Consider the following 121896-nt stretch of genomic DNA (forward strand, 5'->3'; position numbering starts at 1 on the left):
CAGGGAGATAAGCTGCATTTCCATCTAAATAGTTTGTGAAGCTCTGCACACATTCCTATTTTATTACTGACAGCATTTTATAGGTGGGGGGGCATTGGTTATAAACAATAAAATAATACCAAACAGAATGACATTTGTGCTTACTTTTTTGACCCCTAGAAGTTCTCAGTTTCTATATAATTGTTTATAATACTTTAGTTTTAAAAGGTTCCACAGTTTTGATGCAGTTCCTCGTCATCCCTTGGTAATGCACTTGGGGATGAAAAATGAGCCCCACCTCTCTGACAGTGCCCTGTAAGGAAGCCTGGAAAAATACTTAAAATTCCTAGAAGCCAGCCTGGGCATTTTTGTAGGTGCCAAATACACAGAGGAACAATTATTAAAATAAAATAAAGTTGGAGTGTCAGCATCAGAGACTTAAGTCAGTTGGTTCCTGCATGATGGTGATGACTATTTTAATAAAAGTCTCTGCTTGTACAGAGATCTCACTTACTCTTGCTAGGCTCGACAGCAAAATAATTTCAATAGCTTTTCCTGATTTCAGCTCTCAATAAATAGCAAAGTACTTCATGCTTTAGAAGATTGTTTGCTCTAACCCTCCATACCAGGAAAGGCAGTGCTGAAATCTGCTTCCTTAAGTTTGCTTTGGGGGTATTAACAACATTTGTGAAGAAGATGTGGCTGTGTGTTTTATTGGAATTTTAATGGGGTTTATTAGAGACTTGGAATGCATTGTTTGTTGCCCTGGGCTCCCACTGAGAGGGAGGGATATAAGCATATGTAAATAAACATCAGAAGAGCCCTGCTGGATCATACCAAAGGCCCAGAATGGAGAACCAGAAGCCTCTAGGAAACCCACAAGCAGGAGACGAGCACAACAGCCCTCGTATCCTGCCTCTGATCACCAGCACCTGGTACTCAGAGGCAAACTGCCCCTGATCCTGGAGACAGTGGACTGCATCTAATGTTAGTTCAACACAGAGCAGACCCATTGAAATTAATAGATCAAAGTTAGCCATGTGCATCATTCAATGTGTCTACCTCGTGTAGAACTAACATGGATACATACAAGCCATATACATTTATCATGACTAGTAGCCATAGGCAGCCATATCCTCAAAGAGTTGATCTAAACCCTTTCTAAAGCTGTCTGAATTGGGACCCATCACCCCACCCTGTGGAAGTGAGTTCCACAGTTTAACTGCACACCGTGTGAAGTACTTCCCTTCTGTCTGCCCTGAATCTTCCTGAATTCAGCTTCACTGGGCAACTCCATTCTAGCTTTACAGGATTCTAGTTGCATAAAAGAGAGGGATAAAAGAGTTTCCTCTATCTGCCTTTCCCACAACATGCAGAACTTTCCCCAGTTCTGCAATATCCCTTTTCAAGCTGAAGCTACCAATACTGAACATAGTATTCCCACTGCTTTCACACTGTAGATTTGTATAACAGTGCAATGATATTGGCAGTTTTTATTCTCAATTCCCCGCAAAGAGGATTTGCCTTTCTTCACACAGCTGCCACACACCAAGTTAATGTTTTTATCACACTATCCATCGTGAATCCACCATCACTTTTTCTGGTCAGTCACCCCCAGCTCAGACCCCACATCATGATGCCATGATTGCATGCCTCAATGTGCAAAACACAATGCTCACTGATGTTCCCATCCATGTGCTTGCTACCTAGAGTCTGTTAGCACCACAATATTAATTCCCACCAGGAGGTCTGATATCAACTTCCTACTTTCCTTCATGTCCAAAAGGAAGAGGGACTCTAGGATACTGGAAAAGCAGGAAGTGCAAAAAAAGGAAACACAGTCCAAACCTTCAATTTATACCTCTCTCTGCACTCTCAGCCTATACTTGTCGGTACAAAATAACCCTTGTTGGCAGGACAAATTATGCACGTGCTGTCAGCACCAGAGAGCAGCTTGTGGGGGTGGGAAGAGACTTCTAGGGAAACTCTAGACCAGCACCCTGTTCTCTTAGTGGCTACCCAGATGCCCCAATGGGAAGCCTGCAAGCAGGGCAGGAGTTCAACAGCACTCTGCCTTCCAGCAGTTCCCAGCAGAAGCATTCGCTGCCTGCGACAGTGGAGGCAGAACAAGCAAAAGAGACGCTCCTTCTGTGCCTTGCGAGAACCAAGGTGGGGCTGCCGCCAGTGCCTTCCGCAAGGCTCACCAGTAGCAGCCACCTTCTCCGCAACCCACCCAAGTGACTCACAGCCAGATCCACACAGGATGGGCTATTCAGTCATGAGCGAGGAATTTTGCAACTCTACCAAGAAGTTCTCCCTCGCCTCTTTCATTCAGAATCTCAGATCCTCAGACAGCAAGGAGGGCAGGGAGAAAGGAACAGAATCCATATGCCAGCCGGTATCCACCACATGCAAAAACCGTGCGCCATAGCGAGGGTCCCCTAAAGGTCATTGACTCCAACCCTCTGCCTTGTGCACCATGCACCAGCTCACGCTGAGGTCTAGTAGACAAAACCCGGGGCTTTATTCATTCTTCACTTCAGCCACTGACCCCACTCGTGGACATGGGCAGGTCCTCCCAACCAAGAATTCCCCGATTCGTAAAAAAGGTAATGAAGGCAGCCAGCGGGCGCGACTTCCGCGGAAGCACAGCGTGGTGGGAGCGGATGAGCAAAAGCGCAAGGTGACCGCGACGGAGACACGGAGCCCCAAGGTTGAGTCAGCGAAGAGAAAGCGAGAGAGGTCCCCCCCCCTCGTGCGTAACCCTAACACTCTACCACCCCAGCTGTGCCGCTGGAAGAAGCACTTCTCTGAACATCTGGAACGGGGGGAATCCCTGGAAAACGCGCGGGCGAGAAATAGGAAGGCAGTGCTGGAGAAATGGGGGGGCGGCGGGTGTGCCTCCCACCCCAGGTCCACTACTTACCCGCCAAGAGGGAGAGCGGCAACAGCAGCCAGTAGAGGACCCCGCAGCAGACCCGCAACTCCATCTTCTTCGCCCACTGGGGCAGCAGCGCGCCCTTTGCGCGCTCAAGCGCAAGTTCCGCAGCCAGCAGGCAAGGCGCGCGTTGCCGGCGCCAGCATCGCCGCCCGCCTGCTCCTCCGGCGTGGACGGGGGAAGGGAGGAGCCTCTAAGCCCCCCGCCCCCAAGTCAGTCGCCGCGCCAGCCCCGCGGTCAGCGGGGTCCTCCCTCGCTGGGGGCCCCGCCGTGCTCCGGCATGGAAGGACCACTCCCAAGACGCCGAAGAGGCGGCAAGGCGCGCTTCCCGGGCGCTCCGGCCAAAAACGCGCAGAGGCTCCCTCAGGCGAAACTTGCTGACTCCCTCGGGGGCCGCCCTCTGGGCTCTACTAGGCGGCGGTGTCTCCTCCCTCCCGGCCCTCGGGGATCTCCAGCGCAGCTCTCCGGGGAAGAGGAGGGCCGAGAGGTGGGGAGTCTACCCTGGCTTTATTCCGGAGTACGCGCGGGGTACCCTGGCGGAGCAAGGTGTTCCAGGGCAGCCTGCTCCAGCCCGCGCCAAACTCCGGTAGCAGCTGCTCCTGCCGCGGCGGCTCCTCGCCTCCCTCGGCCCGCAGCACGTGTCTGGCTCTGGCCGGGGCGGCGCTGCTTTGCGTCAAACTTGCACTTTGCTGGAAGGAGCCTCCGCCTCCGCCTCCTTCTCCTCCTTGGCGCGGCCTCCCCTGGCCTTGGCTCGTGGGGCTCTGCAGTCCCGTTCCGTCCGGCCCTTTTTCCGGGACGCAGCACCATCTAGCGCCAGCTCAGCCCCATCGCAGCAACAGGCCACCAGGGCAGCCCGTTTCCAGATGCCACATCACGCTCAGAAAAATAATAACAATAATTTTGCTAGAAGAAAGCGCCTCTGGGCACGTGGATAGTGTGATTTCGGAACCACCCCGAGGAAGCAGAGCCCTCGCTACATGCAAAGGTTTGACTGAGACTAGAATGGACAAATTCATGAATGAGAAGCTGCCATGTCAGGGTGGATCAGGACAGCGGCTCATCTAGTCCTGTATCCTGTTCTCACAGTGGCCAAGGAGATGCCTGTGGGAAGCCTGTATGCAGGACCTGAGCACAACAGCCCTCTCCCCTTCTGGAGTTTCCCGCAACTGGTTTGCAGAAGCACGGTTGCCTCTGCCGTGGAGGCAGAGCATAGCCATCATGGCTAGTAGCCAGTGGTAGCCTTTGCCTGCATGAGTTTGTCTAATCCAGGGGTCAGCAAACTTTTTCAGCAGGGGGCCGGTCCACTGTCCCTCAGACCTTATGGGGGGTGGACTTTATTTTTTGGGGGAAATGAACGAATTCCTATGCCCCACATATAACCCCGAGATGCATTTTAAATAAAAGCATACATTCTACTCAGCTAATAACACCAGGCAGGCCCCACAAAGAACCCAGAGATGCATTTAAAATAAAAGGGCACATTCTACTCATGTAAAAACACGCTGATTCCCAGACCATCCGTGAGCCAGATTTAGAAGGCGATTGGGTCAGATCCGGCCCCTGGGCCTTGGTTTGCCTACCCATGGTCTAATCCTCTCTGAAAGCTGTCCAAGTTGGTAGCCATCACTGCCCTGCACATGAGCAATGTGAGTGCGGCTTTCTCCCAACTGAAGTGCAGAGTGTTTGAGGACTGGGACATTTGCAGGGAAACAAAAATGCTTGTTTACAAAGCTATTGTACTACCAACCTTACTGTATGCTTGTGAAACATGGACATATAAACACCATCTCCAACTCCTCAAAAGATTCCATCAATGGGGTCTCCGAAAAATTTTGCACATCACTTGGGAAGACAGGCGAACTAATGCCAGTGTACTGGAAGAAGCAAAGATCACCAGTGTCGAAGCAATGATTCTTCAACATCAACTTCGTTGGACTGGTCATGTTGTGCGGATGCCTGATGATCGTCTTCCAAAGTAACTACTCTATTCCAAACTTAAAAATGGAAAGTGTAATGCTGGTGGTCAACAAAAGAGGTTTAAAGACTGTCTCAAGGCAAATCTAAAAAAATGTAGTATAAACACTGACAACTGGGAAACACTGGCCTGCGAGCGCTCCAGTTGGCACCAAAGGTGTCATGGACTTTGAAGACACTCAAACGCAGAACGCAAGGGAGAAATGTGCTAAGAGGAAGGCACGCTTGGCAAATCCACACCATGATCAACTCCCGCCCGGAAACCAATGTCCCCACTGTGGAAGGACATTTGGATCCAGAATTGGCCTCCTCAGTCACTTACGGACTCTTTGTTAAAACCGTGTTTATGGAAGACAATCTGACCTGGCTACGAGTGATCGCCAAAGAAGAAGTAGTATATGAGCATCTCTCATAGCTTAACTATGGGCTGTGTGAAGAACTATTTTATTTTGTCTGTCTGGAATCCTACAGTATTCAAGCTTGATTGGATGTCCATGAATTCTAATGTTACAAGAGAGGGAGAAAAACTTTCCTCTGTCCACTTCCTCCACTTAACCTCTATCATTGGGCTTAAGGTTGCTACTATAAAGCCATTGATATGTCTCTCTTCCTCCTCTTTGTATGTTGGCTACATGAGCTTCCGTACTTTTCCATTTTCTCAGTTGTGGATATTCATTACTATTCCACCACTTACCATCCATATCAGTGAGAGGAGCTTAGTGCAGTGTATCCACAGGGTTTTAAAAATTGTGCCCACAATCATTCCTCCCCTGTCCTCCACTGCCTTTTTTTTGTTCTGGGCAACACAAGAATTCCCATGCACATGTAGTATTCCTATACAGTGGCACCTTGGTTCTCAAACCTAATCCGTTACGAAAGTCCATTCCAAAACCAAAGCATTCCAAAACCAAGGGGTGCTTTCCCACAGAAAGTAATTCAAAATGGATTGATCCATTCCAAATTTTTAAAAACAAAACAACCCCTAAAACAGCAATTTAACATTAATTTTACTATCTAACGAGACCATTGATCCACAAAATGAAAGCAATAAACAATGTACTGCAGTCACACAATCAATCAATCAATCAATCAATCAGTAGCTGAACTGGGTTCCACACAGTCACAAAAACAAAAAAGCCACAAAAACACAAATAGCAAAAACAGACACTCCTCAGCAAAACACTCAAAACGGAAGTGTAGTGCTCAAATCGGAAGCGTAACACTCAAAACGGAGCACATTTGGCTTCCAAAAAAAAGTTTGCAAACCGGAACACTTACTTCTGGGTTTGCAGTGTGTTGGGTTCCAAGTTGTTTGAGTACCAAGGTATTTGAGAACCAAGGTACCACTGGACAAGTATTCCTATACCCATGTGGGCACAGAAAATACGGTACGTGAGGAAGGGAGCCATAGCTCAGTGGCAGAGCAAAAAGTCCCAGGTTCAATCCCTAGCAACTCCAAGTAGGGCTGAGAGCATCCCCTGCCTGGAGGGCCGCTGCCAGTCAGTGTATTGTGTATTGTATTGTGAGCTAGATGGACCTATGGTCTGACTTGGTATAAGGCAGCTTGCTAAATCTTCCTGTATTTCTACACTTTAAAAAAATCCAGGAAGTACACAAGAGCAAATGTTACCAGCCTTGGTTATAATGTTTCACAATGGGCAAAATGGAGGCTTGAGCTTCTCTTTTTTGGGGTGGGGAAAATATCCATTTGTTTTTGTTGTTCTAATACTTTGGCCTTGTGCAAGAGTAATGTTTGCCTGATTAAGACTTGCACAACAAATATGTCTTGCACAAGACCGCTGCATAATTCTTTTTGGTTAAAAAAAAAGTTGCTCCGCCCACTTGTGCCTCTGCCCATGATTGGCAGGTGGCCCCCAGAAGGTTGCCCAGAAAGGTATATAGCCCTTGACCTGAAATAGGCCCACCACCCTCATGTGTTAGTGGAGCATACCTTCTTAAGGGGTGGTGGACTCTATTTCACGAAAGGCTTTTAATCAGAGGCTTGGTGGCCACTATCAAGGATGTTGCAGCAGCAGATCCAGGGGGCTGTGCTAGATGACCTTTGATATGCCTTCCTATTCTCTGATTCTATGCATTTGCTGATTAAAGGAGGAAGAAGGAGCCACCAATTTCAGGATCCCACTTTTTGTTCCCCTTTCGTTTGTTCCACCCAGATAGGCCCACCCCCAGTGTGAAAGCCGCAGCTGTAACAGGAAATAACAAGCTTTTGACATTCCTCAGATTCCCTGGCACAGCAACTGGGTCTTGCATCCTAAACATGACTAATAAAAACATTGCTCAGCTGTCTGCCTTGATGGCTTATTTCCCATTGTTTCATCTGAATCAACTCGGCTTCCCTCGCTTTGTTGTGATTCCTCTGTTGTTTCCTGTATGGCCTGCAGGTTCAAAACATCCCTTACAGTGGTGCCTTGCAAGACGAATGCCTCGCAAGATGAAAAACTCGCAAGACGAAAGAGTTTTTCGTTTTTTGAGTTGCTTCGCAAGACGAATTTCCCTATGGGCTTCCTTCGCAAGACGAAAACGTCATGCAAGTTTGTTTCCTTTTTCTTTCCTTTTTCTTAAAACCTATGGGAAACCGTTCCTATGGGAAACCGTGCTTCGCAAGACAAAAAATTCGCAAGACGAAAAAACTCGCAGAACGAATTAATTTCGTCTTCGGAGGCACCACTGTATTTCAGTTTACTGCTAAACCCATATTAAGGCAAGGCCTTTCACTGTGTAAGTACCGATTCTGCAGACACTTAAATATTTACACTGAGGAGAGTTGTTTGCACGCCACCTATCCCTAGCTAGCTGCCACCTACATTATGTAGCAACCATGTAATCATTATGTCTCTAATATATTGTACTGCTTACCTTGAATGGGCCTTATGTTTCCTTTCTTCATTTTTTTTAATAAAATATTTATTAGAAGTTTTAAACAATATAACACCATACACATACACAACCCAAAAACAATAAAAGACACCATCACCAAAATGAAAAAAATACATACAAAACAAATAAATCATATAAAAGACATACAACATAGTAAGTTTCCATTGTAGCAGGAACCCCCCCACCCCAATCAAAATTTCAAAAGTTTTTATAAGGTCTTGCAGGCCATTGTTCTGGGTCTTTCCTCTCTCCTGCAAGTGAGGGGAACACCCTGATGCATCAGTTCAATAAAGGCCAAGCCTACAGGCTGCTGTTTTGCTCCAAGTTATCCTGGTTGGTGTCTTTGTTTTTGTCCAAGAGAGCCCTCAGATTTTTTCCGTTAACAGTTGGCACCCCAGATGGGACCCTTGGTTCTCCTGTAAAGGTGAGAGGGGAGATAGAAGGGATCAGGCGCCACTGGGCAACCTTAGCCCAGAGATCCTTCTTCCTCTCCCTGCCTCCTCTTTGCGGGCGGTAATCAATCGTCACCAAAAGCTCAACCAGGGGAGCAAAGGCGAGGTCAAAGCCGGCTAAGGGAAAAGGATCTCGGGATCTGCGGGGGGACATCTTCGAACGTGAGTATGGTTTGAAGTAAATACATTGGGAGGGGGGTGGAAAAGTAACGTCCCCACGACAGCCAGACTTTCCTTCTTTCATTTCTGACGTTACCCTTCGGAGTCGGCCGGGTACGTTCTCTCTCTCTCCTTTTCTCCCCCGATTCTCCCCCTCGGAGGGTGGCCAGGGAAATCGCGGAACTTTTCTGTCTGACGTTATCTCTCGGGGTCGTCTAGGAACGTCAAAACCTTTCCCTTTCTCTCCCCACAAATTCTTATGCGGTGCTTGGCCGGGGAAATTGTGGTACCTTTTGCTGTTTTCCGGCGTTCCCCCCGGGGTCGTCCAGGAACGTCTTAATCTCTCTATCTCTTTTCTCCCCCGTTTTCCGTCTTGGAATTGAGTCTGGGAAAGCGTGGCTTTTACTGTTTCTCTGACGTCTTCCCTCGGAGGCGTCCCTACAATTTGTTTTCTCGGACCCTGATCTGGCACTGCACTGCACAGGCGTCCAGTAGGGAGCCCGAACTTAGTCCAAAAGGCTAGGCAGGAGGCTGTTGTGGAGGGTAGAAGGGGAGGTAGAAGTTTTCGGGCCAGGTGTCCCGAGGTAGAAGTTTTCGGGCCAGGTGTCCCGAGGTAGAAGTTTTCGGGCCAGGTGTCCCGAGGTAGAAGTTTTCGGGCCAGGTGTCCCGAGGTAGAAGTTTTCGGGCCAGGTGTCCCGAGGTAGAAGTTTTCGGGCCAGGTGTCCCGAGGTAGAAGTTTTCGGGCCAGGTGTCCCGTGGATGAAGTTTGAGTTCATGTATAAGATTTCTTGAAATGAGTTTGTAGCTTGAAGATAAGTAGGAATTGTGTTAGTCAATGGTACTTTGAGTACTGAAAGGATCTTCTATCTGTCCCCCCTTTTCCTTCCCATTGCCCTCCTCCCTTGTGAGTGTGTTTCCACTCTTTCTGTCTTTAGCGTACTTTGTTAACGAAAAAAAAATATATATAAAATAAAGCCCAATAATAACATATGAGAGAATGGGAGCTCACTAAACACCCTAGCTGGACCCCTCCTGGCAACAAAGCTTCCATGAAGCCTTTTGCCCCAGAGAGGATTCTAAGATGCCCCCCAGCTTGTCATCTCCAATTAGAGAAAAATAGAAATAAAATAAAGGGGCAAAAAAAATGGTCAAGTTTGTGTTGTTAAACTCTAGCCTAGAGCTGGAACATGAAACTGTAAACTTAATGGTGCTCAGAAGGCAGTAGATATAATAACAGCCCAGCCTGAGAGCCCACGCATTAGAGATTTTAGTTTCTCTTAAATAAATAAATAAATAAATAAATAAATAAATGTATGAATAAGAGATGCACTCAAAGATTTAGAAATATTTCAAGGGTTTGTATTTACGTTGGCCTTGGCATCCACAGACTGTTCTTAAATGCACATAGTTTTAAATTGCAAGCTTGCTTCAAAAAATCTTAAATCTAAGGAAGCCATGTTGCGCCTTATCAATCATAAAACAAAACAAAATGGAGAATGGAGTGTGCAAATGTTTGTTATTTGAGAGAGGCTCTAAAAGAGAGTTTCCCTCCCAAGTGGTGAAATCCTGTATACGTGCTACTTGTGTTCTGAAAGGGGGATTACCCCACCTCTTCTAGTTTTAAGTGAGGAGGGTGATTTTAAGTCTAATGGTAAATGATGTTTTGTTTTAACTTTTGAGTTTGCTCCAGTCTATTTTGGAAGGAGAAGTTAACCTAATGTTTCTGCTGCAAAAGCCTAGTTGAGCACAACTGCTCTCTCAAGCTAAAATGCAGTGTATGTATTTCATTAAGCGTATGCCTATAAAAGTATGGTGTTCATTCTAAAGAAAAAATATTTGAGTCCAGTTTTAACTTTGATTTGGTTGGACAGAAGAGTTATTGTAAGGCTCCTGATATCAGTCTATATAAAACTTCATGGCCTCTTTTGTTAGAAAATGCCCCCCCTCCCCCTTGTTTCACTCTGCCTCTTTCAGTTGTTTTCTCCCTTCTTACTTCTATGCCAGGTAAATTTACTCCCGAGTAAGCTTCCTTTAAAGGAAACTGCAAAGAGGGGAGGGGGCAACACTTGTGTATTCCCTTTAAAAAAAAAAAAATCAAATCTAGGGCTGCTTTAACTGTGCTTTATAAGAGATCCTCTCCCTATCTTACGAAAACTGTTCACTTCTTCCTTAAATATCATTTCAAACTCACTCAAACTATCTCAAGATCTGCAAAAAGGGTTCTGTGTAAAGTTATGTACTTTTATTTTCCTCTTCCTTAGTACATGATAGGCGCATGGCTTGTGGTCTCTTCCCCAGTTGTGTCTGTGTACATAAGTATGTGTGTCTCTCTCTGGTAATACAAATCTTGCTGCGAAATCTTGCTGTGAACCCTATATTTTGGAGGGTTGGACTAGATGACCCCAGGGTCCCTTTCAACTCTCCCAATTTGTGGCTGTGTGGAAGACCATGTGTCTGCAAGCATTGGAGGGTAATTCTTAAATTCTGATGTAGTAATGGAGTTGAAATTCAGCCTAGCTTTGCTCTTTAGTTTTAAAAGGTGAGAGGTGAAGCCCAACTGGTAATATCAAGCATTTGAGTGATTACAGTGTTTATCATTTTTTTAAAAAAATCAGACTTAAAAGTCTACTCAAAGTTTAAGCACATACAAATGAATAATCAAGTAGAATTAGCCTTGACCATTCCTGTAAATAAAGGGCAGGAAATAATAATATTAATAATAATAGTAATATTTTTTTGTCTGCAAATGGTAAGGCTGAAATGGCTGAGAATGTTAAAAAAAATCCTATGAATTCTGACCCTCTGGCCATTTCCCCCATATATAAGGGCGTGGCATTGTTCCGCGAATGGCCAGAGGGATATTAGCCCTTTCCTGTACATAAAGGAAGCAGTCTCAGTTTGCTTGGGCTGAAATTGCTAGCTTTGGAGAATACTTAAATTGCTGAGTTTCTCTTTTTGGTTTAAAATCAAACCCTGTTTTCAAAATCTACTCCTTACCCTTCCCTTCCCTTATTCAAATGGTAATTTAGCCAAAGGATGCAACATTTTCAATAGTATAAAAGGTTTGCTGAGACATGAACTCTGCACATGCACAGAGGCTAGATCAGCTAAAGAAGAGAGAGAGAGGAAGGGGGGAACTGTAAGGGGGGAGAGGAGGTTTCTTCCAAATGTAAAAGAAAACTTGGAACCATTGAGGAACCATTGAGGGAAATCACCCTTAATCTGTCTTTGCTCCAGGGGCTACTTAAGACAAAAGGCTAAAAAAAAACAAAACAAAACAAAGCAACAACTAGCCCATCAAAAGTCAAGAGCTTTCCAAGTTCCAAATCTTAACATGCCAAATTCTTTTCACAGGTAAATATCAAAGCATTCCCCCCTCAATGGGAATTTTAGGAACAGCATTTCCTGACAGGCTTCTCACATGAAATAATTTTCCCTTTTAACAGGATATGTGAACCCCAATAACAAAGTGTTTGTCCCTTTTTCCTCCCACAGCAACTTTCTTTCTGTTCTGTGAAACAAGTCTGAATCCCTGCTATATTAGTGACTTCCATCTCTTTATGGCTTTGACACTTTTTTAAAAGTTACAAATAATCTGTTTTCATTTATTTAATCTGTTTCTCCATGATGTCTATGAAGTTAATCGATAATATATATAATAATAATTCTTTTCTAAATCTGATGTCTTTGTGTCAAGTTTGTTTTCATCTGACTGGTAATCTAATTTTTTGCTTTCTTTTGCATTTCTTAACCTTTGTATTTTTTACAGTTCTCTTTCTCTCCAAAGTGAAGGAAAGCAAACGAACTTGGCAGATAATAACAGTAGTTATAGGAAAATGTGATAATAATATTGGAATGAATGAAACGCTTAATTCGCTAAGATTTTTATTATTTGCAGCTTCCAACAGAAACCGAAGGACATCCTTTTTGCCTTTTGCCCCCTCCCTTTTTCTAACTGTCTTTAAGCCCCAAAACCCTGCCCCTTACAGGATATCACCTATACCAGTGTTTCCCAACCGGTGTTCCGCGGCACACTAGTGTGCCGTGGAACTTTGCCTTGTGTTCCGTGGAGGCGGGCGAGTCGGGCGGTGAGAGGCGGGGCGGCGGCGGCGAGGAGAGGCCGCCCAGCGCGGGGCTCTTGCCGTCTGCCTGCCTGGCTGCCTGCGAGCTCGGCGGGCAGCGCTTCCGTCCACAGCGCCCGCCTCGCGGCTCTCCCTCGTCGCGCGCCTTGGCTCCCGCGGCCGGCGAGGGGAGCCCGGGCCACGCGCGGCTGCTGCTGCCGCCGCCGCCTCTCCGGGCGGGAACGCTGCGGGTGCGCGAGGGAGGAGGGCGGCCCCCGGGGGCTGGGAGAGCCGGGCTGCCGTGGCCGAGAGGGCTGCTCTGCCGGGCGCCGCTGACAATTTAAGAAAATTATCGCGCGCCTTGGCTCCCTCGTCGCGCGCCTTGGCTCCCGCGGCCGGCGAGGGGAGCCCGGGCCGCGCGCGGCTGCTGCTGCCGCCGCCGCCTCTCCGGGCGGGAACGCTGCGGGTGCGCGAGGGAGGAGGGCGGCCCCCGGGGGCTGGGAGAGCCGGGCTGCCGTGGCCGAGAGGGCTGCTCTGCCGGGCGCCACTGACAATTTAAGAAAATTATCGCGCGCCTTGGCTCCCTCGCCGCGCGCCTTGGCTCCCGCGGCCGGCGAGGGGAGCCCGGGCCGCGCGCGGCTGCTGCTGCCGCCGCCGTTTGTGGTCATGGCGGAGCTGCTGCCTAGGGAGGAGGGGAGAGGGGGCTGGCGGGGGGGGCAGGCGGTGAAGGGGGCTTGGCTGCCCCTTGCAGGCTCAGGTGTGCACAGGTGGGTCCCTGGCCACCTGCATCTCTGTGTGTTGATCTATTGGAGGGGGGAAGGCAGGTAGAATTTGCAGCCTCTCAGGCCAGGAAGGGGGAAAGATTTGGGGTCTGGTGAATGTCTGGTGCGGTTCTTGTGACGCTCTGGCCATCCTGGGGTGTCCCCGGAGAAGAACTCAGAAAGGCCTGTGGGAAAGATCTGAGCCCTAAACTGGCTTTTCTGGTTCCTGGAGGGAGGCGAGAGCTGAGCTGCCTGTTCTTAGGAATGTCCTCCTCTCTCTCTCTCTCTCTCTCTCTCTCTCTCTCTCTCTCTCTCTCTCTCTCTCTCTGGCTCTTCCCGCCCAGGGCTTGTGGGCATCTGCTCTGAGAGGAAGATGGAGGTGACTTCCCTTAAAGGTCATGGAATGATAGAGGTGGAAGGAACCCAAAGGTCATCCAGTCCAACCCCCAGCAATTCAGGACTCACAGCTAAAGCATCCCTGGCAGATGCCCCCCCCCGACCTCTCCCTAAAAGCCCCTTCCCCTGTCTGACTGCTCTCACCACCAGAAAGGCCTTCCTAATGTTTTGTGGGAATCTCCTTTCTTGTTTCTTTATATTTTATTGAGAGTATTACAAGGAGTTAAATTGGCGGGGGGGGGGGGGGACAAAAAGGTTACATGCATTAAAAATAAATAGAAGCAGAGGAAAAGAGCAATAACAAAATAGCAATGGAATATAATTAAGCCTACAGAGCTATATATGCAAATGGATCTACTTATTCTTTCCCTTGAAGATACATTGATTCGTTTGTTACTGTGGTTTCGATCAATACTTTCCAAAGATCTTTACATTTGTCCATGCATGATCTTTGTCTGAAAGCTCATGGGTTGCAGGAGTTGTCATAGGAGGTTATATTTTTGACCTTCCAACTGTTATGGAAATTACAGGGGGGGGGGGCACATCTTTAAAGTTGTTAAATGCTGCCGGTGTCGACGGGGAGGACACCGGCAGCAGCGCCCCCCCCCCCGAAACCCGCTCCGGGCAGGTAATTCACAGAGAGTGGACAGAAGGAAGCCTTAAAGGGCTTCAGCCTCCCAGAGTGGCGGGGAATAATAATAATAATAATAATAATAGTAAGAATAATAATAATAATAATAATAATAATAATAATAATAATAATAATAATAATAATAAATTGACAGGTGGTGTTTTTCTAGGTGAGGGGGTGGGGACTGTAATAACAAAAAAATCAGCTGTTTATCAACCGCTGTTTTGCAATGAGGAATTGCAAATAAGGAAGATCAAAAGGAGAATGTTTTTTTGGGGGGGGACTCTCTTCCTCTTCCTCTTCCTCCTCCTCCTCTCGTTCTTGCTCCTCTTCCTGGCAAAAGGGCTGCTGAGACCCCTTCTCTCTTGGGTGCCGGTGGGTGCTGTGACGTTGACGCTGCTGTGGCAAGTGCCTTTACTTAGCAGAGTGCATTCCCCTTTACACAGGAGGGGAGGGAAAATAATTGAAACTTACACTTTCGTGCGTCCCTCCCGGCGCGACACTGCGCGCTGACGTCACGGGGCTGTAATGGTGGTGTGCCTTGAGATTTTTTTCATCAAACAAGTGTGCCTTTGCCCAAAAAAGGTTGGGAAACACTGACCTATACAGATGTGCAATGATGAAAAGCAGCAACAACCCCTCAACTCAGTTCTTCCGTCATCACAAGACACCAGAGTTTTCAAGTGCCCACAGCTATCTCTTTCAAAGGATATAGACTGCCAGGGGAGTGGGCCTGACAAAGGGGGGTGGAGTTGACTTGCAAGGACATCTTTTCACTTGAACCTCAAGCCTCTGTGCTTCAGGATTCAAAAGATACATGCGTAAAAGATCACAATTGTGTCAAGATATGCAACTGATATTTAATTAGTTTGTTTTGTATTAAGTGTTATTATGTAGGAATGTTGAAATGTGTCTGACAGTGTGTTATTTCCACAAGGGGGGGTATTTTTGTGTGAAATTTTTATGTTTAATGTCTTATTGCTTGCACACCAATTCTCATGCATTTTATACTTTCTGATAGCTCACACTATTGTGTAGTCCAATGTTTAGATAACCATATTTCATTGTCCCACCTGGCACTCTGCCAACTTTCCCTATCCATTTTAAAATGTGCAAAAACTTGCTTTACCAAGGAGAAGCTTATAAGATACATGAAGGTGCACACGCTTTGGTTTAGCAGGAATGATCCCTTCTGGAGTTAAATTGACTTATTTGGACAAAGTGCCCTTTTAAGAACGGTTTTCCTTTGCAGACTGGTTTGAAAGGTTGAGAACCATGGGCACATAAATTCAAATTGGACTCAGTTTGAATTGGGCAAGTGTATCCAGGCTGCAATTAGCTCTTTGATCCTTAAAGTGCAAGTGAGCAACTCCCATGACTGCAAGACCAGAGCCTGTAATAATAATAAGAAATCCCATGGATTTTGGCCAAGGCAAAGGCATTTCTCTCAGGACGTGTCCGAAACCTGTGCCAGCTGTGGTGGGTGCCAGGCTACATGATAAATATGAAAGCCCTAAGTGGATTCACCAGGGATTGCCACTACTGCGACACCATGCCGATGTGAGACCACAGAAGAGCTACCTTGACACCTGAGAACACACAAATGGCGGGGGGGAAGCAAACTGCACTTTTCAGTCATTAGTGGACCTTCCTGCCTAAATGTAAAGCATAGATCACTATTGAGAAAATATTTCTTCCAAGGTGCTAGAATACCACAAGTAACTGAGCAACAAAATATTAATTTACGTGATATCCTATGTCTAACTATGTGCACTGTTACACCATTATATTTCTATGCAAATATCCTTAAAGTAGCATGATATCCAAGTCCCTTTCAGGTTCACATGGACACACACATCTGGGACGGAGAATACCAGGTTATTATTTACCACCTTAAATTGTGCGGAGAAAAGGATTGCAAAGTAGCCACCTTTGCAATCTTATCTCCGAAGGGGGGAACTGTAGCAGGAACCCCCCCACCCCAATCATTCTGTTTGCACAAACTTCACACACACTCACACTCACACACTACATATGCCACATTTCTGTTATAAATTCATAGAAAATCAACCATACATCGGATTTGCACTGTTCCATTTTTTACTCCATGTGACAAAGACTATCAAAGGATCAAAGGGGGGTGCTTGGTTTCTGGTCAGCCATAATCTCTTCAGCATACCAGCACATCCACAGGAGCCCTGCCCAGTTGCTATGTCAACCCTGATAATCCCAGACAGAAGACAATCAAAATCACAAAGAACAGTGGATTCACCATAGGCTGAAACAAAGGACAATAATCAGATTTTCCCTCTGGGGGCAGGAAACTGCAAACTCCCCTTTGTCACCTGGAAAGTACTCATGGGGAGGGGGAAAGGAGGAAAGCCAGGTGACTGGACACTCAGGTTACCACCACAACTCCTCCCTCAACCCCTCCTTTCTGTAATGTATGCATGATGTTTCTGGGGGTGGGCTTGACCTGGAGGAGGGGAATTTCAAAAGTTTTTATAAGGTCTTGCAGGCCATTGTTCTGGGTCTTTCCTCTCTCCTGCAAGTGAGGGGAACACCCTGATGCATCAGTTCAATAAAGGCCAAGCCTACAGGCTGCTGTTTTGCTCCAAGTTATCCTGGTTGGTGTCTTTGTTTTTGTCCAAGAGAGCCCTCAGATTTTTTCCGTTAACACCATAGACCAAGTTTCATAACCCTCTTTTCTGACTCCCTCACATCTCCCTTTCCTATGTTCCCGTTTGCAAAATCATGTTCAGCAATACATCACCTTCTCTCAAAACTTGTTTTAAATTGTACATTTCAACTATTATGTCTTCAATTTTACCCTTTGTTATCAAGTGTTTAAATATTTAAGCTTTATTCAAATTTCACCTTTGTTCTTATAATTCAGTTATTGTCATACTCCTTTCCGCTAAGTTACTAATGCCATGTTGTCTTTATATCCTGCATCATTCTAACATTCATACAATTTACAATACTTTTGCAAATAGTCCTTAAATTTCTTCCAGTCCTCTTCCACTGTCTCTTCTCCCAGGTCTTGGACTCTGCCAGTCATTTCTGCCAGCCTTATGTTTCCTTTCTTGAGGGTACAGGAGAGTTCCTGTGCAGAAAGAAACACACCTTTCAAAACCTGTACAGTGGTACCTCGGGTTAAGTACTTAATTCGTTCCGGAGGTCTGTACTTAACCTGAAACTGTTCTTAACCTGAAGCACCACTTTAGCTAATGGGGCCTCCTGCTGCCGCCGCACCGCCAAAGCACGATTTCTGTTCTCATCCTGAAGCAAAGTTCTTAACCTGAAGCACTATTTCTGGGTTAGCGGAGTCTGTAACCTGAAGCGTATGTAACCTGAAGCATATGTAACCCGAGGTACCACTGTATTTCATAAAACACAGACAATACGTTTTCCCTTGGCTCCTAAGAAGGGAGTTCCCGTGGAGTTGCCTTACTTCAAGTCTCAGAATATTTTGTCCATCTGTTCTAAATCTAAATCCAGCATTTCTCCAGGGGACTCTCATGAGATAGAGCAATTTGTTTGTACTAGATCCGGCCCAAGATCCGGCCACTGACAGAGCATGGTACAAAAGGTATGCACTTAGAATGAAAGAGTTCTGCACTCAGGAGTTTGACTGGCAGAAATCAAACGAGTTCCAACTCAAATGAGTTCCGCACAAAAAATCACCTAGTTGCTTACTTCATTTCAACCGTATCATTATTTGGGGAGAGTGTGTCAATTTGTTATTAAAACTGGACAGAATTCCTTGCCAACGGTTCTTCAAACCATTCTCTCTTCTGCCCATTCCTGGTCTACTTTGACTGGAAAGTTCTCTGGTAGAGTCCTTTCCCATCAATAGTTATCCAACCCTACAGATGCCAGAAATGGAACTCGAGACTTATTGCACACAAAGACAAAATAGGGAAAGGCCTTCTTTATCACTGAGCTATGACCCCTCCAGAATGCAGACACAATCCCTGCACATAGAAAATTAGCATGCCAAGGGGAAGCCTGAGATGCTAGCTTCTTATGTGGAGAGATGAGTTGTTGCTTTGACATAAAGTATTTGAGCACCTGAACCTCCATATACAGTCTGAAGTTGTACATTCATCAGCCCCAGTCAGCATTGTCAATGGGAAGCGATTATAAATTTATTGCAGTTGAGCAAAATCTGGAGGGCTGCAGGTTCCCCGTCCCTGGATAGACACAGGTTTACCACCTGAGAGAGAACAAGGTCTTAAGTAATGCCTGCTTCACCTTGTATTTTGTGAAGTGTTACTGTAGCCTTTCCCAGCCTGGTGCCCTTCAGATGTTTTGGCCCACAGTTCCCATCAATCCTGCAGATCTGAGAAATATTTTTGCAGTTTGTAATCAATTATGATGAAAGATGTTGTGTTTTGTACTGGGAAGGTATACAGTGGTACCTCAGGTTACATATGCTTCAGGTTACAGACTCCGCTAACCCAGAAATAGTACCTCGGGTGAAGAACTTTGCTTCAGGATGAGAACAGAAATCGGGCTCCAGCGGCACGGCAGCAGCAGGAGGCCCCATTAGCTAAAGTGGTGCTTCAGGTTAAGAACAGTTTCAGGTTAAGAACGGACCTCCGGAACGAATTAAGTTCTTAACCCGACGTACCACTGTATTCGGAAAACACAAGCAGCTGTGCTCCAGATGTGGCCTGGGAGCAGATCCCATTTGTTGGGATGTGGAACAGCTGTAATCCAAATGTGTATCTCTGATGGCTAGAATGGGATCACATGGGTCTTGTGCCTTCCTCCAGGTTGCTCTTTTCAAGGAGTCCCTCAAGCAGCCTTGAAAATAATTTCAATCACTCCCTGTTTTAAGGCTGCCTCTCAGCTCTCTTTCAGATGCAACAAGAGTGAATTGAAATTCTGTCAGCAGGAAAACTTGCCTTTGTTGACATTGTTACTTCATGGCTTCTGGCCAAGAGTCACGTTCAATAAAGCATCTTCCGAGGCTTGGGCAGGGATTGATCTATGAAATAAATCCCAATGGATTAATTAATGCAAGAAGGCTTCCTTGATCTTTCCCCAGACAATTATGCCAGACTTCGTCAAAGGACCCGACACAGATTGACCACTGGCAAGGCGCCAGCTTTGCAGTTGTCATTGCATTCCCATACGTTACTTAAAAAGGTAAAGGGACCCCTGACCGTTAGGTCCAGTTGTGGACGACTCTGGGGTTGCGGCACTCATCTCGCTTTATTGGCTGAGGGAGTCAGCGTACAACTTCCAGGTCATGTGGCCAGCGTGACTAAGCCGCTTCTGGCAAAACCAGAGCAGTGCACGGAAACGCCATTTATCTTCCCACCAGAGGGGTAACTATTTATCTACTTGCACTTTGACGTGCTTTCGAACTGCTAGGTTGGCAGGAGCAGGGACTGAGCAACGGGAGCTCACCCCATCGCGGATTTCAAACCACCAACCTTCTGATCGGCAAGTCCTAGGCTCTGTGGTTTAACCCACAGCGCCACCCGCGTCCCTTCATACGTTACTTACAAAGCAGTAAAAAGTAGATTAACTGTACTCTATGGGATTACTGTCTCTGAACATGGAGGTTCAATCTACCCATGATCCACCATGACTAACTGGCATTGGTGTGCCTCTCTTCCTCAGTGAGTTGGTCTTAGTTCCCTTCTAAGAACTGAAGCATAGTGACAGGGCATAGGCTTTTTATGCAGAAGGTCAGAAGTTCAATTTCTGGCACCTCCAGGTGGGGCTGACAATATCCCACTTGAAGTTCTCTGGAGAGCTGCTGCTGGTTAGTATAGATCAGTGTTTCCCAACCACTGTTCCGCGGCACACTAGTGTGCCGCGAGATGTTGCCTGGTGTGCCGCGAGATGTTGCCTGGAGGGAGGCGGGCGAGTCGGGCGGCGAGAGGCGGGGCGGCGGCGGCGAGGAAAGGCCGCCCAGCGCGGGGCTCTCGCCGTCTGCCTGCCTGGCTGCCTGCGAGCTCGGTGGGCAGCGCCTCCGTCCGCAGCGCCCGCCTCGCGGCTCTCATTCCCTGCCCCTGCCAAAGCTCACCCAGCCAAGCCGCGCTCTCCTTCCTGCCTCGCTTTGCTGCCTCCTCCCCCCCCCACCCCCAAAGCTTGGAGGTTCCCCGGCAAGGGGGAGGGAAAAAATTTGAAACTTACACTTTCGTGCGTCCCTCCCGGCGTGACGCTGCGCGCTGACGTCACGGGGCTGTAATGGTGGTGTGCCTCGAGATTTTTTTCATCAAACAAGTGTGCCTTTGCCGAAAAAAGGTTGGGAAACACTGGTATAGATCAGTGTTTCCCAACCTTGGGCCTCCAGCTGTTTTTGAACTATAATTCCCATCATCCCTGACCACTGGTCTTGCTAGCTAGGGATGATGGGAGTTGTAGTCCAAAAACAGCTGGAGGCCCAAGGTTGGGAAACACTGGTATAGATAATAGTGAGTTGGATGGACCGGTGGTCAGACTCTGTGGAAGGCTGCTTCCTATGTTTCTGGAAGCCATCTAAGGTTGTAGTCCTCAACATACCAGAAAGTTAAGTTCCATTGAACACAGTGGGAGTAAGCATTCTAGACAGGTTTACTCAGAAGTAAGCCCCAATAAGGAGGCTTACTCCCAGCTAAGGGTGTACAAGATTACTCTCGGTTTACAGCTGGTTTTACTTTATTGAAATGTTGTTACTTCTGGACAGGGATATAAGCCTGGATCTCTCCTGTGTCCTCACCCAAACAAACCTCAAAGCAAGTCCTCCTCTCTCACTGCAGAAAAACAGAGAAATACAGAAGTACTTAAATTAGCTTCCCTGTGGGACATCTGCGGCCCTCCAGATGTTTGGCGGACTCCAACTCCTATGGGCCCCAACCAGCATGGCCAATGATGAAGGATCATGGGAGTTGTAGTCCAAGAGGATATGGCGGGCTGCGGCTTGTTCACCCCACCTCCCTGCTAACTGCCAGAGTTTTGGACTACCATTCCCATCAGCCCCAGCCAGCATAGCCAATGGCCGAAGATGGTGGGAGTTGTAGTTCAACAGCATTCTGAGGACTACAGGTTCCCCCGCTCCTGCAGAAAAAAGAAGCAGCGCCACCTTTCTAGTTCTGCTTCGCCGGGCTCAGGTCCGACCCCACAGGTCTCTGCAAGCAATGGAGGCAGGAAAAGCTACGCGGCGCCTTTAAGAGCTCGTCCGCGCCAGCGCGGGAAAGGAAGCAAGCTAAGGGGCGGGACTTAGGCCAAGCCCGCGAAAGTCGGATACTTTGTTGCCGCCGGATGGAACGCTGAGTAGCAAGCCGGGCTCGGAACGTTCCATCGGGAGAAGAAGCGGCCACGTGGACGCCATGGCGCAGCTCCGGGTCACCGATTTCTTCGCGCAGAACAAGAAGGGCCCCGCGGCGGGCAGCTTGAGCGCCAAACGCCGGAAGGTACAAGCTGATGGAGCCCCCGAGCCCCTGGAGGCCGGCAGGCCCGAGAAGAAGGAGCAGCAGCAGGAGGAAGAGACGGGGCTGGGCCTCTTGGAGCCTCCTAGCACCCCGCTCGGCTCCAGCTGCCCGCAGCCCTCGCAGCCCAGCAGCAGCAGGAAAAGGCGCAGGCCGGAGCCCGAGGCGGAGCTCACGCCGGTCTCTGCCCAAGGCCGCCGCCGCCTCGGTGCGAAGGGCACCGCCCGGAAGACGCTGGTGATGCCCGCGGAGGAAAAAGGGGAGGCGGTGAGTGATCCGAAAGGAGGGGAAACAGGACCGCGCGCTCTGACTTCGAGCGTCTTTAATACGGATTAGTTGCCCGGAGCCTTGTTGTGTAGTGGGAAAGGGTGGAAGTCGGGGTTGTGTGAATGGGCCCGCCCCTTCGTATTTTCTTGATCCTTCCCGGGTGTGAGCTCTGAGGCGACATAGCAGCAGGCACCTTTCTAGGGAAGAGACCTGTGGGGTCAGACCTGAGCCCGGCAGATGGCCAAGCCATTCCCACGTTGGTTTGTCTGCAGTGTCTTGGATGGTTGAGGTAGACTGTTCCTGTATATGGCGGTGCTATTAAGTTGTCGTAGTGTAGAGGCCTTGTTATTCACTGTGCCCAAAAATGGGAAAAAGAATACTTTTGAAATGGGCATTAAAATGGTTAATGGGGCTCAGAGCAAAATATGTATAATCCCCCTGACTTTGCAGCACATGCATTTGTGCTGCAATTGGTTTGAATTGGTGGGAACTGACCAAGGAGGGAATATGGGTTTGTAGTGAGAACCCAATGCGGTTAGAAAACTTGGAATACTGTGTTCAGTTGTAATTTGAATCCATTGGTTTGGTTCCCACACTCTGGAGCAGCAGAAAACAAGCCAGCCCTTCAGATATTTGAAGCTGGCCATCATGTCAACTCTTAGCCTTCTCTTCTCCAGGCTACATACTCAACTCCCTTAAGCAACTGGTATTCTGAAGGGAGATGTGTTGCCAATTCTGACTGGAGTGCTTCTGTTTCAGGTCCCAGGCTTTGCTTCCCCCACAGCCCTTGGGCTACCCAGCCCCTCCAGTCTGGATAAAAAGGCAAAGGATTTGGCCAATGGAACTCTTTCACCAGGTCTGCAGCTGGAGACCACAGTGCAGCCTGGCATAGTGTCAGTAGAGAAGGTGAGCCTTGGAGAAGAAGGGGGGTGGGGTGGCCTTTGGATTGTATAGGCCACCATCTCTAAACATCTGACATAGCATTCTGCTGCCTCTTGAAGCTTGTACAGCTCAGTAAACCTGATAGCCTCTGAGCTGCCACAGCACCCTTTGTCATTAGCTTACACATTGACTGGGTTCAGTGGCTCCAGATTCTAATGGCCCAGCACTCTTTCCTGTGTTCAAAACTCTCATTGTTCTAGGCGCATTTTGCAACAGGGAATTTCATTAGTGCAAGCAGTTTCTGAGTTCTGGGTGCAGTACTGTGCCTAAGATTTCAAATTAAAACTGCGGAGTGGAAGGAAAGGAGCTTTTTCTGCCTCCCCACTTCCAGCTACTCTCTGAAGACTGGAGAAGAGACCCTCTTAAGAATATTAGAGGGGTGGGCAGGGGAAGGACTAGACCCTGTGAAAAATGAACATAATATTTTAGCTGCACTTCATTCATTTTCAGCTTCGTATCCTTGTTTTAAAAAATGGGTGGCTAGACATTCTGTTGTAGCACATGTAACCTCGGTTTAAGGTGCTATTTAGCTTCTAGCTTTCATATCTCAGTTTCTAACACTGACTACTTCAGAGCTGCGAGATTAAGGAAAGATGAAGCACTGCTGCTAAATTTGCTTAAGAATTGCAACCGTAGTGATTGAGGGCTGGCAGTCTGATGGAGTCTGTGATGCTCACAGGCCATTCAGTTGCTTACCTCGCCACTGTTTGCCGCTTGCCACTGGCAAGTACCAAACTGTAGAGATTACTTAAAAGGACTGTCTGCTGGATAGTTAGATTTCAAAAGGGAGAGTCGCCTGTACAAATGAACATAAGAAGCTGCCTTATAGCAGCTCAGACTATTAGCCTATTCAGGCCACTGCTGTCTACTCTCAATGGCAGTCCCTCTCCAGGGTCTCTGGCAGAGAGAGGTCGTTCTTGCCCTTTCCTTCCCTATGTGAATAAGGCAGGAATCTCCCTAGCTGAGATTTCTCTCCTTCCAAACAGGAGGTGGTGTCTAAGGAGAAGTTGGCGGAGCTGAGCGGTCGTCTGGCGAAGATCCGTGCCCTGGCACAGAAAGTCACTTTGCCAGCCAGCTCCTCAGAGGCTGACGGTGACATAAAGAGCAGATTAAAACGGGCTCGGCTGCTGGAATCCAAAATCAGCAAGAGGAAAGAGGCTGAGAAGGAGAAAGTGAGGAACCTCTCTCAACTCCAGCTGGGCAAAAGCAATCCTGAGCCAACAGCAGAGACCAGGTAGGGGAAGAGCTTTCTGAGGGATTGGCCTTGGTGATGAAATCAGGTGTCTGGTGAGAGGGGACATGGCGATTTTCTAGATTAGGGGTCTTAGGGTATTGAACCCTTTTTTTTGGAAATTCCCAGGGCGACAGTTTGCATTTGATGCCTTTTTACTTTTAGCATATCAGTACTCATCCATCTTCCTTCTTTGTGTGTAATATTGTGCTGCTGCATGTAAAATTCTGCAGGGATTAATTTTAACAAATTTATAAATTTGTTTTCTGTGCCTGGTGTTCTGTAGTACAACAGTTATACTAATAGTTTGATTGCTGTCGTTTTCTGTTTTGTTTTGTATGTTGTATATTTGTACAAAATTCCTTTCTGGTTACTGGCTATTGGCCATAATAGAGTAATTGATTGTTTGATTGAGTTTAGGGGTGGTTAGCTTGTGCCCACCCCAATTGTTATGTGACTGCCATTTCCCCTAGAGATTATTGGCCTCGCTGGCTGGGATTGGTGGGAGTCTAGCAACATCTGGACAGCGACAAGTGAGCCATCCCTGTTCTAGGCCATCAAACAGCCCAATCCTAAGCAGAGCTGGGCGTCTCCTACCATTTGAGTCTGCAGGATGGTTGGATGTCCCAGTCAATAATTAGGACTGCAACGCCCAGCCAATAAATTGATTTAAAAATATTTTTGATCCGCTAGAAAGGTGCCCCTCAGTAACTTGTACAGCAGATCTGAAAATGGCTTTGCTGCTCTTAAATGCTTGCGACTATCATCCAAAACCTCCACCAACAACTACCTGTGTGAGAGCTAAGGTGACATCGTGCTGCCGTGTGACGGAAACACCCGATTATTTTATTCTCCCCATCTTCCCAGTGCGAAGGCACCAGCCTTCCAGCGCTTCCACAACCTCGCCCAGGACGTCCCCCCGGGACTCACGCTGCCTTACAAGTACAAGGTGCTGGCCGAGATGTTCCGCAGCATGGACACCATCGTGGGGATGCTTTTCAACCGCTCAGAGACGGTGACCTTTGCCAAGGTCAAGCAAGGCATCCAGGACATGATGCGCAGGTGAGAGCTCACCCTTTCTCCTGGGGGTGGGCAGGGAGCGCAGGGGGCAGTCGCCTGTGAGCAGTCGCCTGTGAGCAGTCCGGAGAGGCAGAGAGAGTGACTATCTCTCCACCTGGCAAGCTCATAATTCTGCCCAGGATGCCAATTGGGAATAACAGAGTGAAGATGAGAGCAGCCTTTGTAACACAGCGGTAGACCAGAATTCCCTTCTGGGCTGGTGGTTTTTCCCCCTGATGTTAATTACTTGGCATGTAAAAAAATGGATGGCCTTCCCTGAGCAGAAAGCAATAGTACTTTGTGCAATGAGTGGTGAACCAAAGAAGTTCAGCACACAGGGTGTTGTCATCAGCTCCAGACACCTCTGGTTGGCCCCCAGTGCTCTTCCAATGCCACACACCCTCGCCAAACCTGCTCTGTGCCCAGAGTGCTTTGAGGACCCATTAAACCAGGGGTCAGCAACCTTTTTCAGCCGTGGGCCAGTCCACTGTCCCGAATTCCTATGCCCCACAAATAACCCAGAGATGCATTTTAAATAAAAGCACACATTCTACTCATGTAAAAACACGCTGATTCCCGGACCATCCTCGGGTCGGATTTAGAAGGCAATTGGGCCGCATCCGGCCCATGGGCCTTAGGTTGCCTACCCCTGCATTAAACTGTGGTCATGCTGCTCGGTTGCTTGAATGGATGCGAGGGGCTGTAGAAGCCTAACTTTTGGTGAGGAGGTTGGACTGCCCCCTACTGCTCAAAGTTAAGAGTTGCAGCTCTTGCCCTGCTCACTTTTGCCCCGACCCTTGTCTACCACTCCCACATGCACGGCCCCCCCTGCAAAGGTTTCCCATTCCCTTGCCTAGATAAAATCATGGAAGCTGGGTAACTGGTCTTGGGATCTCTTGGCAGTGATAAATGGTGTTGGAACCTCCACAGCTAGAGTCAGAATACCTCTTTCTTCTGCTTGAAGACTTCTGGCCGGAGAGACAAAAGTGCTGGGCTAGGTGGATACTCTTGACCACTTTTCCTTCAAGCTTTTAGTCCTCATGGTGTTGGTACTAACATACAAGACCCTATACAGCTCCGGGTCAGGTTACTTGAGAGTGAGACTGCCTTCTCTCTTATACACCCAGCAGATTGCTTGGTTTGCGGGTAAGTTTCTTGGGCAAGTCCCAAAAATCTCAGAGGTTTGTCCCATAGCAGCTTGGAGCGGGGCTTTTAGTGTGGCTGCCCCTGTTCCGTGGAATAGCATTCCTGTTGAGATTCAGCAGGCGCCCTCTGTCTGCACTTTCTGAGAACAACTGAAGACATGTTAGTTGTGATTCCTGCATTGCAGGGGGTTGGACTAGATGACCCTTGGGCTCTCTTCCAGCTCTTATCGTTATTTGTTCCATCAGCCTTTCCCAGCTGGACCAATGGGTATTTGCCATCACTGTCTATTTTGGATGGTTTTCATCTTGTTTTAAATTTATCTGCTTTTTTTGTGTCTCTAAATGTTTTTTGTTTGCTTGCTGGTTTTAACAGTATGTCACCTTGAGATGATTGCATAGAAGGTGGTTAATAACTTAACAACAATATCACGGGTGCAAACCTACTTTGCGTGCCTTGTATCTGTCTGCCAGACCCAAGAACCTCAAGACTCGCCTGGTCCTCATTTTGAGGGTGCCACCATATTAATGGGATGTTCACTCCCAAAGGGGTTGATTACATTCTATTTATCTGATCATTTATAAACTTCTGATTGCGTGCAAGATCTTGGGCGCTGATATTCTCCCTGCCTGTCTGCAGGCAATTTGAAGAACGGAACCTGGGTCAGATCAAAGCTGTGTATCCGGCTTCGTACATCATGCGCCAGGAGAAGAACATTCCCACCTTTGGCACCCCTGGTCAGAAGAGAGGTGACTACCAGCTGACGATTGAACCCGTGCTGGAGGCAGGTGGGTCCCGTGCGGCATTCGCAAAAGAAGCTCCTATGAGCTCGGGAGGAAAGTGGGAAGGTAGACTTCATTGTACGTTTCCTGCCACACCCTTTGAAATGTACTAAGGACCAAACTTGAAGACGTTTGTGCTGGGTTGCCAAAGAACCACCCCAGTGTGTGTCATTGTAGGACCATTGTAGCATTGTAGCAACCTTGGTCCCGGGGACCCGGTGTGGCTCTCCAGGCCCCTGTTTCTGGCCCTTGGGAGTCTTTTTGGGCTGCACCCTGTTTGTTCCTGACAGTGGCGCCTCTTGCTTGCCTTGGGAGGAGGATGGGGAGAGGAGCGTGTAAACAGCAGCCTATGCCACATTAGTTGCTCCGCCCACTTTTGCCTCTGGCCCCGCCCACCACTGGCATGTGCCCGCCTCCAGCCCAACTCAAAGGTTTCCCATCCCTGAACTGGCGGGTAGAAGGGAACAGCAGTTTCAGAGGGAGATGTGGCCCATCACCCTTCAATTTTTTGTTTCAGGAGAGAAGCTGTCGGCATCACACCTGATGCAGCGTCGGAAAATATTTGGCAGGAACTTGGTTAACATCGTGAAAGGGCACCACAAGGTGAGTCTCTTCTCCTCCCCACCCCCCAAAAAAGTGCTGGATTTACCCAGTAAGCAGACTAAGCACATACACCAGCAACGTATGAGAAGCTCTGGGAAGAATTTGACAGTTCAAAAAAAAAAGGACCAAAGAATTGGAACTTTCAGGCATCTTACACTCCACAGTCTTCCCCTGTTTTCCTGTTCTCTTCTTATTACTTATCCCCACCTAAACTGGGGGGAATGACAACTAATGTCTGCTAACGTAGACCAAAAGAATGTGAAGAAAGCAGATCCTGCCATGGGTTGCACATGACATAATATGCACACACATTTCTGCAAACGTGCAAGCTCTTGAAAAATACAATTTTATTTTACGGTTTAGTATCATCCCTGTTTTGAATTGCATATGGGGGCACCATCATCTTGTCAGTGCCCAGGACCTCTGAAGGTCTTCTTCAACTGGCCCTTCCCCCTCCCAGCTGTCGTCTCCTCCCTCCACTCCTTCCTGCGTTTGTCACGTAAATGAGAAAATACCTCCTATGGAGGGTTGCTTCACATCAGGGTTTCCCAAACTTGGGTCTCCAGATGCTTCTGGGCTACAGTTCCCCTCATCCCTGACCACTAGTCCTGATGGGAGTTATAGTCCAAGAGCAGCTGGAGACTCAAGTTTGGGACAACCTTGCTATACCTTATCAGGTGCTGGTCCGGGTGCTATATCAGGCATAGTCAGTCATCACCTCCCCTGTGCTAACTCCCTGCAGGCTTTCTTGGCATCTCTCAACCCTCCAATGGTGGTGCCGGAAGACAAACTGACAAGGTGGCATCCCCGGTTCAATGTTGATGACGTGCCCGACATCGTCCCTGCGGAGGTGCCTCAGCCCCCGCAGGTGGACAAAATCACGACTGCTCAAGAGGTTCTGGCCAAGGCTCGCAGCCTGATGACGCCCAAGGTAAAGCTGGCCAAAGGAGAAGGCCCTCTGAGTGTGGGTGGAACTCTTTGACTTAGCTATTATTTCCATTTTATATCCTGTTCTCCCTTGCAAAGGAGCCCCCGGGGCAGCAAACCTGTCAATAACATTAAATTTTTTATAAAGCCTTATTGCAAACAGTTATCCACTCATCTCTCAAGGTTGCCAGGAGCAGCTTCTTTCAGCCGTCAGATGGAATTCCTTGTGGAAGGAATTCCACAAATGGGGAGCCACCACCGAAAAGCCCCTGTCGTAGGTTGCTGCCAACTGGGTATGCCCCAGTGATGGCACAACTGAAGCCTCACCTGCCAATCTTGGGATAGGAGATATTGAGGAAGGCGCCATATAGGGATTTCTATGCTAGTACTTTGAATTTCTGTGTACTAAATTTGTAAGGAATATTTTATATAAATTTGTACTGATACCTTGAATTTATTATGAGTGGATCTTGACCATCGAAGTATGAACAGTTGTTATGGGTCTGCCTCCTTGTGTGACTATTGACTCTTTCCCTGCAGTCAGAAGTTGGCCAATTTTTTCTTTGGACTTGCTTTTATTTTGGCCTTCATGCCAGCCCATGGCAGCTCCCCCCCTAAAAAAGGGAGGGGTCCAAAATTTGGTACTAGAGAGGGAAAGCCTGTGGCTAGATAAAGTTGGTTGTTGATTACTGTGATGGAGAAGAGGGAGCAACAGGTCCTCTCTGCTGCCTCAACCACCTGCATCTCAGTTGAATGGGCTGTTTGTGCATGGTGGGGGCGAGAAATTGTTCAGGAGCATATCAGTTTACTGTTACGCATGGCATCGCAATTGCTTTTCAGCTACGCAAGACTCCTTTGCTTGCCAGGTGAGAAAAACTGCTACTGATGGCTGACCCACCTGCTCTCTCTTTCTTTCTGCCACACCCAACAACAGATGGAGAAGGCGCTGGCCAATCTGGCTCTGAGGACCGCCGAAACCAGCCCCTCTGTGCCGGAGTCCCCTCGGCCACCCCCGCCAGCTCCGGCTGGCACCCCCAGCAGCCTGAAAGGGGTGTCGCAGTCCTTGTTGGAGAGGGTGAGTGCCTTGCCGTCTCCTCCACCAGGCAGGCTTCAGGCTTGTGCGATGTGGGTAACCTTTGTTCTTGGTTTGTAAAGTAGGGAAGTCCAGGTCCCAACATCCAAAGTCATAAAGGGGTTTTGCAGATGGGGCAGGACCACTGACCTGCTCCATGTCATGCATCATTACTCTTACTCTTACTTTTATTTTATTTTAATTTTTATTTAGTTTAGTAAGTAGTATTAGGGTGGCGGGGGACGCGGGTGGCGCTGTGGGTTAAACCACATAGCCCAGGGATTGCCGATCAGAAGGTTGGTGGTTCAAATCCCCGCAATGGGGTGAGCTCCCGTTGCTCGGTCCCTGCTCTTGCCAACCTAGCAGTTCGAAAGCACGTCAAAGTGCAAGTAGATAAATAGGTACCACTCCGGCGGGAAGGTAAACGGCGTTTCTGTGCACAGCTCTGGTTCACCAGAAGCGGCTTAGTCATGCTGGCCACATGACCCGGAAGCTATACACCAGCTCCCTCAGCCAATAAAGCGAGATGAGCGCCACAACCCCAGAGTCGACCACGACTGGACCTGATGGTCAGGGGTCCCTTTGCCTTAATAGGGTGGCACCTTTGAGTGCAAATTGCTGGAAACTGCAAGATGGGAGACTGCCTTTGTGCTTGGGCCCTGCTTGTGGGATTCCCATTGGGGGCATCTGGTTGGCCACTCAGAACAGGCTGCTGGGCTAGATGGCCTGATCCTGCGGGCTCTTCTTATATTCTTCCCCTTCCCACACAGACTCACTCCTTGCTCTTCTTGCAACGCTCTTTGCCCTGCCTGACCCCCACCCCCTTTCCTTGCCGCAGACAAGATGCACACTTAGAATTCTAAAGGATGCATAGCTCAGTTCCAGCAGAGCATCTGCTTTGCATGTAGAAGCTATCAGTTTTGATCCCTTCTGATGCTGCCACCACCACCACCACCACCTCTCCCCCTTTCTCTCTCTCAGGTCAGAGCCAAGGAAGTTCAAAAGCTGCAGGCGCTGATGGTGCGGAACCCGCAGCAGGAGCGGCGCCTGGACATGCTGTCGCGTCTGCCGGAGATGGCGCGGGTCCTGCGCAACGTCTTTGTGGCGGAGAAGAAGCAGGCGCTGCCCATGGAGGTGGCGTGCCAGCGGATGATGGCCAGCTACCGGTCCCTCATGACATTTGGTAAGGGGAGGAAGTGGGCACACCTGGCGAGCTTTGAGAGGGAGAGAAGGGGGGTGATGCGTTGTCTCCAGGCAGAGATGGGGAAGCTGTGCCCCTCGGATGTTGCAGAACTATAGTTCCCATCATGCCTCATTTTAGGCGGCTCCCAACACCTGAATCTGCTCTATTCTTCCACCCCATCGGGGTTTGCTCCTTCCTGTTTATTTTCTAATTTCCCCCAGCCATTTTTAAAAGTGTGTCCCCTCTATGAAGTTCCAGAACAACTGTATTTTAGGAGCATAGGAACTGGCCTGCTGGGTCAGGCAAGTGGCCCATCTAACCGAGCATCCTATTCCCCCAGATACCTGTTGGAAGCCTGCAAGCTGGACAGGAGTGGAACAGTGCTCTGCCCACCTGCGATTCCCAGCAGCTTGGTATTCAGAGACCTAATGTCTCTTAACATTGGAGGCAGGGTGTAGCCTTGTCCTCCATGAGTTAGTCTAATCCTCTTTTAAAGCCATCCCAGTTGCTGGCCATCACTGCCTCCTGTGGAAGGCAAGTTCGAGATCAAAGTTTCAGCTTAATTGGTCTTTAAATACTTGACTTACAAAGCAATGCTTTGCTCCTGACATGGCTTGGGGTGAAGTTGTTTACCTCCCAGCTGTGTAAGAACAAACACCTTATAGGTGTTTGTAGCACACAATCGGAAAAGATCAACTTCCACTGCAACAGTTACAGGTAGGTAGCCGTGTTGGTCTGCCATAGTCAAAATAAAAAAATTCCTTCCAGTAGCACCTTAAAGACCAACTAAGTTAGTTCTTGGTATGAGCTTTCGTGTGCATGCACACGAAAGCTCATACCAAGAACTAACTTAGTTGGTCTTTAAGGTGCTACTGGAAGGAATTTTTTTATTTCCACTGCAACAGTGGCTGAATTGGTCTGTTGTGTTTACCCAAAAAATAATCTTCTGTATACTTGAGGGTAACCCAATCAAACCCAGTTGGGCTAGGTATTCTAATCTGAAGCAGGGTGATCGCTAGTCTAGAAAACTTTCCCTTTTTTGCCCCTGGCACCACCCTCTGCCAGTGTGTGACTCCCGACTTACTATACATGGAGCCCTGGGAATGTGCCCTCTAACAAAAAAAAGCTGCATATCTTTTTAAGAGGATTAATCGTGAAACCGTCTGCATGCAAAGAGTCCTTTCCCTGCCATGTTTTCAGTGGTGATTTAACCACCATGGAGTCATTTATAGTGGGTATTCCTATGATAGACAGGGGCTTTCTGTTCTCACTTAACAAAAGCTGTTAAGTGAGAAAACAATCAGATGGCCCAGCGCTCTGTCTGAAACTCTTCCTCTGTCCCTGCAGGAGAGACAGAAAAGCACCTTCGTCTCCTCTCAGAGCTGCTGCCCGGCTGGGTGAGCGTTGTCCCCATTCGGCAAGAAACGTACATCAAGCTGGACAAAAGTGTGGACCTCAACGTTGTCACGGAGAGACTGGCCGCAAGGGCAAAGGAAGAGGAAAGGCTCTAATCTATGCTGCAGGATGGGGGGAAGATCATGACTTAGGCTCAACAGCATCATTGTGTCCCAATCTCTCTTGGGAAAGGACCCCAATGGCCAGAGACGTGTGTGTCGTTTTCTCTCCTTGCATGAATGTGAGCAAAATGTGAATATTGTGGCTTTTTCAGAATTAAGCGGATATGGCAGCTCTCCTTCCTTCCTTCCCTCCTAGTTTTCTAAGTGCCATCCTGGTGCCTGTGTAGCTGTTACGCTTCTGTAAGGCCACAAGAGGGCAGCACATACAAACCAGGAAATTCAGTTTGATTGGCGCATCACAACAAAGTACCAAACTGTTCACCTTCGTGCATTAAAAAAGTTCTTTGTCAGCACCGCTTCCCCACTTGCCAGATTAGCTGAACAGGCATAGAGAATGACGCTGCAGGACCACAAAGCCATTACTCCTTTCATGACTAGCATTTCCATTTCCTGATCTGGCAGGAACGGGTGGGAGCTGCCTTTTCCACAAAGGGAGTTTCAGTTCCTCCAAGACTTGGTAGACAGAGGACATTAAAAGTACTTTTAAAAAAATTGGTTGTAAAACATAACTTGTATATGAACCTTAGCAATAACTATTTATTGATCAGGAGGACCTTAAAATGAGTGATTTTTAACTGGCCAAGCCATTTAGTTGACATTTTTGTCCCTTAGCTTCAGTAAAGGGGATTGAGCCAAGAGCAGCGGTGGTGGATTTCTGCAATTTCGCTTGAGCCTGAGGTCACAGGTCCACCATACATTTAACGTACTACACTTGCCCCAAAGAATGCTAGGAACTGTAGTTTGTTAAGGGTGCAGAGGTTCTAACTCTGAGTGGTAAACTACAGTTCCCAGGATCTTTGGGGGGAATTAACTTTGCATGCCTTAGAGCACCCTGTCTCAACCTTCCCCCAGATGTTGGACTTACAGCTCCCATCTTCCCTGACCACAGGTCCCGGCTGGTTAAGGATTATGGGATTTGTAGCCCAACCACCTGGGACCCTGAGGTTGGGAAAGGCTGGCTCAACCCATTGTACGGCTCTACAATCTCACACATGGAACCAGGGAATCTATCTGCCAGTAAAGGGACTTCCTTGTGACTGCATGTGACCTCATCTCATCCCCTTCTTTTATTTTTTTGGCTCTTTCCTTTAGCAGATGCTGAGACAGCTGCTGTGCAAACTGCTGTTGTGACTTATTTGCCTTAAACGTATGAAATTAATTATAGTTCACTCTGTTAGGCAATCCATGTGTTTGGGAGCTAAATGGGGCCCTTGAATTGAGGTCCCTGGCCTGCACCTGCCTCTTAGCATTGCAGCACTAGAGCTATTCTGTATTGACTCCAAAACCATCAGTGGGAGCACTGGATTATCTGTTCTGTGGCCACAGGAAGCTGAATAAAACCCCTATTCACAAATACCTTAACTGACTCTGTGGACCTTTCATCACTTGCAAACTTAAGGGGTGGCTAATCTGAGGCCCTCAAGCTGTCGCTGGACTACCAATTCCTATCATCCCTGAACACCAGCCGTGCTAACTGAGGCTGATGGTAGTAGTAACAGCTGAGGACCCCCAGTAGCTACTACTGCCTTTTACTGAAATGATCTTGATGCCATTTTTAGTAGTTAGGGCAACCTTGCAATAACATTTTAGAAATCAGCATGAAAATAAAGAGAAAGCGGAATGCAACAAAACCAAACAACCCCAAACCCACAGCAAACAGAAGAATCCACACTAGAAAAGTGGCGCAGGTGAGTCTGCATAATGTATTTTGATGGCAAAACTGAAGATCTAGCTAGAAAAAATGGTGTCATTGTTAATTATGCAAATAAAACTTCTCATTCTTTTTGGAGTTGGTGTTTTTTTTTAAGGTGCTGGCATGAGAGAAGTTCTATGGTGATTAGAGTATAATTTTTAGCTTTAAAGTAAACATAAGCAGAGACATTTTGTATGCCTCTATTAATGCTGATAGCATAAATGATTTTAGCCAGGAGAGTTATTTTGAGGAGTGTCAAGGAGGCGGGGGAAGGAAAGGGGTAAGAGTGGGCTGTGTCCACTATGTTTTACTTAGAGCAGACCCACTGAAATTAATAGACCTAAGTCATGTCCATTAATTTAAATGTTTCTACTCTTACACTGGATGGTTTTAAGTCACTGGTGCTTTTACTACCTGGTTCTCTTCCTCAACTGTACATTATGTGAAAGGGACACTTTTTTACAAGCAGTTTCGAATCTGGGACAGCACAGAAGTATCTGAAGAAGAGTGCATGCACACGAAAGCTCATACCAATAACAAACTTAGTTGGCCTCTTAAGGTGCTACTGGAAGGATATTTTTTTTATTTTGTTTCGAGCACAGAAGTACTTTTCCATTCCAGTGCCAAAAGAAAGACCTGTGCAGAACCGCAAGCCATAGCTATTGGGGGAAATGCTCAGGGTGCAGTTCATCCAAAGTGTTCTAAGAGGATGGCCATAATATGCTAGTGTGGTTTAGGTGGAATTTAGCAACTAAGACCGATGCCAACCCTAGGCATCCCTGCCCTGGGGGTGCATTCCAGCTTTTGCAAGGACTACAACTTCCATCATGTCTTCTTACTGAGGCTGATGGGAACTGTAGTCCAAAATGTTTCAAGGACACCAGGCTGGCTCTCCCTGCCCCCCCCCCCAATAAGCATAGAGGAATAACAATCTCTTGCTTTCTAAAAGGTGCAAGTGACTTCTGTTTTGAAAAGGCTGACTCTGGGAAGCCTCTGGGCCTGGGTTCTGGTGAGCGAGTCATCCCCAAGACTGCCTACAAGGAGATAGCCTTAAAGAAAAATCCGAGCTTCACTTGGTGCTTTTAATAATAATAAAAGCCTCTCCCATGGCACTTAATTAGCCCTTCAATTACAAAGTCCAAGGTGAGAACAAAGTCCAAGGTGAGAACGGCAACTTGATGGGAGCAAGGGTCACTTTAAGAAAAAAAAAGGAAAGAAAGCTTGCAGGCAACAATGCAAAGCCGGGAATTGTTTGGCAGAGGAAGGCAGCAAGGCCCTCTCAACTGAAACAAGGCTTGAGGCAGGCGGTCACTCCTGGGTATCAGTCATACTGCAGCAGCGAGTAGAGGGGGTTTGGCTTGATGGCTTCTTGCCCTTTAAGGGACTTTAACTCTATAAGCACCACACACTCCAGGATATTAGCCCCCAGCTTCTTCATCAGCTCACAGGCAGCTTGCATGGTCCCTAGATGAGAGACGGGAAAAGAAGAAAAAACTGCACTGTTCAGCTACCCTTGATTGTAACATGAGAAGAACCCACAGCTGGAGCCCACATCCTGTTCCCTCCATGGCCAACCAGACAGCTATGGGAATATCTCTCCCCCAACTTATGATTCCCAACAACTGGCACTCAGAGTATGCTGCTTTTAACAGTGTGGGGCAGGGCACAACCTTATCCTCCACCAATATGTTAAATCCCATTTTAAACCCAAGTGGGCCAACATTACGCCATGTGTTTGCAATTGGGTAATTAGGACCAAGTAAAAAAATGGAAGCAAGCTTCCGAGTTCTCCAGAATTCCTCATCAGGAAAAATGTGACACAAGTTGAGAGGTGGTGGACAGGCAACTTTTGAGGAGGAAACTAAAATAAAAGGGCAGAAAAATGAGCCTGGATAATGTTTTAGCCTTGAGATCTGCTTACATGTCGAGTCTAGCATGGAGATTGCAGACTTGTTCCACTCTCGGGTGCAGAACTATCATGTTGCACACTTGAGATTAAGGAGGAAAAACATGGCTTGAGCAAGCAAAGCCTGGCATGTCACCCAGTGCTGACCAGCACCCACAATGAATCCACAAGGTCCTGGGCAGGCAAGAGAGCAGGAATAAGGAGGGACATGGCAAGTCTGTCTTTGGGCTAAGCCAGCGGGGGCGTCATCTTCCATTCGGGTGTCTGCAGAACTGGAGAGGACCCCGACTGCCAATCCTCTCTACCCAACAGCCTCAGTATCTGCCCTGTTCTCACCTCCTGTGGCAAGCAGGTCGTCGATCAAGAGCACATTCTGACCGGGGTTCACTGCGTCGTTTTGAACTTCGAGCTCTGCCTGTGGGGTGCAAAAGAAGGGTGGATTTTAAGCTTGCTGAATGGGCAATGTAGTGGCCAGAATCCTGGGGTGGGGGGCTCATCACCCCAAAATGTGGGACAGAACTGCCTGGCATTGGTGAGGGAGCAGGGAGGACTCAACCGCCAGCAAGTCAGCTGTCTGTGGGAAGAACAGTGGCATGGATGTTAATAAGTGATTTGATGGGGATTGGGGTGGAAAGAGGACTTCAGGGGGTGGGGCTACTCTTTATCAAGCAAACGGCAGCCAGAAACACCACTTGCCTCAGTTGTAACTTCCAAGAACCGTAAGAACTTGTGTTTGGCAAGATGTGGGTCACAATATTGATTATGAATTATGCAAAAAGCTGTGGAAAGTGAATATGAATTTCATGGCATGCTATGCGATAAAATATGAAAATGACCCACAGATAGTGTTCAACACACACCAGATTGGCGAAAATGTCTAAAAAAAGAAAAATGTAGATGTTGGAAGTGTAATAAAATTGAGCGATCCTTTTTCCACATGTGGCAGTCCTGTAAAGTAATTAAGGAATATTGGGCAACTATATATAAAGAATTAAAAAAATATATATTAAAAAGAAAACTTTTCCCAAAACACCTGAGATTTTCCTCTTGGGAATGGTAACAACGGAGGTAAGAAAACAACCAAGAGTTTATTACTATATGCCACCGCCACAGCTAGAACCTTATTGGCACAAAGGTGGAGAACAACTATAGTACCCACTAAGGAAGAATGGCAGTGTAAAATGTTCAAATATGCTGGACTGGATGGTCTGACAAACAGGATAAGAGAAAACGAAGAGAAGGAATACAAGGAGGAATGGATAAGAACCAGTATAAACAAATACATAGCTTAGCAGGCCTCAAGTAAATCCAGCAGCGTTGAAATACTTTTTTAATAGATAACAAACTGGATGATTAAAAAGATGTGATTACATGGAGTAGAAAAACAAAGGAACCAGGAAAAGGGTAGAAGGGAAGTTATATGGTATATGTATACATGCTGTATTTGGTACAAAGTCGTAAGTGGGGCAGGCGGAGGGGGTAAAGTGTGCTCTGTTCCTGTTTTTGAAAATGCAAATAAAGGGAAAAAAGAATTTGTGTTTCAGCTTTTCCCTCCTCCTTTTTCCTCATGTGTCACGTATTTTTAGATTGTGAGCGTGAGGGAAGAGACTGTCTTAGAGCTGACTTTGCTAAGCTGCTCTAAGATTTTTTGGTGTACAAATGTGGTAAATTAAAAATTATAATACACTTTTTAAAAAAAATGGCTTTGCATTCTCCTGCTGAGCCAGCATAAATCAACACTGGGCGATCTTTAGAAGCCCCTCCACCAGAGCTGCATTTGAAATCCTTTGATTAGCCCCCACCTCCACCCCCTAGAACCCCCCCCCCCACCAATACCTGGCCATATTCCAGAGAGTAGACAACAGACACTGTGGGACCTGGTAGCTTCCCCTTCTTCCGTATTAGCACAAATCCAACTCCCAATCTCTGTGCCAAAGCTGGTCCAAAAAGGAATCCTCGGGAATCAAGACCTGTCAGAAGCAGAGAAGCAGCAGCTTACTTTCTCAGTCCTCAAAGTTAAAAGCGGTACTCCCATCGTTGTGGCACAGTGAGTGTGGTATCTGAGGCGTTCTACCTGCTGACAGGAAGATGAGATTGTAAACCTGTCTCTGGACTTCACATTGCAGGGGGCCTGCACGCGTTCACATGACAGAATGCTTCTCTATGCAGTGCAATCCCCCGCAAGTAGAAAGTTAGCAGACCAGGGAGAAACCAGGCACAGGTTTAGAAACTTCTGCTGCTGTTTGCAAGGCCATTCAGTGGAGGCTTAAGTGGAGCAAATGCCAAGCTCTTTGTGATTTAAAGGGAGTACTGTCTGGTTTCAGTGGCTCAGCCTTGGCATATACATTTGACCAAGAGTGCATCTGAGCATGCACAGAGAACTCAGAGGAGTCAAGGGAGGAAGATTTGTTGTCAGGATGTAGCATGTTTGTAGACGGGGCATTCATGGCCTCAAGATCCACTGACTTTCTCTCAAGGACAGCCTCCCCCAACCTGGTGCCCTCCAGAGCTTTAAAGACAAACTGGTCCCTGACTCACCTGCAATGTACTCAACCTGGGGATGTGAGGCCTTGACGTGAGCTTCCAGGAGGTCAATTGCAGCTGCAAAGGCAACCGGGTCCTTTAAGAGGGGGGTGATATCTCTATGGAGAGAAAGAAGCACTTGTCAAAAGAAATTATTTGTGAGTGGGAATTATCCTTCAGAAGAAAAATATTTGGGATCCAGCATTGGAGCTGCTTTATAAATGAAGTTAAAGCAACAGGTATCCAACCTCTTGTGTATTTTCCTTATTCTCCCACTTCCTCTAGGCTTAATCAAACCTGAAAGCTAGGTATCACTTCAGTCACGTCCCCTGGCCCACAGGTGGCATATTGCGCTTGCTATGGCGCTCTTTGGGGCATGGGCCTCAGCAGGAACTTTTCGCTGGGGCAAAGTAAAACACTGAAAGGGGGAAACAGGGCAGAAAACGAGAAGAATCATGGCTACACATTTTGTCTCATATCTCAGGTTCCACGCATGCTAGAAACAGACTGTGGAGTCAGGGAGTTTTGGGTCATGTCCCACCCACCCCTGTGGATGCCCATACTTGCTGAGAGGGCAGAAGCACTGGGTCCTGGTTCTACTTTGTCCCCTGATCGCCTGGTTCTACTTTGTCCCCAGAAACCAGCCTGGGCCTCCTTTCATCTCTGCAGTGCTGGGGCAAATCATGTAGCAACTGCGCACATAACTGATTATGCTTCTGGACTGCAAACTCTGCTCCAGAGACCTGCCCTGCTGCTACTTTGGAGAGCACCAGGCGCATGGAGGGCGTAATAATAAATAAAGGGATGTTTTTAGAAGACGACCACCCCCACCCCTACTTCGAGCACCGGCTTAATCTGAGCCCTGGAGCCTCTTAAATGAGGGGCATTCGACAACCAGAGGGAAGAAGTTTACGGTCAGAAAAAAGTGTGCTTCGGAGCATGGGCAGAGTGCATTTTCCTTTCCCCAGTCGCCGGGACCTTGTAGTGGCTCACTGGCAACAGGAGCGCTTCCCCAAGGGAGGGGGAAGGACTGCCCTCTGCACATGCTCAGGGGAACAAGACCTCGGCATCACATATAGCCCCAAGTGGCCGCTACCCGTCCCGCTTACCGGAAAAGCACCCCCGGCGTGGGAAAATCGGGGAACTCCCGGATCCGCTCCTGGACCAACCGCCGCTTCTGTTGCAGCCGCAGCTGCCGCAACTCAGCGCCCATAGCTAGAGCAACCAATCTGCCCGGTACGAAGCAACGCGCATGCGTGGCAGAGTCGTCCTCCTGGGAGAAACCATTCGGCGGGGGGGGGGACGACGCTAGTTATAAGGAACCACCACTCTTGCGCGGTTGGCGGGGGTGGAGTGAGCAAAGAAAGTTAGAACCTCCAGGTCCCTTTCTATGTGGGGTTATATTAACCACAAATAATTAGTGGCTCCTTACTTACCATGAGTTTTAAGGTCCAGCTTTGTGCACAGAAACAAGGCCGTTAAATATGTTTGGTTTTAAAAACGGAGAGTTCTTTTTCTCCACTTTGCCAGCGGGTACTCAAGGGCGAGGCAGGACTCTTGCATATTTAGCCGGTGAATCAGCAGAGACTGGTGGTTTTGCAGCCCTGGCCTTCCGCTCTCTGGCTTGCAGCCGTCATCAACGCGAACTATACTTTGCAAAGGTCAGGTCCCTGCCCCATCTCCCTTACAATCGAGAATCTTGACACAAGGCACACGCAGAGGAGGAAAGTTGGGGTCAGAAAATATGGGGTTATTGCAGCTACGAGGACTTGGAGTGGGTTTGTGCGCTATTTTCCAGAGGAAAAGTCCTCTCTTTATTTTCTGTGTTATTTAATTTTCCTCCAAGGAACTCAAAGTGGCATACATCGTTTTCTCCTCCTCCTCCTCCATTTTTATAATTCACAATCCTGTGAGGTAGGTTAGACTGAGAGTGATTGGCCCAAAGTCACCCAGTGTGCTTCCTGGCTGAGTGGGGATTCAGACCTGTGTCTCCCATGTCCAGCATTCTGACCACTACACCACACTGGCTATCCAGTCCAAGTCTGGTTTAAAGATAAGCCAGCCTACCAGTAATTAGCAGATCAAGCAAGCACACAACTCCTCCCCCCTCTGATATTTAAATCATTGTGATTTCCCCCTTAAAATATGCAAATATAATTGGTTTATGCAAATACAGTGGTACCTTGGGTTAAGAACTCAATTTGTTCTGGAGGTCCGTTCTTAACCTGAAACTGTTCTTAACCTGAGGTACCACTTTAGCTAATGGGGCCTCCCACTGCCGCTGCATGATTTCTGTTCTCATTCTGAAGCAAAGTTCTTAACCCGAGGTACTATTTCTGGGTTAGTGGAGTCTGTAACCTGAAGCGTCTGTAATAATGCAAAGGTGTCCTCATTTTGTGTCATGCATTTCCTGTCCTTTGGCAATCTGTAGGTGGCCATCCTCTGTGTACTTTTTGCTTTTTAAGTAACTTTATCGGGTTTTATAAACAAGGATCATAGGAATTATAAGTGATACAAATAAATAGACCAAGTCTTCTCATGTCATTTGTACATCACAAAAATAGCATAAAAAATTTGCAATAACAGCTACAACATATCTTCAACCTTTTCCAACCAAAGACCCAGTTCTAATCCAAACATGCATATGGGAACATGTTTCTCATTTATTTAACCATATATCTGTATGTTGGCCATGCTGCTGCTGTGACCCACTTTAGATCATGCCGTGATCCAAACTGTTGGCCCCAACCCACTAGCTGAAGTCCCAGTATGTAGTTTAGGGCTTTAAACGGCAACAACAAAACCTTGAACTTGGCTTGGTAAGCAATAGGCAGTCAGTGCAGATTGTTTAACCCTAGTGGATGTGTTCAAAGCCGGATGTCCCATGAAGCCCCCTTGTGGAGCAGAAGGGACAGTTTCTAGAACTCACCTTGACAATGCTGGATTTCCAGTTGTAAAGGTTTGCTTCTGTTCCTGTAAGAATGTGGCTGAAACCCTGAACATACTTCTCAATTAATATGATTTGTGCAAGGCATTTTTAATCATCTTGCAGACACGGTTTGGTCCATTAGAATAGAATCCACAGATCAGCTAAATAGCCAACATTCATGGTACAGTCTGCAAGCTTTCAAGTTACGCAGAACTCTTTGCCAGGCTAGATAAGACGGAAAAGAATGCATCTTGGGTGAAGGAACACCAAACAAGGTGCTTGTGGGGCACTGCCATTTCCCTGTTTCCAGTCTCCATTGCTGAGAATATTTATTTTTTCTTTAAAGGGATATAGTTGAGCTGAAAGCCTATACAAAGGTCACATCCATCCAGAAGGATTTGCATTTCTCAGAAAGGCCTTTGTTGGGCAAGACAGAGAACGGGGTGGGTGGGTGATGAAGCAGAAGGTCACTGTGTAGGCTATTTTCACAGCTGTCCCTGCTAATACTAGGATTTTCTCAAAGACAAATTATCTCCTCCACCACCAGAAAAAATCCTTTCCCCCAACAGCTGGCCCAAGCTGGCCAGTCCTTAGCAACAGAAGAAACAAACACTGACCCAAGCATGCAACTTTCCATCGGAACACAGAGCTTTTTTAACAGCTATATCCCCAAAGACAGGAAGTGATTGGAATTGTAGGGGGTTCTGCTTTGCAGTTGAGTTTGTTCTGCAATTTCGCCACCAATTCGGCTTTTCTGTGACAACCCTAACACCTTCCTTTTCACAGGAGAAGGCTATAGATAGCATCTTTATTACAACTTTGCCATCTTTATTGGATCCGTCTTCACAACAACCCTGTGAGATAGGCTACTGTCATAAAGTGTGACAGAGAAGGTGACTTACTCAAGGCTACTTAATGAATCCATGGCAGAGGCCAGTCTTTCAATGTCTCCCCTGGGATCCACTTAGTGAAGTGGAACATGACTTTGCTGGTGTAGGCATGTGAAGAAATCCATCACAGCTTAAACCAAAAGGCTTGGCTTATCAGACAGAATTCTAGCATGACAGGCCCCCAAGGCACTTCTTCTCCTTTCCTTCCCCAACTTCTCACATTTTAAAATACTGCGCTCCGGGATTTGCATTTCAAATGTTATTATCTTCCACAATCTCATTCAACAAGGAGCTCAGGGAAGAGACACACAGCACTTGTAGATCACATATAATATTGGTCTTAATTTCTTACAATCACACAATAAGAAAGTTATAAAGCTGACAAAAGTATTTCTTGAAAGTTAACAACAAACATACAGAACTCTTCTAATCATACTAAAAACAACATCACAGCAGCAGACATTTATTCATATTAACCTTTGGCACTTCTTGAAAATGTATATTTTGGCACCATTTGAGACCAAGTCTTAAAAGAAATGTTGGCAATGGAGAACACTTCTTTGCACAGCAAAATAACCAAAGAAAGGTTTACCTTGCCAGCCATCTGTTTCCAGCAGTGGCTGACCAGGTGCCTCCAAGGAGCCCACAAGCTGGGCGTGATGACAACTACCCTGTTGTTCTTCCATCCCACAGCAACTGGCATGTAGAGGTAGACTGCCTCTAAACATGGAAGTTCCACTTAGCTATCAGAGGCATTAACTACTGATAATATAGCTCAGGTGTGGGGAGCCTCTGGCCAGACCATTTTGGCTGAGCCACACTCACCTGCCCTACAACTGCTAACATATATTGCATCAGATGTGAGATGCAGGTAAAGTAATAGCTGGGCCCAAAAGGGCACCTGCGGAGCCCTTTTTGAAGTGCAATGCAGGACTCTCTGCAAACACCACTGATCAGCTGACTGTTAGTGCTCGAAGAGAGCCCTGCACTGCCAAAGCCCCAACAATCAGCTGGGATTGGCTGCACTAGGAAGTTACCTAGTGCAGCCAAGGGGGCTACAGGAAGCAACTTGGATTTAAAGCACTTCCTCCTGTGTTTTGAATCCAAAAAGCTTAAAAAGAAAAAGAAAGAAAGAAAGAAAGAAAGAAAGAAAGAAAGAAAGAAAGAGAGAAAGAAAGAAAGCAGTTTGTATTGAAAAAGCTGGAGAAAGCACTTTGAGTAGAGACCATTTTCTTTGCAAAGGGAAAAAGACTTCAATTTTAGGTGCATTGTCCTCTCTGCAAAGACTTCAAAGGGGCTTCCTGTAACTAATGATCAGCTGAATGGTGGATATGGCTAGTTCATTGCAGTTCCAGTGCCAATCAGCTGATTGGTGCTGGAATAACATCCTCAAAGGAGGATGCAACAACCTCCTTTAAACTTTGACACCATTATGATGTCTGGTGATTGACAGGTGGGTAGTCTTGCCCACCTGCCAAAGCTGGCCTGCAGAGGGTATGGGAGACATTATAGCCAATAGACTGTAATGTTGCTGGCACTGCATGCAGTGAGCAGCAGTCTTTGCTCCAAGCACATTTAAGCAACACTGTACATTCGCTGGAGCCACTGAATACTGGCATCGACGCTTAACAATTTTTAGATGGCACAAAGATGCTCTGCCTCATCAGGTCCAGAAGGGTTCCTGAGCTCCAGGACAAACTTCCAATTCAAGGCAGTGGGAGGGGAGCAGAATGCTGTGAGAGATGATCACATCTGATAACTGAGGGCACAGTCTCAAAGGAACTTATGAGTAGCAAAGGACTAAGGCAGGCTCTCCAGCCCTAATATCTGAAATAGTCTTAAGCTCACAGTACCTTGGCCCTGTCTGTACTGAGAGGCTGAATTCATATAGATTTACTGCTGTAACCCTGAGAAAGAGAGGGAAACACTCTGGGCTTCTTCCCACAATGCCCCTTTTCTGAAGAAATGATCCGCAGCAGCCCTGTCTCCAGCAGGTCAGGCATGAGATGCTCAGTGGGGCCAAAAGCACTTTTGAGGGTTGGGGCTGGGAGGCTTCAAACACTTCCCTATCTTCTCACAGCCTGGAGGAGCCCAATTCTGTTGCAAGACAGGAAGAGAAACTGGGTCAGCCACAAATCACTAGGAAAAATTAGTATCTGAATTTGCTTGCTTTCCTGTTATATAGAATCATAGAATCATAGAGTTGGAAGAGACCACAAGGGCCATCGAGTCCAACCCCCTGCCAAGCAGGAAACACCATCAGAGCACTCCTGACATATGGTTGTCAAGCCTCTGCTTAAAGACCTCCAGAGAAGGAGACTCCACCACACTCCTTGGCAGCAAATTCCACTGTCGAACAGCTCTTACTGTCAGGAAGTTCTTCCTAATGTTTAGGTGGAATCTTCTTTCTTGTAGTTTGGATCCATTGCCCCGTGTCCGCTTCTCTGGAGCAGCAGAAAACAACCTTTCTCCCTCCTCTATGTGACATCCTTTTATATATTTGAACATGGCTATCATATCACCCCTTAACCTCCTCTTCTCCAGGCTAAACATGCCCAGCTCCCTTAGCCGTTCCTCATAAGGCATCGTTTCCAGGCCTTTGACCATTTTGGTTGCCCTCCTCTGGACACGTTCCAGTTTGTCAGTGTCCTTCTTGAATTGTGGTGCCCAGAACTGGACACAGTACTCCAGGTGAGGTCTGACCAGAGCAGAATACAGTGGCACTATTACTTCCCTTGATCTAGATGCTATACTCCTATTGATGCAGCCCAGAATTGCATTGGCTTTTTTAGCTGCCGCGTCACACTGTTGGCTCATGTCAAGTTTGTGGTCAACCAAGACTCCTAGATCCTTTTCACATGTACTGCTCTCAAGCCAGGTGTCCCCCATCTTGTATTTGTGCCTCTCATTTTTTTTGCCCAAGTGCAATACTTTACATTTCTCCCTGTTAAAATTCATCTTGTTTGTTTTTGCCCAGTTCTCTAATCTGTCAAGGTCAAGGTCGTTTTGAAGTGTGATCCTGTCCTCTGGGGTGTTAGCCACCCCTCCCAGTTTGGTGTCATCTGCAAATTTGATTAGGATATCCCAACCCACCCCCATTTTCAGATGATGTCTCTCATCTTGGTAGCCTGGAGGCAGGGGCTGTTGGTTTGTTTGTTTTGTTTTTAAAAACCAAACACTTTGTGCATTACTTAGGATACCTTTGGCCAGAAGTAGCTAACCTGAAAGCCTCTGATGCTCTGCTTCCACCCCCATCCCCCCTGAACACTGGCCTTCCTGGCTGGGGCTGATGGGAGGTGGAATCCAGGAAGGTCTGGAGGGATGCAGGTTCCTCACCCCAGGCTCAGGCACTTTATTAACAACAACAACAACAACTTATTTCTGTTAGAAAAGTGACATTCAAGAATCACTACACCCTGTGCACAGGATGGTAAAACTAGTGCAAAGACCCACATGCTAAAACCCCATTCCACCAGACTGGGCTGCCTTGTCCTCTTCACAACAGGGCCATGTATTAGCTCCCCCCCCCCCCGCCACCGCACTATCCCTGCATTATTCTGGGGCTGTCTCAAATCCCTCTTCTGGCATCGTGATAAGTGAGCAAACCTTTGTATTGCTGACAGGAAGAGAGAAACAGCCCTAGACTTTGAAAGGCTCTATAATTATTTTGCACAGACATATTTGCGGAGATTACCCAAAGCGCTCAGGAGAAGACAGCAGTCTCGGAAGGCCAAGGGTGAGACAGATAAGAACATTTGTGTTTTAATGAGCAGTTTGATGGATTAGCCCGCCAACTGATGGATTAGAAGGCATTTACATGGCGACACTGAAACAGGAGAGCTCAGCCTCGACACCTCTGTGGTTCACCGGAATTATCATGCCCTTGCTTGAGTTTTGTAGAAGACAGCCAATGTCAGGAAGGAGGAAGAGGACACCCTCCACTAAGAGAAATCCCTCCTAGAGCCCAGAAGCGATTGGTTACAACCAGGCAATGAGTGCAACCTACCCACCTGAGAAGTCTCAAGGGGGCCTTTAGTCACCAAACAGCCTGTCTTTAGATGCCATGCAGGATGAGCAGCACAGAATTCTCCAAGGGTGTTCCTGATGGCAGTGGGTCACACACCTGGGGCACCAGGGGAGAAAGTGCCAAAGTGCCTTCCCTCAAATTCTTCACCTCAGCCCTTAATCCAGTGAGCTTCCTCGCTCCCACCTTTATCTCTGGGTCCCTCTGGCTCTGTCATCTTCGCCCTTGTGCTGGAAAAGCCTCTTATCCCTCAAAGGCATGTTTATGCCTAGCCTTTACTCTGGCCTCTGACACTTGAGATAGATAATATTTTGGGCCCCACCCAATTCCTGTGGCTGTCATTTGTTTTAAAACGTTATTAATACTGTATTTTCAGATCACTGTAACTTGCCCTGGGACCTTATGGTGAAGGGCAGGTAATAAATAAGGAAATCAACTCTATTTGGAACAGAGCTGAAAGCAGCTCTGGAGAAGGCAAGTGAAAACCAGCAATACAGAGTCAAGCCCTCACTCCTCATCAGCTAGTGTGGACAAGTCAAGAGGGCCTAGACTTCTGCATGAGCCACTCTCAGTCCCCATAAAATGCTCTCTGCTGCACATCCCTCATAAGCCACCCTACCTTCTTCCAATTTGTCCCTTCCCTCATTTGAACCTTTGCTGCTCATTAGTCAATCTATGACCCTCCGTTTTGGTCTTTTTCATCCAGCAAAGGCTGCAAGGCCTCTGAGGTGGAGAATGCCTCACATCCATATTCTGTACTGCACCTAGCACACGCTTGGCCCAACATCAATCACCTTCAAAGGGCAGCCAAGCGCATCACCATCTCCCTCCTTCGGCGTCTCTCTGCAAAGCCCACCCATCCATGGGAGAATCCAGCTGTCAGTTTATTAAAGGTCATTCCTGCCCGCTCTGTGCTGTTTGCGTTATTTTTATCTGCTTTGTTTCATGTGAGAGCCCTACAGGGGGAAATAGTTTTCGAGAGGCTGCTGGTGAGTGAGGCTTTGCATTCTGCACTGCTAACACCAGGTGGCAATGATGGCCTGGCAATCACAGCAAAGGGCATTCAGCTCTTGGAAGGAGGGCTCCAGCCAACTTAAAGAACAATTAACAGGGTTTTCATAATCTGTCTATCACTTCCAAAATGTAAAGGGAAGTAGAGTGGAAGCGGTGCAAGGCAAACAGATGGAAGCCTCAGTTGGCAGAGAAGCTGAAGTTTCTCACAGAGAGTTGGACTCTCCTAGATTTTATGACTGCAAGGGTCAAATTTCTACCTCTTTCAAGGTGCTGTGGTCCCTTGTACACTAACTGGCAACAGATCTCCGGAGTTTCAGACAGTGCTATTTCCCAGCCATACCTGGAGATACCAGGAGTCGAACCTAAGACCTACTGCATCCAAAGCACATACTAGGCACTGCAAAAGCTGAGAAGAGGAAAGATGCCTCAGTGATGATGGACAGAGACTTTTCAGGCTCATTTCCATATGTATGGAACTGGTCTTTCAGTGCTGCTGCCTCTTTGAATTCACAAAGGAAGATATAGTGACAACAGAAATGCATGGACTTTTTTTTTTACATAAACTCCTAGTGAATTGAAGCACTTCCTGCAAAAAGGGGAAGATGATGTTCTGAGTTGCCCAACCTAAGGGGAGATAAGCTCCACAGACTACATGAAGGACCAAGGGGTTTTATGCTTATTTACATTTTAATCCCTTACCATGACCGCCTTGTCACAGACGTTCAGCTGAGGCTGCCCTGGTAGCAATGTCTCCTTGTGCTGCTCGACGATGGGGGAGATTCTTTCTATAACACTTTGGTATTCAGCACTTGAAAAACTGGAAAGGCAGAAAAAGGAGATCAGGCACGACAGAGATGTAAACACAATGAATGCTGGCATACCTGGTGTGGTGGATGGGAGATTGCTGTGATATACCACATTAGACTTCTTTGACTATTTAGCCCAGCATCGTCAACTCTGACTGGCAGCAACTATTCACCACCTGCTACCAGATCTACCAGGGACTTCTGCAGGCAAAGCAGGTGCTCTATCACGGAGCTGTGGCTTGTGCTGAGTTACTCAACCCATATGTGGAGTGGCAGATGCGGAGAGCCATGAATGACAACTTCTGCTCACTCTGGAGATGGTGCAGCACAGTCTAGATTAAAATTTCACTTGCTGCACGGCTGTGGATGCATGGAGTTCGCACATTAGGGCAGGAGTGGGCAGATGGTAGACAGACAGCTTGTACACAGAGATCATCCCAGCAAGCGGCTAATGGGGTGTGCAGCAGAAAACTGGCTCTGCTCCTTGAACTACCTTTCTGAGCCTGGTTCTGGTTGGTGGATCCTGGGATTCTAATTTACAAACAACAACATAGTTCTCCCAAGCCTGACATTTGTTCATGGTTGAATTAGGGATTAGCAGACCTAGACAGCTTAAAAAACAGTCCTTCGGCTTCAACCCTAAGGGCCCACCACACTTGCTACCATGCCTTCAGATGGTTCCTGGACCTGGATGCTTAAAACACTGTTAGGAATAGCATAGAATACGAAGATTGGCCTTCAGCAGGCCCAAGATGCCGTGGATACACAGGGAGCATCACAGCATCTGCCTCACCCTCTGCCTGCTCCCAAGGTAATAGACATAGACTCCATGCCACAGGAACACAAAAGTGGACTGACTCAAGTTATGCTTCACAGAATGGTACCCATTTAAATAGATGTGAATTCCTCCACTGCCACCCTACTGCCACAGAGTGAGCAAAGCACTGACATGTTCAAGGGAATATATTATCTCGAGAGTATATTTTACTTACTTACTTGTTAGAGTCTTTAATCTCATTTTGTTCCCAAATTCTGAATAGGAAGTTAAGTAGTAACACAGAAAACACCTTCAACAACTCAACACCAAGTGATCCAAATCTTTATTTCTGTTTTGGACACTGCAATCATCCAAAGCTGATGTAGTTTAAATGTTCAAAGCTATGACCAATCCAGATCCAGCCTGGATCTCGGTTGCAAGATGTCTTATTGTGGCTTCAGCAGCTTTGAGAGGTGGAGAGAGCAATTCTGAGCATGTGGCAATGTGTGTGCCCCACACGGGAACACACACTGAAGACCTTTACCTTGGTTGACTTTGGTCTGTACAAAAAGTCACTTGAATTAGAACTTCCTAAGATCGTGGAACGTGCAATGTTAGAAATATCGAAAAAAGTTGGAAAAACTAATAATTGGATACGGCAAAGATTAAAAGTAACGGATGCAGTGGAAAAGGTTGTGAAGGATATATGCAGGACATGTGGCAAGAGGCAATTTGGGCTGATGAAGGTTAATTAATGCTACAATTTCAAAAGGCCAAGGGCATGACCACCTATGTAATGGGTAGACAATCTAAAATTAATAGCAGGGCTTATGTGGATGCAAGAAGCAAGCAACAGAAGATGATGGAGGGAACTTGAAGAGGCATATATCCAAAGATGACTATTTTGACTATGGCAGACCAACACGGCTACCTATCTGTAACTGGATCCAAAGATGAGTGAGAGATGATGGAGAAGACGAAGACAAGGTTGGACACCTTGCATTGTTTTCACACAAGAGGGCTTTCACTGACTCTCCTGTGAATGTTAAGGAGGAGCAGGAAACCAGGCCCCTTCCCACTCTCCCCCACCCCAACAACCCACCCCTTACTCTTATCAGGATTATAAACTTCAGCAGGTATTTGTTTAAGTGGCTTAACGTTCCCTTTCACTGTGGTATTACTTCAAGTACTTCTTAAATGGAGGATTAATACCCAGTGATCTCATTTTGTCCATCATATTAAGAGTCACTTAGGAAACAAAGAACTGCAAATTGCTTTTGGAGATAAAATGGAAACAATGCCACTCAGGCCTGACCCTGGACCCCCTTTACTTCTGGTCCGAGCTGCCCACTGGCCCCGGGGGCTCCAGAGCATTTCCTTCTCCAAAATCAATCACATTCGAAACCGAGGAACACACCAACGGTTTCCAGTAAGTGCTATAAATACCATATCTTCTTGGCAGCCTTCCAGACACACACACACACACACACACACACACACACACACACAGTAAGTCCAATGGACTTCATCTCAGCGAAGAGAGAATTTGTGACCTCTTCTGCCACAGAACGTAAGAACCAACTGCTGGAGGAGACCCAATGGCAGTCTCTCTAGCCCAGGATCTTGCTTCCCAGTAGCCAACCAGATACAGATAAGCTTTTAAGGCAACGGCTATCAGTGGCTACTAGCCATTTTCTTGATCACTATACATCTGTTGATGCACCCTAGAATAGCATTCGCTTCTTTTGCTGCTACATCACACTGTTGGCTCAAGTTTGACTTCTGGTCTACTAAGACCCTAGATCCTTTTCACATGTACCACTGGCAATCCAGGTGTTCCCCATTTTATATTTGTGGAGCTGGTTCTTTTTGCCTAAGTGCAGAACCTTGCAATTGTCCCCACTGAAATTCATTCTGTTAGTTTTGGCCCAGTTCTCCAATCTGTTAAGGTCATCTGTTGTGCTCAGGTCCCTGCCTGTAGGCTTCCTGTAGGAATCTGCTTAGCCACTGCGAGAACAGGTTGCTGAAGTCTCTGGAAAATAGGGGCCTGCTTTGATCTGAACCCACTATCCCACTTTTTAAGAGGGGTAGCCCTGTTGATCTGTTGCATCAAACAGACTGTTGTGGCACTGAAAACAAATGCAAAGGCATTTCAAGAAATTAGTAATGTGAGCATAAAATTTATATGCACACAAAGAAAGTACAGTGCAAGTCATTCCCAACAACTGACAATGGGGAGAAATAAATAGAGCAAGAACTGTAGTATTGTATTGTTATCATATAGTATTAACACACAGAGAAAGAGGCAACACCTGGTTCGTGCGCCAAACTATGGCATCCTGGAACTGTGCAAATTTACAGGCTCCTGGAGAACAGCTCACAGCTGCTTTGCTCTTCCCCAATTTTTCACTCCCGTGCAGTGCTATGCAAGGCCAAGTCGAGCCACAATGGAGCAAGGCAATGGCGCACTAACCTCACCTGTCTGTCTTCTTGCAGCTGCCCACCAGACATTGCTGTCAAGTTTAATAAAAGCAGGGAACATGGGCATCAGCCAGCACTGGGTGATGGAGGCTGTTTATTTCACTGGGGTGCACACAGGAAATCTTCCCACACAAAAGCAGAGAGCCAGCAGTACAGATTGTAGAGATATTGTCTTCTCCTGCGCTTATCCTCATCAGCTATTTGAACTGGTTAACAGGCTGGTGCACATATAGATTGCATATGGGATGTACAATACCCCCTGCTCTGCAAAGAAAAGCTGCTTGGTCATGCCCACCTCTGCATTATCCAAGGGAGGAAAAAGAATCATGAGGGAATGAATGACCAGAATCCACAGCAATTTTCATGCTGCTGCTGGTGCTATGCCTGTACAGGTGTTTGGAACGCCTATTGTCTAAGCAAACTGACAGGCTGCTTTGCCCCTGGGCCGCCCTAAATTTGTATTCCGTCTCTTCAAGCCTGCCAAGGGGAGGATGGGAATTGCAGTGGAAGAATGAGAGGGAAGAGCGCGCCAGGGTGAGCAGGTGGTGTTGTGAGGAGTTTGCTCGGAGAGATTCCCCCTGTGTACGCAGAATTATTCCACGCTCAGGATGAAGGAGCAGAGTGGACAGAGTCCAGGGTCATTACACTAATTGACACTTTACCTCCAGGAAGTCCCCAGAGAGCCAATCAGGGATGGATTGGAGGCGCAAGGTCCCAGGCACAGGTGTGGCGTGTGTTTAGTTCATTTAGCGTAATTGTGCTTCTGCAATCTGTTCTCATTGCCCTCCCACTCCAAGCAAAATCTGTACACAACTCACTCCATTGTTAACCCCGCCGTGGCCTGCCGTGAAAACTCAGTTTGGGGCTGGAAGGAAGGAGCTGGTGTTAATATATTGCCTCCCTCCCTGGGCTATGATGATCTTAATCTTTGAGCCTTTACACTCCCCTTTCCAGCTTCACAGAACTGTCTGAGGTTACTGAATCTGAATGATGAGAAGCCAAGCTGTAAATATATATATATATATATATATATAGCTTTTTTGTATTTCTCTCTTCCTTTGTTTAAGTATCTGTGTACATACACACACACTCTCTCTCTCTCTTTCTGCATCCAAATGCCTGCAAAGCCAGGTGGTGCAGCTCTTTCCATCTGCAATGAGTTGTGTGCCTCACCCCCTGACTCAAGACAAAACAAAGAAGGATCTGGTAATATAGGACTCTTTGCTGGAGAAAGCATTTCCCACCCCTAAAAACTTAAGATGCATAACAATGCACGTTGGCATAATATAGACATCACCTCACCTATTTTCTCCCCATTTTATATTTTATTCCAAGACAGGCTGTCATTTAAAAAACAACACCACTCTTCCACAGACCTAGACACTGGGAGAACAGCTTAGAACCCTGAGACTACAAAGAGAGAGAGCATGAACTATGCTGGACTATGAGGGACCTATGGCCTGATCCAGCTTTGGGGATCTTCTTATGTTCAGTGGTATGTGCAATACAGTGAGCTCAGGTTTACAGCATCCCCACAGACAGGCAGGTCCTCCCCATATTCTGTGGACAGAATCACCGACAAGCCCATTTTTGTTCCTCTGCTTGCAAGGCCCTTGCTGGTACCCATCTTCAGAGTGAAATTATGCCTGGGCAAGAAAACACTTGCTCTCCCTCTGAGAAGCACTAATACAGGGACTCCCAACAGGCAGGCTGCCAAGGGGGATAATTAAGGCAAATCAAAAATACGCACCCGCCACACTAGTAACATCTCTGCAAATGAGGATAATTTAATTACCCACAAAGAAGGGGAGACCTCCTTTCCACAAGGCTTCCAATGTGACCGGAGATATGAGAGGATATAAACATTAGAGAGCTTCCCAAATGAACTTTCATTTGGTTTATTATTATATTTATTTAAAGAGAGAGAGAGAATGTGCGCCTTTCTATTATGCCCTGCATATTAAAACATCATTTCGCCATAATCGTGTCATAATCTCCCCATAAAATTCAATCAAGACAATAGCTTGCCGGGTGTTTGGAAAGCAAGGGAGCCAGATGAGAAATGGCTGCAGATGAAAACAATGGAATGCAGCTCAACTCAGAAAGGGCGGTTTTCCAATTAGATGACAAGGCAGGGGATGCCCTGCAGAGAGAGAGCTCCCAAATCTGGATCCAAGTAGCTTGGATTTTGAAAGGAAAACCTCTCAGCCCAAAGCACAAAAGTAAACTGGAGCTCTATGTGTTACACTTGCAGGAGTGGGACGCCTGGGATTTGCTGCTGGGTGCAGAATTCAGCATACCGACAGCCATAGCTTTTTCTTTTTGAAAGGAAGCTTCCAGCTCTTGTGGTTGGTAAGATAAACTTGACAACACTGGGGCCATGCCTGGGGGCCCAACAGGACATAAAAGAGTGGGTACGATGGGGCTTCTGCACCAAGCATGGCAGGTTGTTCCTTTTGTAGGGGGAGGGGAATTGCAGAAATAATTCTATATATGCAGACTGTTGGACTGGCATGATGTATTCAGAAAACCAATGTGTGGTGTGGTGAGCAGCATGTTGTGCAAGGACCTGCAAAGACCCTATAGTGTTCAGGCAGGCCTTTAAAAACTGAACTTCTTTACAAGGCAGTTCTTCTTGAGATGTTACTGATGTTATGATAATATGATGCCACTATGCTATTTCTATTTTCTGGCCAGCCCTGAGGCTCACTGCGTGCAGTTGGCCTGGCCATAATTTCACTGCCAAATCTGTAAGAAAGATGGGAATCTGAATGTAATAAATAATAAATAAAATATTCAGCTCTAAGATTCAAGGTGTTGCTCAATGTAGCATTCAAAGTTGTTGCTCAGTGCAGCCCTACTAGACAGCACTGGGCGGTGGTGGGATAGATGAAGGCAGGAACTTGTATATGAAAAGATGCAACAAGACATTTTAGAGTATTGGTCATAGCAGAGGTCGCACTTCAGGCAGCAAAACATTATGAGTTGGCTTTGGATTTGGGCTCGCTTGGCAGACAATTTCTGCTTCTAGTGTGGACCATGCATGGTCTTGACAAAAAAAGAAATAGTACTGCATAAACGATTATCAATATAAATTAATACATAGCTGCCTACTGAAATGTTAAGTTTCTCTTCACTTAAATCACACCTATGAATATAACTATAGCCTTTAAGTCAAGAGGAATCTGCAGATCCAAATTAGGTTAAGAACTTAAGAATGGCCCTGCTGGATCAGACCAAAGCCCCATCTGGCCCAGTACCCTGCTCTCACAGTGCCCCTCTGGGAAGCTCACAAGCAACACCCAACTCTCTGGGAAAGGGGAACAGCATTCTTTCTGACTAGTGCAACCAAAACGCTTCAGAGAATGAGAGAAGGAAAGGAGAGAAACAAAATCACCCTCAAGGTGAGCGAGAGAAAGTCATATTGTCAGGCTACCCTGTTTCCTTCCCAGTGGGTCATTACAAGTACTGAAACTTGAAAAACTGGTGCCTGGCCTTCCTTTTTTCCTCCTCCCTCCTCATCAGTTTTTCCTTGCAAGTAATGCATTTCAGATTGGTTGTCTTACTACTAATCTTTGTAAACAGCTCTGGGAGCCTTTTTGGCTAATAAGTTGGGTCAAAAGAGGTTATGAATAATTTTGAGTTTGTGCCAGAATTGGTGATTCCAATAAGAACCACAGCGAGATCAAAGATGGAATTATTTCACCCCCCACTCCCAATGACAGCATCTCTATATGCAGAGTTTACGCAAATTATGTGCACATTAAAACCTATAAGTCAGCTATACTTCTCCAGCTCATGATTCACTCCCACACTGCCTGCCCCTGCAGTTAGTGCAATGTGAACCAGCAACACTCAAGCCACAAAAATCAACTGCAAAAAGAATTCATTAGGGCTGAAAAGTAGGAAGATCTTATTCACTCCAAGGATAGGACCAGCATCTCTTTTTCCTTTCCTCCCCAGCAGAGAACACTTAGTGGGCAGCACAATCACGTGGTTCTGCCAGGACAGTAATGGAATGAGCGCAAGTGCTCCGCTATTTAGAAGGATGGGTAATTGCAGCCCTGTCAGTTGTAAGAGCACCTTGCTGTAAAAGCCACTTTGGTGCAGGTGGAGCCAACAACACCCGTTTCCTCTCTCCTTAACGCTCCATTATGTAAACAGGATTTGTTTCAGGGAAAGCAGATGGTACACTCCGGCACCTCGTGAGAAAACCCGCCCAACCTTTCCAAGTGATCAGCCAAGGCTCTTTTGCTCCATTGCCAATGCAACCTCATGTGCCTCTCTGCAGCTACTCCTGGTGGCTGCTAGAATCCCAGGCTCACCTGCCATTTCATAGGGAGGAGGCAGGCATGAAAATATGCTTACCACACAGCTGCCACAGACTCTCAGTTCACACCCTGCCTTTCAGTGGCCTCCGGTGAGGGCAAAAGGCAGGCAGAAGGATGTCTTAAACCCTTTAATGGAGCATGGATTTAATCTTAGGGATAAGTGAAACCTATCTTGAATAGCTTCTGGCTACACAAACATGCCAAGTTCCTTAGGAACATGGAAAGCTGCCTTTTCCCAGCCCAGAATATTTCTCCACCTAGTCCACATATCATCTGCTCTGACTGCCAGTGACTCTCCAGGGTGTCAGGCAGAGTCTTTCCCATCACCTATGGTCTGATCCTGGAGATGCAAGGACTGAACTGGGGACCTGGCGCTTGCATACTGCATCATCTGCTGCTGAGCTACAACCCTTCCCCTTCGCCACCAAGAGGGCTCCCAGCTCTGACATTAAGATGATTGCTACCAAGGAGACAGTCTTCGTGATTATACTCTTCATCAAAAACACCCTCGGGGCTGAAAGCGGGAGGGTGGGGGGAGCATTCAGAGCACCATTATAACTCCAAGCATGTTGCTTTCAGGGGCCTTCTCTGCAAAGAGCCTTCCGCCCGCATCCCCTAAAACTGCAGATCCCCTCCCTGTCTCCTCAGGGTTTTGAAACCAGCTTGCAGCATGGAAGTCTGGGGCCACTTGGCTGGAAGGAGGTCAAGACCTCTTGCACGGCTCTAATTAAGGTTGAGGGGGCTTGCAAAGAAGAACCAACTGGAGGGGAGGCGTTGTTCCACAGGTCAGATATGCCCTTGCTTTCTACTTAATGGCATTCAGAATCTACCACCTGAGACAGCTCCCTCACATTTCACCCCACAGGAGAGCTGTCTTTGTCTGCAGCCATTAAAAATCCAGTTCTGTTGGTTTTAGTTCATTTTACCTGCTTGTCAGAGAGCTGTACAACTGCAGTGCTGTCAGGATAATGCATTTTGATCCAACTTGCTTCTTTCACACTTTCATTCTGAGCTTCCCAGAAGCCTTGTTATTAAAAGCATAGATGCTGTCTGTCAACTTCAGGACCAGCCCAAGACATTTTGCTGCCTGAGGCAAAAGATAAGATGCCACCCTCATCCCCCGCTTTCCAAGTCCAGAAGCAGACCCGGCTGGCAGCCGAATTTTAGTTCAGCACTGGCAGTGGGACACCATGGTCTACCACAGAGCAGGGTGTGCATTGTACACAAAGCCCCAGCCCCTTGCTGCGGCTCCCTGCATCCCAGCACCAGCTGCCTGAGATGCCCGCCTTCCTCTGCCTCATGGTATGGCAGGCCCTGGTCAGCCTGGCTTTGTATGCTGCTGCTGAACAATTCTGTGATGCTCAAAAGCTTTCATTCTTTCCCACAGAGAAAGGACAAGCCAGTTAAAAGGGATGCTGTGCTTGACTAGTTTACCTTGCTCTCTTGTGAGGCTGGTGTTCACCTCAAGAACACCACTTGTGTTTCCGATCACATGCCTGCCTTACCTTATTGGATACTTTTCCCCAGGGTCCTTTCCCAAGTGAAACAGAAGTGGAAGCTTGGAGTGCTCCTCTTGGTCATGGGTCGTTACTCCAGAAACACTTTGGCCGGGGCAGAAATCAATGCCCTGCAAGAGAAAGAGGAACGCCATTCACTAAAAATCAACAACAAAAGCACATGAGCTATAGGTGGCCAGGGATCTTGAATTCTCATCAGTTTACATTAAGAAAGAAACTTTCAAGTCCTAGTGATTTAACAGAAAAACATGGAAACAAATGTATACAGGGCCCCAGATTCATAGGGTTGTCAAATGTTGCCATGTTAATTCCAATGGATTTCAAAGTGGCTCAGTGAAATCATGTTTCCCCAGTGCTGATTCATTACCAGAATCTCCTCTCCACACCCACACCCGTTCTCAGGCTGGCTGCCAGGCTGTACTGAGGACAGGAGAAGCTTCCTAATTGTCATTACATTTGTATCACCCCTTTCCTTTACCTGGAAAATCTTGAGAATAGCATACATAGGCATCCCAGGTGGTCTTCCATCCAGGCAAGGACCAGACCTTTTGCAGGGTTGCTGCCTCACAAGCCTTTGGACCAAAAGGCCAGTAAATTGGTTTCCTAGGAGTTCAGTGTCACGCAAGAAAAATGGACCCAAAGAAGCTTGCAAAATGGAATTTGTTTTTCATGCTCAACTGACTGGCACATGTGTGGTTAGGAAGGACCTGCTCACCACCATCCCCAGTCAGTAACACACAACCCTCAAGACATGCTTTCCCCACAACCATGTGCCTTGATCCACTTATTAAAGGCATTCAATAATATCTACCCCCAGGACAGCTTGCTTGCTCCTGCTTCCCAAACTCTATGGCTTCCAGGTACACCATCTCCTTACTTTAATTAGTGTACACGTGGCAAACTTCTCCACCATGCAAAGGGTGAACCCATCCCTCACTCTCTCAGTGTAAAGTGCAGAATCATAATCAAAAGATAGACAACACATATTGCTGGCCCCACTCCAGATTCCACAATAGTCAGGTCAGGTTGAAATAGTCAAAACTGCTGCACTCCAGCAGCTGATGACCGTTCTAGAGCAAATCCTATACTAATGCACTGTCCCAAACTATCATCCAGGGCATATCATACTGCCAACCACAGCATACCCTTTCTTTGCATTAATGCTATAATGTCTCTGGTCTATTCCATAAGGCAAACTTTTATTTGCAACACACATACCCACACCCCGCATCACTATCAGGGCACTTGCTGGAATCAAGAGCATGAAGCAATGAGCTCTCTTTCTGCACCACACCCCCATGCATCACATCCTTCTAAAACATTAATCATGAAGAGAGGAGTTCATTACAGCTGTGTCTGCTGGATGCTCTGATGGCAACCTGGATGTTGCTCAGAAAGCTGCATCCTCGGGTTCCAGATGGCTGGCAACTTCCATGTAAAGATGGAAACAAATCCATCTTGGTTGTGTGCAAATGTGGATTTGTAGACTGCTTACACCAATCTGAATCTCAAAGTGATCTATCATAGAGGGGCATGATCCTGTGCAGCAGGAAGTATCCGCCCATCACCCAACATCTCTGGAGGAAGAGTTAACTGCTAGAAATCCCCCTGGACTAGTGTGTGTGTCTTTTAAACCACCCACAGAATGGCTTCATTCACCTTGCCCAACTTCTAACCCAGCACTACAATGGCAGCATTTCCAATTACCAGCATTCTCACACTGAGTTGAACTACCCAGTCTGCAACATCTGTTTTCAGCCTGAGTGCATCTTCCTACTAAAGGAGCTGTCAATGGGTCAGTAGGATACTTTTAAATAAATATGGCACAAGATCAGCAAGTGAGATGCCAGCTCAATACACATGGGCCCTAGAAGTGTCTCTTTGAATACCAGTCACCAAGTATGTTCTTACTTCTCCTCTTGTAGGTAACAGAACACATTTCTGCCTAGAGGGGGGGGGGGTGGAGCTGCAGATGCAAAACCTCCCCTCATTCTGGAGAGCCTAGAAGCAGGAAGAGAGAACACATGGTCACCTAGAAACAGCCTCTCATACCGCTACACCGCCCCACCACTAGTTGCCTGAAACCAATGTTTTAGGTAACCGGGGAAGGAAGGAGAATCAGAAGGAGAAGCTTGGGGTGGGGAGGAGAAAAGATGAAGAAGCTGCCCTGGAACTGCCTTGCTTTTCCACCAACCATGTGGCAAAAGCGAAAAAAAGATCATAGGTGGGCAACTTGCAGGCCAAGAAACCAAGAATGGGTCTGCATGCAGCAAGAGGAGAAATTGGGACCAAGGTGGCAGAATGGACTGGACCCATTTAGAGGGCAGGCAGAGAATTGCATTTTTGAATGCACAAGACAAAATAAACCCCAGACACTAAGCAAATAGAATACTAGTGCAGCAGGAAGAGAAAAGAGGCAAAAGCCTTTTCCCAACGCTCTCTTATTTTCCAGGACTTTCTGCATGCAGAGCAGGTGCTCTGCCGCTGAGCTGTGACCCTGCCCATTTGCAGACAGGAGCTTCCACCCACAGCCTGATATGGCGCTCTCTGCGCTCAGTCTCCTGCATGTGTGGACCAGGCCCTGGTCTTCTTGGCTGGGGACTGCAAGATGACAGCATCCCCTTGAAGAACACTCCTCTATTCTATGCCTCCTATAAGGTCGCCAATGGTCACAGCATCTCAGTTGCATCTGGTCAATCTAGGGCTTTCCTCTGTCCCCTTCCATGAGGCTTCTAGCCTGTCCAGGTTCCTTGAAGTCACCCTCCTTGTGAAAAGGACTTACATAATACAGAGGCCAGCATGGCAAAACCCATTTAAAGGGGGGATGGGAGGGGCAGCGGCACAGCTGTACTGTTTGCACATAGAACGAACACTAAGCTGAAAGGCTCTCCACAGACGTTGGAGGGGATTTGATTGGCAAACAATTTTCTAAAAATATCCTGTGTGTCTTTAATGGACAGGCTGGTCAGTGGAGCAGTTAATATTCTGCTTTTCAATAAAGTAAGAAAGGTTAGAAGCCCATGAAATCCCATTTACCTGCACAGAGCTATAGATTCCTGAATCAGTGGCTAGAAAAATAAAGAGAGAGAGAGTTGCTTGATAAGCTGCAGCAGGCAGGCCATAATGGATTTTAAATGGATACAGAGGTGATTGACCTTTTCACCTCCTGGTGCTGGAGACCTCCGAGACCAAGCGGGGTTTGCATTTGCGCAAAGTGGAGCATTTCAATACTATTTTAAGAAGAAGAAGACGGTGACAACAGCTAATCAAAGCCAAGACGTAACATACAAGTTGTAATTTGGATGCAAATCAAAAAGGCTATTTAATTAAGAGCCTGCTAATTAGTACTGCGCTCCTCTAGTGCAAATGTTTTCGTTTGAGGTAAGAATTTATTCTCTGGGTATTTGCTTCCACGCTGCTCTGTTTACAGAGCACCCTTGGCTTCTCATGTTAAGACAGCCTTAGCATTAACGCACTCAGCTGATTGGGGGCTGAAATATATTTCCACGCAACCACGTGCAGGCCCACTGCCTCCAGATGTGAGCTGTGAGTGCAGCCACCCAAGGAACAGAATGGTGGTTGGCAACAGCTGCACCAGCACTCAGCTTGTGTTTGGCTTTCATTCCCAATATTAGGACACACCCCCATCTTGGACCAGCAGGCAGTTCTCTTGTGCCAGCTGTGTCCCCTGTGACTGCTGCCACTTCCTTTCCATAGAATCATAGAGTTGGAAGGGACCCCAAGAATCATCTAGTCCAACCGCCTCCATTGCAGGAATCAAAAGGAACAAGCACAGAGGGAGCAGGGGCTCCCACAGTGTGCTTCCTCTGCAGTCTGCTCCAACCCTTCTGGCCACCCAGTGGCTTCTGAAGCTTGTGTGGCCCAAGGGTTGCTGTTCCCCACATTTTCCATGGCATGTTCTGCATTGGTGGCAGCCATGGGGAATCTAACTTGCTTTAGTCACTGTAAAAACAAAAGAAGGTGGAAGCAGATGTTACTCCAGATTAAGAAGGATACTCAGTTTCTTGTGTATACACACACTAAAGCACAAAAGCCATCTTGTTTTGAAAACTAAAGCCAGATGAAACAGTGAGGATTGGGCCAACCAGTATTCTCTGAGAAGGATCTGAAGTGGCTTCTGGGAGGGATCCAGAAAGGGAACTTGCCTTCAAAAACATGGGCAGAAGTCCCCATTCTGATTTCCCTCCCTACAGTAAGGCCAAAAAAAAACCACAGCTGATTTTTCCTTCCAGAGATTGTTAAAAACCTACTACATTTTTGATTTTTGATTACCTATTGCTTTTTCTACGCAGACTTTGCCATAGCACACATCCCCAGAACAGTTTGAATCTCTTAAGTATTTAAAGAAGCACCGAGTCGTCTCTGTTGCCCTCCCATCTCCACCCTAGCTTTTGTGGAAGATCAGATGTGTGTCCTTTCTACCACCTGCCCTATTTCCCAAAATTTTTCTTCCTTCCTCCTCCCCCTCCTCTTTCTTCTTCTTCTTCTTCTTCTTCTTCTTCTTCTTCTTCTTCTTCTTCTTCTTCTTCTCTCTCTCTCTCTCTCTCTCTCTCTCACACACACACACACACACACAGAGAGAGAGAGAGAGAGAGAGACGACCTTGGTCACAGTGCTCTATGGCTGCCCTGCCAGTGCATCAATTTCCCAAGCAAATGGGCCACAGATGCTCAGTCGATATAAACATGAGGCAAAACAGCAGGCGGTTGCCAGTTGGCTCCCAGCCAAGCAGTGGAACCACCAACGTGTGTGTACGTGTGTTAACAAACGGCCTTTGGCAATCCATCACCTGGGCACGATCCCAGATCATTCTGGCCTGATGAGCAACTGCGATATCCGCCTGGCTGACACAAGGAGCGTCTCTGTCCTCTTGCCGAGGCTTCCTCATTCCAATGGACACGGCACAGGAGGAACGGGGGAAAGAGCGACGTACTAGGAAATGAAGTAATGAATGAGGAAGCTGATTTGAGCCAGGAATCCTCAGCACAGCCACACTCTTGGCCCTTCAAGCTCCAGCCATCCTGTGGGAAGACAGGCTATTTCCACCGACCCGGAGGATTCCAGGCAAAAGTCTCTAGAATTAGGATGCAGAGTGAATCACCACCTAGACCCCTCCTTTGAAAATGCTATTACTATGACTTCTTCTCAGCAGCTGTTGCTTCAGCCCTGCTGAACAAAAATCGCTTTTCACATGTTAACTGTCTGGAAGGGACCGGGGGCGGGGGGGTGCAAATCAGAAAGTCTCCATCGGCTCTCAAGCAGAAGCGATCGATGGCTAACCCACATGCTCAGAGGACCACAATCAAATGTCATTATTTGTGAGGTTCTACTTGACTTCACACCACACACCCTTCCCCCCCCCTCGCAGAAAAGGTGCTATCGATTGCTTCACGTCAGATGAGAAGGGCAATCAGAGAAGATTGCAGCATGAAAAAAACCCTTTGGCATTTTATATTAAAACAATAGGGGTCTTCGTATAAACATGGACACAAAACCTTTTAAAAATACACAGTGGCCTTTATGATAAAAAAATCATTGAAAGCTAACAAGATACGAAGCTGACAGCACCAGGAAGAAGCTGAAGCTATCGGCTAATATGCAATCCAGCCAGGGGCTATGAAAAATACATCTTCTTTCAGGGACTGCAACCAGGGCTGTAGCAGGGACAGAAAAAAATGCTTTGTGGAAGGCAAGCAGAGAGGAGACTTCTGCCTTCATGTCTTGCTACGAGGAAAGCACAAGGGGCAAAAGAATGAGAGTGGAGAACCAGTATGTGAGATGAGGACCAGGGAGATCTGGATTTACTCCTCATTCAGCTATTAAGCTCACTTGGTGACCAGAGACTAGTCACTCACTCTCAGCCTAACCTACCTCCCAGGGCTGTTGGGAAAGTAAGATGGGAGACAGCCAAGTACACCACCTTGAGCTGCTTGAAGGAAATGTGGGATAAAAATGGAACCAACAAGCCTTGAGATCCCAATTTAACAGACAGCAATTTAATAGTCCAAGGTGGTGGTGGTGTGGAGACCCTGCCCTCCTCTTCTTCAGAACGAGACAAGACTATAGAGAAGGTGGAGAAGAAGGTAGGACCTCTTCCACCCAATACTGCTGCATCCTAAGGATGTAGGACCTCCTCTCTGGCCCACAGAATCTGTGCAAGTCTGCTTCAGACTCAACCAATTCCTGCACAGAGTGCTTGTCTGTGCATAACAGTGATGCATGTCTCCATGTGGCCAAATGTATTTGTCACAGGGAAGTGCTGCCAACAAATCAGCTGAGCCTCTTTCCAAGAGGAACAGGTGAGCTCAGGGGCGGGGTCCTGACACTTCTAGAGCAAAAGGGTAAGCGAAGTCACAGGCCTTTCATCCTTCCAAACACTTGTCAAGAGCTTGCCGTTCCTGTGGTATCTCAAATGGATTTGCCAGTGCAGCCCAAGGTTCTTTGGCATAGGCTTAAAAGAGTTATCTACTGTCCTGGCCCAGAAAATAAATGTGTCTCCAAAAATACCACAATTTTTTTTGTTATTTACTAGCATCTCCCTCCCTACACTAAACTTTCCTTTTACTCAGCACAAACCCATTTATCAGCTTCTGAGTGTTATGACAATTTGAAACTACATAGACAAGAACTACTTGTAAATCACAAACGGCTCTTTTACAGCCTCTGGCTGGCAGCTAAGTAAATATTCCTAATGCAACCCTCCCGCACAACTTACAGCTGCAAAGCGACACAGCCAGGTTTTCTTTAGTCATGCGGATTTCTTGTGGAGTGGGTTTATATTTCTTCTTTTGGCACTTTAAGGAAAACAGGTGCTCACTAAATAACATTTATATTCATAATTAAGTCAGAGAAAAATGCCAAGGTGTTCTAGCTAGAAAACAGATCATGACAAGGAAGGGGAAAACTCAAATTGGAGAACACCAGCCTAGGGCAAGACTAGGAAGTGTATGTGAGAGAGACAAGTGATATTTTCCCCTCCTCTATTATATACCCAGTAATATAGTCTTCATTTGGTGTGATGATGCAGGTGAGGGTGACCAGCTAGGATGGACTAAGCACCATCAAAGTTTAAGGAGCAAATGTTGTCTGTGTTTGGGACACTGAGGTTATTGGATCTTAAAACTGCAAACACCAGAAGTTAAGGAATTCAAACAAGACTTGATCTCCAGAGCAAATAAGATTAGCCAGCATGTTTTGCAAGAATGGAGCACCTTAGCTGATGAGCAAAGAGCCATGGACCAGGATCCCCATCCAGAATGAAAGCTCATATTGAATGGAGCACTTATGAATCTGTAATATGTAGAGGGAAATGCTCACAGACATGGAAAGGAACCTGGGTTTTGTGAACTTTGTCCACCATTGCTATTACCACAGAATGTGGAACCTTCTTGAAACTTACTTCATTCATCACGGGCTGGAGGAAAGAGAGCCAAGAACAGACAGCCACTGTCCCTGCCTTAAAAGACCTAAAAATAAACAAACTGGCTTGTGACGACTGTTTGGATACACCTGATCAAGTGCAGTCCCGTTTAGATAGGTTGAACTCCACTACAATCCCAAGAGGTGCACTCTTTTTGTCGTCACAGCTTTGAATTCACAGCTTTGGGGATGCAGTTCTGGCTCTAAGGAAGCTAATGACAATACTGCATTCCCTTGGGCCAAGCACAGCCAGGCATCTGAATCAAACGGCTGATTATGAGTCACTGAGGAGACCCAACAATTGCCCATGACAAGCTCCAGTGGATCCAATGCAATGTGGGATCAGCTCATGGCTGGAATTCCGGCGCCACTTACAATTTATGCATTAGGACTCACATTTTTGCAATGAAACCAACATCTGTAATTCCTAACACACAATTTTGCAAAGAAATCAGCTTTTGTAACTCCTAACACCCAATATCAACAATACTGAGATGGAAACTGAAGGCAGTGAAACAGAGATTGTACAACAATTTCACCTTGGGAGCATTTCAAGTATCTGCAAATCGAAAGCATAACATTATTATTATTATTATTATTATTATATTATTATTATTATTATTATTAAGCTGGCTTGGGGTTGTAATTAATGTCTGAGCATGAGAAGAATTTGAACAAATTTCAACCCCAGCTCTCTCTCTGAGCGTTGTTAATGGCTGTTCTGTCCACTAATTCTGTGCTCCAATTTTGCCCACATCAACCACAGACGACATGAGCGGCAGGAAGGCAAATGAATTTTTAATCATCTCTCTGATGTACAGTATAATTGCTGACTTTTATCAACTAGCAGTTAAACAAAGACTTAGAAAGGAATAAACATTCCTTAATTGCACGTCTGCCACTGCTCACAGGAGGATAACCTTGGGAATGAGTAACTGGTCCCCATTATCTCAGCTAAGCACACACAGAAAGGCAGACATGTAGCAAGAGGCTCAGGTCAAAAATAAATGCTTCTCAACATCAGTTTGTGTGCTAGATACTTAAAACACAGCATAAAAACAATTAAATTTATCCGAGTTCTCATCTTTGTATAAACTATGGCGGCGGGGTGGGTTCTACCCTCTCCTGCTTCCAAATGCAACGGTCCTCCCACCATCACAAAAGGCCTATTCTCTCAAGAAAGCTAGGTAAGAAGATCCTGAGAGGACATGAAGGAGAGAAACAGAAATCTAAGAATTAAAAATACTAACAGGATTGGCACCAATGCTAAGCTTCACCAATGCAGCATCTCCATTGCCAGAGCAGCTTGGCAAGTGCAGCTGGAGGAAGGCTGTGACCAGATGGAAACTGGATGAGAGAGTGGATATGGGAACCTTTCCTGCAGCTACCCCCACTCTCTCTCCTTTGTCCCCCCTTCTAGCAGGTGAAAACAATTTGGTTCAGGTGGGCTTTCCATTCATTTTGGTATTTGAAGCTGATTAACTATTATGCTGCTTCTGTTTTTTTGCATTTAATTTTATTTACATGTTTACTTTTTGATTCTTTTATTGTAATTTTAATGCTGCCAGCCACCTTGAACACTGCTTTGGTAAATGTAGACGGGATGGAGGATGGAGGAAAGGAAAGACGCAGCTAAAAAGAGGAGAGCAGCCAATGGAGAGAAAGAGAGAGTGGAGAACAAAGCCACTTTGTGAGAAGCAGCAGAGATCAGATTGCCCTAGAGTTTGATGCATTTTTGAAGGGCGTTCTGTAATTTATGGTGTGTATTTGTGGCCCATCAGAGCAAGACAGGGCTTGGTCCTTGGCCTCATCCCACTTCTTTTGGTGCGCTGGATACTAGGACCCCTGGAATCGGGTGCTGGGTGAGGCGTAAGCAGGTTTCAAAAGAACTTATTTCTGTAGTGGTTGAATGACAATGTGCTGGGAAGCCTGGCAACATCTAACAGTGGAGGCAGGAGGGGAGGGTCTCCTTATGCCAGCACAAGAAGCTCAGCACCCTGACCAGCTGCCTCTGTGCAGCAGAGCACAGAATTGGAAGCAAGCTACATTTTATTCATCCGTAGAAAGATGATCCACTCCTCCGCACTGCACGATCAAAGCTGCTGCCTGCAATATTTCTTCTGCTCAAAATTATTCTCTCTCGCTCTTAACTAAAGTCTAAACTCTGGGGCATTTGACAACTGGCAATGCCAAAAGTCTGGCAGGCTGATTATACCCTTCAAAGTGAGGCAGATTTATGCTGCTGTGGCTATTGGTGGTTCTGACAAGAGTGGCGGCGGCAATTTCTGAGATTATGGTTATTATCATTTTACATAGTTACACTTTACATACTGTTTCTTAACAGGGCAGACCAAGCCTCTCCAAACCACCCTCCAAGCCCCTGGTTCTTTCTTTACCCTCTCCTTGATGCTGCCTAGCACTTTCCTCTGATGCTCCCAGAGGCTGCGGGTGCCCAGCTCCACCTGCTGTGCTTCCGGGGGATGCTGTGCAGGCATATGCTCCACCAGAAGGAACATGACAGCAGCCAGGACTAGACAGAGACAGTCACAAAGAGCAGCAGGCACATGCACAGGCAATGGCCTCCTGAGCACCACTCTGGAAGGTGGGCTAGCTTGATCTGTACCCCCTTAACATATCCCCAAAACCATGGCTTGCATTAAACAAAAATGAAGATGGAGCAAAAGTCGACATTTTGATGATCTGAGTTTCTCTTCTGGGAGTGATGGGTGTATTTCCATGGGAGGAGGAAGACAAACATGCAGGAGAGAAGGAAGGAGGGAGGGAGGATTTTCAATTACCTGGCTGAATTGCTCCCAGGAATTGCTCCAGGTCCAGTAATGGGCCTTATAAGGCCCAACCCGTATTGCCATCATCTCGTTGCCACGGTAATAAAATATTGGCCTGATGGAAAGAGGGAAGGACAACAAGAGAGATGTACAGCCGCATGAGAAATGTAACGTGTCCAAACAAGCGGCTTCCCTCGCTTTTGGCAGCCACACAGATAAGGGAGACAAACACTTTAATGGAGCCTGGCTGGCAACTCAGCTATCACTCAGGAGCAGGTTGCCTTCTAATAGCCTCCACCGCAAGGTTTTCAATTAGCATTTTTTAAAGCGTCCATCAAGGCGAGAGTCTGAGTTTGCGTAAGCAAGAATGAAATGTTATGCAAGTCATCTTGCTGGCAATTGTTAATCCTTGAACTACCAGACTATGTAATTTCACACAGAGCCTGATGGCTTAAAATACTCCAAAAGAGGGGGCACCTGTGTGATGGGAGCTGCAAAGGGTACAGGAAGCCGAAGTCTTCAGCTAACGGCCCTGGAAAGCCAGACTGTACAAGTGTGCTGCGAACACTGGCAAACCAATCACAGAAAGGGGAATTTTGAGCAGAACGGACAAATAATTATCTTGATATCTGCCATGTGAGGGACATCCTGTGCCCTACACCACCTTGAAACTACATTAGGGCGGGTGACAAAAATGTAGAGGAAAGGGATGCAAAAGATGTAAGGGAAAATTTCCCCACCCAGATATTTTCAGCGCACACAATGTGCACCAGCTGTTATTTTAAAGGAGGTTCATACTGGACCAGTACGAAGTCTATTAGCAATGAAGAAAATTCAGTGGGGAGGTCTGCATTAATTCACATTTTCAGGATGGTTTCCAGAAAATAGCAGAAGGGTCTGGTATAGTTTTTGCCCTTCACCTCATGTCCTGCCACTGACTCTCCCTATCCAGTACTTCTTATTACTTGCATATGAACATTTGTTCCTAATTAGAGAGGACAAATATAATTGACATTGTATTATGGGTGTATATGTGAAGCTGCCTTATATCAGTCAAAATCACTGTAAATTGCCCTGTGATCTTCGGATGAAGGGCGGTATAGAAAATTTAATTAATTAATTGTAATAAATCAGAGCACTAGTCCATCAAACCCAGTACTGTATACTACGCTGACCGGCAGTGGCTCTCCAGGGTTTTAGACAGTTCTCTCAGTCCTACTTGGAGATGCTGAAGATTAAAGCTAGGACTTTCTGCATGCAATATGTGCTCTGCCAGGGAGCTAGAGTCAGTACAATAGCATTACTTTAAAACACCCAACCCAGCAGCCAAAAAACCTGACCCATTCTTAAAATAAGAGGCTCTAAAAATATCCAACTTTTTCTGCTCCACACCAGTAATTGGAGGAGTCAAGGGATGGAAAGCCGCGAGTGTGATGTTCATAACTCACCTGTCAATTAACTTGCCTTGCAGGATGACAGGCGAAAGGTCGATTCCGTCGATCTGTCTGTCACTGGGAGGCTGCAGTCCTGCCAATGCGAGGCTGGTGGTGAAGAGATCCATCACGCTTGCCAGCTGATGACTCACCTGTCATTGACAAGACAAGAGCATTTGCAAAACAATCAAAGCTAGCAGACCCAGAGTTGAGGAAGCTTCTGCTTCCAATGATGAGGTCTTAAGAATAGTCTCATCACCTTCCAAGATATGCAGTTCAGGGTTTGATTCTGGATTCTACTCCAGGCAGTTGGGTAAAAAGCTTGTGTTTAGGAAGCTTTTTCTCAGTTATCACCTATACTGGAAGCTGCTTACCAGGGTTTCAAACCAGGTCTTTCCAGCCCCTACCTAGAAGTACTGAGGAAAAGCAGCCTGGAATCTTTTGCATGCAAAGTATGTGCTCTAAAACTCAGCAATGGCCCTTCCCTGGAGGGAAACTAAGAATCCTCATGATTCTGAAGGAAGGAATTATTAAAATAGGATCACCGGAAGCTGCCTTTTATCAGATTCAACAGTGACTGACAACGGCTTTCTGGGATTTCAGACGGGTCTGTTTCCCCATCCTACATGGAGATTCCAGGAATTGAACCCAGAGCCTTCTGCATGCAATACATGCTTTCTAACCTACAGCCATGTACCAGCATTATTTCATTTTTACAACTAAAATTTTGTTTTACAGCTAAAATTTTATTCTGTGAACCACCCTGAGACCTCTAGGTATAGGGCACTATATAAATAATAATAATAATAATAATAATAATAATAAGCCAAGTACCAAACTACGTGGCCCAAGTGTCTTTGGGGGAGGGAGTGTAATCATCCCACCTCTTGTCCTCTGTACAGTGGTGCCTCGCAAGACGAAAAGAATTCGTTCTGCGAGTCTTTTTGTCTTGCGATGTTTTTTGTCTTGCGAAGCACAGTCCGTCGCAACTGCGCTTCTTCAAGCGGTTTTTTTAAAAAAGCGCAAGACGTTTTCGTCTTGCGAAGCAAGCCCATAGGGAAATTCGTCTAGCGAAGCAACGCAAGAACGGAAAACCCTTTCGTCTAGCGAGTTTTTCGTCTTGCGAGGCATTCGTCTTGCGGGGCACCACTGTACTTGTTCTTTGAACTCTTAGACCCAGAGAAGCCGGGTGCTGGGCCTACCAGCAGAGGTTTGCTAAGATACCTAAAGGAAGCTGCAGAAGAAGTAAAGTTGCACACTCACCAGTTTCAGAGCAGCATGTGATTTAGAATTTTTGGACACATTCTCATGATTGAGATGATATATAAGTTTAAAATAATACAGGTAAGTGATGAAGTGTAGTATGGTGGTGGAGCTTTTCAGGGCGATGAGAAAAGGATACTTCTATACAATATGGTAGTAGTTGGAACCTGCATATTGTTTTTATGGGTTCATGTTTACAGTTATATATTTCAAAAAATAAATTTAAAAAGACCCTTGCAGAGCAGCAATCAAGGTCGAAGGCTTTTGGAAGCAGCTGCTGAGCCCAACAGGAGCAGCATTTCTCCAAGCTGGGCTCCTGTGGACCATGTGATGCTGTAAATTCTCCAAGCTGCATTTGGGCTGGAAGGGTAGCGGCAGGGGGAAGAGGTGAATGGTTTAAGGTCACTTTTTTAACACAACATTGTGGGTAAACTCAAAGAGCCTTTGATTTCTGTCCTGAATCAATAGACTGGCCAGTAGGGAGCTGCCAGTGACTTCCTTGTACCTGCCCCTCGCTATTAAACAGAGCCCGGAGTGCAGGCAGCTCACTTTAAATGGCCAATTACATCCGTGGTCTTGCACGCTGTTCTCTCTGCGTAAAGGGGGAGAAAACTTCTTAAAAGAAATTAAACGTCAGTGTTACAGCCACTTGGTTTTATCTGTAGCACCACATTAAAGAGAAGAACCGGAGGGGGGGAAGTGGGGCAGGGAGGAGGTTACGATTTTTATATAAACTTTGAAGTATTTTCAGAGGAGAAATAAGGTTGGGGGGGATTTAGTATTTTCTTGCGTTGACAGCACGCTTTCATTTTGCTTGCAATTCCTGTAACAAATGGGGGGGGGGAGGAAGGATATTCTAGAGAGTAACAGCCCAGTGAAAAATAAATAATGAAAAACAGAGGAGCAAGATCAGATATTTCCAGTATCAGCAAGGAACAGCCGGTATTCCGCAAGTAAAGAAGAGGTTGTGTGTTTTTTTTTAAAAAAATGATATATATATATATATATATACTCTCGGCATACACAGAATGTCTTTAAGAAAATGAAATCCTTTTTGCTCTGGGCCACATTGCGAGAAGAAATAGCCAGCGCCAGCGTTATCAGTGCTTTCAAGCTCTAACTCTGAATCAAAGGCGACAATTAATAAAGTTGCCCCCGCCAGGAATGGAAAGGGGGAAAGCTAAATATTTGAAACTGGGTGAACAAATGTCAGGGTGTTTTTAAATAAAATCCTTTTACATTTATCACAGCAAGCAGACCTGATATCCCTGTCTAATTCAATTTCAATTTGTGCCCTGTGGGAGATAGTGAAGAAAAGGTTGCACTGCTGTCTTTGGGTTGATATGTTCTTTTCTCCTTCAGGGAGCAGAACCAGGGAGGTGGGAAGAGGGGAGTGCGCGGAGGGGGGGGGGGAGAGCTGTGGCGGTGGTGGGAGGGGAAGAGAAAGGAAAGGAAAGGAGGGGGCACAGAGCAAACAGAGGATTCAAAGAACAGCAGAATACAGATTCCTGCCAGCAGGATGCTTCTAGAAGGCAGAGGCAGCATGGCAAAATGTTTAAAGTTTGTTTTCGCTGGTTATGAATCCACCTGGAAAATTCAGCCAAGACTTTTGGGTAGTGGGGAGAGCAAGAAATCCAGAAAGAGTGCTTGTTTATGTTCCACAACCTAAAACAGTATGGGCAAAAAACCCTATGAAAACTGACACTATGAAAACTAAGTAAGGAGGAAGCTTCTGGTTCAGAAAACTCTCCTCCAGAACTAACCCAAAAAAACAAAATCACCCACTATTCTCTCATTCCAATTCTGCTGTACCATGTTCCTTTATTCTTATATTTAACACACTTTCTTCAGTTTGACTAATGTATGTATACTTAGTACATTCCCCATGTCCACTCTGTTTGCACACTTCAGAATCTTGACATGCATATTGACCTTCTGAGAACTTCTGCTTTCATTTGAAGCAGTTTCTAGCCCTCATGTTTGAGAGTATAATGAGGAATGTCTGTAGAAAGCTTTAAAATGCCATCTTAAGACAAGATTACGAAAGTTCTCACATGGCAGGGCAGCTAATGCCTTCTCATACCCAAGCTATTTATCCCCTCTTCTATTGTTTTGCAATGTGCTAGTAGTTGCCAGAATATTCCAAATACTGCAAATATAAATATATCCAGATTTGCAGTCTGCATCACACAGTACATCATTTAAAAGGCATATATCAATTGAGTTTCCTTTGGTACAATGAACACACAGCTCCATCTTTAACAGACACATGTGCTGCTGCTTCTGCTGCTGTTATTGTTTAAAAATGGTTTATAAAGCTCCACAGCTGGAGAGGAGGCAGGCTTGTTTGTCTGTCTGTGAATATCAGAGTTTGTCATGTAACAAAAAATATCAGCTCACAAACCATTCATTTGGGCAAAAAAGAGTTCATGTCAAAGGCTGCAATCCAAGACAGAGACAGGAGTACTTAAACCCACTGGTCTCTGGGGACTAAGTGTACCCAAAATGATGTTGGAATGTAGCATTTCCTATGAAGCCTTTGACACAGCCCCCTTCCCTTCTTCTATTGCCGTCTTTGTGTCAATTTCAATACTGTATGTCACGCTTTGCCAGCGTGGTTCCCTCCAGTTATTTTGGATTACAACTCCCATCAGCTCCATCCAACATGGCAAGGGCTGATGGAAGCCATGGTCCAAATCATATGGAGGGCACAAGGTTGGCAAAGGCTGTTGACAGTCCTTAGGAACAGGTGCCTGTTCTCTCCTCATTCTTTGTAAACTGCCATGTAGGTGGGTAGCTCAGTATCAAATTAAAGACAGCCAAAAGAAACAAAAACAGATCAGCTTCTGTAATACAACAATGGCGGAATACAGGGTTAACTGAGGATTTTTTCTGTTGCAATACATTCCTCTGGGAAGGAGCTTTTGCCCTCTCTTCAAAAAGAGGAAACTCCAGCCACGTAAACAACTTCCACTCATGCCTGTATTGATTCCTAGATTTCCAGAGGAGTAGCTGCCTTAGTCTCCTGCAGCAAAAACAACAAAGGGTCTTGTAACACCTGAAACATCTAACAATTCTCTTCTGGCATTAAGCTTTCATGGGCTGCAGTCCACTTCATGATGCATGAGGTGTTATCTACGGATGTCCTAGAGATATTTCTGGCATTGATTATGAAGATAGGCTGTGAGCTACTTCAGCTTCAATTAGGCAACACAGTAAAGTAAGGAGTGAATTAAGCAATGCAGAATGCAATGAAAATCTGCAAATATGTCCCACTGAAATCCTTCTTTTGGAGGGGGAGCAGATAGAAGAAGTCAGGCAACAAACCTTGAAAAGAGAAAGAATGAAGAAAGAACTAGAAAAGCAGGAAAAGCACCATGCAGATCAGCAGAACATGATGCCAGAGCAGATAGGTAGAAACAAAAAGCAGCTCTTTACTTCTCACCTGCAGCAGGGGGACTATGGGGCTTCAGAGTTTAAGAAGTCTTGAAAGTAAGGAGGAAACTGCCATTAACATCTATTGTGCTGTATTTCTCTATAAAATAACAGCTGCCACCACATTCTCATGCAGGCACATGGAACAGAGGCTTTATCTCTAAAGGTGTGCAATCCCAACAAAGGAAGCCAACTGCCCAGGAGAGCCCTTCTAGGATGGTGAGCAGGAGGCACCAAGGGACGGTAGAGGGGCTCAGATGGGGCCTGCTGGCTGAGGATCAGAAGTATGCTGTGTGCAACATTCAGAGACCACTGACCTTTGCTTGCAAAGAGTTCACCTACACAAGCACCTCTGAATAGAGATCAAAAGTGCTATGTTCAACATTTTAAAGAGGACGACATATGATTGTGTGCAATACACATTAACAGTGACAAACCTGAAATCATCTCTCCACTTCATTCACTGGGTTTAAGATATCTGGAAGCATCCTTCCCAGTAAGTCAATGACATGGTGCACAAGTCAACATTGAGCCAAACCATGACTTAATGCAAACAAGCAAACATGATGATCACAGGGAAGAGCATGTTATGGTCGAACCTGGGCTCATCGTTTGTCTCACTCCGAACCACAAGGTGTGGCCAATGTTTGCTATTGGTTTACCACTTGTGGTTTGTCAGGGGGACAAGCCAGGATCAGACTTAACACTAAACTCAACCATAATGTAGTCCCAGGCAGCACAGCAGCAACAGGACCAAGGGAGGAATGCAGCAGCCGAGATCTTCACTCTGGGAACATGCACAATTGCTCATACCCACTAAGCCATGGTGTGTGGTTTAGCGTTTTGTGCAAGCTGGGCCAATGTGTCATTCATACAGTGCCTTCTTCTCAATTTAATTAAAAAGCCTTGAAAGGAGATGTAGATTAGAAACTAAAAGTTTTCTTCGTCCAAGAGCACAAAGGATTCATAAAAGTCCAGTTTCTGAATAGCTCTCTTTCTCTCTCTTTGGAATGAAGATATCCACAAAAGAAAGAAAACACCCATTATTTACTTAGAAACCTGTTTCCTGCAGGCTTTGATTATTTGATCATTAATGAGTACCAAGATGGTTTCTTGCACACACCACTGTAGCCACCTGATGAGAGCTACCTGCTGGTTATTGTAGAGCTCAGAATCACTTCACATTTAAGCAGAGAAACAGCCACATCCTAGTACACAGACCTCCCTCAGTGCAACAGTCACCTAAAAATCCTAACCCACTTTTGTCTAGTTCCAGGGTCTTGGATGCTTTAGGACAACATGCGAGGGCCTCTTCCCTAACATGAGATCTGCTAATTTAGTATATCAGTTATAAACTCATCATTGTGCAGATACAGAAGGATTCTGTTCCAAAGGGCTCACAATTAAAGCTAAGTCAAGCTAGGGAGGAGGAGTGAGCACACATACTCCATTTTAAACATGTGTCCTGAATATTGTGCATGCACTTGTTACAGGTAACAGTGTTGGCCCTATGGAAGCAAGCCAGCAATCTGGAAGACAATTAGGGATGCTTAGGTGCATAGCTCTTATGGCAATGGCCTGGGTGGCTGAACTGCCACTAAAAATGTCTAGGCAGGATTGGAGAAAGGTCTCTCTAACTATAAGGGTGGTGGAAGATCAACTGAGTTACCCTGATGAACATACAAAATTGCCTTGTATTGACTCAAACCATTGGTTAATCTGGCTCAGTGTTGTCTGCAGTGGCTGGCAGTGACCCTCCATGGATTCAAAAGGGTGCAAGAAGCACACCATGCAGGAGGCCAGACAGTGCAGGAGAATGCCCATCTACAGGCCAGAGGATTGCAGTTCTCACAAAGAGGATGCAACCTGGGAGAGCCAGACTGGAAGCAAGGGCTCAAAAGGCCTCCGTCTACCTCTAGCCTTGTGGGAGCAAATTGCTCACTCCATAGTGCTGCAACACCAGATCTTACTGCCGTGTCTGGAAGGCTCTTCTGCAAGATGAGAACAGGGCTCTCTGACTAAAAGCCCACTAGAATTCATTAAAAAGAAAGATACACCTTCAGAACAGACTGTAACAAAGTCATTAAATAACTCCAGACTCTCACCTGCCCAGCAGGTACATGTCCTGGCCACCAGGCAATTGCTGGCTCTCTCATGCCACCTTCAAAGGTAGTTTGCTTGCCACAAAGGAAAGGGCCATTGCTACCAGCTAGAGAAAGAGAAAACAGTAATTCTAAAAGAGTTCTAGAGAGGTATGACTCAAAGGTGAAATAAGCAAAACTAAAGGGTAAAACAAACCTATTCCCCAAGGACACCACCAACGAATTTTGTTCAAGTCCTTTGAACAATGTCAATCAACATCATAGTCTACATAGCATATTAACCCTTCCATCCTGGACATTTGCAGTAGCATACTGACCTGTGACACTGGTGTGACATCACTGAAATATCATAATGACAACATATACTTGATGTTCATTTATTTCTTGACATTGCATTTGTGTAGCTTTTAGAAAACAAGCTTTAAGTCTCAGTTGAAGATGGTTTTTTAGCCTACAAACTACCATACAAACCTTAACGCATTCATCCTCTTAAGTGTTCCAGAAGATTAGGCTCTTAATTATTATTGTTATTATTATTATTAACATTTTTATGAAGGAGGGAAGGAGGCTGAGAAACAGTGATTTGCTGAAGGCTACAAAGAGACAGAATGAGACCCCAGTTTCCATACAGTGGGTTGGTTAACCTATGTCAAGAGTAATTTCCAAAGTATCTATTGTTTACTTCAGTCTCTTTGCATCACCATTAATTGTAATTTGAATAAATGAGAAACAAGGTGATTAGTAGCAGAGAAATTTTCCTGTCTCTCTATACTAAAGATCACAACTGCAAACAGACATAATGTTCTAAATCAGCAGCCAGTTAGCAGAGGCCATTGCTGCTTAGCTGAAAGTCAGGAGTTGCAGGAGGTCATAAAAAGAGCCAATAGCTTGACTGGGATTAGAACTCGTGGCAATTCCTTCTGATCTGTATGCTCCTGAAATCAACCTCAGAGTTGCCTCTGAGACTGCAGGGATGGGATGTGTGAACAAATTACAGGGGGCAAGTGATTAATTCACAGTGACTGTGCCCAAGGGAACTAAAAACCAAAAAGTTGTGAAATGGAGCAAACCTGTAAATGCAAGAGAATTGTCATCTTAACAGCTTTTCAGAGTTCAGTAGACATGCTTGTAAGATCCTCTGCATTTATTGAGACATGCTAAGGAGAATTTACAGATCTGGGGCTCAATAATTTGGTTCAGATGTCAGCAGGCCACATTTTACCTGTTAGATCTTAGGAATGGACCAGTTAGATCTTAGGAACGAACTAGGTGAAATGCGGAAGTCTCAAATTCTCTATTCCTAACTTGACAAGCTCTGTACCAGGAAGACCAACCTTGATCAGGACCGGAAACAAGGGCAGCACCGTTGTCAGATGTGAAAAATACGAAGGTGTTGTTGCTTATGCCCAGCTTTTGAAGGCGACTCAGTATTTTCCCAATGCTGTCGTCAATTTCTCGCACGGCATCACCATACCTGAGAGGCAGGGAGAGCAAATGGCAAGCCTGTCAAGTGGGGGTGGGGGGTGTTTTGTCTTTAGGACTTGTAGATTCTGTAATATGCAGCGGTAATATTTATTTATCTGTAAATAGTTTCCAACACACTGCTCTTAAAGCTGCTTACAACAAAATAATACATTATAAAACAACCCCCCTTTTTAAATCAACCAGTTCCAAAAATAGCAAGGGTTCAGAAAAAGTGTTTCATTTACAAAATAAATTTTATAACAGACTACTAAGGGCTGAGGATACTGGTACTGATAAGGAAGATGTCACTCTTTATTGGTTTTAGGCAGCTATTGCTCATCTATTTGCTAATTGTTTACAACAGCTTATGAGATCCCTGCTTATAGGATTCCCATTTGGGCACCTGGCTGGACACTGTGAGAACAAGATGCTGGACTAGATGGGCTTTTGGTCTATTCCAGCGGGGCCCTTCTTCTTAAAGGTCTTAATACCAAGCTTTTAGTATTTCTTTTAGGTACTGTAGATATTAAGTATTCAGTGGTTTTAATGTGTTGACTTTATGTAGTCAGTATAAAAGTTAGCACATTATATTGAATTATATTGTTTGTAAGCCACCCTGGAACGTTTCTTAATGAAGGGCAGTATAAAAATGTCTTAAATAATTGGAAAAGGAATGAGTTATTCTGCATATTTGTTTGGGCAAAAAATGTTTCTTTCCAGTTCTTCAAATATGGAGTCTTTTTGGGAACTTAAATGTGTAAAAGCACATGCATGTTTACTCAGAAGTGAGTCTTACTGTGTTCAAGGGGGCTTACTCTCAGGATTGGGTTTTTTTTCACCCTGACCTTGGAGTAAGCTCTGTTGAATGAAGTGGGATTGAATTCCGGTTAATATGCACTATTATTCTAGCAAAAGCTTGAATAGGTCAGAGTCCATGCTGTCAAGATGCATGAGACATTCAGGTCAATTTTAAGATATCATAAACCTCTTTGTTTTTGCTTTAACAAGACGGCTACCCACCTGGAATTTACAAATCTTAGTTATGTTTGGGGAGGGGTATGTTGGTTGTTAGAGCAAAGCTCTTAACTGTTTTTAAAAGTTTTATTTGTTCATAATTAACACATTAATTATTAGGTATTGTTTTTATATATAGCTCTTAGTTATATTCAAGTGGTCACTCGGTATCACCAAGAGAACTTTCAGATGTGCTCCCAGAGAAGCTAAAAATCCAACAGCAAGACCCACCCACTCTCACAAGGGAAGCTGCTGATCACCACAAAGCTGGCTCCCTTCTTTCTGATTTGGGGGCCTTTTGAAAGCCCCACTCCATTTCAGCTGGTCATCTTCACTCAGCACAGAATGTCCTCAAAGCAAAACTGGCATGGATGGTGAGGAGAAGAGGAACCACAGAGGAAGCGTGTGTGTGGACAGGCACACACACAGATTACTTGAAAGTTGCAAAGGAAATCTTAGTGCAAAGGATGGGGGGGGGGGGGGAGTCTACCAAATTTCTTAATCTCTGATGCTGGACACATGTTCCTGGTCTAAGCCCTGGTGATTCCTGGCTCAAATTAACCTCTATAAACAAAATTGGAGAGGGGAGGGAAGACACCATCCACTAAAAACACCGTATTTACTTGAGTCTAATGAACCATCAAATCTAACATGCACCTCAATTTTCAGAACCTTGAAACAAAACAAAAAAACCCTATTTGGTGGCAAATGTAAATGTGCCATAGAATCTAATGCGCAGCTTAATTTTCGTAATGTAATTTGGCCAAAAAAGGTGAGCATTAGATTTGAATAAATACGGTATGCAGAAAGTTACCAATCTACTGTTTAAATAAATAAATAAATAAAATGTGGCCATTTTAAACGTTTATTTTTGGTTTTGCTTCGGGGTCAGTTGTCAGAAAATGAGAGTCTAACTCTTCCCTCCAGGTTTTTTTGGGCTGTACACCTTTGATATGACAGCTTTTATGCTTGGCTCCCTGGCTAGATAACCCTCAGATCAGCTTTGGTCTTGCCTCCAGACTGTACCCAGGTACCAGAATCTTTGATCTCAATCAATAGTTGTCAACCCTATTTGCTTTGGATGCAAGACTTTTATTTCAGATTGCAAGAGAGTCTTCAACCGAGGATAAACACTCTCAAAGCACCTGCTGCTCTTTAATGCTCATAACACATGTACTTTTAAATTTGTAAGTTGTGATCTCTATTGTCAACCGCCACTGTTCTTGGTTTTCTTCTAGTGCTTTTCTTCTAGTGCCAGAAAAAGGAGAGGAGGAGGAAATGATACTTCAGCTCAAAAAGCGACTTACAGCCCTCGTTGGCTAGTGCCCAAGAACTCCCTGGAGGCATACACAGGCGCGTGAGTAGCATCGATTGCCCAATACAGAAAGAACGGCTGTTGGCTGGCATGCTGTGTGCTAATGAAATCAAGGGCTTCCTGGAAATGACAAGAGAATCAACCTTAAATATGGCCACCCATGCTACATATGTATAAGCAAGCAAGCAGAAAGTGCCTGTGGGTTTTAAAGAACGTTTTATCAGAATACAGAGTACCTGTAAGTACATTTGAGTTAGGTTGGCTTCCCCCGTCTTATGGTCAATTTTTACATCTTCGTAATACCTAGAAAGTTTTAAACAAAAAACAGAAAACATGTTCCAGATGTTTTACAGGATATGGCAGTGGCGGAATAAGTGCTTTGCTCACCATCAGTCCCCTGGGAAGTTGGCAGCGAGTCACTATGTATTAGGAAACGTTACTCCATGTACGCAAACCATGAATACAATCTCAAATAGCTCTGCTCTGTTTTGCTGAGGATTGCTTTTTCGGCTATTTATCTTATCTAGTTTAATCCAGCTTTCCCCAACACTGGGCCCTCCAGATATATAGGAGTACAGCTCCCATCATAGCCAGCACAGCCAATGGTCAGGGGTGGTAGGAGTTTGGAACCCAACAACATGCGGAAGCTGTTCAAAGTATCTGGAGGGTACAAGGTTGGGGAAAACTGCATTAATGGCAGAGTAGTAGATAATGCATAGAAGGGACGCGGGTGGCGCTGTGGGTTAAACCACAGAGCATAGGACTTGCCAATCAGAAGGTTGGCGGTTCGAATCCCCACAACGGGGTGAACTCCCGTTGTTCGGTCCCTGCTCCTGCCAACCTAGCAGTTCAAAAGCACATCAAAGTGCAAGTAGATAAATAGGTACCGCTCCGGCATGAAGGTAAACGGCGTTTCCGTGTGCTGCTCTGGTTCGCCAGAAGCGGCTTAGTCATGCTGGCCACATGACCCGGAAGCTGTCTGCGGACAAACACCAGCTCCCTCGGCCTATAGAGCGAGATGAGCGCGCAACCCCAGAGTCGGTCACAACTGGACCTAATGGTCAGGGGTCCCTTTACCTTTACCTAGATAATGCATAAACAGGACCTTTTCCACCACTCATAAGCACACTAGACTGGGCAGCACCACAGACAAAAACACATTTAATGCCACACAGAAAGCAATCAGAGGCACTTCTTAATATCTCTTACCTTTAAATGGAGACATACGATATTTCTGTAGAGGAAAGCATAACTTAGGAGGGGCCTTCAGAGTGATTTTCTCAGGAGTAACATTGGCTGGTGGATTTCAGCCAAAGCTACAGCAGAAAAGTAAGCCAGTTTGGGGGGGGGGCTGGTGTTTCCTAACTTCCGAGTGATTAACTCTGCAACCTTGTCATTGTTAATGGAGTTCTCATACATAATTCACTGCATATGGCAGCTCCTCAGGGGGTACTGCAAGCCCGCTCTGTGTGCGTATCAGGTGGTGTTTCCATCACTTCACCTCGGGTGCCTGGTGTGTCTCAGTGTGGTGGAATTTCTGGAAAATGCAGCCCTGCAGAGGTCCTTGATCCAGAAGCCTAGAGCCCCCTGGCCTCTTACAGGGGGGAAAAAGGCAAACGCCAGCATGTTATGCTCTGCTGGAAGGAAGGAAGGAAGGGCAGCAGAATGGAGCCCTAGGCCCTCTTCTGTAGCAGAGCTTAAAAGGAGCCAGAAAAAGCAGAAGAAAAGCAAAAGGCAACAAGGTACAGGTGACACAGAAAAGCGGCTACCTGCCAATCATTTCCCAGTCCCTGTAAAAAGGGATGTTAGGTGCTGCCTTGTTATCGTAAGGTCCAAAATGGCAATTAGGGGATCCAAACCACTCATCAAATCCATGCCTCAAGGGATGGAACTCAGGTCTGTGGCCAAGGTGCCTAGAAAAGATTAAGAAAAAGAAAAAACCAGTCAGAGATGCATAAGAGAAGATCAATCACCCTATCAGCACTGCACAAAAAATGCACTGTAACGAAGAAGCTGACAGATGTAATAACCCATGGTTAAGAAATAGACAATGAAAGGCCCACAGCTAACTAATTCAGATAATTTGCCTTTGGGGGCTTCCTGGTCCATCACCTGTAACCTCCCAAAGTCCCTTGCTGGACCATTTCCTCTGCTGAACCCTGAATAGCACTTATCAATAGTAGTTTCCATGGCTCAAAAATATGTGGAAAATGTAATATACCCTTCACCTGATACCCTTCAGATTTTCTTGGCTACAAGTACCATCAGTCCAAGCCAGCTTTGCTGTGCTAGCTGCAGCTTATGGCGGCTGTTGTCCAGAACATCTGAAGGGTTCCAGGTTGGCAAAGACTGATGGAACCTTGTGCCATTTCCAGAGCCAGAGCAGGCATTGAAGCTAGCCCACATAGTTCCTTATCCTGCTCCATAAAGAAAAGAGGAATGATGATGGCAAATGAGAAAATCGAAGCCAACATGCTTAATTTGTATAATTAAAGCTTAAGGCGGGTGCTGGCTTTTCAGTTTTGGGTGCTCTTAGAGAAAAATGATTATCTGGATCCAATCCAGTCTGAGTTCAGGCTTAGCCTGAGGATGCACAATTAACTAGTGGCTAGGAGCACCTTTTACCAGCTTTGGCTGGTGTACAAGCGATGATCATTCCTTGCCATTCCTGGACAAAGACAGCCTGGTTACAGCAACCCATAACACTGGTAACCTCAAGACTGGGTTACTGTACTGTAATCTGTTCTACATGGGGCTGCCCTTAAAGCTGGTTCAGAAGCTGCAGGTACTGCAGAATTTGGCAGCTAGACTGCTGAGCAGAGCTGCCTGCTGTGACCATGGGATGCCATTGTTGAAAGAATTGAACTGGCTGTCAATTTACCACCAAGCAATATTAAAGGGTTTTTATTGACATAGGCCTGGACACTTGAAGTATGTTTTTTTCCCATGCTGAGATTCTCAGATGAGGAAGTCTTAGTTGTGCCTCATCTTGCCTAGGGCCATGGTGTGACAAGCCTTCTCTGTTGGGTAACAGATCTCATGGAATCATTTCCTCCCTGAAATAAGCTGCAGACTCTGGTGCACTTTTGACGCCTGCTAACGACTTGCTTTTTCACTCAGGCATCTGCCGGTTTTTAAGACCAGGTATGTGGCAATATGCTTCATTGTTTTACTGTGGTTGGTCATATCGCATTGTTTACTGAGTTACTGTATTTTAACATGTTGATTTTATTTTTGGAATCACGTTGAAGGAAAGTATACCTATTTAAATGATTAAGTCACAGAATTCAGATTCTTTTGGGGGCAGAGTTTTGACCAGCTGGCTAAGCATGGAAGATTGCACCAAACCATGTGACAAGTGGGGTGGGGGTGGGGGTGGGGGTGGGGCAGGCACTGGTCCTCTACTTGCCCAGCACGGCCCACATTGCGCTGTTTTTTTTTTGTGGGGGGAAGCACCACAAAAAGACAGCCTGCAGAGTGAAGAATGCACTGCATTCCCTCTTCTGCGCTGCACCCCTTTACCGACTGGCAATGACATTCAGCCCTAGAAACAGGCTGACACAACAGGCGCCAGGTCTAACCAATCCGGTGCTTCCTACCCTCACAAGAGGAACTATGCTGCAAGCTCAGACTTAATTAGCTTTCTGCTATGGCTCTGAGGTTGTTTGAGACTTGCTGCTTTCCAGATAACTCCCTGGAACCAATCTGTATCTGTGCTGTTTATTTCCTTTCCCCAGGTGTATGAATTTACATTTATTAGCACTCAGCTGCATCCCATTGCCTGCAGCCCACTGAGCTGTATTTTTCTTCTTCGGCAGTCTGCTGTTTGGATTTGCAGCAATAAATAATTCACGGGTGTGGGTTCATTTGCTTTCTTTCCTAGGATGGTGCTTCTAGTGGCAAACAGCTTGATCATCAGTGAATGTTCGCTAGCTTGTTGGCAAATCCCCTGAAATATATGCATCCTTTCTTGGCCTGTGTTATTTTGCCCCTGTTTTTAATCTGCCCTTCCTCCAAGGAACAATGTCACCCCGCTGCCCTTTTATCATCAATGAGGTGCAACGTAAGTTGAGCTGCCAACCAGGAGTCACATATACTGTACTGCCAAGCAAGGTGTTTGAACCCAGGTCCCCCTAGACTCTCTATTAACAATGACCCTTGAATCTGCTCCCCAAACTAATGGGAAGAAAATGCTCGTGTAGGTGCTGCATTTATTAGCTGTATTATCCTGGCCTGACATTTTTTGCATGACACACTTTATCTCCAGAAAGATTTGTCTATTAATTCTGTTGCAGAATGTGCTACTTGAAATTGGGGGAATCCAATGTGGTGCCCTCTAGATATTGGTAGACCACAACTACTATTGTCTATGACCACTGGGCCCTGCTGGCCGGGACTGGCGATCCTTGCTTTAAATTTGTTACAGCGGCAACCAAGGCCAACACACTTCAAAGTCAGAACCTTTGGGTCTGTGTATGGTTGCCTCATATGGTGAGCCACTCAATTACACACTGACTTTATCTGCCCAGGCTGGTATTTTGAATCCTTCAGGGCAGAAAACCACACAACAGGGTTGCCTGTTCCAGTTAAGGTCTTCCTGAACTGCAGTGTAATTTTGCATCCTTTTGACCATTCTTCAGTCCCGATTTCTGGCTTGTTTCTCAATTCTGCCTCCTGGTTTCTCCTTTAGTCCTGGGCTTACTCTTTGGTCCTGACTACTGGCTTCAACCCGCAGCTCCCGGTTCCTGGCTCACTGCCGAGCCCCAGCAGTGGCATCCTTTGCCACAAAGACTTGCACATGCGATTTTACAATGCACTTTGATCTAAGAACTCCCCAATCCTGAGTCGCCCCATTAATAGATCAGGGAGGTGGCAGTGTAGCAGCAGGTGCTAAAGCCACAGAGTAGAAAGGAGGAGGTGTGTCTTTTAGGTTAGAAGGTAAGACCAAACTATGGTCCTTAAACACACAAACATTTCAAACAGAAGAATCCCCTTAAGGAAAAAGTCACAAAACCCTGCCTGATCCACGAATCTCTTCATCAGCAGTAAATTCATACACCAATCTGGGAAGTCAATCGTCAGGGGAGCAATAGGAAGAGAACAGTCATCTCTGTCTCTCTCCTTTTTTCTTCCAAAGTGGCTCAGAAATCACACTTTCCTCCTCAGCTGCTGTGAGGCTTTTCTTAACAACCATGATTTATATAAAAGAACCATTTTCAGTGGCCTTGCCGTTACCTTTGTTAACACCTGCGCCAGCACCACAGAGGTTTGTCATCAATTTCAATGATCCAACTCTTAGCTCTTTTAAAAGAGCTCCTGGGATACAGCACAAGCAGATTGTGGGTCAATATTTGTTCAGTAGTTCCCGGTTTACCCTCTGCCCGCCTAGATTATGCTATGACTCCTTGGAAGAGTGCTAGCATCAGTCCTTCTCTCCTTAGGGAAGGGAATGCATCTCTGAAGCCACTCAATAACTCTGCTATTCAAGCAGGATCAAAAAGGAACAGCTTACAATTTAGGCAGAAAGTGCCATACCTCAGAGATTAACATTTTGCAAGGGCCAAAGATAAACGATTTGATGACTGCTTATGGCATGCTCTGGCAATGCAAGTTTGTAATTTCTTATGAAAATAAGTGCAGCATGTTGCCTCTATTATACGATAGTCCTTGGGTCTAAAATTAGTCACAGCAGGTGGTGGGGGGACGATTCCCTGCCAAGATTTCTGAAGACAGAAATCACAAATTAAACCAACTTATTTGAACTCTGATTCTCTCACATATAAAGTAAGCCATACAAAAAAAGGGACATATTCAAAAAGAAGCTTTACCATTTGCCAACGATCTTATTGACATAGCCGGTTTTCTTCAGCAATTCTGGAAGGAGGAGCTCAGAATCTGGGATGCCCCCTGTTATGACCTGGGGGGTGTAGGCTGCATTAAGACAAAAACACTTCAGCCAAATGAGAAGGTTTGCAGGTGGTAACATGATTTATTAACTGTACAGTGGTACCTCGGTTTAAGAACAGCCCTGTTTACGAACTATTCGGTTTAAGAACGCCGCAAAACTGGAAGTTGTTGTCGCAGTTTGCGAACTTTACCTCGGTCTAAGAATGGAAGCCTAACGGTGGAAGGGCACCGGTGGCGGGAGGCCTCATTAGGGAAAGCATGCCTCGGTTTAAGAATGGTTTCGGTTTAAGAACGGACTTCTGGAACGGATCAAGTTCGTAAACTGAGGTACCACTGTACTCAGTAAGAGGCCTCTTCAAAATCCAAGTGGGATTGGGGGATAGGGCAAGACAGGCCAGAAAGACAGGTAGATTAGGGATTAGCAGGATTTAAGTGAGGTGTATCTGATACGGTAACCTCCAGATGTAGTGGACTACAACTTCCATCTGCCTCTGCCAGCATGGCCAATAGATGAGGATGATGGGAATTGTGGTCTAAAACTGCAAGTAAGGCACCAGGTTGGGGAAGACTGATCTATAATTTATTTATTTCATAAAATTTATACGCCACTTGATTGTAAAAAAACAACCTCAAAGCCATTTACAAAAAAGATAATGCAATAAGATTAGCAATAAAAACAATTAACAATGATTTAGAACATTCAAAAAATTAAATCAACAATAAACTAAAAATAGATTAAAACATGTGCCATCTTCATTCTAAATATCTGGCCCAAATTGCACCAAACATTTGAGGACATTTCAAGTAACTGTCTCTGTGTCCATTCAGTCTCATGTCTAAAACTTTATTCTCTCAACATCAGGTTCCATTGCAGTGGTGTAGCTAGCCATTCAGGTGCCCGGGGCAGGGTGAGTGGCCCATGGGGGCAGGGCAAGCTGCGCACCGTAGGGCAGCTGACAGGGAGGCAAAAGACAGAAGCAAGTCCCACACTGCTGTTTTGGGCAGTGCAAAGCCTGCAAGCACCTGAGCCACCGTGTCACTCCCAGAAGAGACGTGTGGCTTAGGCGCGCTGCAGGCCCCATGGTAAGTGCCACCCCCCGCAGTGTGACACCCAGTGCCCCCCCCCAGCTATGCCTCTGTTCCATTGATTCCCAAGGTATTTCTTAAAGCAGAGAGCCAGTCAATTGTTTTTAGAAACATGAAGAATGCAGAGGGGCAGGGAACAAGCCAATATGGCAAACCTGCTTGCACCATGCACTGAGATGCAAATTTGCCCTCTGGCTCCCTCACAAGTAAGTGGAGGAGAGCTGCTTCCTTTTTTTAAAAAAATAAATAATATTTATTAAGTTTCCAACAAATTAAACACAACACTACAAAAAAGCCAAAAAAGAAAACATACAATACAATACAATACATAATAAAAAAGAGAAAAACAAACAAACATAATAAAAGAAACAAACAAGACAAAACAGAACAAAACAAAAACCATTTAAAATTTCAATTTCAACATCTTATCTTTCTTTCCCTTATTTCCTCAACCTCCTCACACCTCCCTTTTTGTATTCCACTTCTGTTAATTGTTTCAGCAATTCCTTTCCATCTTCCTCTGTTTTCTATCCTATAATTATCTTAACGCATTCTAACCATATTTTTCCCTTTAAAGCTCAATTAATCTATTTATACTTAATTCCAATACCTATCCATCTTCCCCTGTTTTCTATCCTATAATTATCTTAACACATTTTAACCTTATTTTCCTTTAATACTCTATTAATCTATTTATACTTAATTCCTTATAACATTTCTACTGAAGCCATATAACTTCATTCCAACGTTCTTCTAACATTCATTAATTTTACAATATTTCTATAAATAATCTTTAAACTCTCCCCAGTCTTCTTCCACCGACTCTTCTCCCTGGTCTCGGATCTTGCCAGTCTTTTCCGCCAATTCCATCTAGTCCATCAACTTCATCTGCCATTATCCAACACTTCAGTGCTTCCAAGAGACAACCATTCCCTCAGCCAGCAAAAAGCAGATGGTTCACAACAAAGTTTAGGGGTCTGGCAGGGCAGGTCCACCTCCTTCTTTAGCATCCGTCAATATCTTAAGTTTTACTCGAGGCTTCCTGCCCTGCCAAACAACTCCAAAAACATCCCTCTGCCACCTCCTGATACAATCCATCCCATCCATCCATCCATTTGCCCTCTGGTTCCCTCACAAGTAAGTGGAGGAGAGCTGCTTCCTTTGCTAAATGGCTTCTGTGTTCAATGAGAGGCAAAGCACTCTGCTTACAAAGCACTTTAGATAATGTGAATGTGGTCTGTTTGTGCACATATCACCTGAGCAGGAGAGTCCACTTGTGGTTCTCTAGATAGCAGCTCCCAGAATTGTACCCTGGGCACTGAACTGAAAGAATGGGCAACTAACAGGCCAACCCCCCACAGGAGCTGAAGGATACAGACTTAATAAACTTGGTCCCACTGACACTGGCAGAGCATTGGACAGAACACTTTTGCCAGAAGTCTAAACTGATCACTTGCAGACAGATTTTCCTCTCCTCCTCCCATTTTGGGTCTCCCCCTCCCTCTCTCTCTCTCTCTCTCTCTCTCTCTCTCTCTCTCTCTCTCTCGGTTCCCCCCAGCTGAATGAAATTAGGCTAGGAGCTCACAGGTGCCCCCCTGCTTTAAAGCATATCTCAGTTTTCTGTTCATTCTATTGTTCCCAAATGAGAAAAACTGCAGCCTGCAGATCAGGGAGGTATCACAGCTGAATGGCTAACAGGGTCAGCCACCAACATTGCTGGTAGTTAGGAGGACTAAAATAAATTCTTTCTAAAGACCCTGGGGATTCCCTGCCTCAGTACATCAGTGGCAGAACACATGCTCTAAAGACTCAACCTTTGATGTTGCTCTTTAAAAATAAGAAAAGGGAAAAGTAGGCCTGCAGTAAACTTCTCCCGAAGCCCTGAATAGCCACCAGTCATCAATGCAGACAGTAACAAGCTACATGGTGGATTGCTCAGAATTAGGTGACAAGCCCCCTTTCATGCCTCAAACAAACAAAGGACATGCAGATCAGGCCTCAGACCCTTAGCTAATTTTAAATGCATGCATTCTTCCATACTTCTTATGGACTTCTAATATACAAGCATCCCTCCACTGTCAGCTAAGAGATGAACACCCACACTTGCCAATATGCAGCACCAATCCGGAGCTGTAAATGTAAGCTCTAAAACATATGGTCTCCTACAGCATCTGCCATTTTGGAACAAACAACCCTAACACCAACTAGATCGGCCGCAAATCAGCTCAAGCTGGCACCTCCCAACAGGAGCGCTAGAGCAAAGCACTCATTGTGGACAGCTTGGTAGTGCCCTCCAGACGCCCTTGCCTGGCTTAGTAGGAAGAACATATTTCTATAAGAGTGTATTTCAAACATATTGCTAACCTTCCATAATAACATGCAACTCTTCTCTTCACTCCACCCGCCTTTTGCTGAATCTTAATTAACCTATCCAATAAAACAACTTCTTTAGCAGCAAAAGCAAAAACAGATTTAACAACCTGAGCACTAGAATTTGTACTGTAGCAGGAACATTTGGAGACATTCTCTTTATGCAGGAAGTCTTAGGTCTGCTTCAGGCTACTATCTGTATCATAGTTAAGATGATCGCAAGCAAGCTTTCATAAGCCTCAGGCTTTCACACTTGCCCTCTTTGCATGCGAGCAGAGAAGAGAGAATGCTTCTGCTTTCCCTTTAAAACAAATTGCACTTCTCTGTTGTGTACAAATTCAGGGAACTATGGTTTATTCTGACCCTGGTTAGTTAACAAAGCCGACTATTAAACCATGATTGATTGATTTGTTTTAACTAGTTAGAATGAACCACAGTTCCTGTAGTTTGTCTATAACAGGAAACTGCAGTTTGTCCTCAAGTGAAGAGTGGAACCTTTTTCTCTCCTCAGTTTGCATGCAGAGAAGAGGCAGTCATGACAGTCAGTAACACGTGCAGGTTCATTCAAGATCCTATAAACCCTGTTAGCTGGACTAGCAACACCAGGCCTATTTGTTTGCAATACAACCCTGATTCTAAGCCTGGCAATTACTTCCATGATCTCAAAAAAGATTAATTTCTGAGTAAATGTGCTTAGGATTGCAGCCTATTGTAAACTGCCTGGAGGTATATATACATTTTGTTAAGGAAGGAAGGAAGGAAGGAAGGAAGGAAGGAAGGAATAAATGTGTCTTTAGTGGGGGAACTTGAAGCAAGACCCCAACATTTGGGTTGCAAAAGTAAAGGCTCATTTGCTGGAAAAGAAGGACATACCATTTCTGGCATGGGCATTTGTGGTGTAGAAGCCATTCCTGATGGGGAGACGACCAGTTAAGAGTGCTGCTCTTGCTGAGGAGAGAAAAGCAAGGGGTGGGGGCACACAGAAGTAACTGTATATATGAGTTGGGCGACTTTCTTTTCTTAGACAACATCCTTCCTGCTTCAATTTTACTATTTCATCACATCCAGTTACCACAATCTCAGTCCGTGTGGCTGGGGGATAGCTTGGAGGCATTTCGAGGAAACAGTTACCAGTATTATAAGGTCCTCCAACATAACAATTACTGCTATTATTTTTCTTTAAGAAAATGTGTTCCTAGGGTATTAGGTTCTAGTACTGCTACTATTATTTATCAAAGCACATTTGATTTGCAATCTTAATCTTTAGAAGTTGAAGACAGCAATTTGCCTAATGTGATTTCAAGACAGAGGTACGATTTGTACCAAGCCCAACTCTCCACCCCCTAGACAGCACTGCTTCTCTAGAGCTTTGGAGTTTACTCACATGGAGAACAAAGGGGGTTGGCAGTGTAGAAGCTTGGGAAAAGCATTCCTTCTGCAGCCATCTGGTCTATATTTGGGGTTTCTTTGGAAGGATGCCCAAAAACACCTAGGTCACCCCAGCCCATCTGAAGAAATACCAGGACACAAGACAAATAAACGACAATTAGTTGAAAGGACTAGGGTACATTTTTATCATTCAGCTATTTAAAAACTTTACTGTAGCATCCACCACTGTAATACCCAAGCACATTGTACAATGATTTCCACTGCTCAGCAGCCTGTTTAACGCGAGCAGCCTTTTCAGCTTCATGGAAGCAACATGGATTATTGCAGGGCAGCGAAGGGGAGAGAACAGTGTCAAGTGACCTTCAGAAACACAAGGAACAGGTTAGTCACCATTTCCAGTTTTGTACAATAGGAGGTGTGCTGGCAGCATCCAGCTGACAAAACACACTATGGGTGAAGCCAAGAAGCAGATCACGCCATCCCTGGCAACACCTCTGTGGGAAGAACTGCATCACATTTTCAGAAACCCTTCTGTATGAAATGTCAGGCTGGGTCAGATCAAAGGTTCACAGAGTCCAGTATTCTGTCTCTATCAATGGTCAGTCTGATGCCCCAGAGAAGCTCAAAAGTTGAGCAAGATGCAAATAAGCCATTCACTGCTGTATGCTTTCAGTGACAAGCAATCACAAATATGCTGCTTCTGAACACAGAAGTTCCATTTCTAACTGTAAAGACCAATAGCCATTGATAGACCAATTCTCCATGATTTCCCCCTAATCCTCCTTTCAAATTCATGACCCCAACTTTGTGAGTGAATTCATTCTTAACACAAATTATGTATGGCTTGATGAAGCAAGTTGTTTTGTGGTAGTTGCATGAATCCCCCCCTGGGATGGGGCAAAATCAAGAGAACTTCCAACCTTTTGGAAAATGGCACCATACCTAGCTTGTCCTTGCTGGCACCTGCAGCTAAAACACTCATTCCTGCTTCAACTGCAACTTTTTCTTGACACATATTTACTGAATATAATAAGGAAAGGAGGGTGAGGGGATGAGAACCTTTTTGTAGCATAGGAAAATACTCAAATCAACAGGAGCCCCCTTTTTAAGGGGAAAAAAAATTACACCAACAATTTCAAGCAGCTAAAAACAGAGTGCAAAGAGTAATAGCCTGAAACTAAAAAGAAATGCAAGAAACACATTAGAAAGCATTTTTCTAACACTACGGTCAGCAGAGCAGTGGAATAATTTCCCTAAAATGGCTTATGAATCACAATCACGAGGTGCTCAAAAACAGACCGAGGCCCCAGACCTGAACTCTTGTAGCAAGTTCATATTGCTAAGCCTTTTACTGAGACAAGCAGTGTCCACTGTGCACAATCCTCCTCACTTCAGTAGGACTAAGCAAGTTTGTGACCCTTGTATGAGAGATAGTTTTTTCAAGTGTTCGAAGTGCGCACTCTTATATGACAACAGCCCTGTAATACTTGGGTCTTTTATTCGCATATGTCAGATGTGAAAGAGTAGCTTACTGAATCTCATATGGACAACTATATTGGTCTGTGCTGAAAGAAATGCAGTGGCGCAATAAGGATAAGGATTGCAGCAGCTTAATACATATGTTAGTCTTGACTAAGGCCACATAGTGCATTGATGGCAAAGGAAATCCAAAATGGTGACGTTCAGATTAATAGCACATGAGTAGTTATTTATTACTTCTTGCCAGCAATAAAGGTGAAAAGCGAAAGGATTGCTCCACTTGAGACAAAAGGGAGAGGAATATCTAAACACTTGATAGAAGCTGCAGAATAGGCAACCTTGCGCAAAATTTCCAGCTCAAAGAACAATGGTTCCAGCTGCTAGCTCTCTATTTATGAATGGTTTATACTGTCCTTTGCATAAGCCACAGGGCAGTTTACCACAAGGCAGACAGTTAAAAATCCATAAAAAACCCAATCCTTTAAAAACACATAACAAAAAAATCACTGCTGAAACCCTAAAAAAAAATGTGTCCTAACTAGCCACCTAAAACCACTGAGAAATTAGGCCAGGAAGGAGAGGGTTCCATTGAAAAGGCCCTTTCCCAGGCCCCCACATCATGTATTTCATACAATTTATTCTTTAGAAATAAACCTCATTTATTTAGAAATGTACTTCACACAACTTATTTGTAACACACCATTCCTCCACCACCAACACAATCTCTGCAAAACTTGGCAAACTCCAAGCTGGCCCAGAAGCCTATTCATACATTTATGGTGTTTCCCTCCTATCTTTCATCAGGACAGTGTCATGTCATCTTACAAAAGAATTACAGCCCAGCTTACATACCAAGGCAGGGATTATGCATCAAACTGCAATACTCCAGCAGATAAGCCATTTGCCTCAAATGAGCATCCAGCACCCAAAGGAACATTTTTCATAGCCTTCCTGCCTACTTCGTGCCACATAACTGCTTTGGGACACCCCTCCAACACTCAAAACCAGTCCTTAAAGAAGGTTTGTGGAACCTGATCTAGGCTGCAGACCAGGTCTTCATCTCTCCAACTCCTCATGGGACAAATTCTGTCACAATGACATAAGGTGATAACTGTTGCCACAAAGGGCTTGCAAAGAGATGTGTGTGGTGTGTTAAAGTGCTGCTGATCAGCAGGCTTGTAGTCACTGGCTATCAGTTGATAGCTGGTGCCTTTGAAGTTGCTTTCTGTAGGAATCAGCTATGTAATGGAATTCTCCATTAAGAAATCGGTTCTGCAGTAAATCCAGTCATGTCTTGACTACTGAAATATGCCAGGTGTGTGGCAAGTGGGCATGGTGTAGGGTAAAGAGCCTCCCAGGCCAAATTTGGCCCATGGGTTGGAGGTTCCCCATCACTGCCTTAAAGGGAAACCATTCCTCTCTCTTCCATCTTGTGGAAGGGGTGGAGAAACTGTAACTCAAAAAGAGGTTTGAAGAGCTAGGTCAACAAGTAACCGATTACTGTATTATTTTTGCCCCACTACCTTCCCCAGGAAAACCTGGTCTTCAGCACTGAACAAATGACAATTTGGGCTTTCCAGAGATTGCTGTTTGCTCCAATTCAGTGGCAAAGAATGTGTTTTCATGAGGAAAGTGCCAGGACAAAAAAAAAAAGGGTTCAGACACAGTGCTTTAAAGCATGGGCCCGTGCCTAAAAATGCAGCAGAAAGGGAAGTCTGGATGAGACCTCATTGTAATTTTCAGCCTAACTTACCTCACACAGAGTTGTTGTGAGGATAAAATGAGTGAGAGAAGTATGTATGCCACTTTGAGCTCCTTGGAGGAAAATATAAACATAATTTTAATAAATGTAATAATGTGCAAATTGGCCCCCAAAGATAAAGCACCATAGTGTTTTGAAAGCAACTGATATTACCTTGAATGCCTCAGTGCCAAAGGTCAGCTCTTCAGACACCGGGATATCAGAGCTTCATGGTAACTCTTCCTCTCTATCAAAATTCAGAATGGAAGCTCCTTGGGGCAGGGAATTGTCTTTTGACCAACATTCATTGATGTGGTGGTGCCTGTATATATGTGTGTTACCATTCATGTATATTCATGTATATGGATGGTATAATCCTAGAACTAGGCTTCTGTTAATTTACTGGAGCCATTTTCTAATACATATCACACTTATTTATTTAATTGATTTCTATCCTTCCTCTCCTCCAAGGAGCTCAAGGGGGCATAAGTGGTTCTCCCCCATCTCCTCATTTTATCCTCACAACAACACTGTGAGGTAGCTTAGGCTTACAGGCAGAGGTAGTTTAGGCTTACAGGCCAAATGTCACCCGGAAAGTTTTATGGCTGAGGGGGAATTTGAAGCTTGGTCTCTCCGCTCCTGGTCTTGACTCTCTAACCACTGCATCACACTGTCTAATGCAAATTCATACATCACACACACATACATATATATGCACATTGTTTAATACAGTACACACACAAAAAAACTACCAGTGTATGTGTAAATGACAGACACCCCCACATATACACCCTCTCAAATGTTTCACACCTACCAAATGGGCTCCACAATGGAAGCAATGCTACTCTCAGCACCCCACTTCCTCCAAGAAGCAGACCCACCCAGCGCTCCCCAGAGAGGTGGCCCCTTCCCAGGCTCCCTTTCTCCTCCTGACCCCTTTTCCTCACGAGAGGAGGATGCCCCCTCCCCACTTGCAGGAACCATCCCTCCTTCCCCTGCCACCTCCCCTTCCCAGGCTCACATCGTCCATCAACAGCAAGACCAAGTTAGGGGGTCGTGGTAGAGTGGTGTTGGCGGCCCTGCCCAGGCCGCACAGGCCCAGCAGCAGAAGCAGTCTCGTCTCCATGGCAACCACTCCAAGCCCACCGCGAGTCCGAAAAAAAGTTGGGGAAGAGGGAACAGCCCAAGGGGCACGTGGGAACACTCAGGGTAACTAGAAAGTCACTACCGGTTCTCCATTGAACGCGCTGAGTTAAAGACATGGGCGGGACTCAAGAGGGAGCACTTTAGAAAGAAGGAAAGAGCCCACGCCACACTTTTGGCATATGGTATAGTTTTAATTATATGTAGTAACCCACCCACAATATGGGAGTTTTGTAAATATAGGTGAAATAATTGCTCCTGGCCCCGCATATGGCGGCAGCGGATATGCTGTTCAAAAAAAGCTGGAAGTGGGAGGAGACTGCCTGGTAACCCTCGCCTGCAGTCTCTATGTAGGAACAAGAGTCTGGGCCGGCTCATTCACTCGCGTCTGAAGAGAGTCACGTGCGCAGAGCCGCGGAGGCGGAGCCGTGGTCCGCTGGGCTCATTGGTTCTCCGATCACGTGAATGTAAATACTGTAAGGGCAAAGATGCTGTTACGTGAAAGAGGGAGGGACGAAGCGAACCCACCAGTACCCAAGATGGCGGTTTGTATTGCTGTGATCGCCAAGGAGGTGGGAGACCGGGCAGGGGCAATTGAGGGACGGGGCGGCGGGTGGGGGAGGGAGAGAGGAAGGGTAAGGGTGGGGGAACACAAGAATTGCCTTCAGACATTCCTGGGAAGCCGTTAACCGGGGAATGAGGGTAAATCCTCTCTTCTGCTACTCTACCCCCCGCAAAGGGTACGTAGCTAGTTAGTCTATGGAACTCTCTGCCACAAGATGTAGTGATGGCCACCAACTAGGATTGCTTTGAAAAGGGGTCGGACAAATTCATGGAGCAGGAAAAGCTATTAATGGCTATGCTCTTTCTCCACTGTCAGAGGCAGGTTGTCTTTGAGTACCAGTTGCTGGAAACAGCAGGATGGGAGAGGTGCTCTTGCATCACGTCCTGCTTGTGGGGCTTCCCATTGGGGCATCTGGTTTGCCACTTTGATAACAGGATGTTGGACTAGAATCAGCTTTCTCAACCTTGGGTTTCCAGATGTTGAACTACAACTCCCATCATCCCTAGCTAGCAAGGCCAGAGCTCAGGGATGATGGGAGTTGTAGTCCAACAATATCTGGGGACCCAAGGTTAAGAAACACTGGTAGATGGACCAGACTGAGCCTGTCAGACTCTTATGCTATGTTCTTAAAGCAGGGCTGCGATCTTTGGCACCTTCTGAGGCTGACACCTCAGCAGGGACTACTGCTGATTCCTGGAGCCCCCAGCTCCTCCCTTGTTGTCACTTCCCATTCGGTTGCATTCAATAAGCAAGAAAGGAGTAACAGCTGCAGCAGCCTCTGTTAAATTTGCACTCTCTCTCTCTCCGGGCAGTGGTGCAGGTTGTGCATTAAAGGTAGAAGGACAAGTGAATGGGTTGCAATGACAACCATGATGAGGAGCTGGTTTTCGTCAGGTTTTCTTCTCCTTTCCCAAGTAATAATCAGGGAGGGGAATCAGGGGAGGAAGCAAAGCACCTAATTCATATATGAACTGTATGTGGAAAACTGTCAAACTTTTTGGGCACATTCTTGTCAGTACGCCTTTGAGCCGATGCCGACGACTGGGCTCAAAGGCTGGTTCTGCCCTGACTGGGCTAGGTGAACTGGAGCTCTTCCAGAGAACTTCCACTCCTGGAAAGCATGTACTTAAAAATGTGACCTTTGCTTGGGGATTTGAGTTCTTCCAGCTGTGAACCAGTTGTCGGGGGCTTGCACCTGGTTTGACTGAGATAGGTGTCTGATTTGGATTCTGTGTTAAAATCGGTCTGAAAAGGTACTACTTAGAATCCTGTTGTGGGAGAGGGAATTAGAACTGCGTAGATCAGTTGGATCACTTCATAGTTCAGTAACTTGGTGGTTTGTTTTTTCATTCTAGAACTATCCTCTGTACATCAAGAGCATTCCGACAGAAAATGAACTGAAGTTCCACTACACAGTCCACACGTCTCTTGATGTTGTGGATGAGAAAATCTCTGCTATGGGAAAAGCTCTTGTGGACCAGAGAGAGCTCTACCTGGGGTTGCTCTACCCAACTGAAGACTACAAAGTGTATCTTAGATGCCTTTTGGGTTGAAAGAGGAGTTGGCCTAGATCACATTCAAGATCCCTTCCAGCTCTGCAGCTATGTGATTGTTTCTTAGGTTCCCTTCTTGCAGTCTTGCTTCATTATTCCAAGAGAACTTAAAGGAGGGTAAAGTTCTGATCACAGCTGGGCTGCAGCACCTCAATTTAGTTGGATCTGTTGCTGTTTAGTTTTAAACTAGTATTGTGTGCTTTGATATATAGAGAAAGGTCATAGCTCAGTAGTAAGGCACTAACTTTGTATGTAGAAGGTCCCAGATAGGGGCATTTCCAGGTAGAGCTGGGAAAACTAGAGAGCTGCCAGTCAGTGCAGGCATTACTGAGCTTGATGGACCAATGGCTGACTCAGCATAGGCAGTCTCCTATGTAGTTTAGAAGTTAAACAGCGGTTAAGGCTGCATGCAACTGCTCTGTGGCCTTAAGTCTGTGCAGTCAACAGCCGCTACCAAGCAACTTGTTCATCCAGTTGAAGGACAAATCTGGAATGTGATACCACAGGAGCCCCTGGAACTGAAATCTAAAGTCGATTGGTTTAAATAGGGTGTGGGTTGGGCTTGCAGAAGGAGTGACAGTGCAGGGAGCTGCTGTGTATTCAGTCTGAACCCAGTTACATGTGGGCAAGCTGCTCTTTGCTTAGGAAGTGTTTAGCATAACCCAGTTGCTTTGTGTTTATTTGTTAAGGGCTCAGTGATGGAGCACAGACTTATTTGGCCTCTCCAGAAAAGGCTGAGAGATTCTTGTCTGGAGCCCTGGAAAGCTGCTGCCAGTCAGTGTAGATCAGTGGTAGCTAAATTGTGCCCCCCACCGCAAATGTTGCTTAACTATAACTCCCATTGTCCTCAACCACTAGCTATTCTGGCCAGTGCTGATGTGAGCTGGGATCTTCAGGAGGGCTTCAGATTAACCCCCCTGGTATAGACAGTACTGAGAGATGATGGACCAATGGCCTGACTGTGCGTGAGGTGGATTCATATATTCTTAAAAATAGACCTTGACTGCTGAAGCAGATATGGCTACGTGACCAATTCCAAGGTGAAGTTTGTGATGGTGGTGGATTCTTCCAACACGGCACTCAGGGACAACGAAATCCGCAGTGTAAGTACAGGGCAGCTGCAGGGAGCCAGTCAAAGTAGAACTTCCTTCTGCTTACTCAAGACTAATTGATGCCTACATTCTGGTCACTGAAGTGGTTCTTCCCTTTTCAGATGTTCAGGAAGCTGCATAATTCTTTCACAGATGTCATGTGCAACCCCTTTTATAATCCTGGGGACCAGATCCAATCCAGGTGAGCAGGCTGGTGAGAGTACCTGTCTCTTTGGAACTTAACTAGCTTTGTTAATCTTACAGGGCTGTTGGAAGCTTTGTCTTTCCAGAATCCACTGAACTATTCTAGTGGCATTTAGCAATATTATCCTGAGCCTCTCCCACATCTGCCCTGCAATAGTATTCACCTCGTTTCCCCTTCCAAAATCATGAAATCATGCCATAAACCTTCCTGTCAATTAAGATCTTAGAAGCTCCCTCACTGGGTGTTCCCGACTTTCTGGAGGTACAGCAGGTAGCTGCTAAAGAGTGGGCTTCTTGTGGATTGTACCCAAATCATAGAACTTCCACCTGAGGCATTTTGCCTGGTTGGTTGTTTACTGTTTTTTAGATTAGCCTTTCTCAACCTTAAATCCCCAGGTGTTGTTGGACTACAACTCCCATTATTCCTTGCCAACATGTCCAGTGGTCAGGGATGATGAGTTTCCATGCGTACATAAGAAAATATGAGTATGCTTGTAGGATGGAATGAGACAGGTGAAGCAACCTGCTTCGTTAAATGCTCTCTTGGATATCTGTGCTTTCAAATCTGCTTGCAACATTGAGGAAACTGTTTTAAAGGCAACAGTGATAGATGTACCGCTGGCAAGCGCAGCCATATAAGTGAAAAGCTGCCTTTTTATTGCTCCATTATCTTAGTTAGCTGGTCTGTCTTTGATGAACCTTTGCCCTGCTTCTTTTAACACTACCTGTCCCTCCTTTTCCAAGGGCCTTTGACAACATGGTGACGTCCATGATGGTGCAAGTTTGTTGAAGCTTCTGCCTCTTCTTCCAGCTGATTTACCTGAGACAACTTGCCCCACTGTACAGAATTGTTTGTGTATATTCTTCCTTCCAAAATCCCACATTGTATAATAAACTCATTAACTAAGTTAGTCTGTGCTTGTTCACCAAGGTATATGGAAGGGGATGGTTGTAGCCATACCATGAAAAAGTTGAGGAAAAGCCCCCTCTTGCTAGCAAGATGTCTCCCAGGTAAGAGAAACAACTTGGATGAGAGCGTAAGAATAAGCTTGCTGTATCTGACCAGTTACCCATCTACTCCAGCATTCTGCCTCTGACAGTGGATGGAGAACATAGCCATTGATAGCCTTATCATCCATGATGTCTATAATCCTCTTTTAAAATCATCCTTGTTGGTGGTCCTCACTTGTTGGATGCAGTAGATCAACCCCAACAAGGTGCCCCCCAAAGTGGCCTATTTACTTGAGCTTGGTTCTACTTCCTTAATAGTTCTAAACCTGTTACAAAAGAACTAGCTAGGGCAGCTCAGAGGGGCGATTAAAAATGGGAGATTAAACCATGAGAGTGGATCAGAACTAAAATCAGTATTTTGTCTGTTCAGAGTCCGCATCAGATTACAGGTGCTTGTCACACAAAGACTGAATCTGGGCTCTTCTGCCTGCAAAATATCTGCTCTTCAGCTAGGTCCCTTTACTGGATTGTACTACTGTACTTCAGTTTGCAGGTGGAGCTGCGTATTCAAATGCCCCTTTAAAAATCCCTTTAGTGCAGTAGCTTAGCATGTCAGGGAAACAGCTAGGTTAGTAATCTCTGACCTTCTGTGTTCATGGAGGGCTTCAGAAAACCCCCGAAAAAGGTAACAGGAGAGATATTAAAAACCCAGTCACCAATTTGCTGTCCAAAGTGGCATAGTCCAGAAATAACTGCATTTCATGGTTTTTTTATGTTCATGCAACGTGAATTCTTAAAGGAGGCAGATTAGCCCAGAGAGAAATCCACAGCCAATGCTTTTGTTGTGGGTTTAGTTTAATCAGTTGGATCTTTTATTTTATTAAAAAATATTAACTTACAAACATTACCACAAATGGCATCTCTATTCACATACAAATGTAATACAAAAAAACCCCTTTTCACTCTGCTTATTTCAACTTCTGCCCATTTATTACTCCTTTAGGATACAATCCCCAGGAACATTTCTCCTTTGCAGTTCTCTTACACAAGAGAACTTCCCAGGGGATTTATTGTTTTTCTTATCCCTTTAGGACTTGAAGTTGCATCTTTTCACTTGCCAAAATCAAAAGGTCATGTTTTTCACCCTGTAAAGGTGACCTGCAGCCACCCCCAGGTACCGCACTTCTTGGAATTGCAGTGCTTGAGGAAAAGATTACTAGAATGAATTATGGAATTTAACAGATGTTTCTTTTAGAATTTGCTGGCTACTGTAAAAACACTAAATGTGAAATATAAATTTAGTTAAGATGTGAGCTAGACTGTCCATTCCGGATAACAGTGCAATTCAGAAAACAAGGTGATAAGTTTCGCCCATATGAACAACTTTCAAGGTTTGAGTTTTATCATTATTAACGTTTTGATCTGGCAAGTCCTATTATTTCAGGGCTGCAGAAAGCTGCTTTTAGTATCTATCATTTCATTGGGATTCTTTTGGGCTGGAATGAAAACAGTCTAAACAGAGATAAATAGTAGGTGAGTGCAATAGTAAAAAACTCATTTAAATAGGCAATAGGTTAACTTCAAATAAGCTTTTCTTAAATTAGTTTTAAAAGGAGGATATGATAGGAAAGAAATGCAAGACATGCAAGGCAGACAGGAATAAAGAGGCCCTGCTGCCTCCACCGCTACCCCTTGGTGGTTCTCTTCCCAGCCCACCAAAATCCACACAATTTCCTTCATTTGGCCTCCACAGCTCCTCCCAAGCTGGGAAGAGAATGGAATTTAAAAATGCTCAGATTAGACCCATCAGTTTAAGCTCAAGCAGGTAGCAAAGGTGTACAAAACTGGTCCACCATTTTGAGTTACACCTTCATCACAAGCCCACGTATCAGAAAGTGGTTCTACACAACTAGGCTGAATGGGGTGCAAAGGTGCAAAGTATTACACAAAGACACCTAAGGCTGATGAGAGCTTCACAACACACCTGCCCTGCAAACTTAACCCAGTTTTCTAAAATAAATATATATACAATTAATGGCTTTGGCCAAGGAACCTTGGGAAGCACAGAAGTGCCTGTTTTCCAACAGGACTTGGGATCTAACTGTATTTGTTCGCGATCATATGAGAGGGTGAGCAGAAGGACCATGATATAGTTAACTCAGCTTACGATTCATAGCATAGACACTCCTTTAGATGCAACGGTGAGGAAGGGGTGGGGAGAGGAAGAGCAATGGAAATAGATGCCCTAGTTGCAAGACTTGTTCATCACTAGCATGCCAGTTGTTTGTTTCTCTATGTAAGAGTTGGATCTGGCCTCTTTCAAAGGAAACAAGTCCTCATTTGGGTTTGGGTGATGTACATTTAAAACACCTACCAGGATGCTACTTAGTCCCCTTCTGAAGCCATCCCTAGTCAAATGCTTACCAAGAAAATCAACAGATGAACATCCAGCGAGGATAATACAGCATGCCAAGAATCACGGAAAGGGTGGCAGAGAGAAGAGGGGGGTTTCCAGACCCTACCAGAGTTCTAATTTTCTACCCATCAAGAGAAAATTCAAATGAAGCTCTAAACGATGACATAATTTTTTTTTGGGGGGGGAAGTCATTTTTTGTACCCATTAGGCCACTCCAGCATTTATTTTTCCCTTGCCCAAGAAGGAGATACCCTGTGTCTTGTCTGGAAGACTGGCATAGAAGTTCAACGCTTGCAAGTCACTCTCACAGGATAACAAAGGAGAAATATTCTTTGGGCGGATCCACTTGCTTTTGCTCCCCTGTTCCGGTCCAAGTTGAGTCCTGGCTTGGGTCACCTTGTCCCACTGCCTAGTAAGGCATGTACCAAGGAGAAAGTCTTCCACGGCCCCTGGAGAAGAACACACACACACATTGGCCATGGCAAAAGTTAGCCCAGGTGTTTCACCACCCCATCCCGGGCCTAGGCATCATTTACTCAAAGGGATAAAATAAAATAAAATATTGAATTATTAAACTGAAGAGTCGCTTTGCCTAATTTCATGCTTGTGCCAATGAAAGAAACAATGGGGGGCAAGTGCAGAGAAAGTGGGGGAAGGGGGATAGTTGCCCTGCCCACAGCAGTCCCTTATAGTAGGTATGGGGAGTATTCTTCAGCCGGAAGGCCACACTCATGGGCAACTTCCCGGGGGCCGCATACAAGGGTGGGCAGGGCCAGATTAACAGTGGGTGGAGCAATGAATGTGACTCTTACCTTAACACCAGTGTAGGCTACATTCTAGCCATGCTAGTACCAGAGATTTCTACCTGCACAAACACCCCTGTCTCCATCTTTGCAAGCTAGAGGCGGCGTCACAGGTAAGCATTCAAAGATGGGAGAGCAAGGTGAGGGGTGTGGCCAGAGGAGAATCCCAAGGGCCATATAAAGAGTCTTGGAGTGCTGCATTGGGCCTCTGGGGCTGAGGTTCCCCACCTCTGCCCTATAGATTGCCCCCGAATGAATGCAGCCCTTAACAGAACCCTTGCCTATGATCTATTTTGCTCTTCCACAATCCACCCAACCCTTTGTTGCAGAACTGTAGGCCTCCCTTATATGAACTTCCATTTCCCAACACCCCAAACTCCAGGATGCTGTCCCCAAAAAACCATCTAAAATTAAGAAATGCATACAAAATGGAGTGGAAGAGGTCAGGAGAAGCAAAGAGAACGGGGAGGAGAAAAGGAATTTCTTGAGACTCTATAAGCCAATCTAGATGAATAAATGCATCAACTCTAAGGGTGTTCTGCCTTTCCTGCATATAAGCCACTTCCTCATTAGCTACAAGAGCCATCCATCACTGATAGAATTGATTCCCAGTGGCCTTGTCAAACTGCATTCAGGGCCATGGTCAGCTGGAGTTATGCACAAAGCTGTGTATATTCTATGCTGTGTGATCTCGATGTACAAGTATGGTATTGTTTTACCGCTGAAAACCACACATAGCAAATTTCTAGCCCTTAATCTTAATAATGAAGCACACTGGGTGGCTTTTGGACAGTCACTGCCAGGTTGCTGTGAGGATAACATGGGGAGTTGGAAAACCATGTGCACCAGCTTGAGCTTGGAGGGAAAAGGTGCCATATAAATGAAATGAATAAAAAATAAAATACCGGTAAATTATCTTTTGCCTTTGCTATTTTTTCATACGTTTAGTGCTTTTTTTACTTACAGTAGTAGTTGGTCTTTTAATGGTTAGGCACATTGGTTCCAGTTTGCTAAAGAAAATAGGGATCTAAATTATTAACATAAACCCTTAGTTACCACCGTTAGTCCAGACTCTCAACAGCAGCAGAGAGGATTGACAGTGGTGTATAGAGACGGCCCTAAACACAGATCCCTGTACTCAGACCAGCTTTTAGATCCTGCAAAAGACAGAAAAGTAGTTTTTCGGCTCATCTAGGGCAAAGGTGTCAAACCCCCACTCCCGAAACAACTTGGGGATGCTGAAAGAACACACCAAGCCAGAGCAGCGCAAGTGACACACTCGCTCCCAGGGGCACTCCATGCCAGCTGCTCTTTCTGGGATACCGAGTTGACGGGTTGCTCATTTCTGTTCCTTCCGATATGGAAAAGAGAACTGCTGCCCATGGGCACCACTAAGGTGTCCAACTCCTTGTCTGCGTGCAGCTTACAGGCCCTGCTGGCCACGCAGATGCACAGGTGACGCTGAGCCAGCCTGACAGCAGCAGCACCCAGGAGCCAATGTGCTTCTAGTGGCAGATTGTGCTAGCATCTTATACTGTCCCCCAGAAAGACGGTATATAGCAGGAAGAGGTCCTCAGTTCTCCTTCAGTTCCTAGCCTCAGACATCCAGGGCTGGATGCAACTAAGTTGTTACGCTAGCAGAAACCAGCAGAATGAGTCCTGAAAGTGCTATGAGACTCTACTCCACACACACACACACACACACACACACACACACACACACACACACACACCCCTGCTCAGGAAAACCCTCTGGACAGCATTGGGGTATGGGAAGAGAGTAGGGAAGAGTATTCCACCTGGCAAACAGAAATGCTTGTATTGATGGAATGATAGCCTTACTGTGATGTTGGACAGTTCACTGGCAAGCACTCTTCTCCTGTCCACTCACCTGTGCACCCTTCCACGTGTCCTTAAACGCTGCCCTCCACAGAAACTGGAGCGGCGAGGCAGAGCTCCCCGGCCATGGAAAGCACCCCGGGAACCACCCCGGTCCGTGGAGCTGATGCCTGGCATGTTGGTCCTCTTGGGCAACACCTGAAGCGAAGCAAAGACAACATGGTGCCACAAAATTAGCAGACATCACTTACAGCAGAGATGGGGAGCCTGCCCCCTGCTCCAGGTGTTGTTTCACTACACCGCCCTTCAGCCCTGACTGAGCCTTGTCCATGCTGGCTGGGCCTGATGGGAGGATCGAGCCCAACATCTGCAGAGGGTGCAAGTTTCCACATCCCTGGCTTTCCATCTTGCACTGGGATGTGAACACATGATGGAAGGCACTTTGAAATTTTGCACAGAAGTGAAGCACTGGGCTGTAGTTACATAGAATGGAAATGAAAGGCCAGTTTGGAAAGCAACACACCCACATTTGGAAAGACACAGATAGGGAAAGGTATATAGGTAACCATAGACCAGTACTGTCTACTCTGATTGGCAGCAGCCCTCAAGGATCTCAGGGAGAGAAAGGCCTTTCCCATCAGCTGCTTATGGGGAGATGGTGCCAGGGATTGGGCCTGGAACTTTCTGGATGCAAAGCAGGTCCCCTTCCCACTGAAATACAAGCCCACACCCCCAAGGTACGGTTCTGCATCCCCCGAGACCCCTCCTCTTCCCATGACACACACCTTGATGATACGGCCTCTGAAGGTGCTCTCGCCCAGCTCCACAGCAGCCTTCACAGAACTCTTGTCAGCAAACTCAATGTAGGCATACCTGCAACAACAGGAGGAGCTGTGAAAGTCACCTGGGGCCAATTTGCAAGCTTCTGATGGGAGAAATCTGCACTTGTGTATTCCCCCTGGGGCCACAGTGGGAAGCAGATTTGTCCTCCTCATTGCATCTTTATGCGGGGTGCCCCCAGACAGTCTCTATTTTCAGGTGCAATTCAATCACAAACCTGCCAATTCAGGTTGTGGATTCAAAGCTCCTGAAAAACAAGCCAGCTTCCCCAAAAGATAACACTATCTTTGATGAAGCCTTGCCTCCTCCACAAACAAATCAGGCTGAACACTACCTCAATAGCCAGCATTGTCTTAGTGCAGGCATGTCCAACAGGTAGACCATGAGATCTACCGGTAGATCACCGGACAGCTGTGGTAGATCACCGGTAGATCACTGCCCCCCCAAAAGAAGCTCAAGAACTTCGGCTACCCTAAAAAAGCTCAACAACTGTGACCTGAACCCCAAAAAAGGAGATAGATCACTGTCAGTTTTTAACTCTGTGAGTAGATCGCAGTCTCATGGGCACTACCTATAATATTATATTATAATACCTATAATATAATAATACCCCTGTCTTAGTGCATCCCTGCAAACAAATCAGGATGAATCTACTATTTTGGAAAGTTGTGTGTCTCTTTGTTCTCTATGCATTTAGACACCTCTTAAGATACTGTAACCAAATTTTGTGTGATAGTTTCCTGAGGTCAAAGAGCAGGTTTCTGTCCGTTTGTATACAAATGGATGCCGCTGTGAATCAAGACGGTGGACTGAACCCTTCAAAAGTGCACTGATTTTAACCCACTGATATCAAAACTACAATGATTTTTTGGTTTCTTATAATTCCCATGCAATGCTGGGTATGAGGCTTTTAGTGCTCGATAAACAAGCCTTCTGGAAGCACTCTTCATCTCAATGACTTGCTGGAGCAATACAAAACCTTCAGAAAGACACGATGGCCACTCAGCCATTTGCAATCTGCACTGCCAGGAGTGGAGGGACAGAGAGGAACATGTCCGATCCAGAGGGGCAGCCTCAGGGGTCAGACTCACTGGGCACCTGGCAAGACCCACACCCGGCCATGTTGCTCATGGTTGATCCCCAGAGCTCTGCAATGTGCAGAATAATCGCTTTCTTCATCACCATCTTGGCTTGTTCCATCTGCCCTCCCGTGAGGCATGAGACGAGCAAAGAGGAGAAGCCAGTCCCCCCAAGTCTGCATTCGCTCTGGCACCTGGAAGCCATCCCATCCATCTACATGGCCCTCAAGAGAGGCAGACACCCCATCCTTCAAAACCACAACTGCCCCCCTCCCCCACCATCAAATTACTTGCCCTTTAGGATGACCGGAGAACTTGTCGCAGAGGATAGTAACTCTGTTGATCTGACCGCAGCTGTTGAAATGGGACTCCAGCTCTTCTGCGCTTCCACCGTAATCCACCTATAAAGATCACATCACACGTGTCCAGACTTCTGCCCCACTGCCCAAGGATTCAGGGAAGAGGCAGAGGCTAGTGGGGAAAGAATCTGCTTTTTGCAGAGGGTCCCTAGTTCAATCCCTGGCATCTCCAGCTAGAACTGGGGGTGTCCCCTTGTCTGAAACCCTGGAGAGCTGCTGCCAGCCAGAGTGGACAATATTGAGCTTGGTGGTGATGAATTCGAATCATATCCTGCCCTTCTTCTCCCAGAGGAGCACATCAACAACAAAACAATTTTGGAGTAGGGGGAAACCATTCTAAAACCAGTTTTCAGGGTTGCCAGGAACACTGCCTTTCAGACCTCAAATGCCTGGGTCAACAGGGGTGTTTTTGATTTCCTCCTGAAAGTCGGTAATGAGGGAGAGGAACACACCTCAACAGGGAGGGCATTCCACAAATGGGGAACCACCACCAAGAAGGCCTGACAGAGCAGCCCGCAATGGACTGACTCAGTGTGTTCTTATGAGAGTACACAGTGATTTATAAAGATCAGCAAAGCCTCTGCAGCAAGAGAATATTTAACCACATGCTGGGGACGTATCAGGTCCTAAAAGCCCCCTTCCTCCTGCCCTCTTCTAATTGCTGGGAGTTAACGTGTCTTAATTTTTGGAAGACAGGTGCTGAAGCTCATGCCTGCCAATCATGACTGTTCTCGTATCCTAACCATGTGTTTTGTGGTCAACTGGTTGGCAACACAGCAACAAGGGGAGACTGTTCTGCAGGGTCTCTAGCCCAGACATTCAGCCCAGACACTCAAGGCTGCTCCAGGTTCCTTGAAGCCCCATCTCACTTACATTTCCCACGTAGACAGAGCGCTGGTCAACTTCCATTTTTTCCTGAGTTGCCCGAGGCAAACCAAGACCTGTGGAAGGGGGGGAGGAGGAGACCTCATGGGAATCATGGTATGCCAGAGGAGGTTGACCTGTGTCTCTTCAGAGGTTACTAGACTCCAACTCCCATCTTCCTTGACCACTGTCCTGCCTGGATGGGGCTGATGGGAGTTGGAGTTCAGTTTCTGAGTTTTGAGAACCTGCCTTTGAGTTCTCAGCCCTTTGAAATAAGACCACATAAAAAAAGAATACATTGATATCCCACCTGTTTCAAAAGGAGTTAAAGGCAGGGCATATGGCCTCCTCCATTTTAACCTCAAGACAACCTGCAAGGAAGGTCTGCCTGAGCATAAGTAGTGGCTAGCCTTCATAGCTGAGTGAGGATCTGAATGCAGTTCTCCCCTGTCTTTCCCCCCGACTATTAGCCACTGCAGCAAGCTGGCTTTCGTGACTTGTAGTGTCCTCATAATACCTGTCCATGCAATCTTGAGGTCCAGAAACTCAAGGATGCAAATTTACAGAAGTTATACTTAACACAGCTTCTTTTCTAAAAGCCTTTGCCAGCCTAGTAACCTCCATTTCTTTTGGATGACAACTATCATCATCCCCAGCAGTGCCCTTCCCACTTGCGATTCCCAGTGGATCTAGGCACTCTTCAAAGGAACAACCCAGGCTCTGCCCAAAGACTTGCAACCTAATATTACAGGTAGTGCCCAGTTATGACTCCCTTTCTCCATTCACTTGCAGGCACTTGAGGTGGCATTGTCCAATGCTACAAGGTCTTCTGGGGCACACATATCTTTTGGAATCAGACAGTGAAGCCGCTTGGGACAACAGCATGCTGCTGTCAGCCAACCCTTAAAACACTCATGAAAACCGTACCTGCCTCTGTTCTCATGATGAGGTTCTTTGCTTCGGCCTGCAGCTCCTGCAGCCACTCCTCCTCCTTCTCCATCTCACGGACCTTGGCCTTGATGGCCTCCAGTTCCTGCATAGCAAGATTGGGGGAGGAGGCAATAAGAGAGGTGCACAGGGTTGTGTTGAAGGAGCACAGCAGAGTAATCAGCCCATCCTCAGCCAGCTTCTGTTCAAGGATGGAATGAGTGAGACTCTTGTGCAAAACTAGGTTGCCCATTCTAATTGGGAAGCTCCGTCTTCTAGACCTCCAATTCCAAAGCTCTTTGCAAACTTAAAAGTTCCACTGTTGGTTAAGTAGATAGGTGTGCGTGTGTGCATGTGCATGCACACATACAACTTTGTAAGGCTCAGCAGAAGTGGAGATGGTTTGCTGTTTGCCACCTGAGCCAGTTAACCCAACCAGCTCACCCAGCTGCACAGCCTCTCAGCAATCTATTTCTGGCTCCAATGGAACCAGGTTGCAAGAAAGCACCCTTGAAGCTGGTCCCTTTTGGATTTTATTTTGTTTTTTTTACTTATTTAAGCTTAGCAACCATAAATCCACCATTCATCAAAATTGATCACAGGCTGACTTCACAACAAATCAGATATACATAAAAGCAAATATAAAAGATGCAGCCAGATCAACAATACTTTAAACATGTACTTTAGATGCCTGAACAAACAAGGGCTCTATCCATCCCCCAGATCACCCTTCACCCACCTGGTACACTCCAGTTGTTTTGGACTACAACTCCCATCACCCCGTCAGCACTGATGGGAGTTGTAGTCCAAAACATCTGGAAAGCACATGATTGGTGAGTGCTGATTGGTGTCAGACAAACCTCCCAGCAGAGGGTATTCCAAAACTGGGGCAGCACAGCTGAAGAAGCCTATTTCCTCATTGATTTTGCACAGCACATCTTACCGTACCTTACTGCCATCCTATAAAGATCAGGCTCAACCAGTAGCCCTCCAGCTGTTGCTGCTACTACACCTCCCATCAACCATAACCACTGGCCATGCTGACCGGGGGGGAGGCGGTGATGGGAGTCCAAGCATCTGGAGGGCCACAGCCTTCAAGTCACCCCTTAGAGTAGGGTTTCCCAAACGTGGGTCTCCAGCTGTTTTAGGACTACAGTTCCCATCAGCCCTGACTGCTAGTCCTGCTAGCTAGGGATGATGGGAGTTGTAGTCCAAAAAATAGCTGCAGACCCAAATTTGGGAAACTCTGCCATAGAGGTTCTTTCTGTTATTGTTTCTCCTGCCCCAAAAGAAGCCAAGATGATGCCTTCCAGATGTTGCTGGATGACAACTCCCATAATCCCTGGTAATGCTGGCTGGAAAAGATTTAGGAGTCCAACAACATATGGGGGCAACCACAGTCCAGACTCACAGGGTCTTCCACTTCCAGGAGCTCCTTTCTATCTCCTTTCAGAGGACTCAGCTTCGTCTCTTCTTCCAGGTGCTTCTGCCAAGCTGAGATTTCAGTCGCATCCCAGGGGGAATTGGCAGTGGCTAGAGACGGAGGGTTCTGCCACCAGGATTCAGCGTCAGGGAACTGGGGGCTTGGGGAGGAAAACAGAAGCACCAAAAGTGAGCTGGAGCTCTAAAGTAACTGGGAATTTACACAGACTCATCCAGACTCCCCACCCCCCGTTTTCCTTCATGTGTTTTGGACTATGACTCCCATCAGCCCCATGACACAAAAACGTAAAGCACAGAAATTTGTGCCCATGGCATGTGGGCTTAGCAGCTGGGCTAATTCAATTCTTTCCAACCACAGACACTTACAGCAGGAGGAGGAAACCTGTGGCCGTCCAGATGTTGCCAGACTACAGCTCCCATCATCCCTGGCTGCTCAGGCAGTTGGGAGTTGGCATCCAGCAACCTCTGGAGAGTCATGGATGTTCTCCACCCCTGACTTAAAGCATAGTCCTAAGATTCCTCAGGGACGTGGGTGGCGCTGTGGGTTAAACCACAGAGCCTAGGACTTTCCAATCAGAAGGTCGGCGGTTCGAATCTCCGCTATGGGGTGAGCTCCCGTTGTTCGGTCCCTGCTCCTGCCAGCCTAGCAGTTCAAAAGCACGTCAAAGTGCAAGTAGATAAATAGGTACCGCTCCGGCATGAAGGTAAACGGCGTTTCCATGCGTTGTTCTGGTTCGCCAGAAGCGGCTTAGTCATGCTGGCCACATGACCCGGAAGCTGTACGCCAACTCCCTCGACCAATAAAGCGAGATGAGTGCTGCAACCCCAGAGTCGGTCACGACTGGACCTAATGGTCAGGGGTCCCTTTACCTTAAGATTCCTCACTCGTCATAGCTAAGCCCCACTGAGTTCAATAAGGCTCATTCTTGGCTCATCTTCCCTTTTCTTTTTCTTTTTTTCTTTTTTTCTTTTTTTCTTTTCTTTTATCTTTTCCATAGTTGCTTATGTCATGTACTTTGTTATTTTTTGTAGTTTTTAAAGTTTTTTCCCCATTACCATTAAGGAATTTTCCTTTGTAATTTTGGTTGTCTATATTTATATGTACCTGTTTAAAGCAAAATAAAAGTTTTTTTTAAAAAAAAGGCTCATTCTCCAGCACGCACATAGGACTGCAGCCTTTATGTGAAGCAGAGCCACAGAGGGGTGGAGCGGGCAGAATATATATCTAAGGGACCTGAGGCAAAGCAATAAATGACATCCTCCTTCTCCCAGCCCCCAGTCCAGTCTGCCTGAGGCAGAAAATCTCACAAGTGACTCCCATCTTCCCTGGCAATAGAAGCAGAATCATAATACAGTAATAAAGTAAATAACGTGCAATTTGCTGCCCTTTCATGACATACATAAATCAGATCCCTAAGGCAAGCTCTTCACGCTGTCTAATGGTAGACCAGGTTCCCAGGAACCAGGTTAGAGGCACAGGGGAGCTTCAGGGACGAGTGTGTGGGGTGAGTGAAACTCACTCTCTCTCTCTCTCTCTCTCTCTCTCTCTCTCTCTCTCTCTCACTCTCTCTGTGTGTGTGTGTGTGTGTGTGTGTGTGTGTGTGTGTGAGAGAGAGAGAGAGAGAGAGAGAGAGAGAGAGAGAGAGAGAGAGAGAGGTGGAGGGGGCAGAGTACATATCTAAGGGACCTTTTTCAGGCTGAGGGTAACGTCCCCTTCCAGGGACCACATGCTAGTGGAGGGCGGGGGCAGAGGAAAAAGTGGGCGGTGCAACAAATATAAATTTTACAGGAGGCTAGTTTCTACACACGCTCACATACTGCTCTTTCTCCTCCATCCAGGCAAGCAAGAGGCCTTACCAGAGATCAAGGACATATTACCGCTCGGCAAAAACACTTGAAGAGGGAGTAAAGCAGGGTTGGTGAGCGTTGTGGGTGTGTAGCTCCGAAGACTCACTTGGGCAGCTAAAGAGGGGGGCTCTTTTTGGCCCCCAAATACGAGGCTTCCCATCCCCATTGTAACAGGATACACCCATCTTTAAAAGACACCCCTATTTTGTTAAAAAGGAATATATGTACAGGGAGCAAGATGACGTTTGAGTTCAGGAAGGAAGGAAGGAAGCAGAACATTCCAGCAGAGAAATCCAAGGGAAATGGAGTTTTGCAGCTAAAAAGCCAGCTCATTTGGGGGAACCAAATACCCCAGAGAGCACCAGCCTTCCTATCTTTTGGCAGGTGCCATGTTAGAAAGCAGCACCTCACAGTCACCTTTTAATTGCCCACAAATGCTTGCTTTCCCATAATAAATATGCTTGCCTTTAAGGTACCACAATGGAGTTTGCTGCTTTGGGATGCAAAAAGCACCAGAAGCCCCTATTCCCTCCTGTACACCTTTCTCAAGTTCTTTATCCCAGCTGGCAGGGAGGACCTTGCACCCACCAGGCCCTGGCCCCACCCAGCCTGAAACCAAGAAAGAGGCTTACAGAGCTTCAGACCCACTCAAGAGTCTCCCTCCCTCTTTATAATTACCTTGCCCCAAGTCCAAACATTGCTGCTCACTCACACCCTTTTTTGCAAGCAAGTCCACTTCTGTTTTATCTCACGTTAAGGAAGAGGCTCAGGCCAGTCTGGAAGAAGCAACAGGTGAAGAAGGTTTCTGACCTTCCATTTGATACATCAACAGCCAATCAGATGCAGAGTTTGAGCCCCTGGAGGTGGGGCTAGCTACCTTGATGGGAGCAGAGAAGAGAAACACCTCCTGAGTCCTGACAGCCAATTCAAGGTCAGTTTCATTGGTCTGTTTAAAGGCACTTCTCAATTGCATTTAAAAATCTTCAAGCGATATACAAAAACGCAACACAAAAAGAGTGTTTGCAGCTCTGGTTAAACTGACACACTTTCACAGATTCAAAGAAGGCAGGCAAAGGCAAGTTAGATTCTCAAGAAGCTGGGAAAACTTTGTGGACTACAGCAGAAGATATGGGACGCTGCCAATTATGACACACGGGTTTACATTATTTTAATTAGCTAAGATAATACAGCATGAGAGTTTCTGGGGAAAGCATTTGTTTGAAATGTTGATCCAGGCTATTTATAAATACCTCCAAATATCAAGTGTGTGTGTGTGTGTTTGACTCATAGTTTTTTCAAATAAATAAATATAAGTTTTTATATAAAAAGGACACAAATACAGAGATACAATATAAAACTTAATAAATGCAGCATATTATTAAAGAAACAGTCTGCACTAAGAAACAGACAAGGTGGTCCCTGGCCTCTTCAGTAGCTGCAGCTTTTGTAGCTGGAGTCAATCGGGGCTCCGCCCTCATGGGCTAAGTGGAAAAAGGCTTGCAAGGCAGGGAGCAGGTCCCCCAGGACTCACAGTCAATATGGGGCATGGTTTGTTATAATCTTAGGCCTGTAGAGCTCCCTGCCGCACAAGGCTGGTTAAGGTGTATCCTTTTGTTTATAGATGGGACTTTGCTGGTTTTACTCGTAATAATTATCATGGCTTTGCATGTGTATGTTGATTTAAAGTGTTTAAAGTGTTATGGTGTGTTTGGAGTATTGGGGAATGGTAGTAGGGGGACATGTGCTCTTTCTGGGGCACTTAGTTCTCACCTGTGGCTCCTGGAAGCATGTGACAGTGGCCACACCCCAGCTTCGACTGGCCAGCTAAACCAGGTGAGGGTAGCCTGTGGGTCTCACACCCTCAGTGAGTTAGGGACTTCCCCTGCATGTGAGGACAGGCTCTGGCAGACTGAGTGGACAACACCAATAGTGGCGCCAAGGGTTGAGAAGGTAGTTTCTGCACATGCTGTAGAGGGAAATGAGGGGCAGATGGGGCTCGTCAACCTGGGAAGGTAGCCCATCTAGGAGAAGGAAAACTCTGATTCTCAGCCTCTTCTGCCTTGTGGGATATCATCAGGAGAAGAAACGGCTAAGGAGTAAATGCTACACAAATCCAGAAGTCCAGAAATCCCTAAGGCAGTTAGATGGCACCTTGTACACCTCTTTCTGGCAGCTCCTGCAGCCAAGCTGGTGCCAAACATATTGCTCTGCTTTCCTTTGGACCACATCATTGAGGCCAAGATGCGGGTCTCGTTGTCTGGGCAGCCCAGGACCTCCATACACACTGCTGAGGCTTGTTCCCCAGGGAGGTCACTTTGGTACTGCTAACACAGTGGTTTGACTTCACCCCCAGAGGTGCACTCCATTACTTCTTGAGACACACGGACGCCAACAAATTGTTCTGGGGCTGATGGGAGTTGTTCTCCCAAACATCTGGAAAGCACCTGTTTGGAGTTCCCTGGAACTCATGGGTAATTCAATGAAACTGTTTGGCTGGAGATTCAGGGCAAATGGAAGTATTTCTTCACACAGTGCATAATTCATTCAAGGAGCTGTTTCTGCCAAGAGATGTGGCAATAGCCACTGGCTTACATGGCTTTAAAAAGGAATTAGACCAACTCTTTGAGGAGAAGGTGATCAGTGGCTATTTAGCATGGTTGTATGAAACCTCTGTGTACAGTGGCAGTTTATCTCTAAGTAGCAGATGCTGGTGAGCCACTGTGGGAGAGGGCTATTTCTCTAATGTAACCTCCTTCTGGGCTTCCTAGAGGTGTCAGGTTGCCTGCTGTGAGATGCTAACTGAAACGGACCTTTAGGTTTCACCCAGCGGGGCTCTCTATGTTGATAGTCTAACTCCTCACCTTTTAAAATAACTCGGGGATCTCCAATTATTGTTCATGCTGCAGACAACAACGTCTGGAGAGTAGCAGGTTCCCCATCACTGTACAAACTCATGGAGGAAGATGAAAAGTGATCTATCAGCAGTTATTAGCCATGATAGCTCAGTGGAACCTCCACAGCCAGGGGTAGTATACATCTGATTACCAGTTGCTGGCAGTATCAACGGGATGCTTGCTTAGATGGGTCTTTGGCATGTGCCAGCAGGCTCCTTTTGTCTTTATGCAGGCCAACATTGCTCTTCTCAAAGAATGGATGGAAGGCTTGAACTATTTTCCTGCATTTTGGTTTCAAGACTGTCAACAATATTAGGCATGCAGGCTTGAGTTAAGGCCTGTTAAAGCCTAAAACAGCAGCGATAGCTACAGAAATGAACTATCATTTCATTGTAATGGCTCTGTTAATGATTAATTAAGATGAATACCAACAAATACCAACTTCCCCCCATTTTCTCTTTTGAATTCTTGCACATTCATTGGCTCCTGGAGTTACTGGAGCCTGGGTTCCAGCTGGAGTGCCAAAGTTCCTCTGGTTCTTGTATTTATACAAATCTGACTACTTCCTTATTGGTTGGTTGGTTGATTATATTTCTATCCCACCTTTCCTCCAAGAACCTCTAGGCAGTGAACACAGTTCTTCCCATCCCCATTTTATTGTCAACCTTGCAAGCTAGGTTAGGCTGAAAGAGGTGACTGGCCCCAGGTCACCCGGTGAGCATCATGCAGCTGCGGGGGATTTGAACCCATTTTGTTTTTTTAAACTTTTGGCAGAACAGTAGAAGGCCTAGCAGTTCAAAAGCATACCAGTGCAAGTAGATAATTAAGTACTGCTGTGGTGGGAAGGTAAACTGCGTTTCCATGTGCTCTGGCACTTATCACAGTGTCCTGTTGTGCCAGAAGCAGTTTAGTCATGCTGGCCACATGACCCAGAAAGCTGTGGACAAGCGTCGGCTTCCTTGGCCTGAAAAGCGAGATGAGCGCTGCACCCCAGTTGCCTTGGACTGGACTTAACCGTCCAGGGGTCCTTTACCTTTTTACCCTTTTTAAAGGGTGACCCAATCTTGGCCTAACATGGCCTTTCCTCCCAAGATCACATCCACCTGTTGATCAGCTGACATCACTTGGGAATTCTGCATTGGCTGCGCAGGTCACTTCCCTGCAGGGAACTGGTGCGGGCAGCCAATACATTCAGCTGATAAATAGGGAGTTAAATCCTGTTTGGTTTAAATTAAATTAAATCCTGCTCACTTCGGAAAAATTCAATGCAAACCCCTTCCTGAATCAGTAAGGGATTTGCATGGAACTCCCTGCTAAAATGAAGGGGGGAACCCTTTATTCCAGCAGTGCCTTGCTTCCTGTGCAATGTTTTGAAGTCCCAACATCTGGACTTCAAAGCACCAAATCACCTGTGACATCAAACTTGCCAAAAAAGATCTGGCCTATGCAGCCAAATAGGTCACTCGATCCCCTATCTACTACACTAAGCAGGCTCTCACTTACTTAACGTGGCAGAAGGAAGAAGCCCCCCCCCCCAAAAAAAAACCCAGATCCAGTTGGGTGATATTAAATTTTGTTTATTACACGGATACAGAGTTAAGAACAGACGTAACCTGAATCATAATGTTTACATCTTTCACAGGTCAAACATACAGTACATTTAGAGAAAGCAGGAAACAGCGAGGGAGTCGGGGACAGCATGCCGAAACAAGAACAGAAAAACAACCTTCCTATCACATTGTTATTTCTCTGGAATGGCCACAGAAACCCACAAACACCAGGGGAAGATGATCGGGGGATGGGGTGGCGGGAGTTGGGGTGGGGAGTTAGGGTTTTGTTTTCCTAAAATTTTTGTTTTGTTTTAAATTTCTATTAATTCTCCTCTCTTTAAAACCTCTTTGCAAACACCCACACACACGCGCACCCATGCCCGTCTGTACAAAGCCACGTCCTCCCCTCCCTCCTCTTCACAACACCCTCGGATTCAAGTATTGCACGGTTCTAAATGTGACACACGCTTCCCAAACACCCTGAGAATGGTGCTTTCCTCAGCCTGGCGGCTGCAGGGCTCACATGCAATGCCACCGGTCCGTTTTGTTTTTGAGTCTTTTGGCTGAGCTGCTCCAGGAACAGCAGAAGGCCCAAGAATGAGCCACTTCTGGTCCAGATGCTGTATCCCTTCTGGCCAAGAAAGGAGCCAGCCTTGGGACACACGCCAGCGAAAAGAATCAAGGAAAGGAGTCCTTTGGTTCCCCCAGAATTGCTTTGATTAGGTCATATCCACAAAATTTTGGTTGGCCTAATAAAGGTATTGCCCTAATATGGACTGTGTGAGTATATATATATATATATATATATATATATATATATATATATATATATATATATTTCTTTTCTCATAGCCAACAAGGCCACCTTAACTTTATTTATTTTTTAAAAAGAAATAAGCAAAGGCTGGCCAAGGTTGTGTATGCATTCTAGAAGGATTTGAACCAAGTTCTCCTCCATAACCACTCCTGAGCCTGGTATTATTATTATTTTTTGGCTATAGAACTGTTAGAGCTGGAACAGTTCTCAGAATTTTGCCCATCTAATAATGAGGTTGAACAGAAAGTCTTTAAAGCTAGATTGGCCTTGCGTTTATCTTTCTGCGGGGCTTCTCTGTACCTCCGTTTCCCCTCTCCTCCCATTTGCTTCTAACTCTCAGAGCAAAGGCTTTCCCCCAAGAAACCGAGGACCAGTGATAATGATGATGATAATGACACCTTTATGTCTTAATGTGTGCCGAAAACATACCATGGGAAGAGCATCTGTTTCCAAGGCAATGTGGGTGACCTCAGGTCCTCCTTTCAGAGTCTGACCCCAAAAGCACCCTCGCTCAACACACTCAGAATACATCCTCCGGTTCCCACATTATATTTTCACATGAATTAAAACGTGGGGGGGGGGGACAGGACCCATCTTTTCAAAATATTCACCTGCATGATACAATTATTTTGGGGGGGGATCACATATACCACCATGCATATTGCTTGTCTCCTGCCTGTTTGTACTGCGGATGAGGGGGCAAATTCGCAGTCTGAGCATTTGTATGGCAAACTGCATGGGAGGCGGGTGCTGTCGGTGGGAGGTGCTGAACATCTCATCACACCATCTGTTGGCAAGCAGAAGTAGAGAGGGGCATCAGTGGCAAATGAAGCACCACTGTTTGTCAATGGACCCGGTTTAGGAACATAGGAAGCTGCCTTAGACAAAGACCACTAGTCCATCTAGCTCAGTATTGTTCACAGTGCCTGGCAATGGCTCTCCAGGGTTTCGGGCAGGGGTCCCTCCCTGTCTGACCTGGAGATGCTAGGGATTGAACCCGGGATCTTTGACATATAAAGCATGTGCTCTGTGACTGAGCTATGGCCCTTCCCCATGTTGGTTGCTAGGGATGATGAAGCCTGCACACACACAAGAGACATTCGGTGCTTCGTTTCATGATGACCCTGGGACTGTATGTACAGAGCAGGTGAGGTCAAGTCAAGAGAAAGCAGCTAGATGGTCTTTCTGGAACAACAGATGGATGGGACAGAAAATGAGACTTGAGAGGAACCCAAAGTTGGTGAGCATGGAGAAATAGTTTTTGTTCCCCAGGTGGTCAGGCCTACAAAATTTTGGAAGTATCAGGGGAGGGGGGGAGGGACCAAAGTAGATTTTATAAGAATCAGCACCCAACCAAAGAGTGTGACCTCAAAAGATACCTGACATTTTGGTCAAAGGGAAAATTGGACTATCAACCCCCAATTCAAGAAGTTAAGAAGGATGATCAGTTGGCCATGTTTCAAGACAAGTTGCCTCTTTTCCATGGAACTTTGGTGCCTTCAACTGGCAAGACAAAAGAATGGTTCCCTGTGTCCATGTTCAGCCCATTTCTCAAAGGTCACAAAAGGCACTGTGAGCCACAGGGTGAGTCATAGTATAATTCTGTGTGAATTGGATGCAGCCTGTCCAAAAGGTCATGTCTGACATAGACATCCAGCAGGTCAATGCTGCCGTTCAACCAACTTTGGTTGGGAACAACTTAAAGCATGCTGAAGGGGTTGAATTTGGAAGAATGCCACAATGTAACTGAAATTAAAGAGAGGGCCTCTCAGAGAAAGCATCTTCACAAGGGATGCTAAGGATGGACCTGAAGTTTCCCATGGACCTGAAGTTTCCCATCCTTTCTGTTAAAAAATGTCTCTCTTCTACTTTCTACTTGGATTTACTTCTGGGTAAAGCATGCATAGGATTGGACTGTTAGCTTCATTTGTGTGAACACCCAAAGACTATTGGGAGAACATTTCAATGAAAGAAACCATTTCAGCTTGTTTTTCACCAAGAATTCACCCTCCACCCACTTTTTTAAACCAATGGGCAAGTTTGGGCCAATGGACTTGAGGATGCTTCACAGACATTCAAGGCCATGCTCTCATAAAGACAGAGGATGGGCTGCTCTGGCTTCCCTCTCCTGTAAGTTACAAAGCCATCACACCAGTTAATCCAAGCCTTAGTGATCTTCCTCTTTGCTTCTCTCCCTAACTTTGTCAGAAAACCATTGACAGATGCTGGCAACCTCCTCACCTCTCACCTGGGACACCCATGGTCACATACCCATAATTAGAACCATGTGCTCTGTCTTAAATGACTTTGAAATAGTTGCCACCTCCTAGCACCTTATTCAGTCTAATCAGAGCTAAGGGTATGACAGGGCGATTAAAAGGAATTAAGGAGCATTCAGAAGAGCTTGGCTGCTGGATCAGGCCAGTGACTCATCTAGCCCAGCATCCTGTTCTCACAGTGGCCAATCAGATGCCCCTGTGGAAAATCTGCAAGCAGGACCTGAACGCAACTCCACTCTCCTCACCTGTGGTTTCCAGCAACTGGCATTCAGAGGCCCTCTGCCTCCATCAGTGGACTGTGTTACTATAGATCAGCAAATTGACAAAGGAGTATCTTGGAGAAAACCACACCTGAGTGCAGAACCACCTGAAGAGGCTGTGCCTCCATCCATCGTCACCAAACAGCTTTTTCATGAAAGGTCTAAAGGTTCTAACGTAGGGTTCATCCACACTTCCTCTTGTCCCACTGCTTTTCCCTGAGGAAAACCACTCTTTAGCATTCACTTGGAGCAAACAGCAATTTGGGCTTTCTCCGGATTGATGTTTACTCTGATTTCGTGCTAAAGAGCAGATTTTATCTAGGAAAGGAGTGGGGCAAGGGGAAAACCGCTTGGAGCCATGTTTTCTAGGCACGGGACAAGTGGAAGTGTAGACAAACCCTTAGGGTGCTACCAGAGGGGGACTTAATTTGCAAACAAGTCATTGAGATATTGCAAACCAGGTCAGCGGCAGTAGACTTTATAGCTTACTGAATTTCCCCCAGAAAGGTCAAATCTGGAAGCAACTTGAAGAGGAGACAGATCACAAGACAACCCAGTTTTAGTGGGGTGGGGGGAGTGGTTCCTTCCCTCCTGGAATATCCACCTTCTCCAAGTCTCTTACACCTTCCGGCAGGGCAGGTGCCACAGTTTGAGAAATACTGTCTTAGCTCCATGCTTTGTAAAAACTGGGCCACCTCTTCAGCTTTACAGAGGTGACACAAGTGAGGCCATGAACAGAAGCTGTCACAACATATGTCTCTAGGAATACTTGTGCCATCATGCAGCCTGCCCACTTTACTTAGAACAAATGGCTGTGAAGTTCTCAGTATTGGAGAGTTCTCCCTGTCTGATGCTATTATTAAACCCACCCAGCTGCTTTGTGCTCTGGAGGGAATACCACTTTTGCAGTTGGCAGGTAGGGAGTGGAATCTGAAAATGAGCAGGATGCGAAGGGCAGACACATTCACGAAGTAGAAGGCCTCCTTGCCTGATGCAGTTTGGAACAGGAAATCTCACAGAAAAATGACTTGGAAAGCAAGCCACCCCCCACCCCACCCTGTAACAAAGTAAGGAAGCCCCCCCCATTGAACAATTAGCATTGTAAACGAAGCCCTTATTTGACAACAGAAACACTTGCATTGGTTTCAATCATGGAAGATCAAAGCCCCACCTCTGTCCCTTCTTTTATAGCTGCCTCCCACTTTTTGCTTGTTTCTTGTTGCCCACATGGGGGGGGGGGCATCATTTTGGAAACCATTGAGATGAGGGTAGAGAGAAAAACATGCATACACCAGAATACCATACTTTAAAGCTATCAGATTTGGGACAACTGTTTGAGGCTCTGATGGAGGCAATCTCCCTCCTTTAGGATTTGGTTTCAATGTAAGCTTATTTCATTCCTTATCCATTGGTATATTGTTAAATTCCTAAAGGATTTCTTCTGTCTGTGGTTTCCCAGCCAGTCAGAGGTAGCATTACGAGGTCCAGAGATGCAGAGCAGACGAGAAAAATGGCCTGCGCAGACAGAAACACCGGACGTGACCCCCGTAATCATGAGATGAAGTTTTGGCAAACTAAGGGATGAGCCAGTGAGCATATCTGAAAACACTCCATTTATATATTACCTCTTTGCATGAGAAAAACAAATAAACAATATACACATATAGTGCAGAGAAACAAGCAGGACACCCTTACAGCAAGAGGCTGAAATTCAGATCCATTTTGTTGTCTGTCTGCTTCTAAACAACCCCAGCTAGAGGCAGGCAGGCAAAGCAAGGCCCTATGAACCACCATGCTGCCACTTCACTGCCATGTGGCAACAGTGGAGGACTGCAGTTGCAAAGAGGAAGATCTCACAGGTTGGGGAAGATACCTATCTCACTCAAAACCAGCCTACTGACTGGGGCTGATGGGAGTTGTAGTCTAAAACAACTGGAGGGCCCTCTGGTTGGGGAAGGCTGGGGAAATTTTAAAAAATCGCCTTGTGAACAAGGCTGCAAGGGAGGAATGAAGCAGTTGCTAGGGGAATTTGGGTTTTCTCTCATTCAGAGGCCTTTGGCTGCATTTACAGCAATCCCACAGACGCATACCTGGAAGTAAGTTTGATTGAACTCAATGGGATTTACTTCTAGGTAGACATACATAGAGTTGCACTTTAAAATACCAAGACTGCTCAAACAAATTCCCAGCAAGGGCTCCAGACTGGTTCAGACACTGCAAGTAGCAGGCCCAGCTGTTTTGCAGTAGACAGCTACCAACAACCAGCTTGCACATTCTTTCCTGCTTTCACTGCCTCACATCAGCTGTCTCACATCGATAAAAGCCTCTCCTGCCGAGACCCTGAGCAAAACGCACCAGATCAATGACATGTTGGCCTACTGTAGCTGCAGAGGAGACCTTTGGGTGTAAAAACAGAAAAACACTTCCAGCGATAGTTTTACAGGCACAGCTACAGTCACAGGCGGTGTATGCAGCTAACACAAATGGGGCAGCTCAGCCCAGATGACAGAAGGAACTGGATAGCATGCTGCTTATGGGACAGAAGAGATTTCGGGAGGAGGTTCCTGCCCACCAGGTAAAGCAATGCTGTACTACTGGTTTTGCACGCATG

The 121896-nt window shown here is 46.0% G+C and overlaps 6 protein-coding genes and 1 long non-coding RNA gene across 13 annotated transcripts in view; 2 read left to right on the forward strand and 5 right to left on the reverse strand.

Annotated features, from left to right (window-relative positions):
- The window catches only part of PIEZO1 (piezo type mechanosensitive ion channel component 1 (Er blood group)), a 112312-nt gene extending 108751 nt beyond the window's left edge, over nucleotides 1-3561 (reverse strand). The window contains exon 1 of one of the 2 annotated variants that reach the window (XM_081201095.1): nucleotides 2906-3561. In XM_081201095.1, coding sequence (XP_081057221.1) covers nucleotides 2906-2969 — 64 coding nt within the window. In that variant the 5' untranslated portion in view covers nucleotides 2970-3561. The remainder of the gene's footprint in view (nucleotides 1-2905) is intronic. The other variant, XM_081201096.1, reaches the window with a different exon arrangement.
- A 7801-nt stretch (nucleotides 3562-11362) lies between these two features.
- On the reverse strand, nucleotides 11363-12041 carry LOC308590829. Its single transcript, XR_014009922.1, has 2 exons — nucleotides 11811-12041; nucleotides 11363-11776 (listed from the first exon to the last, which is right to left on the reverse strand). It is a non-coding gene; the product is annotated as an uncharacterized lncRNA (long non-coding RNA).
- Nucleotides 12042-21202: 9161 nt separating this feature from the next.
- On the forward strand, nucleotides 21203-33822 carry CDT1 (chromatin licensing and DNA replication factor 1). Of its 2 annotated transcripts, XM_081203808.1 has the most exons (10): nucleotides 21205-21946; nucleotides 22706-22852; nucleotides 23875-24122; nucleotides 24987-25181; nucleotides 26961-27109; nucleotides 27621-27706; nucleotides 28449-28637; nucleotides 29568-29708; nucleotides 30687-30888; nucleotides 32236-33822. In XM_081203808.1, the coding sequence occupies exons 1-10, from the start codon at nucleotides 21581-21583 to the stop codon at nucleotides 32397-32399; spliced, it is 1887 nt and encodes a 628-aa protein (XP_081059934.1). In that variant the 5' UTR covers nucleotides 21205-21580; the 3' UTR covers nucleotides 32400-33822. The 2 variants fall into 2 exon arrangements, with proteins under 2 accessions (XP_081059935.1, XP_081059934.1); XM_081203809.1 differs by lacking the exon at nucleotides 22706-22852 and having other exon boundaries at nucleotides 21203-21946.
- A 1511-nt stretch (nucleotides 33823-35333) lies between these two features.
- APRT (adenine phosphoribosyltransferase) lies at nucleotides 35334-39855 on the reverse strand. Its single transcript, XM_081203815.1, has 5 exons — nucleotides 39697-39855; nucleotides 38603-38706; nucleotides 37901-38034; nucleotides 36401-36479; nucleotides 35334-35622 (listed from the first exon to the last, which is right to left on the reverse strand). Exons 1-5 carry the CDS (start codon nucleotides 39798-39800, stop codon nucleotides 35480-35482), a joined length of 564 nt encoding a protein of 187 aa, XP_081059941.1. The 5' UTR covers nucleotides 39801-39855; the 3' UTR covers nucleotides 35334-35479.
- Nucleotides 39856-42323: 2468 nt separating this feature from the next.
- Nucleotides 42324-94869, reverse strand: GALNS (galactosamine (N-acetyl)-6-sulfatase). 4 transcript variants are annotated; one of them, XM_081203810.1, is made up of 14 exons: nucleotides 94582-94863; nucleotides 90336-90459; nucleotides 89825-89899; nucleotides 85417-85519; nucleotides 81358-81501; nucleotides 79825-79891; nucleotides 79581-79708; nucleotides 77130-77269; nucleotides 75799-75902; nucleotides 69011-69147; nucleotides 67575-67677; nucleotides 57325-57446; nucleotides 48144-48261; nucleotides 42324-44503 (listed from the first exon to the last, which is right to left on the reverse strand). In XM_081203810.1, the coding sequence occupies exons 1-14, from the start codon at nucleotides 94684-94686 to the stop codon at nucleotides 44417-44419; spliced, it is 1557 nt and encodes a 518-aa protein (XP_081059936.1). In that variant the 5' UTR covers nucleotides 94687-94863; the 3' UTR covers nucleotides 42324-44416. The 4 variants fall into 4 exon arrangements, with proteins under 4 accessions (XP_081059936.1, XP_081059937.1, XP_081059939.1 ...); XM_081203811.1 differs by lacking the exons at nucleotides 89825-89899; nucleotides 90336-90459; nucleotides 94582-94863 and adding an exon at nucleotides 88946-88967; XM_081203812.1 differs by lacking the exons at nucleotides 42324-44503; nucleotides 48144-48261; nucleotides 57325-57446 and adding an exon at nucleotides 65271-65335 and having other exon boundaries at nucleotides 94582-94869.
- A 260-nt stretch (nucleotides 94870-95129) lies between these two features.
- Nucleotides 95130-99027, forward strand: TRAPPC2L (trafficking protein particle complex subunit 2L). Of its 2 annotated transcripts, none has more exons than XM_081203817.1 (5): nucleotides 95130-95248; nucleotides 96624-96796; nucleotides 97837-97924; nucleotides 98035-98114; nucleotides 98861-99027. In XM_081203817.1, the coding sequence occupies exons 1-5, from the start codon at nucleotides 95192-95194 to the stop codon at nucleotides 98904-98906; spliced, it is 444 nt and encodes a 147-aa protein (XP_081059943.1). In that variant the 5' UTR covers nucleotides 95130-95191; the 3' UTR covers nucleotides 98907-99027. The 2 variants fall into 2 exon arrangements, with proteins under 2 accessions (XP_081059943.1, XP_081059942.1); XM_081203816.1 differs by having other exon boundaries at nucleotides 95134-95275.
- Nucleotides 99028-99164: 137 nt separating this feature from the next.
- On the reverse strand, nucleotides 99165-112496 carry PABPN1L (PABPN1 like, cytoplasmic). The gene is made up of 8 exons (XM_081203814.1): nucleotides 112164-112496; nucleotides 109606-109777; nucleotides 108195-108300; nucleotides 107277-107344; nucleotides 106339-106445; nucleotides 104911-104998; nucleotides 104178-104323; nucleotides 99165-101932 (listed from the first exon to the last, which is right to left on the reverse strand). The coding sequence occupies exons 1-8, from the start codon at nucleotides 112181-112183 to the stop codon at nucleotides 101893-101895; spliced, it is 747 nt and encodes a 248-aa protein (XP_081059940.1). The 5' UTR covers nucleotides 112184-112496; the 3' UTR covers nucleotides 99165-101892.
- Nucleotides 112497-121896: the final 9400 nt, after the last annotated feature.

The sequence above is a fragment of the Podarcis bocagei genome (assembly GCF_964188305.1).
Source record: "Podarcis bocagei genome assembly, chromosome: 7".
Classification (NCBI taxonomy): domain Eukaryota; kingdom Metazoa; phylum Chordata; class Lepidosauria; order Squamata; family Lacertidae; genus Podarcis; species Podarcis bocagei.

Excerpts from the sequence above, each read along its gene's own strand:
- PABPN1L (XM_081203814.1), bottom strand. The coding sequence starts at position 112,183 with ATGTTTGGACTTGGGGCAAG. Across the intron at positions 107,345-108,194 it reads CATCATGAGAACAGAGGCAG|GTCTTGGTTTGCCTCGGGCA; the intron begins GTACGGTTTTCA and ends CCCCTTCCACAG. Across the intron at positions 104,324-104,910 it reads TCAGAGGCCGTATCATCAAG|GTGTTGCCCAAGAGGACCAA; the intron begins GTGTGTGTCATG and ends GCTTCGCTTCAG.
- CDT1 (XM_081203808.1), top strand. The coding sequence starts at position 21,581 with ATGGCGCAGCTCCGGGTCACCGATTTCTTCGCGCAGAACAAGAAGGGC. Across the intron at positions 21,947-22,705 it reads CGGAGGAAAAAGGGGAGGCG|GTCCCAGGCTTTGCTTCCCC; the intron begins GTGAGTGATCCG and ends CTTCTGTTTCAG. Across the intron at positions 24,123-24,986 it reads GAGCCAACAGCAGAGACCAG|TGCGAAGGCACCAGCCTTCC; the intron begins GTAGGGGAAGAG and ends CCATCTTCCCAG.
- GALNS (XM_081203810.1), bottom strand. The coding sequence starts at position 94,686 with ATGGAGACGAGACTGCTTCTGCTGCTGGGCCTGTGCGGCCTGGGCAGG. Across the intron at positions 89,900-90,335 it reads CAACCCCCTTTGTTCTCCAT|CAAGAGCAGCACTCTTAACT; the intron begins GTGAGTAAACTC and ends TTCTCTCCTCAG. Across the intron at positions 67,678-69,010 it reads CAAGGCAAGTTAATTGACAG|GCCAATATTTTATTACCGTG; the intron begins GTGAGTTATGAA and ends TCTTTCCATCAG.
- APRT (XM_081203815.1), bottom strand. The coding sequence starts at position 39,800 with ATGGGCGCTGAGTTGCGGCAGCTGCGGCTGCAACAGAAGCGGCGGTTG. Across the intron at positions 38,035-38,602 it reads CCAGGTTGAGTACATTGCAG|GTCTTGATTCCCGAGGATTC; the intron begins GTGAGTCAGGGA and ends TGCTTCTGACAG. Across the intron at positions 35,623-36,400 it reads CGACCTGCTTGCCACAGGAG|GGACCATGCAAGCTGCCTGT; the intron begins GTGAGAACAGGG and ends TCTCTCATCTAG.
- TRAPPC2L (XM_081203816.1), top strand. The coding sequence starts at position 95,192 with ATGCTGTTACGTGAAAGAGGGAGGGACGAAGCGAACCCACCAGTACCC. Across the intron at positions 96,797-97,836 it reads CCAACTGAAGACTACAAAGT|ATATGGCTACGTGACCAATT; the intron begins GTATCTTAGATG and ends CTGCTGAAGCAG. Across the intron at positions 98,115-98,860 it reads GGGGACCAGATCCAATCCAG|GGCCTTTGACAACATGGTGA; the intron begins GTGAGCAGGCTG and ends TCCTTTTCCAAG.